Source organism: Schistosoma haematobium, chromosome 3 (genome assembly GCF_000699445.3).
Source record: "Schistosoma haematobium chromosome 3, whole genome shotgun sequence".
Classification (NCBI taxonomy): Eukaryota; Metazoa; Platyhelminthes; class Trematoda; order Strigeidida; family Schistosomatidae; genus Schistosoma; species Schistosoma haematobium.
The window spans coordinates 36,433,165-36,577,343 of record NC_067198.1 but is presented as its reverse complement, the minus strand read 5'-3'; the positions used below and the strand labels follow the sequence as shown (position 1 = coordinate 36,577,343).

Sequence of the window (144,179 nt, the reverse complement as noted above, 5' to 3'; positions counted from 1 at the left end):
ACCTTTTATCTACCATTATTCAGTGTGCACTTGTGCAATGTATCACAAAACCGACACATATTGATTTCAATCATGATCCGTCACTGCTGGACCTCGCCCTCACCTACCACTGTGAGGATGTCTTTGATATCCAGCACCTTCCCCCAATAGTGAACTGTGATCACGTTGTAATTCACTTTAAGTTTAGGACACATGGTATACAATTCGTATCTGCTCCAACCCGTCCCAACATCTGGCGAGCCAATATTCCAGCGGTCAGAAACTGTGCTATCTCTACTGATTGGGCGGTTGACTCGGATGAATTGATCGAAGATGAATGGAATAAGTTTAAGGCGACATTCGAGTCCGTAACGTCGCCGTTTGTCCCATGATCAGCACGTAAGCTATCACACTGCCCTCCATATATTAATAAGGAAACCCGGAAGCTGTTAAAGCGTAGGAAACATTTCTGAGACTTATTCTTGTTGAAAGGTCATGCACCATTTAAGCGTGAGTACCAAAAATTCCGTAATATCTGTAGGAAAATCATAGCCAAATCCCGTACCACTTACAAACGACAGTTAGTATGTGATAGCCGTACTTGTCCGAAACGATTGTTTTCGTATGTTAAACGGCGAATGAAACGTAGTGTTGGTATTCCCCCGCTACTGTTACACAAAAATTCAGAATTACTAGCTGAATCAGATCGAGCAAAAGCTCAGACTTTTTCAGACTATTTTAGCGAAGTCTTCTCTACATTTATTGTAACAAATACTTGTCCCACTCACACCGAGATACCAACGATTGAATCTGCTTTGAAGATAAGCATCTCTTAAGTCAACTTTTCAGAACACTTTAAAATCACGAAGTCGATGTAGAATATCTTCGGACTTCACAGTCGTGCATGTTTGCTTCAACAACCAGGAGTTCAGTGTTAATCTATGGTCGCCACATATTCTAGGGGTTTTGCCATTCAACTTCAGTCAGTCAGTTAGTCAGTAACAACGTAGAACTTCGTACGTACGTACATCAGTTCGAGTTGCCATACCACATTAGCACACAGATGCAGTGGTCGATTCAAATCCCGTAGTGGTAGAGTTAGTAAGAGTATAAGCAGTAATAGGGAAGATTAGGGTTTGGAGATGTTAATTAAAGAGTATAATCCAGTGAAGTAAATTTGGAAAGATGAAAAAACGGACATCGAGAATTCAGAAGATTAGAATTTGGGAGAACACAAAGAGTGGATGCACCTGCGCCATTGCAAACGATTTTGAGCCATGTCATTCAGCGTCTCTAACCATCGGTTGCTATCATCTCGTGGTCCCCAACCAGGTAGTCTACACCTACCGACATGACTCAGTCCACTTGTCAGTGACGTCATGGACTTTTGCCATGTTTTGTTCTGGCCGCCCCTAGCTTTCTTCCAACCTACTCCTATACCACTGAACATAGCACGTCGTGGTAGTCGGTCGTTGGGCATACGTAACACGTGTCCCAGCCATCTCAACTGATGAAGTTTCACTACTTCATCAATTGATTTGCCATCCTTACCTAGTACTCGTTTCCTAACAACTGTGTTACTTACTCGATGGTCCCATGATATACGAGCAATGTTTCGAAGACACCTATGATCAAATACTAGTAACCTACGAATATCCTCTACTGTTACCGGCCATGTTTCACTGCCATAATGTAGGACGGGACGAACTGCTGCGCAGTAAACCCGTCCTTTGTTTGATAGACGGATATCTCGCCTACGCCATAAATGACGCAAGTTGGCGAAAGCTAGTCTAGCCTTCTGTATCCGTGCTGAGATTTCGTCACACACCAGACCACAAGGGCGGATGAGACTTCCAAGATAAGTGAAGCGATCGTCACGCTCAATTACTTCACTCCCTATCATTAGTTCGGGTGTCAATGCAACCCAATCCTGAAGCAATATTTTGCATTTCGAGGGAGAGAATCGCATCCCGAACATGCTTGCATTGTTGCTTAGAGTGGCCAGAAGACTCTGCATTTTGTCAGCGTCTTCACCAAATAGAACTATGTCATCGGCATATTCTAAGTCAAAAAGTGAATCTCCTGGTAGAAGTTCAACCCCTGGAAATCTAGACGAGGAAAGTGTTATCTCTAAAAGTACGTCAATGACAAAGTTGAACAAGAATGGAGAGTAGACAGCCCTGACGAACACCACTTGAGGTAATCAATTCTAATGACAGTTCGCCATAAGCTCTCACTCTACCAGGTTTGTTCGAGTAGAGAGCCTTTATAAGGTTAATATACTTCTTTGGTGCTCCTTTCAGTGACAAACACTGCCATAGAACCTCACGATCAACAGAGTCGAATGCTGCTTTAAGATCGAGAAATACCACCATTGTAGGGCGTCTGAATGTGTGTCTGTGTTCTAGAACCTGACGTAGTGTGAATATCTGATCTATACAATCACGTCCAGGTCGAAAACCAGCATGGTTTTCTCTAGTCTGTTCTTCACGAGCTTTGGTTTGGCGTCGAAGTATTATTGAAGCTAATATTTTAGATACTATATTAGTCAAACTAATTCCTCTGTGATTGTCACAAGAGGACTTTTGCCCTTTCTTATAGACTGGCACAATCAGTGATTGAGACCAGTCAGATGGGATTACGTCTAGTTCCCAAATTCTACCTAAGACCTCGTTTAGTCTCATTGCTAATACTGGACCACCATCCTTAAAAATCACAGGAGTAAACCTGTCAGGGCCTGCTGCTCTTCCTCGCTTCAGATTTCCTATGGCTTTTTCAACTTCGTAAAGAGACGGAGGACCTACATTAACTTGCCATTCAGGTTGACTAGAGATCGTGGGAAACCGAAGTGTGGCTGAAGGCCAGTTGAACTGATCCCTGAAGTGTTCTGCCCATCGATCCAATCTCCTGGATTGAGAATGAATAATATGTCCATCTTTCTCTGAGACTGTTTCGCTAACAGTCGGGTTCCTAATACCGATTTCCTTAACAAGTCTGAACAGTTGTCTGCTATTACCTATTGCCGCTGCCTTTTCCATCTCTCTTGCTTTCGCTACCCACCACTGTTCACGATCATAGCGTAGACTTCTTGTCAGCTTGCGCTTAAGCTGACTCCGCTCTTCATTATGTTCAGAGCCAGGTGGAATGAGTTTCCGAGCATCTATCAGTGCGATAGATGCTGCTGAGATCCAGCGTTGCTCCCTAACCTTCTGGTTTACCTTACTAGCAGATATCACTGCTGTTTCCACAGCTTTTCGGATATCATTCCATGCTGCCTCGGGGTGGGTATCACATACATGGCTGCCTAACTGTTTTCCTAGTTGTTCCTGAAATATACTCTCAGCTTGACTATCATTAAGTAGGCGCCTAAGAGGTTTCCTTGCAGCGTCTTTCTTACGTCCAGTAAAACGCAAGCAAATACGCGCTCGCACTAGAGCATGATCTGAATCTAAGCATGTGCTCCAGAATGAGCGACAGTCTTCTATCGAGCCCCTCCATCGGTGGCTGATAGCGATGTGATCTATTTGGGTCCAACGTTGAAGCGAATTAGGGGTCGCCATGTTAAAAGATGATTTTCCTTATGCTTAAAGTTAGTATTTGCAAGGGAAAGGCGGTTATCTGAGCATAGCTGCAACAGACGGTCGCCATTATCTGTTCTTTGAGCCACGACACCATAAGATCCACCCAGGTGTCTTCCCCTTTCGCTTAGTTTACCTACTTGAGCATTAAAGTCACCGGTCATTATTACTACATCCGAGCTCCTGGCTTTTCGGAGAAGGTCGGAGAGCTTTCTGTAAAACTCATCTTTTACATCATCTGCGCTGCAGTCAGTGGGAGAATAGGCAGAGACGACGAAGAGGCAACGACGAGTGTCCCTATCTTTTCGGATCCTTACTGTTCCGTTCAGTCGGACAGCGCACAAACGACTGTCTATTGGGATCCAGTCTAAGAGAGCTAGTTCTGCCCTAGGACTTAATGCTATACCTACGCCAGCGGGTCCACGAGAAGCAGCATCAGGGCTTCCAGATACACGAAGTGTGAATCGAGTTGCTTCTTTATTTTGGCATGGTGAGGTCAAGTGAATGACGCTACTCGGATCCTGTATGCGCGTTTCGGATACTCAGCACACATCGATGGCGCGGGATTCTGAAGTCTTAGCTAAGGAAGCCTGTTGTCCTATTTGGCACAATGTTCGGACGTTAAAAGCTCCTACGTGTAGTTTAGAGCGTGGTTTCAGGAGACCAGGAATAACGTTCCGCGTACTCGAATCGTCTGCCCTAGCGGTGCGAGATGATAAAGAGACGTGAGAAGGGTTAGTCATGGAGATAAGAGAGGTATTAGGAGGTGTAGGAAGGATTTGAACGTGACCAACTTGGTCTCGTGTGCTGTTACGGGTATGAGGGCTGATATCACTTCCCGGCTGCCCACACCGTGGAAGAGTATTTCTTGAGGAACCTGGAAAGGAAATTGCATTAGTGTTGGTCTTGACGACCTGGGAGCGTGACCGCAGAGCCCAGCGGGCAACTGCTTGAGGCCGGTCGCGCACGGCCTTTCCGTGGAAGGTTTTTAATGTGTTAGCTCCGTTCTTCGAATGGCCTTACCGCCTGAGACGGAAATCCGTGAGGCAAGGTGTGACATTTCTAGGGTCGAGCTTTTCTAACCCCACCCCTCCTTGTGGGAAGGCAGCATCGCTGCAGATGCTGGTTGTCCGAGGGAAACACCTTATTGCTGTCACACCCCTCTACAGTCAGCAGTACGACTTCACCCTCAGACCTTGAGTTGCTGCTTTTAGTCTTACAGTTCACCAATCGACCTGCCTGGCATGGTAGAACCTACAGGAACATATGTTCCAGCCATTATAGCTCGGTTGGGTCATCACGATAGGCAAGCCCGGCCAGCGCGTCAAGGTAGCAGCTTCGGTCAACTTCAATGGCTGACAATAGGTGTGACACATGCTAAAGAGTGAATCGGTTCGATTACATTTTTCGCACACAAATCGTCTAATGTCTTATGTACTGCTTCTCGAAGACCATGAGGAATTGTTCGTCTTTTAAGAAAGGCTTGACCACCCTGTACTACAAGTTCTATAGCCGGAATATAAAACGTGAAGATAAGATAAAATTTCGGGAGTTTCCAAATTTAATGTTACCAATAGTTAATGGACGGATGGCGAAGTAGAGACACGCAAGTAGGAGAAACTGCATTTAATCACCTTTTGTCAAGCCGCCTTTAAAGGTAATGATATTGGATGAACAATCAACGGAAGACTACAAACTGCATTAACCAGAACCTACCCTGATGTCAAACGAGTAATTCCAACTAAACACGTTCACTGGTCTAACCATAAATCGACAAATACTCCCATCATTCTACACCATTATTGTGCAATAACCCACCTGTGAGATGGCCCTATCTCGATGTCTGTGAACATACTCTAAGTAGTTAAGCTGTGCTATAAACATAACACATTACTATTAAATACAATATCTAGCGTAAGCATCACAATCACCGGCGGATATATACTGTATTCATCAGATCATCGTCAATGTTGCCTGCATGGTGAACGATGTTAAGTGGAAGACAGTTAAGGACCATCGTAAAGTAATCCCCATACCCACACTACCATCTACGTCAGTCATCATAGCCAAACCCACACCTCATGTTATTGTGCAACATGGAAAAGAAACGGTACCCCCAGTCCCTTACTGATTTATAGGTAGTGTCGGTAATCAAGAAGGCCTGGTTCGATAACTAACATGTGATTATCGCGAACCGACTTGGCAAAAAACCATGCACACAGTTAACACAAAGTTCCACTAATTCTTATTCAAGTCTTCATTGAAGCACATTACAAACGACCCTAATATGTTTTCATTTATCAACATGAAGTGTGTCAATATGTGGCTTCATCAATCGCAACAGATTTTGGTGACTATGTACATCGCTGCTTTTTTTGTCTCCTGTCATACCAACACATCTACTTTGACTTCAATGAATTATCTTCCAATGACTAAGTTATGTTATTTTCCATTTACGTACAAATCTATTTCAACATTCCATTATTTTCATTACAGATGTTCACTGTCAAATTGGAGTAATTTGTTCAACCTACTGATCATAATTTAAGGTTCGGTCTTATTGACTTCTTATGGAAATCTAGTTAATTAGCATGAATGACTGCAACTGCAATCCCGTCAGAATTGTGTTAGCTAATATCTACACTTCATACATTAATCAGTAGTGCATCGTATGGAGTAACTCCTAATTTTTCAAGGACTGTTGTCTTGTGATGAAAACTGTGTCTAAATATATTCTAATGACAGTCATGCCAATCGAATGTGGTGTGAAAATGAAAACGTCTAACGCAGCAAAAATAATATACTCATTTCTTGGACAAAAAAGGTGTATAAATATATACATGATTCTATATGAATTCATTCAGTCTGTATTTTTGAGAGTTTTCAAAATATGCTCAGACATTGATATAACAGCAAACCATGAAACATATTGTCCAAAATGACGCCAAATTGACACAAATTTTAATAGGACAACATTGAAATTATCCTGAACAGTAGTATTCACTCGAAAGTAATGTGAAGTGCTAGGTAATATAATTTTCACTAAATATTTCCGAATGCTTGAATCACGTTCAATTTGATTGATTAGTCCATTTATTTCAATGTTCAATACTTCGTATAGGTAAGTTCCACTTAAATTTCGTTGTTGTGTTTGTTGTTTTAATGATGTTGATGGACGTGAGCGAGTAGAATTTAAAGTAGACAAACTGTTACCATCTAGTGTAGAACCACTTTTTATCTTGACGGATGAGTCTAATGTCGACTGGCATGTGGCATACTGCTGGTAAATTGATTCATTTTGACTTAGATTTCTCAAAGCATTCAATTGATCTAGCTAAAAAATTTCAACAAGAATTCATTAATCAAACAAATCAGCAGTGAATAAATATCGATAAATTACCATACACATAATAAAACGATGGTTTATTATCATTATTTTACAACTAGACAATGATGGAAATAACTTACGGCGCCAATCCGACACCAGTTCAGAGTGCGACTTTTAGGATTTTCGCGTGAGATTTAAAACGCGTTGACGGGTAACCTGTGCATTATTAAAAACAAAGTATCTTCTTACTCTAACCATACTCCTAACGCTAAAAAATTATAGATTATAAACCTAGCTATTTCATGTTTACTGTAATAAATCATTCAATATGAAAAGGTTCATAAATCATGTGATAACTACTTATTGACTTCCGTTTCAAAAGTTATTGATCAGAAATTGTTTTATAAATGGGCACTGGCTTCTCGTTTTTTGATAGGTCATTCAAAATTGACGGTATAATTTAGATCTCCTGAAACATCATCTATTTGACCTATATATCACCACAAGTAGAACTATGCTTTGTAGAGTTTAACGTTTTAACAATTATTTGGTCAGTAGCTTCAGTAATGCAGAACGAACAAACCATTTTGTTTCGGGTAATAGACATGAGTTCATAGGTTAATAAACGGATATCCTATGTATCTTTTCTGTTATTGTATTGTGTATTGACAAATATTGATGAGTGTTTTCAAAAAAGGCACAACAAAATAAGGGACAATAATGTATTAGTTTCATAGTTTAGTGTGGAATTTCGTTTATCACTCGTCCTAAAAACCGTTATTAGATAACTCCCAATGGCATACAAATTTCAGAAAACAATGTGAAGCAATGACTACAGCTTACGATTGCTAAGCACAGATCACAAAGCCACCACGCGCATGATGGGAATGCCAACGAGAGAGAACGAGTGTATGAATAGGCCAACATTTGAGCTAGTGAGAATATATGTGTAAGCTTTAACGCAGGATTAAGCATACATGATAATAGACACATGGGGATAGTAGCAGAAAGATGTAAGCAAATTGTTGACAAAATTCCTATTAGGAAACTGAAGTCCTTACTCTAGTTGTCGTAGTATGAAAGAGAAAAATAGAAGTCGTCTCGTTTGTCCTATTGGAGTTGGAGTTGAGAAACAGTACGAATATATCACTGAACAATGAATAATGTGAAACTTTTAAGTGGGACTGTAAAAAATGAGTCAGGAATGTGATGTTTTCGGGACATCCAATAGGTTGGAAAACGATTAACGGATTGTGATGTGGACCATATTGATAAATAAAGGGGATAAACGCAATACTATGACGAAAAAAGCACTCAGAGAACAAGAACACTAACCATAGACTTTAGCTGTACGCCACAATCTTCCATATTTTTTATACATTCATTTAGTTTATCATAATAGGTTTCCAAAATTTGACCATCACGAAGTTTTGTCATTTGTTCTAAATTATCATTTAAATATAGATTGCACAATCCATAAGTGACAAAATCATCATGATTCTCAAAGGATGATGAACCTGTGAGAAAATTTAAAATACGAAACAAAGCTTTGAAAACACACCTTTTAATTTTATTAACCATTATTTAATAAGTAGTATGTCTCTTCCTACGTAATTTTAATCTCATGATTCTTCGGAAAATTGGTCGGTTAGTAAGACTGGTTGGTAAGTCCAAATAACATAGAAGTAATTCATGGAGATTTACATCAATAAATTAGTTAAACTTTTCATACTAACATCAGAAACGAGAGAAAAATGTATAAAAACCTCTTTTTTATTAACTATCCGCTAATTTTTTCCTAATGACGATAATGACTAGCCTTATATTTACAGTGTTGGAAAAACGATCAATTTAGTTGGAAGTTTCTTTTAGAGGTTGATATCATATTATATATATTTCAATAACAACCATTTATACGATCTACTTGGAGTCAGATTACGGGCAACTAAAATAATGTCCCCTATCTTCGTATATAATCATTGATTTAAATTGCGTTATTCAATAACGGAACTAAATAAGTAAAATACGAGAATGAATTTCGAATACGTATATTTACACACAATCTTTGATCCAGACAAAATATCGGAGAAGTGAAGCGGAACGACGCGCAGTGGAGAAGGCTTGTGAGCCAACTCCCTTTACTTTAGTCAAGCGTCAATCAATATTTATAGTCACACAAAAATAAGTTACAGACATGTGATTATTAGGATAAGAAATGTACATACATATATGCGCTCATAAAAATCAGTCAAGATGGATAAGCGAATAATTAATAAGGTCAAAATATAACTCAAGTAGAATGAATAGATTGGCCTGTTCGAAAACTAGAATAAGGTACATGGCTTTAAAATTATTGTGAATCGCGAGTTGGCTACTCTAAATTCTACCGACTGACAAGCTTCTGATATCCCAGTTCGACCCCAATACTATTCCCAATCTCCAATATATCAGAACACGAACCGTAGATGAAAAATCGTTTATGGGGTCAGGAGCAGCAGAATAATGATTTACAAACAAATGCATATTTATACAGTTAGGATTACTATAAATATTGACCAACCGAAAGATGACACGTTAAATAATGTTGACCAATAGGAAAATGACACGCGAAATAAATATTGATCAGTAGGGAAACGATCAATAGGGAAATGACACCATTTAACGTTCAAGGGTAGCGTTAGACTTAACCGGATAATTGTTTTTGGGATATTTTTCTGAGTATCCCAACACCTCCCCTTTGGAGAAGTTAATAGCGGCGTAACCGAGGATTTACTTGAAGTTTCTTTGGGTGTGTTCTTTTGCGATCCGACCTCCGAGGCAACCATACAGAACCAGAAGGATGTTCTACTTGAGTAGATGACTTAGTCGTCTCTGTTAGAGGTATTGGCGGAAGTTGAAACGTGTCCAACAGCAAGTCGAGTGGGACGTGTTTTGTAATTGCTTCTTTCTCCTTCGCTTCCCTTGACCTGAGTTGATTGTGGTGCCTGGTCCAGATTTCTTGGTTCACCTTGACATCATACATGACGTTCCCATGTTTTTGTGTGATTTCACCCTCTACCCATCTATCGCATCCGTGTCTATAATCTCGCGCATACACTTTTGTACCAACTTCGTAGGGAATTCGAGTATTCTTCATCTGGGGGCTTTGCTGGGCCACTTGCTTGGGTTTCATCGCACAATGAACTGTCCGTAGCTTTCGCCCCATAAGCATCTCAGCAGGGGATTTGGAGTTTGGTAATAAGTCATGCGGGGTCGTCCGGTACGCAACTAGGAAACGTTCTATGATATCTTCTGTGGTCCCCTCCCCTCGTGCTTTAAGCATGGCTCGTTTAAATGTATCAACGAACCTTTCAGCTTGTCCATTAGATTGCGGGTGATATGGCGGAGAGCGAACATGGTTGATCGAATTTTGCAGGCAAAATTCTCGGAATTGGCTAGATGTGAATTGTGAACCATTGTCTGTTACTATTGTTTCTGGAAGACCATGCCGAACGAAGATCTGATTAAGGAGTTTGATGGTTTGAGTTGTAGAGGGTGGCGCAATCGGCAATATCTCCGGCCATTTGGAGTAGGAGTCAACCAGTATCAGGTATGTGGTACCACCTAGGGGTCCGGCGAAGTCAATATGCACTCGCGACCAGGCTTTTTCTGACTTTGGCCAGGGTACTGGAGGCAACTTAGGAGGATTTTTCGCAGCTTTTTGACAGTGTGAACATCTTTTGACGAAGTCGACAATCTGCTTGTCCATATTCGGCCAATATGCATGGCTGCGAGCGATGGATTTCATACGGTTTATCCCTGGGTGTCCAGAATGGAATTGGCGTAGGACTTTGGAACGTAGGGTTGTTGGAATTACTACGCGATCACCGAACATCAGACAATCGTTAACAACACAGAGAGCGCTGCGACGATTCGCTAGTTGTTGCATATCACCACTCAGCTGCTTAACTGGCCATCTGCTCTGAACATAGGTGATCGCTTCTTGGATAATCGGGTCTTCTCTGGTAGCTTCCCGAACATCTTCAGCGGTAACAGGCATTGCTCGAACGGCATTCGCTAATAGTGTAGGACCGGAATCGTCTTCAGTTGATACTATGGCTATGAGTGTGTCCTCATCAGTGGTAGAATGGTTACTGATAAGTCTGGACAGTGCATCTGCTTGACCAAAATCTTCGGAACGTCGATATTGGATGTCGAAGTCGTACCCCAATAACGCCAACGCCCAACGTTGAAGACGATTAGCATTATGGGCAGGAATGCCTTTCTTTGATCCAAAGATTGATAACAACGGCTTGTGGTCTGTGAGCAAGGTGAAACGGCGCCCGTAAATGAATTTGTGGAATCGCCGGACAGCAAAAATTAGGGCTAACGCTTCCTTCTCTATCTGGCCGTAGCGTTTCTCAGCAGGTGTTAGTGTTCTCGAAGCGTGCATCACCGCTTTCTCTGACCCGTCGGGAAAGACATGTGAGAGTACGGCACCCAGTCCATGCGTTGAAGCGTCAGCAGCAACCACAATGGGTAGTTTCGGATTGTAGTGGGTTAGCAGAAGATTGGAACTTAGCATAGCTTTAAGTTTTGAAAAGGCTGACTCACATTGCGTTGACCAATTCCAAGTAGCATTCTTTTCTAACAGACGATTTAATGGATATCGTACGTCATGCAGTGATGGAAGAAATGCTGAATAGTAGCTAATCATTCCCAAAAATGATCGGAGTGAGGAGACATCAGTGGGAGCAGGCATTTGTTGGATTGCGTAAGTATTTTGAGGATCAGGGTGTCGTCCGGAAGCATCAAAGATAAATCCCAGGTACTTAACGAAACGTAAGAAGAATTGGCATTTTTCTGGGCGAAGGCGAAAACCATTATCCTGGAGGCGTTGCAGAACTAAGTGGGTTCTGGTATTCAATTCATCAGCAGTTGAGCCGACAATGAGGACATCGTCAAGGTATGTAGCAACACCAGGAACATCTGCCAGAATAGTGTCCATGATCTGCTGGAAGATCGCTGGAGCAGTTTTGATACCAAAGGGTAACCGGGTATATTGGAAAAGTCCTCGGTGGGTGTTGATTGTCAACAACTCTCTGGATTCTAGAGCGACTGGAATTTGAAGGTAAGCATCTGCCAGATCCAGCTTAGCAAAATAGGTACCACCATTTAAAATAGTAAATAAGTCATCTGGGATCGGCAGCGGATAGTGATGGTGCTGTAGAGCTGCGTTGAGTCCTGTGGAAAAGTCTGCACAGATGCGTATGGAACCATTGGATTTTTTTACAACCACAATTAGAGCAGCCCATGATGAATAAGAAACAGGTACTAGGACACCCTCAGTTTCCAAACGTTGAAGTTCAGCGTGAACCAGAGGTAAAGATGCGTATGGGACTGGACGCTTTGGGCGAAAAACTGGTGTAGCTTCTGACTGCAGTTTTAAAACAGCTTCAGTTGTGGTACAAAGTCCGAGACCAGGCTTAAATAGTTCAATAAATCGTTTTCGAAGGTCTTCAACATGGTGTTGTGTAGAAGCAGTAGTTTGGACTTGATTGCAGATAGCGCTAATAGGAAGATCAGCGAGACCAAGTTCTTCAAACCAATCTAACCCTAAAAGGTTGAGCGGGGAATTGGTGATGTAGCATGTCCCATTGAAGGTTGTACCTCTGAATGAAATGCAGCAATAGAGTTCACCATGAAGGCGGAGATGACCCCCACAGGCACTGACGGCTGTCTGAGAGGATGGTTTGATGGGAGGTTGACCCAAGGTTCGCCAAGTCTTTTTCGACAAAATGGTGATATCTGATGCAGTGTCCAACTGCAAACGAACTGGCTGACCATTGATTGAGAGGGTCAGAAATTTGCGTAGAGTCGCGGCATGAGTATGGAATACTGCTGCTAAACTCCTTGATGAGGTAATCGGCTTTTTGTGAAAACGACGCTGCGTCTGTGCATTTCGACGGTTAATGGATCGGTTGGGTTTGCAAAAGCCGCTTTTGTGACCAACTTTCTGACAGCGATCGCACATATGCTGTTTGAATGGACAGAACTTCACGTAATGCCAGGCTCCACAGTGCCAACATGGCGAGGGGGCTTCTTCTGAACCGGTTTAGAGTGATTAGAGATAGAAACAGCGCTGGCGTTCGAAGGACTTGAGTTTGTCGATCTCGAAGATTTTTCTGGTGCTGAACAGCATGAACTTCGGGACCACCCTGGCCCCCAGATTGGACCAAAGTGGTGTCACGCTGCAGATTGATGATACGCTGGTATTCGTCTATGATCGCATTAAGTGTCAGTGTTGGATCTTGTTCAAGGCGGTTAAGCAACCGAGTTCTGATGTCGGAGAATTTGGGTGACTGAAGACTGCATATGAGTATTAGGGACTTGAATTGGTCTTCAGTGAGGGATCTGAGCTTGAACCGTTCGCACTCACGGTTAACAACGCCGACGTGGGTCAGGAAGTCATCGGACTCATTCATGACCAATTTTAAGCAGCGATATCGGGTACTGAAGAGTGATTGATGATCACCAAAAAGTTGGCTAAGGGACTGAATAGTGGCGTCGAATGAACGGTCGCGTGGGTTCTGCGGTAGAATGAAGTTGCAATACTTATCCAGCTCGGATGGACCAAGTTTACGAAGAAGAAGACGCATCTTCCACGAATCATCTTTGTCAGCAAAGTCAACTTTGAAAGGTCTTCATAACGTCTGAACCAGGTATCAAATGTAATGTTGGCATCAGGATCATAAAGAAATTCTGAAATACTATTGGTAATACCATCAACTGATTCAGGAATCGTCGGTGTAGTTGGGACTCGAGAAGATATATGCGTCTGAGTAATCATCTCCATCAGCTTCAGCTGCTGTTCGAACAATTTTTCTAATTTGGCTGGATCCATAGTTATTCACCAACTTGTTGCTAAATCTCCGTCGCCAATTTATTGTGAATCGCGAGTTGGCTACTCTAAATTCTACCGACTGACAAGCTTCTGATATCCCAGTTCGACCCCAATACTATTCCCAATCTCCAATATATCAGAACACGAACCGTAGATGAAAAATCGTTTATGGGGTCAGGAGCAGCAGAATAATGATTTACAAACAAATGCATATTTATACAGTTAGGATTACTATAAATATTGACCAACCGAAAGATGACACGTTAAATAATGTTGACCAATAGGAAAATGACACGCGAAATAAATATTGATCAGTAGGGAAACGACCAATAGGGAATGACACCATTTAACGTTCAAGGGTAGCGTTAGACTTAACCGGATAATTGTTTTTGGGATATTTTTCTGAGTATCCCAACAAAAATAATAACCGACACCACAAGATATAAGTAGTATGTATCAAGAATTGGAGGTAGGATTCTTATTGACAGAAGAGGAAAATGAGAAAAGAGAGAAAAAAGTAGAAGCAGTTCGAGTAGCAGCAGTAATGAAAGAACGATGGAACTTGTAAGAGATAGTTTAAATATGTACAAATAGTGCATTTAATGTAATGTTTTGATACTTTATAAATGCAGTATGTGATTTCGCTTAATACAGTAAACCGGAATAATCTAACCAAGTCTTCATTTATTACACCACCAACCTGGATACTTAATCGATATGCTACACAGAGACTGTGCCACGTTATACAAGATACACAATTCACGAGTAAAAATAAAAGCCCAGAGTATACTTACTTAATTACGCCTGTTACTCTTCGTGAAGGAGCATAGGCCGCTCACCAACATTCTCCATCCAACCCTGTCCTGGCCAGTCCTTTCCAGCTCCTTCCAATTGTTATTCATCCTTTTCATATCTGCTTCTGTTTCCCAACTTAATGTGTTCTTTGACCTTCTTCTTTTCTGTTTCCCTTCAGGATTCCAGGTTAGGGCTTGCCTCATGATGCAGTTTGACGATTTGCGTAATGTAGGTCCTATCCATTTCCATCGTCTTTTCCTAATTTCTTCTTCAGCTGGAAGCTGATTTGTTCTCTCCCATTGAAGGCCGTTGCTGATGGTATCCGGCCAATGGATGTTGAGTATCTTGCGAAGACAGCTATTTATAAATACTTGTACTTTCTTGATGGTGGTTGTTGTAGTTCTCCAAGTTTCAGCTCCATACAGTAGAACTGCCTTGACGTTCGTATTGAAGATTCTCACTTTGATATTGGTTGAAAGTTGTTTTGAGTTCCATATGTTCTTCAATTGTAGGAATGCGGTCCTTGCTTTGTCAATCCTTGCCTTAACGTCTGCATCTGAGCCTCCTTGTTCATCGATGATGCTTCCCAGGTATGTGAAGGATTCTACATCTTCCAGAGTTTCTCCATCAAGTGATTGGATTGCCGTTCTCCGCTTCGAATTTGAGGACCTTGGTTTTCCCTTTGTGTATGCTGAGGCCCACTGATGCAGAGACTGCTGCTCGTGTTTGGCTGTTGTTAATTGCTGCCTTCTTGTTTTTCCTTTCTTTGATCTTGTCCAGTGTTTCTTTATGGTGGTGCTTCTTTAGACTCAGAACCTCTTGACACGTTGAAGTTAATGCTTCTTTGATACCTTTCTAGTTGTCCTCCATAGTAGTTCCTTCTTCCTTCAGTAGATCCTGTAAGGCTTAGAACCTGTTGTTGAGAGCTATCTCGAATTCATTGAGTCTGTCAGTATCTCGAAGGAAGGCTGTATTGAACCTTTGTATTGCTGTTTGTCCAGTTGTCCAGTTCTTTTTTAGCTTCAGTTTTAAGTTGGCTACAACTAGGTGGTGATCTGAAGCCATGTCAGCACCTCTCCTGGTTCTCACATCTTCCATTGTCCTTCGGAATTTTTTGTTGATGCAAACATGATCAATCTGGTTCTCTGTGGTGTAGTTCGGTGAGATCCATGTAGCTTTGTGTATACGTTTGTGTGGAAATATTGTGCCACCTATGACCAATTTGTTGAATGCACACAGATTTTCAAAATTTTCCCCATTTTTGTTTCTCTCCCCCAGTTCATGTCGTCCCATGATATCTTCATATCCGGTGTTGTCTATCCCGACTTTGGCGTTTAGATCTCCCATCAGAATGATGAGGTCCTTTCTTGGGCATTTCTCTATGATTGATTGCAGAATATAGGCTAGATGATATTTTACTCAACACACAAGCAGTCTACATTCAATAAGTAAAGAGTAGAAAGCAATGATAGAAAAGAAACCACATATTTAAGGAGTTAAAAATCTGTCTGTACATTCACATCCAGTAGCTAATCAAATCTTGCTTCACTGATTACTCATCAGTGTTGGTTATAAATGATTGATATATGGAGAATTATAGGTTACTTGCTGAGTATTATACCATTTTGAAATTCTCCGACATCCTAGTCAGGGCTCTATATGATCACATTGTCAACCTAAAAAGGCAAGATGTGCGGCTTTCGATTTTATTCAATCTAACTATGAGGCAAAGTATTGCCTTAATGTAGAACTAGTTACTCAGAACTTTTGCGACCAATGTAACGTCATGGAGGGATAAACGATGCCAACGTAAGTCACATCAATTTTACCGATAATTTTAAAACCTAAATATGACCTTAATTTAAGGATGAATCGGGAAGATATGACTGCCAAAACAAATGAACTCCTACGACGGATTCCGAGGAATATTGATGTGGATTTACGTAAACGAAGTCTCATGTCAAAACGGTCAGAATCTACGGGAAACATCTAAAACTTTTAAACTAAAGATTCTGATCAGGTTAGGACAAGAATACTTACGTGTAGTACAAGGCATGATTCAAAATGGAATAATTATGTGTTCAAACATACCTGATAAGATTTTACAAATATTTGAAGCCAGATTTGTGAAAACAATACATGACTGATGGAAATTTGTGCTCCATTTCTTTTTTAAAGGAAGAATTTTATTTAATAAATTTGTTAGGCGTTCATTTATTGAAAACGAGATCCTCGATTCCTAAGTGTTAAATTAAAAAAGAATAAACAACACATTGTTTTAGAAATTGACAGTTCTACGAAGTTAACAAATTTTATGCAGCTATTCTCTTAATGATACCTCTATTAATCAAAACGATAATCCAAACTGAAAAGTACTGAACGAGTGTTTAGTTCTAGAATGGGGCATTTTAGCAATACATACTAGTTCCTATAGAGATCGAAACATGACAGAAAAATACCGAAAATAGAATTCTGTTTTGTCATTTGAATTTAATATACACACATGTCAAGTCAAAGTCCCTCATTAGCGATTTGATTTGTACACAGAAGTGTAAGCTTTGTGGTTGGGTTACGTAAGGCAAATAAAACCGGCAATTAGAGACTTATCCACTTTTTTCTCTAAACAGTGTATCATCTTATTTAAGCTTTAAATTTTTAGCTGACTTAAGTATTTTCTTCTTCAAATCATTTCATTACCAAAATGAATTTAATTTTTTTTTACTGCTCTAACTTGAGTGTGGAGTTATGCATGACGTATTTCAGCGACAACAGAAATTAGCATGTTGACTGAATAAGCATTGAAATTTTGGGAAAAGTACAGTGATTTAGTTATTCACTATTGCATACCTTAATATTATTTCCAGTGGGGTTCAGAACACATATTTTTTTCCATTACAGAATTGTCAGTTAGATGTGCCTGGATATCAACGTATCGGCTTTCCAGACCAGACCTGAAATAGACATCCAAAAATTTCATCATTATAGCATTATATACTAAACCTCCTCCTACCCTTTAGGTTTTTGAACTTTCCTCTCTTTAAATGTACTCAAGATGATACGTCACTTTGAAATGGCATAAGAAAGTGGCTCAATTATGTGTCAACACTTCAGGCTGTTGAAAGACCAAGTGGATATTTTTCTCCCACATACTTTAATTCATACTGTTGCATCTGGATAATCCTATTGAACATTCCATGTTATTGTTGAGCCGATTACATCATTAAGTAGTTACGATGCTACTTATCAATGAAGCTTTCCATAAGAATTAGAATCTTGACAACCTTTCTTCCCTTAGAGTGTGTTTGGATATCAAGTACACGGATCTGCACTATGCAGAATTAGCTTAAAAAATGAATGCTGGACAACTCTGGAAGAACTCTATCTATTATCATCTTAGAAAAAAGCTCAACATACACCCTTAAACGAGGATGTAAAGGGATTAATATATCACATTAAGTGACAAAACATTTACTTAACACAGCTTTTAGAATCGACTACAAGGTCTCACCTGCTTTACGGATGAAATATTCCGATGATTTTGACAATTAATTGGAGTTGAGGTGATAAACTTGGAATGGTTGTTACGATATTTCCAACTCTTTACATCTTTTGATAAGGAGGCCACGAAAACACTTGAATTGCTTTTCTCTTCCATATACTCAAATTCTGAAGTCTAACTTTTGCGATGTCAAACCAATATATACAAAATATATTTAAACACAAGTTTATGGAAAATTTGAAACTGAAAACTAAATAAACGATCGAACAGGAGGAGTGTTCAAATTCATTTAGGCCAACTACTATTGTTTAGAGGAATATTTAATTTTATTTAAAATACCAGACTGTAGAAATTAACACGTAGTATAATGGCGTCATGGAGACATGTAACTATACAGAGTCGAGTGTCTTTCCAATCAACTCGAAAGTTTGCAACATTTGGGAAAGAGTAAAGAAATGAAATTCAGCTACACTATATAGCATATACAATCAGTATTATGAACACCTTATTTTTGTGCTTCACTCTATAGAACGTATGGGAATGAATGTTATAACGCTCGCGATTTACTTCGTCTAATGTTATAACGGTTGGGTTTCCACGTACACGTATGAGACGTTGATTTACCTTAAATGATTATCTACACTAGACCCCTCCCAGTGTCTACTCTACAGGACGTCAACACAACTAAGATCAAGAACATGTAATTAACCTGACCACAACGTAAATATATTTGCACACCAAAACCCGTCACAATCCACAACAATGAACAAACAATAATAAGTGTGTTGCAATGATAAGAATAAAGGAATATATAACTCATCTGACACATGTCAGACTATCTACATGTCTGACTAAGCAGACAACCAATCATGATCATCCTCGACCACACATCACCTCCCTCGCGAAGTTTGGTTGTATGACACTTCACTTTTGGGTCTATTTGAAAAGATCTCTTTTGTTTTCATTCCCTTGATGATCTTCGTTTAACTTCTGATTTCAGCTCATTTTTTCTCATTTCAACTTGTAGTGGCGATTGGATATTAAATATATCACATAATACTTCCATTGGTAAAACTTTGGGTTTAGATGACTCATAAACATTTTTTCTGTCTCGCAGTTGATTGATGTGTCTAATAATTAGTGTATTTTCGACCATCACTTCATACAGTACGGTCCTACGTCTTTTTTTAATACAGCCAAATATCCATCTTGGCTTGCCAGGCCGGAAATCACATGCGTAGACTGAGTCATCTGCTTTGAATTCTCGAGTCTTCGGGCAATTTCATTCATTATTCTTTTATAGTCACTCATTCCGTCTTTTGGGATCAAAACATCAAAAAAATGACCAATTAGAACATTTTTTTGATGTTTTGATCCCGAAAGACGGAATGAGTGACTATAAAAGAATAATGAATGAAATTGCCCGAAGACTCGAGAATTCAAAGCAGATGACTCAGTCTACGCATGTGATTTCCGGCCTGGCAAGCCAAGATGGATATTTGGCTGTATTAAAAAAAGACGTAGGACCGTACTGTATGAAGTGATGGTCGAAAATACACTAATTATTAGACACATCAATCAACTGCGAGACAGAAAAAATGTTTATGAGTCATCTAAACCCAAAGTTTTACCAATGGAAGTATTATGTGATATATTTAATATCCAATCGCCACTACAAGTTGAAATGAGAAAAAATGAGCTGAAATCAGAAGTTAAACGAAGATCATCAAGGGAATGAAAACAAAAGAGATCTTTTCAAATAGACCCAAAAGTGAAGTGTCATACAACCAAACTTCGCGAGGGAGGTGATGTGTGGTCGAGGATGATCATGATTGGTTGTCTGCTTAGTCAGACATGTAGATAGTCTGACATGTGTCAGATGAGTTATATATTCCTTTATTCTTATCATTGCAACACACTTATTATTGTTTGTTCATTGTTGTGGATTGTGACGGGTTTTGGTGTGCAAATATATTTACGTTGTGGTCAGGTTAATTACATGTTCTTGATCTTAGTTGTGTTGACGTCCTGTAGAGTAGACACTGGGAGGGGTCTAGTGTAGATAATCGTTTAAGGTAAATCAACGTCCCATACGTGTACGTGGAAACCCAACCGTTATAACATTAGACGAAGTAAATCGCGAGTGTTATAACTATATACATATATATTCAGAAAATCAACTTAAGAACGCCTGAGTGTTCTACAAATAAATCGTACTCAAAGATTAGAAATTTCAACATAGAATCAACTGCACTTCATATCAGTTACATGCCAGTATATATTAAGGCCTTCATATGTAAACTATGTTTTCACTAGTGTTTGACCGTTATGATTTTGCGGTCTATTATCTAGACTGTTGTAAGTAGTGAAACTTTTATTTTTATTCAACCTTTTGGAGGATTTGATTCAGTAAATAATACGTTTATGAAATGATCTCTTAGGAAATGACTTGTCAAACGATTCTCTCACAGATTGTAGTTATCTGGTAAGCTTTAGTATAAAACCATCTGAACACAGGTGATGTAAGAACGTCTACTCTACTCCCGAGAGTAAAATAACTATCAGTCTATTAGAAAACTCTTCAACAAAAACGACTCAGATGTAAATTTTTAAGACCTCTTTTTTATTTAACTATTAATTTACGCTTCAGATGACAAAGGCAGATAGACTAATGTGTAATAACTCGAAAAAGTCACTGAAATATGTTAGGGCTCACATTATCCGACTAAAGCAAGCCCTTAGATTTATCCTACATAAAATAACACAAAAAGGAGTGACCATACCTGTAAACTTTACAGGAATGTGAGGAGTAACACTGGCTTGTCGTGGTTCCTATGCCTAACTGCATTCATCAATTTTCTAATGGGTATTGTTACCGCAAAAGATCCGGAAAGTTACGGTTTCACTATACAAGCTCCTTTTCACGATATGAGTGAAAAGATTAACAAATATCATATTAGATCAGAAGAAAATTTGAATGACAAATCACACGCAACTATTTTGGGGTGTTTTAATAGTAATATTACTAATAATTGTTTTGTTTAGTCCTATATACTTCGTAAAATATGCAATTCTCAGCAACTAGGATTAGTTCTAGTAAGCAGAACATTAAAGTTAATAATAATAACAATAATTGAAAACCATAGTTTTTCAGAAAAACCCAAGCTGTCGAACATAAACCACCTTCTTACCAATACCACCGGATTTAGAATGTTAAAGATAAACAATGTTGATACTGACAGATACGTGTGCTGGTCTACTAATTGTCAACTCTGGTGTTAATACGACGAACGAGACTATTTCCATTCGTGTCTTCCATGAAACATTAACTAGAGTAAAAACTCCAATTTCCTAATAGAAAATATATTTAGGTTAATGATCTATATATCTATTAAAATGGTCATAATTAATAAACTGATAAATTGTCAATGAACACAAATCATAGTGAGAATACATTGGAAGCCTACAAAGTAATGAGAAAATGTATTGAAAGTTGACTTTATATTCACACTAAATTCACCTTGAATCGATATTAGTTTTTTTCTCACAAGTTGTATTTGGAGATTTCCCATCGCCAACAGATACTCTATCCACCTAGTAATTCTTGGGTGATAGATGCATCACACTCCCTACCATAGTAAAACGACTGGGACAACATTGTGTGGTACCCCAATTTCTATTCCCTTTGGCATTCTCCAGCTAAAAAACCATATTCTGTCCTGAAGTTTCTTTCCAGAACATTAGGAAACCTAATCTCGGAACAATTGAGAACTCATTTAAGTGTTTACTTCAAAATTCATCTGAAAAAAAATCTGCGTTATCCTCCTACTTTAAGAAGCATAATGTTCGCTTCGAAAGCGTTCCAAGAACAGCAGCTACAAAGGTGCTCTGACTAAAAAATCCATACGCAGTTCTGCAGGAAATTCTAAGCTTCCAACCTGTGCAGTACAAAAGAATTAGGGGGAATATGATTCAGATGTATAATTTCCTCATGGTCCTCTTCACCATAACAGACCAACGATTCATCCTAGTACTAAATTACACCTAAGAGGATATCCAATTATAAAAAGAATATGAACGAACTCATACAGAAATCTGTGCAAGCTTTCCAGTGGTTAGGATCAGCAAACTGTAGAAGTCCCTACTAGGGGCAATAATAACAGCAACTTCTATAGTTGCGAGAAAACTCGATGTTTACTCTAATTCCGTAGGGACTAAGAGCGATTACTTTAATAGCTACTCCACGGCCACTTTCATTATTAATAACTGACTTGTTTTAACTGTCATTTTCAGAAAAATGACAACCATACGTCTTAACTACCAAAAACGCTTTACAACCGCCCGTACGAAAATTATAAGAAAATAATAGTTTGCCAGTTCCGCTATGCTAATTTTTAAAGTTTAACTCGCAGTTTTTATCCCATTTAACTGCAGAACACTATGACGAAATGGACACGTTTCTCAGTGACAATCAATATATTCTCATATATTACATTCAAACTGGTTGAGAACAAATGCCTTTTATCCACTCACTGTAGCAGTTCTTGTCATGCTTCTCTCAACTTGATATACTTTCGCTCGCACGACTATGCCCGTTACATGGGTCATTTACCCCTAATAAAAAGTGGTCAGTCAGTCATTCAGTAACAACGTAGAATTTCGCACGTACGTACATCAGTTCGAGTTGCCATACCACATTAGCACACAGATGCAGTGGTCGATTCAAATCCCGTAGTGGTAGAGTTAGCAAGAGTATAAGCAGTAATAGGGAAGATTAGGGTTTGGAGATGTTAATTAAAGAGTATAATCCAGTGAAGTAAATTTGGAAAGATGAAAAAACGGACATCGAGAATTCAGAAGATTAGAATTTGGGAGAACACAAAGAGTGGATGCACCTGCGCCATTGCAAACGATTTTGAGCCATGTCATTCAGCGTCTCTAACCATCGGTTGCTATCATCTCGTGGTCCCCAACCAGGTAGTCTACACCTACCGACATGACTCAGTCCACTTGTCAGTGACTTCATGGACTTTTGCCATGTTTTGTTCTGGCCGCCCCTAGCTTTCTTCCAACCTACTCCTATACCACTGAACATAGCACGTCGTGGTAGTCGGTCGTTGGGCATACGTAACACGTGTCCCAGCCATCTCAACTGATGAAGTTTCACTACTTCATCAATTGATTTGCCATCCTTACCTAGTACTCGTTTCCTAACAACTGTGTTACTTACTCGATGGTCCCATGATATACGAGCAATGTTTCGAAGACACCTATGATCAAATACTAGTAACCTACGAATATCCTCTACTGTTACCGGCCATGTTTCACTGCCATAATGTAGGACGGAACGAACTGCTGCGCAGTATTATTATTATTATTATTATTATTTGAACACATGAATATTGGTACAAGAGAGCGCCAATATATATGCGCCACACAAAACAATGAGAATCCGAAGAGAAATAGAAAAAAAAAGCTAAGGAGCGCAAAAAAAAAAGAGAACAATAACGAAGAGAATGGTGTAAGGCAGTATGGTAGAAATGAGGGAACGGAAAGGTACAATCGGAGGAAATCTTTCAGGTAAGGGATACACAACCACTTTTTATGAAGAAAGTAAAAGAATTTTACAGCAGGATCGCCACTGGCTTCTATTCTGCGCCATATCTGATAACGTCTCTAGCCACTGTGTAGCACCATCTCTCGGACTCCAACCAGGGAGTCGTGAAGGACCAACAGAATCCAGTCCTTTGAAGCTTTCTTTCATGCCACGACACCATGTCATGCACTGACCACCTCTCCGCTTCTTCCAACCAGTCCCAGAGTCGGCAAATAATCCACGACTTGGGATTCTCTGGGACGACATTCGGAGAACATGTCCAAGCCACCGAAGTCGGTGTTTCAAGATGGTGACACCAATTGAATAATCATCTCTGTGCCCGAAAACACGATGCCAAACCTCTGCATTACTGACATGGTGTTGCCACTGAATTTCAGCAATCCTTCGGAGACAGCGATGATCGAACACAGAGAGTCGTCTAACGTCCTCAACTTGGAGAGACCAGGTTCCACAAGCAGAGAGCAAAACTGCTCTCACCGACGCGTTGTAGATCCGACCTTTTACAGCCAGACTAACATCACGAAGGCACCAAAGATGGCCCAGATTAGCATGAGCCGCTCTGGCTTTCACTATACGTGCATTGCCCGACCGAAGCTGCTACCTTGACGCGGTGGTCAGACTTGCCTATCGTGATGACCCAACCGAGCTATAATGGCTGGAACATATGTTCCTGTAGGTTCTACCATGCCAGGCAGGTCGATTGGTGAACTGTAAGACTAAAAGCAGCAACTCAAGGTCTGAGGGTGAAGTCGTACTGCTGACTGTAGAGGGGTGTGACAGCAATAAGGTGTTTCCCTCGGACAACCAGCATCTGCAGCGATGCTGCCTTCCCACAAGGAGGGGTGGGGTTAGAAAAGCTCGACCCTAGAAATGTCACACCTTGCCTCACGGATTTCCGTCTCAGGCGGTAAGGCCATTCGAAGAACGGAGCTAACACATTAAAAACCTTCCACGGAAAGGCCGTGCGCGACCGGCCTCAAGCAGTTGCCCGCTGGGCTCTGCGGTCACGCTCCCAGGTCGTCAAGACCAACACTAATGCAATTTCCTTTCCAGGTTCCTCAAGAAATACTCTTCCACGGTGTGGGCAGCCGGGAAGTGATATCAGCCCTCATACCCGTAACAGCACACGAGACCAAGTTGGTCACGTTCAAATCCTTCCTACACCTCCTAATACCTCTCTTATCTCCATGACTAACCCTTCTCACGTCTCTTTATCATCTCGCACCGCTAGGGCAGACGATTCGAGTACGCGGAACGTTATTCCTGGTCTCCTGAAACCACGCTCTAAACTACACGTAGGAGCTTTTAACGTCCGAACATTGTGCCAAATAGGACAACAGGCTTCCTTAGCTAAGACTTCAGAATCCCGCGCCATCGATGTGTGCTGAGTATCCGAAACGCGCATACAGGATCCGAGTAGCGTCATTCACTTGACCTCACCATGCCAAAATAAAGAAGCAACTCGATTCACACTTCGTGTATCTGGAAGCCCTGATGCTGCTTCTCGTGGACCCGCTGGCGTAGGTATAGCATTAAGTCCTAGGGCAGAACTAGCTCTCTTAGACTGGATCCCAATAGACAGTCGTTTGTGCGCTGTCCGACTGAACGGAACAGTAAGGATCCAAAAGATAGGGACACTCGTCGTTGCCTCTTCGTCGTCTCTGCCTATTCTCCCACTGACTGCAGCGCAGATGATGTAAAAGATGAGTTTTACAGAAAGCTCTCCGACCTTCTCCGAAAAGCCAGGAGCTCGGATGTAGTAATAATGACCGGTGACTTTAATGCTCAAGTAGGTAAACTAAGCGAAAGGGAAGACACCTGGGTGGATCTTATGGTGTCGTGGCTCAAAGAACAGATAATGGCGACCGTCTGTTGCAGCTATGCTCAGATAACCGCCTTTCCTTGCAAATACTAACTTTAAGCATAAGGAAAATCATCTTTTAACATGGCGACCCCTAATTCGCTTCAACGTTGGACCCAAATAGATCACATCGCTATCAGCCACCGATGGAGGGGCTCGATAGAAGACTGTCGCTCATTCTGGAGCACATGCTTAGATTCAGATCATGCTCTAGTGCGAGCGCGTATTTGCTTGCGTTTTACTGGACGTAAGAAAGACGCTGCAAGGAAACCTCTTAGGCGCCTACTTAATGATAGTCAAGCTGAGAGTATATTTCAGGAACAACTAGGAAAACAGTTAGGCAGCCATGTATGTGATACCCACCCCGAGGCAGCATGGAATGATATCCGAAAAGCTGTGGAAACAGCAGTGATATCTGCTAGTAAGGTAAACCAGAAGGTTAGGGAGCAACGCTGGATCTCAGCAGCATCTATCGCACTGATAGATGCTCGGAAACTCATTCCACCTGGCTCTGAACATAATGAAGAGCGGAGTCAGCTTAAGCGCAAGCTGACAAGAAGTCTACGCTATGATCGTGAACAGTGGTGGGTAGCGAAAGCAAGAGAGATGGAAAAGGCAGCGGCAATAGGTAATAGCAGACAACTGTTCAGACTTGTTAAGGAAATCGGTATTAGGAACCCGACTGTTAGCGAAACAGTCTCAGAGAAAGATGGACATATTATTCATTCTCAATCCAGGAGATTGGATCGATGGGCAGAACACTTCAGGGATCAGTTCAACTGGCCTTCAGCCACACTTCGGTTTCCCACGATCTCTAGTCAACCTGAATGGCAAGTTAATGTAGGTCCTCCGTCTCTTTACGAAGTTGAAAAAGCCATAGGAAATCTGAAGCGAGGAAGAGCAGCAGGCCCTGACAGGTTTACTCCTGTGATTTTTAAGGATGGTGGTCCAGTATTAGCAATGAGACTAAACGAGGTCTTAGGTAGAATTTGGGAACTAGACGTAATCCCATCTGACTGGTCTCAATCACTGATTGTGCCAGTCTATAAGAAAGGGCAAAAGTCCTCTTGTGACAATCACAGAGGAATTAGTTTGACTAATATAGTATCTAAAATATTAGCTTCAATAATACTTCGACGCCAAACCAAAGCTCGTGAAGAACAGACTAGAGAAAACCATGCTGGTTTTCGACCTGGACGTGATTGTATAGATCAGATATTCACACTACGTCAGGTTCTAGAACACAGACACACATTCAGACGCCCTACAATGGTGGTATTTCTCGATCTTAAAGCAGCATTCGACTCTGTTGATCGTGAGGTTCTATGGCAGTGTTTGTCACTGAAAGGAGTACCAAAGAAGTATATTAACCTTATAAAGGCTCTCTACTCGAACAAACCTGGTAGAGTGAGAGCTTATGGCGAACTGTCATTAGAATTGATTACCTCAAGTGGTGTTCGTCAGGGCTGTCTACTCTCCATTCTTGTTCAACTTTGTCATTGACGTACTTTTAGAGATAACACTTTCCTCGTCTAGATTTCCAGGGGTTGAACTTCTACCAGGAGATTCACTTTTTGACTTAGAATATGCCGATGACATAGTTCTATTTGGTGAAGACGCTGACAAAATGCAGAGTCTTCTGGCCACTCTAAGCAACAATGCAAGCATGTTCGGGATGCGATTCTCTCCCTCGAAATGCAAAATATTGCTTCAGGATTGGGTTGCATTGACACCCGAACTAATGATAGGGAGTGAAGTAATTGAGCGTGACGATCGCTTCACTTATCTTGGAAGTCTCATCCGCCCTTGTGGTCTGGTGTGTGACGAAATCTCAGCACGGATACAGAAGGCTAGAATAGCTTTCGCCAACTTGCGTCATTTATGGCGTAGGCGAGATATCCGTCTATCAAACAAAGGACGGGTTTACTGCGCAGCAGTTCGTCCCGTCCTACATTATGGCAGTGAAACATGGCCGGTAACAGTAGAGGATATTCGTAGGTTACTAGTATTTGATCATAGGTGTCTTCGAAACATTGCTCGTATATCATGGGACCATCGAGTAAGTAACACAGTTGTTAGGAAACGAGTACTAGGTAAGGATGGCAAATCAATTGATGAAGTAGTGAAACTTCATCAGTTGAGATGGCTGGGACACGTGTTACGTATGCCCAACGACCGACTACCACGACGTGCTATGTTCAGTGGTATAGGAGTAGGTTGGAAGAAAGCTAGGGGCGGCCAGAACAAAACATGGCAAAAGTCCATGAAGTCACTGACAAGTGGACTGAGTCATGTCGGTAGGTGTAGACTACCTGGTTGGGGACCACGAGATGATAGCAACCGATGGTTAGAGACGCTGAATGACATGGCTCAAAATCGTTTGCAATGGCGCAGGTGCATCCACTCTTTGTGTTCTCCCAAATTCTAATCTTCTGAATTCTCGATGTCCGTTTTTTCATCTTTCCAAATTTACTTCACTGGATTATACTCTTTAATTAACATCTCCAAACCCTAATCTTCCCTATTACTGCTTATACTCTTGCTAACTCTACCACTACGGGATTTGAATCGACCACTGCATCTCTGTGCCAAGGTGGTGTGTCAACTCGAACTGATGTACATACGTACGAAGTTCTACGTTGTTACTGACTGACTGATACGTGCATTGATCTCATCACTCACACCCCCACCAGCACTTATGCAGCTACCCAGATACACGAACTTCTCGACTACGTCTATCTGCTCACCATCCAGGGTGAGTACAGGATTAGAATCCTGCCAGTCTTGTAGAAGTACTTTGCACTTCGAAGGTGCAAAGCACATACCATACCTACGGACACTGATTGCCAACTGATTAAGTGCGGATTGCATGTCTTGGCCTTATCGCACAGTAAGACAATATCATCCGCATACTCCAGGCAACAGATCCACACCACCTTTACTTACATCCATCAGAGCTGTTTCCAGAATATCGTCGATGACAAAGTTGAAGAGGAATGGTGAGATTGGGCAACCCTGCCTAACCCCACTGCTCGAATGAAACGATGGAGAAAGGTGGTTTTATGTCCTCACTCCGCCTGAAGTGTTTGTATATAAGGCTTTTAGGATGTTAATAAACTTCTCAGGTACACCCTCCTTCAATAGACAATCCCAGAGAACAGTCCTGTCCAACGAATCGAAGGCAGCCCTGATGTCAAGAAATACTACGATTGTTGGCCTTTGATAAGTATGACGGTGTTCTGACATTTGGCGGAGGATGAAGATATAATCAATACATCCTCGACCAGAACGAAACCCAGCCTGCTCCTCGCGAGTCAATCTTTCTCGGGTTTTGAACAACCTACGAAGTATGACGGAAGCCAATAGTTTGGACGCAATCGGAAGTAGACTTATCCCCCGATAGTTGTTACAGGAACGACGTGAACCCTTTTTAAAGATAGGGACAACTATCGACTCATTCCATGACGTTGGTACACTCTCTAGTTCCCAAACCTTTGTAAACAACGTCGTCAATTCCTTAGTCAAAAAGTCGCCACCATCTTTGAAAAGCGTAGGAAGTAAGTCATCTGGGCCACGTGATTTGTAGCGCTTCAATAGTTGGAGTTCCTTGCGGACTTCCGCCTCATTTGGTGGATCAGTCGTCACCGGCCATGGAGTGCAGGACAGTCTGACCGATGTTGCCGGAGCAGCAGGCCAGTTGAACTGCCCTTCGAAAAATTCTGCCCATCGTCCAAGACGTCGATGGATGTAAGTGATTGGCATCCCATCATCCTCGCAGATTGTTTCGCTCACACCAGACTTCTTCCTGCCAGTGGCTCGGATGAGTTGGAAGAGCTTCCGGTAATTACCAGATGTAGCTGCTGCTTCCAACTCATTAGCACGCTTCGACCACCAGGCTTCTCGGTCCTTACGCAAGCTTTGCCCAATTTCCTTACGTAACATCCTTCGTTTGTGGTCAAACTCACGGTCAACCGGAGTAGACCGACGGGCTCCGATGAGTTGTAAGGAGCCAGAAGAAACCCAGTGCTTATGAGTGGAACGTTTCGCGAAGCCGCAAGCGGCTTTACTCGCCATTTTCATGGCGTCATGCGATTGCAACCAATGCTCATCCATACTTTTCGGTGGAATGGTAGCTAGCAACCGGCCTGCCAACATCAATATGTTGGTGGCGGTCACTTCGTTGACCACTGAAAAGTTAGGTAAGATTGGTGCAGACCAAGGCATGGTCAGAGTCCAGATAGGTACTCCAAAAGGAGCAGCAGTCTTGTACACAACCACGCCAGCGGTAGCTGATCGCGATGTGATCAATCTGAGTCCAGGCTTGAGATGCAGAAGGGGGACGCCAGGTGGCACATCGGTGATGACTGTGCCGAAAGTTAGTGCTGGCCAGGAACAGGTTGTGGTCCGTGCACAGTTGCAGTAGACGGTCCCCGTTATCTGACCTGCGACCAACGAGTCCCCATTGGCCACCTAAACGACTCTCTTCTGTGCCTAGACGCCCGACCTGAGCATTCAAGTATCCGGCTAGTACTACAATATCTGTCGAACGCACTTTCTGGATAAGAACAGATAACTGGTGATAAAACTCATCCTTGGTTGCATCCAGGCTGCAATCTGTCGGGGCATAGGCGGAGATGACGAAAAGACATCGTTTCTCACGCCGATTTCTTCTCACTTTGATGGAACTCTCTAATCTAACAGCACATAACCGACTGTTAATGGGGATCCAATAGATTAGTGCTGCCTCAGCTCTAGCGCTCAGTGCGACACCAACGCCAACAAGACCAGACGAAGATGCCACAGGGTCCCCGGATAAGCGCACGTAAAACAAGCTTTTCGAAGCGACAGATGGAGAGCGAATTTGTAGTACTTCACCAGAGTCTTGAATACGGGTCTCGGATAGACAGCAAACATCGATATTAAGACTTCCCAAAGACATAGCCAGCCCTATCTGTTGTCCAACCTGCATAAGTGTGCGAACGTTGAAGGCAGCTAGTTTGAATGGCGCGTGCGGTTTCAGAAAAACTGCTTCAGTACTCATATTCGGTGGTAACATACAGTAAACCCGTCCTTTGGTTGATAGACGGAAATCTCGCCTACGCCACAAATGACGCAAGTTGGTAAAAGCTAGTCGAGCCTTCTGTATCCGTGCTGAGACTTCGTGTCCCGGGAAATCAAGGAGAATTGACGAACTCGACGCGAAGGTAAATTTAAATCGATTCAGTGATGATTCGGAGATCATTTATGGTGAAGCTGCTTGCGCATGTGTTACTTATTTGCAGAAAACGCCACACTGTTTTATTGTATAGCAAGTCTAGGGTAGCACCTATCAAACAAGTCAATATACCGGGACCTGGGAAGGGAGCAATGGTGCAAAGTGTGAGGATAAATGAAGTCTTAAAGAGTCTTTCTAATTTTTTCCACGAAGTGAACTTCCGTACAGATCCAACGTGTTGTATCACATTAGTACTGAAAGTCGGTAGTGTGGTGGACCAGACAAAAATGAACGTAAAAAAGTATTAACCAAGCCATTAAGAGTAAATAATAAGGTTTATTGTCACAAATACAACAGAAAATTGGGACTTTACCTAAGTTCTTTAAGTTGATGCTTGTTCGGATTGGGCCTGATACTGAAAATCCACAATTATAAATGTTCGGTGGTTCCGCTCAGGTTGTTGGACTCTCCAGTAATGTAAACCAATGTTATGTATGATATATTCCGACCCACAGTCTATAAATGCAGATAATGTTTGATTTAGAATGCAGTTAGCTCAATCACAAGCGAAGGTAGAACAAGGTATGTGTGTATAGCAATGTATTTGTTAGCATGCAACAGTATGTCACGCTATGTCAGTAACACAACGGAAAATGTGTTCAAGGTCATTCACTAAAACAACAGGCACAGTCATTTAATGATAAATATACATAAAGTGAAAGGTTGACAAAATAAATACAAATAATATTAAAAAGTATTTGCAAGATAAGCTTTTCAGGTCTATTTCCACAATAGTGCCTAATAAGCTAATCACGTTGTTGTTATGCATTAATACACTAAAGTTGGACAACGTTGTGTTATTAAGTCATCATAGGACCCAGCTGATTGGACGTAGAGAGGTATTCAAGAAATGACCGATCTTGAATCTTAGTTCAAATGTCCTACCTTGCTGAGTTGTGATTCTCCCTGAATGATGACTGACTGTCCCGAACCTACTACTGAAAAATACAGTTTAAGAAAGCAACTGCTATAGTTAACTTGAGTGGGACGAAGTATGGCAATCACTCTGTTCTTTTTTATTACTCTGAGTAGATGAAATTAGTCAAGGCCGTAGGTTGGTTTAGGTTTATAGAATCCCTGATTGTTCTACGCTCACCGAGTCGTGATTTATGGGGGTTTGATATCATTTCCGCAAAATGAACAATCTCCCGCCCCCACTCAAATAGGGAGATCGGGTATGTCTACCTTTGTGTTCATCAAATGTTTAAGTAAGTGAAATCTGTGTCCAAAAACAAATTTTAAACGTTAATTTTACTAACTGCTGTGGGTCCATGTAGCCAGACGATAGAATTTATACGAATATATTAGTATACACATAATCGAGTATCCCTGAATACTTTCACAGCTTAATTAACTCTAGGTGGGTATACCTACTAGTATGAAATTCATTTAAAAGCTCCGAAAAGGTCAAAAATCTAAGTTTTACAATGTGAACATAATATACACATCATCAAAAACCGTCACAAACTTCTAGGTAACGTAGATGTAGTATTGCCGCTAAAAAATTGAGATATCAACTTAAACTTCCAGTATTGGTAATTAATAATTTTGGAAGTTTATTTCAACCCTATGCTTAGAGGTTTAGCAGAAATTCACTACTATCAAGCATCTTTAAAGAATTTCGTAATGAGACTACATTTTATGGACGAACTACAAAATCACCTCAAGCTCGCAGTTTGATGAAAGCATGTGGTTTCCATGTGTTGATACATTAAATTTCTCTTGAGTTCGTCGTACCGGGTAATAGACTCTAATTCATACAAAAAGCTTTTAACGCTATTTAGGTTGGCGTAGTGCTTTTTCACACGTTTTTACTTCGGATATCTCTTGGCCTGGAATGGTTCAAATGTTTGTAGAAGGATTAGAAGAAGCCTTCGCTTAACGAGCCTCCGTGTCTAGTGCCCGTGGATTACTAATGCCTCTAGGTAGGAACCTAAGTATATTAACGATAAAAGAGGAGAAAGAAATTGATAAGTCATAGTAAAATACTACCCCCAGTCCTTAAGTATATGTCAGGTTTCCTCTTGAAAGATTCCTGGGAAGTCGCTTGGACCAGCACTCGACCACTCCTAAGGAGTAGGAATTGTGTCTATAGTCCGTTCTGCTGAGTTTTGTCTCTGGTTTCTGAGTCATATCCTATAGGTTTGTGTCGAAGCTGAATTTAAGTAGGTGTTTAAAGGGATGTGCAGAAGTGTTAGGGATGTTGCACGCAATTAAAAGGTCACATCTAAGACGCCTGTACTCTAACGAGTAAAGGTTTAGTGATTGGAGGCGCTCTTCAAAGGCTTGAATTTGAGTCTCGGATTTGGATTCGTGGCTCGCCGTTGGATACGTTCCAGTTTGCTTATCCTTTTGGGGTGAGGGAGAAAATACTATGTCCAAAAATGCGCTTCAATTTTACCAGTGCAAGGTTTGATCGAAAGACATGTTTGTCACAGTTAGCGTAAGACTTCAAATCGCAGTAAACACTCGAGGTTGTAATCGTAATTAAATTATCCTTGTTATATATTTAGTGCAAAAATAATCCTGGACGTCAATATCCGTGCATAATCATACGCATATACGCATGACATACGTCATGATCCTCCAGTACAAAAAGAACCAACTTTCCGAGCTAAACTGGCTTTCGGTGGTTTAGCAGTTATAATAATGGTCAGAAGCCTTTTCAGAAAGGGTGAAAAGTAGTCCGAAACGTAGGCCACTGTTACATTGACCTTCAGGAGGCTTGGCCTCATTGTAAGACACGAGAACCGGGGGAGGACCTGACATAGCTCACATCAACTGGTTGTGGCCAAGATGAAACTGAAGTTAAAGAAGCATTTGACAACAGGATAAACAGCATCACAGAGGTTCGATGCAGTTTTCCTTTGAAATACTGACGAATTCAATCTATTCAAGATAACTCTCAACAACAGGTTTTAAGTCTTACAAGGTCTAGTCAAAGAAGATGAGAATTCTATGAGGAACGACTGGAAAGGGACCAAGTAAGCACTAGTTTCAACTCGTCAGAAGATTCTGGGCATCATCATAAGAAATGGATCTCCATCGAAACCCTGGACATGATTCAAGAAAGGAAGAACAAATAGATGACACAACAATAGCCGAACAAAAACAGAGATAACCAAGACATAAGGTGAATATACAGGAGCAAACAAGCAAGTGAAGAAGAGCATTAGGGCCAGCAAGCGGAAACACATGGAAAAGCTAGAGACAACAACGGAAAAAGTTGCGAAAGAAGGAAATATGAGATAAATATATGACACAACGGAACTGTGGGGGACATACTACTTACTTAGGTAAGTAAGTAAGGGGCTGGAAGGTAATATATAATAAACCAGAACAACCGGTAAAGGGCATGGAAGGCAAGCCAATCACTGAGATTGAAGAACAATGGAACAGACAAGTAGGACACTTTGAAGAGCTCTTGGATAGACCGGCCCCACCAAAACCACGGGATATCGAAGTAGAACACACAGATCGGTCACCCGGCTCACTCGAGGAAAGGATTCTAAGCATCTAAATCATCCGACGCTTCCTCGAGTAACACTTAAGAATGCTACCGACGTAGAGGACGTCTTGCTAGCAAGTCACTTGCTGAAATCCCATGGTAACGTAAGAATATTGCCCGACATACCGTACTCTGAGCGCAATATCATACGGAACATCCCTAAAGAATCTCGCGAGAAGTTTTTCCGCGGAAGAAACATAATTGCGCAAGGTATACCGGAAAATGCAGACCCTACTCAGTCAAATTCTGACATCAGGGAATGGAAATTCATCAAACAGTCCTTGAGGCTCAAACACATACTGACTCAGCATGTGACGAGGCTAGCCAAGAAGGACGGTGATCTTAGACCCCGTCTAATGAAGTTAACGTTCCCATCTTCCCACATGGCGGCTGCAGTTCTGGAAGCATTTCGTGCCAACAGACGTCGATTGCCACCTGGAATCCACATGCACCCGGATAGGCCATATGAAGCTAGGACCAAGCACAAGGGCAAGTTGGAGCTGACCATTCCACTTGTGGACTGTCTAAATGATAAAAAACGTGTAAAGGACAGGGCCTACCACCTCGGCAAACCTCATATAGGTGGGCTACCTGTCCATTCACATAAGGCTCATACAGAAAAACAGGACGAAGCTCACGCGTTCCAAATAGAAAGCGTAAAGTGCCTATATATGAACGCCGCGAGTCTACCAAACAAACTGGATGAATTACGTGATCTTAGCAATGCTAATAAGGCCCATCTGATAGGAATATCCGAAACCTGGATATCTTCTCAGTTCTCGGACCAAGAAATAGCATTACCTGGGATGACTTTGTTCCGCAACGACAGAAAAACAGGAATTGGGGGCGGAGTAGCCGTATACATACGTCCTTGCTTGGAGGTGCACCAAGTTCATAACCTCGAGTTTAACAAACTTGAGGAATCCATATGGTGCTCTGTAAGATTGTCTAGTACTTCGAGGTGTCTAGTCGGAGTCATTTACAGAAAGCCAACTGCCGACATCGAGTACGATAGTCGTATGCTGGAAGGACTATCCCGCTCTATCCGTCTCGGTTTCACACACATCCTGATTCTAGGGGACTTTAATCTCCCTAGAGTCAACTTCGCGGAACACACGTACACTGGAGGCGACAACTCAATTGAAGCTCGGTTCTTCAACCTCATCGATAACTTGGGCTTATATGAAAATGTGAGGTCGGCAACTCGTTGGAGAAACAGTCAGGCACCATCGCGCTTAGACTGTGTATTCACAAACGAAGAATTCCTAGTTGACAACCTCTCAATCCTGGCTCCTCTGGGAAAGAGCGATCATGCCGTCATAGCCTTCAGTTTTGTCATCAAAACTAAGCTAAGGTATCCCAACAATAATTTGCGTTGGAATTTTAAACGGCTGAATGTGCCAGCTCTACATGACTATATACAACAGGTGGTTTGGGATGTTCACCCTCAACTCGACGTGGACGGTCACTGGGACTTGCTACTGCACACGCTCCTATGTGCTACAAACCATTCAGTTCCTCAAACGGTTCCCAAAAGCTGCAAGCCACCTACAGTAATCAAGAACCGTACCCTTCGCCTTCTAAGCCGCAAAAGGCACTGTTGGGCGGAAAACAAACGAACTGATAACGACGGGGCGTATAGGCAATATAAACACATCAGGAACATATGCACGGAGGCTATGAGAGAAGACAGGCTTCAGTACCAGACAAAGCTTATGGACAAATTTGCCTGTAACCCTAGAAGCCTATTCTGTTATGCAGCCTCTCTTCGTCAAGCCAAAATAGGAGTTTCTCAACTGCTAGGTCTTAACGGCCCGACCAACAACGATGGCGACGCCGCTAACCTTCTGGCGGCACATTACTCTCAAACATTTCAACCGGCTGACATCAACGTTACTGACGACAGTTTCATCTGCAATTCCACAGGACTTTCTGAAGTGGACCTAAGCGCTGACTTCGTGTTCCGGAAATTGCAGCACTTAAGACTAGATACTTCTCCTGGCCCGGATATGGTTCATCCTGTCATACTGAGGGAGGCAGCCTCAATCCTGGCAACGCCGCTTAGCACGATGTTTTCACACTCGCTAAGCTGAGGCAAATTACCGGAAAATTGGAAGTTGGCTCACATCACACCACTTTTCAAAGGAGGTCGACGCAATGAACCTTCAAGTTATCGGCCGGTGGCTCTTCTGTCATTACCTTCAAAACTCATGGAGTCCCTGATATGCGACGGTTTAAAAGACTATCTACTGTCCTTAAATTTCTTCTCACCCCAACAGCATGGTTTCAGGAAGGGTTACTCTTGTATAACCAACCTGCTGACTGCGGTGGACAGATGGACAAGCATCCTCGATCGCAAGGGAAAGGTTGATATCATTTACCTTGATTTCTCAAAAGCTTTTGATAAGGTTAACCACTTGTGTCTTATCAATAAGCTCGAAGGACTAGGTATCAAACCACCTCTAATCGATTGGCTTACTTCATACCTAAAAAATCGACACTTTAAGGTTAGGGTTAATTTCACTTTATCTCAGGCTATGGAATGTCCCAGTGGGGTCCCCCAGGGCCCAGTACTAGGGCTTCTTCTCTTCTTGATCTACATAAATAATCTTCCTCAATAGGTTGCGTCAGACTTATTACTTTTTGCCGACGACGTGAAACGTTAGAGAGAGATACGCAACCAAGACGATATACAGGCACTTCAGGAGGATCTGACTCGACTTCAAAGTTGGGCAGACGATAACGGACTTACCTTCGACACTTCAAAGTGTAAAGTAGTCCATCTGCGACATGTCGCAAACTACAGTCATAACTTAGGAAACTCCTCTCTAGTAGTATCCCAAGTCGAAAAAGACTTAGGAGTCCTGGTGCCCCATGATTTAAAGTCTTACGCTAACTGTGACAAAAATGCCTTCCGAGCAAACCTTGCACTGGTAACGTTGAAGCGCATTTTTGGACAGTTTGACGGACGAACTTTCCATACAATCTTCAATAGTTTCATCCGTCCCCATTTAGAGTACGGGAACATGGTACTCCCCCCTCACTCCAAAAGGACAAGGTCACTTTGGAGCGTATCCAACGATGAGCCACGAAATCAGTTCGAGGACTCAAATTTAAACCTTACGAAGAACGCCTCCATTCACTAGACCTTTACCCATTAGAGTATAGGCGTCTTAGAGGTGATTTATCAATGGCTTATAGTATTCTTAACACTTCTGGACATCCTCTTAAACACCTACTTAAGCCTAGTTCGAATAATAACCTAAGGGGTAATACCCAGAAACTGGAAACACAACATAGCAAGACGGAATGTAGACACAACTTCTACTCCTTAAGAGTTGTCAAAAGCTGGAATTCGCTGCCGGCCGAGCTAGTCCAAGCGACTTCTCAGGAGTCCTTCAAGAGGCAACTTGACCTATTCTTAAGGACCAAGGACAGCATCATACTATGATTTACCAATTTCTCTTCCTATTTTATTGTTAACATACCTAGGTTCCTGCCTGGAGGATTTGGTGATCCCCTGCTACTAGACACGGAAGCCTGTTAATCGAAAGCTTCTTCTATTCCGCCCACAACCATTTGAACCATTTGAATCTTAATGCATATTTACTTATTTAATGACTATTAAATATTATATTTCGTACAACATAGAATTCTCAGCACAAGGTATTTCAACAAGTTTCTTACACACGAAAAAGAAACGAAGATAAAAAAGGAAAAAACGAAAAACTGTACAACTTTCCAAATAAGAGACATGTTAAGAATGCAGGTTATTGACTACGTTCACTCTAACAACCTGTTCGTCACAGAGTATATTTGCTAGGTAAGGTATTATAGAACTTTTATACTTTTTCTGGAGTGCATGGATTTTAAAGTAATTACGTCTCGTTCTACCAGAAGATATACAAGGAGAAAGATAAGAGTGAAGGAGATGGTTAGTATCTGACAAAATAACACCTGTAAGATCCATTTTGAACGCCTTGTGCGTTTGTGAAAACCCTCCATGTATATACTTGCACTTTGTCCTATTGATCCTCTTAGTTGTACATTGTTAACTTTTTGACTACATTTGAATTGTTAATATTTGTATTTATTATAGTTTTCGTTTTTACTACACCTTCACTAATTCCCCGTGTTTCTTCCCGAACTGCACTTATGTTGTTTTACTTTATACTAAGTCTGGGCGGCAGTCATTTCAGTTTGTTCCTGCTTTTGATTGCTTGACCTGTGTTGACTGGAATTGGGCATTTTGGTTGTGAATTGAAGCACTCTTCCAGAATTGAAAACACTCTGTGTTATAGAGCGACCAATTATTACCTTTTGAACGAATCTGTACGTGATCTATCCAGACAGGATAGAATAACATTTATTTGTGGTGATTGGTAATTTTCTTGCATCCTTTATCAACTTTCTTATTTATTGTAATTTAGATTTGATCAATTGAACAATTATTGGTTGGATAGCTGAGTGGTTATATTTGTTTAGGTAATAATGTACACTTAAATTTATGATAAATTATAGAACCGTCATCTTACCCAATTACTTTGTTTTGGTTTCAATCGGGCGAGGGCGCGTATCTAACTCATCCAGACAGCTGTCCTTCACTCCAAACCGTAGTTTGGATCTTACAATACCTAACAGGAGTTTGCATGACTTTAGATTTCTATACACAACCATATTAATTATGACCTCAAAAGATTCACCACACACCTTTCTAACTGCCTTCATCACTCTCCGTAATACAGCAAAGTCTTTTCTCAAAAGCCCAGGAAAGAATAATGGAGAACAGTAAATAATAATAGGTAATATGCAAGAATTGACAAATTGTAAGAGTAAATGACGAGTAATCTCAAAAGCATGAGGCCTATTTATGTAGTATGTCAGACGGAAAACTTTCTTCGATAACAATAAAACGTGAGAAGACCAAGAGTGTTCAGAGGAAAAGGTAACACCAAGATAATTGACCTTCAACACTGTGTTTATCAAAGAGCCTCCAATGGCACAAGCATTATGGGATCTCAAAATGATGTTTAGATTTTGTCCATGTCTTATGCTAAAGTTAAGAGCTTGAAATTTAGACGGATTAAGTATGAGACCATTACCAACTGACCAACAATCAATACGAGACAAAAACTCATTTTTATGGGACGTAAAGAGGAAGAGATAGGCATAAATACAGTGAAATCATTCTCGTATTTCACAAAAGTGTTTTCTGTGGAAGATGGCAGATCATGAAGAAGAAAAGAGAAAAGAAGAGGTGAAAGAACAGCTCCTTGTGGTACACCTTCATGAGACAGTAGAGACTCTGAACACTGTCCTCCAAATACAGTGTACTGTTCCCTTTCAGAGAGGTGGGAACACAGCCAGTTGCTTATCCAGCTGTCATTGTTGACGCTGATTAACTTGTTGAATAAACGTTGTCTTGGTATAGAATCAAAAGCTGAAGTATAGTCTAGGAAAGCGCATCGAACATACTTCTTACCCTTTTCTAAGCTGAACACTATGTTGTGATGCAGAACAGCAACAGCATCTGTAAGCAAACTGATATGGATCAATATGCTCTTTTATCGCAGGCTGAAGTGGAAGTATCAATAATTTTTCAATGAAGTTGAGGAAGAGTGAAGTTATTGCAATAAGTCTAAATTTCACATTCTTATTACCAGATAGTTTTTTTGGTACCGGGATTATCTTCATCTTTCTCCACGTTTTCGGTATGAGATTAAATGAGAAGGATCTGTTAAAGACAGTCGTGAATGGATAGCATAGGACGCCAGGACATTTTTAAAGAAATATGTTTGGGATACCCTCAGGTCTCAAACATCGGGATGAATAAAGTGACTGGAGACATCTTAGGAGATCAGTTTCAGTGAAACTAAGAACAAAACTATTCTTCAAACCTGCGGAAACAGATGTCGCAGATGATGTGTAGTCTGGAGTCACGTAGATATTGGTAACATAAACATATTTGTATTTATTCAGATGTTTTGGACGGCATCTTAGAGTTAGACAGTCGATAAAGTCATTTGAAAACTTCAAACACACAAACGAAGATCGACATCAGTTTACGTTTACAAACGTAGCTATACCGCCACCACGCCTATTTTAATTATTTGATCGATCCTGACGATAAATTTCGAAATCACGTAGTAATACTAGGCAGTCGTCTCGTAAATCATTTAACCGAGATTCTTGAAATGTGATGACACCACAATTACTATACATATTTTGACTTAGTAGGAATTGCAGATGGTCCAATTTGCTGATTAGTGATCGGCAGTTAGAATGTAGAAGCTCGGGAATAGATATACGTTCAATGTTCATTCTCTTGAACGCATATTGCCAACCACCACAATGTTTTTTAGTACTTTTATGTGCAGCGAAAAGTCGTAGGTTTTTCATAAAAGCGCCTGAATAGGTTATGCAATTAATGAACATAGTGATAAGTTAAAACTAATGAAAAAACAGATAACTTGTTGAAATAATTAGATGGCAGGAACAGGTAGCCCAGATATTCAAGCAGGCCGCCTTATTACCAACAATCAAGGGAAGGAGGAGACCATCAGACAAATCAAAGTGGTAGAGTAGTAAGCAACGACATCATCCCAGCTGAAGTAGTGAAACTAGACATAGAAGTAACTGTAGGTATGGTTTACTTTATATTCAGGAAGAATTGGGGGGAGAACAAGTGCTGAAAGACTTGAAAAAGGGTACCACATCAAGATGCCAATCAAAGACATTTTTATCAAATGTGGAAACTATTGAGGAATCATAACACCATCGGTAAAAGGAAAGGTTTCTAACAGTATTGCTGAACAAGATGAAACATTTGATGGACGCCCGAAATCGCGACCAACAACCTTTATTCCGTAAAGATTGATCATGTACAGACTAAATTGTGACACTAGAGATCATCGTTGAACAATAAGATGAGTGGGACTCGCAACTTTACATCAACTTCGTTGACCATGAGCAAGCGTTTAACGGTGTGTATAGAAGAAACCCCATGAAACCTTCTTCGACACTATGGACTACCTGAGAAGTTAATAACATCATCCGGAATTCATAAGACAGACTACAATGCAATGTGTGGCATTGAGGACAGCTGAGAGATGAATTCCAAGTGAGGACCGGAGTGAGGAACGGTTGATTACTCTCATCCTTTCTCTTTCTTCTTGGTCAAGATAGTTAATTTATTGATTTTGCGAATTCTAGACACGCACATCAGATTATTGATTAATTCGGAGTTCAATTTGTTCGAATTAATTGAATGATTAAACATTTAAAATACGTAACATTATTGCCATCAGTGTTATTGTGGAGAAAACAGTTAACAGATGCATTCCAGGTGGGGACCGGAGTCAGGCAAGGTTGCTTACTCTCACCCTTTCTCTTTCTTCTGGTGGTTCACTGGATTATGAAGACCTCTAACATCTGACGGGAAGCACGGAATACAATGCACATCTCAAAATCAATTAGGAGATTTGACGTTACAGACGACCTGACCCTTCTATTCTATACACACCAACAAATGCAGATGAAGATAACTACTGTAGCAGAAGCCTCTGAACCAGCAGGTCTCAACATACACAAGGGAAAAAGTAAAATCCTCAAATACAACACAGAGAACACCAACCCAATCACACTTGATGGATAAACTCCAGAAGAGGTGGAATCTTTTACGTACCTAGTCAGCAGCACTATCGATGATCAAGGAGGGTCTGATGCAGACGTAAAGGTAAGGATTGGCAAAGTAATGGCAGAACTCTTACAATTGAAGAACATATGAAACTCAAAACAACTGTCTGCAAGCCAACACCAAAGTCAGAATCTTCAATACGAACAAGGCAGTTCTACTGTACGGAGCCGGGACTTCGAGAACTACTACAACCATCATCAAAAATGTACAAGTATTTATAAACAATTGTCTACGCAAGATATTGAATGTCCACTGACCGGATACCACCAGTAACAGCCTACTGTGGGGGGGGGACAAACCAGCTTCCAGCTGAATAGGAAATTAGGAAAAGACGTTGGAAGTGGGATAGAACATACATTTCGGAAATCAAAATGCATCACGAAGCAAGCCCTACTTTGGAGTCCTGAGGGAACGAGGATGACCAAGGAACACAGTCGTTTGTTCCATCTATGGTAAGATTTTTTTGCTCCCTTGATATCGTACAATTCCATTAACCTGGTCTTCAATGTTTACAAAAAGTACAGTTTCAGTGGTTTGCATTTTCCTTTATCTGACAGTACAGTATTTCTAAAAGTTGCCAAGAGCTTCAATAAATTGAAAAGTTTCAAAGCTCTGGAACTGGAACGGAGTGCAGTTGGCATAAAAATGCACGAATAATTAAATATGAAATACCCTGTGCCGAGAATTCTATATTTTGCTAAAATATAATATTGAATAAAGCCATTAATAATAATAATATTTGCAAAAAGAACAGTCAAACACAACCATGTGAACATATTGATCTTGGCTTTCGGACAAGTATATTCGGCCAAGTTATTCAGTGATTTCAACCACGATAAGCAAAATGAAATCGATTTCTTTTCGAGAGTAGTCTGCTAAATTGCTCTTATTTGTCTATTTGAAAGCTCTGACCATGGTCTAGGTTTGACATTGTACATTGGGCATATATTCGAATTCAGAACGCAACTTCTCTTGGGTCTCCAGGTTTGCGTTGGCATCTCCTGAAGGTCAGCTGGTCTTTGTGTTATGTCGTGCATCAAAAAGCTTAAGCACCATCAGCAGGTCCTGCAGGAAATGTTCCCTAGGTCTCACCCAAGATTCCGAGTTATATCATGTACTCTGGACGAGATATCGTGTTCTTTTATTTGTGATAACTGTTATTTAGAGATTACAGGTAGTCTATTGGTAAGTTCTGCTGTGTTAATAGGTCGCTTTATCGTTTAACACAGTTTTTTGTTGAATTTACTAAATATGGCCAACAAGAAAGAGAATCTCAGCACTATGTTTATGAATCGAGGTCAAACGACCCATGTATGCGGTCACGTATGCTAAAGAAACATTGTTTATCATTTTCAATAAGAATAATGCTAATTTTTGGCCATACTTCGCTTTCGGTTCGCACTTTCAAATTTCGGAGATCGAAGGTCAAGTGACCTGCATGAATTGCCGCTGGGAATATATAGTGTCGAATAAAGTCACTAACAATGATACTATAAAGGTCTAGTCTTCTTGAAAATTTGTCTAGAAAGTGTTAGTAATATACACCCTGGTAGAAAACTTCAGGAGGTGATGACTCAGTAGTTAGTGGTTTATATCAGCCTTCGAAAGTTTTTAGAAAATTTCCTTTCAAATGATATGGATTTAGGAAACAGGGCACTAATGCTAAATCCATCGTCCGACATATGGTAAGATTTTACAAGGCTTAATATACAACAGGAAAATGAAAATAGGTTTAGGCTTTTCGGCATCTTCTAGGAAGTATTAAAAACTATCATCACTTTAGTTCTTACATCGTGTCGCATAAATCTACCTAATGCTTTAGAACGTGAGCTCTCTACTTGAAGCTATATTCCGAACTTACTCTAATGCAACTCGGGTATAAAATTCGAAATAAATCTTCGCCTATGTTCTGAAGGTCTTAACGAGATGACAGCAATTCATCAACCTTATTTGGTTTCTGATTCACGAGTAACTGCACTCCCTAGGCACATGTACTCTTTAATCCTGAATAAAAGTTTCATATCGTATAATAACGCAAATTATGGCCAAATATCAATGTACCATTGTTATTGGTATTCCTTGCTAAATATCATGTCTGTTCACTAAGTAAAACGTTTGCAGTCAGTCAGTCAGCTACAACGTAGGACCAGGCACATATATGCATCGGTCCAAGTTGCACCACCTCATTAACACGACAAGATGAACACCGGATTCGTAAAAGTAGTTAATTCAGAGGTGGTAACATACAAAAGAAAGATTTCATATAAGGATATAGTATAGAAAGAAAGAATTAGTTTGTAGAAAGAAAGATTTGAAGCGATTTTAATCTCAGTTTAAGGGAAGATAGAGAGTGTATACACCGATACCATTGTGATCTATTCTGAGCCATGTCACCCATAGTCTCCAACCATTTGTTACGATAGTCACGCGGACCACAACCAAGTAGTCTGCATCTACCACCATGGCTGAGACTAGAAGTTAGTGACCTCAAGCAGTGATGCCGCGTTTTGATTTGTTTGCCCCTAACTTCCTTCCAATCATCCCCAACACCGGTTAGCATTGCGCTTTGTGATAATCGGTGTTCAGGCATACGTAACACGTGACCGAACCGTCTCAGTCGATGAAGATTCACAACCTCACCAACTGATTTACCATCATTCCCTAGTACTCTGCGTCTAACCTCACTATTACTTACCCGGTGATCCCAGCAGACGCCAGCAATATTTCTAAGGCGTCTGTTGTCAAATACTAGTAGCTTGCGAATATCTTCTACTCTTAATGGCCACGTTTCGCAGCCGTAAAGTAGAACAGAACGAACTGCCGTGCAGTATACTCATCCTTTTATTGATAGAAACTTCGCCTGTAGCTCTTCTAGAGTTACTGCCGGTCCCAAGCCTGGGTAAAGGAGGGTCGGGCATGGGGTTAGCGTCCCCATCCCGTAGAAAACTAACTCGCTAAAAAACGCTTACCATAAAAAATAATTCGAACCATTTTAACTCTGCCCTGGGAGTTAGAAGGTCTTCATTTAGAAGAACTATGACGCTTCATGGTGAAAGCCGAGTTCCTTCGGAAGCCACGAGGCCGATGCCTCTTCTAACAACCAAAGCAAAAATTTTGTAGGTACATGGAACGTCTGAACAATGTGGGAGATCGGGAGAACCAGTCAAATAACAACGGAAATGAGGAGATACAATTTGGCAGTACTGGGAATCAGCGAAACCCACTGAACTCAAGCTGGACAGAAAAGGCTAGCTACGGGAGAAATGCTGCTATCCTCTGGCCACGAAGAGAAAAATGCTCCACACACTCAGGGAGTTGCTCTAATGCTGTCCAAAGTAGCACGAAATGCACTTGTAGGATGGGAATCTCACTGATCCAGAATCATCAAAGCATCATTCAAAACAAAGAACGAGGGGATCACAATGAATATTATCCAATGTTATGCACCCACCAATGATAGCAACGACGACATTAAAGATCAATTCTACGAGCGGTTGCAGTCAATCATAGAGAAATGCCCAAGAAAGGACCCCACCATTCTAATGGGAGATCTAAGTTCCAAAGTCGGAATAGACAACACCGGATATGAAGATATGGGACGACATGGACTGAGACAGAGAAACGAAAATGGAGATAGATTTGCAAATCTATGTACATTCAACAAATTGGTCATAGGTGGCACAATATTTCCACACAAGCGTATACACAAGGCTACATGGATCTCACCGGACCACACTACAGAGAACCAGATAGATCATGTTTGCATCAATAAACAATTCCGAAGGACAATGAAAGATGTGAGAACCAGGAGAGGTGCTGACATGGCTTCAGATCACCACCTAGTTGTAGCCAACTTAAAACTGAAGCTAAAAAAGAACTGGACAACTGGACAAACAGCAATACAAAGGTTCAATACAGCCTTCCTTCGAGATACTGACAGACTCAATGAATTCGAGATAGCTCTCAACAACAGGTTCTAAGCCTTACAGGATCTACTGAAGGAAGAAGGAACTACTATGGAGGACAACTAGAAAGGTATCAAAGAAGCATTAACTTCAACGTGTCAAGAGGTTCTGAGTCTAAAGAAGCACCACCATAAAGAAACACTGGACAAGATCAAAGAAAGGAAAAACAAGAAGGCAGCAATTAACAACAGCCAAACACGAGCAGCAGTCTCTGCATCAGTGGGCCTCAGCATACACAAAGGGAAAACCAAGGTCCTCAAATTCGAAGCGGAGAACGGCAATCCAATCACTTGATGGAGAAACTCTGGAAGATGTAGAATCCTTCACATACCTGGGAAGCATCATCGATGAACAAGGAGGCTCAGATGCAGACGTTAAGGCAAGGATTGACAAAGCAAGGACCGCATTCCTACAATTGAAGAACATATGGAACTCAAAACAACTTTCAACCAATATCAAAGTGAGAATCTTCAATACGAACGTCAAGGCAGTTCTACTGTATGGAGCTGAAACTTGGAGAACTACAACAACCACCATCAAGAAAGTACAAGTATTTATAAATAGCTGTCTTCGCAAGATACTCAACATCCATTGGCCGGATACCATCAGCAACGGCCTTCAATGGGAGAGAACAAATCAGCTTCCAGCTGAAGAAGAAATTAGGAAAAGACGATGGAAATGGATAGGACCTACATTACGCAAATCGTCAAACTGCATCATGAGGCAAGCCCTAACCTGGAATCCTGAAGGGAAACAGAAAAGAAGAAGGTCAAAGAACACATTAAGTTGGGAAACAGAAGCAGATATGAAAAGGATGAATAACAATTGGAAGGAGCTGGAAAGGACTGGCCAGGACAGGGTTGGATGGTGAATGCTGGTGAGCGGCCTATGCTCCTTCATGAGGAGTAACAGGCGTAATTAAGTAAGTAAAGTTTATTGATAGACGGATATCTCGCCTTCCTCATAGGTGACGTAAGTTGGCAAAAGCCAAGCGAGCTTTTCGAATCCATGCTGAGATTTCGTCAGACACCAACCCATTAGGGCTGATCAGACTTCCTAGATAAGTGAAGTTGTCAACGTGTCCGACTACTTCACTCCCTATCCTTAGTTCAGGTGTTGACGCAGACCAGTCCTGAAGCAACAACTTGCATTTAGAGGGAGAGAAGCGCATTCCAATCATTCTGGCATTGCTTAGTGCTACCAAAAGACTGCATTTTGTCAGCGTCTTCACCAAACAGGACTATATCATCTGCGTATTCTAAGTCGATAAGTAGACCTCCTGGAAGGAGATCAATACCCGAGAATTCAGTTGACGAGAATGTTATTTCCATCAGTCGGTCTATGATGATGTTAAACAAAAATGGAGAAAGTGAATAGCCTTGACGGACACCACTTGAGGTTGCAAAAGTAGATAACAGTTCGCCATAAGCTCTGACTCGACTAGTAGTGTTCGAGCAAAGAGCCTTCACAAGGTTTATGTACTTCTGGGGTACGCCTTTCAATGACAGACACTGCCACAGAATCTCGCGGTCTACAGAGTCAAATGCTGCTTTTAAGTCAAGAAAGACCACCATTGTCGGACGCCGATAAGTATGCCTATGTTCTAGAACCTGACGAAAGGTGAATACGTGGTCGATGCAGCCACGACCAGGTCTAAAGCCAGCTTGATTCTCTCGTGTTTGCAGCTCACAAGTCTTAGTTAGGCGTCCGATAACTATCGAGGCTAGTATTTTAGATATTATATTAGTTAAACTAATCCCTCTGTGGTTGTCACAGGATGATTTTGACCTTTCCTTATATATTGGGACGATAAGTGATTGTGACCAGTTAGATGGGATAACGTCTAACTCCCAGATCTTAGCTAAAATATTAGTCAACCTAATCGCTAAAATTGGACCACCATCCTTAAAGACCTCTGGAGCCAATCCATCTGGACCAGCTGCCCTTCCTCGTTTCAGATTAACTATAGCCTTTTGAACGTCTGCTAGAGTTGGGGGATCTACTTCATTGTTCCATTCACATTGTTTGGGAATGGAGGGTAGTTGTAGAGTAGCTGAAGGCCAGCTAAATTGTTCCGCCCATCGTTCTAAACGTCTGGACTGAGAGCAGATGAGGGTGTCGTCTTTTTCCGAAATAGTCTGACTTACACTTGACTTACTAATTCCAGTTTCTTTTATTAGTCGGTAGAGCTGTCTTGTGTTCCCTATAGCTGCCGCCTTTTCCATCTCTTTTGCTTTCGTTGCCCACCACTGCTCACGGTCGTTTCTTAGACTTTTTCTTAACCTAGATCTGATTTGTTGTCGCTCTTCATCATGTTCGGAACCTGATGGGACGAGTTTGCGAGAATCCATCAGTGTGATAGACTTTGAAGAAATCCACTGGTTCTTTGTAACTCTGTGGTTTAATTCACCAATAGATTTCATTGCTGTTTCCACAGCTGTTTGTATATCTTTCCCAGCAACATCTGGGTCAGCCTCGTTTTCAGAACTACCTAAGTGTGACCTCAGTTGTTCCTGGAACCTACTTTTGGTTTTCTCACTACTCAATTCAGTTCTAATGGGTCTTTTTCCTGAGGCTTTTTGCGTCCAGTGAGGTGCAAGCAGATGTGTGCCCGTATTAGGGCGTGGTCGGAGTCCAAGCAGGTACTCCAGAATGAGCGACAATCTTGTACCGACCCTCTCCAACGATGACTGATGGCAATATGGTCTATTTGAGTTCATCGTTGGTTTGGTGTAGAGGGTCGCCATGTTAGACGATGTCTCTCCTTATGCTTAGAATTTGTCTGCTAAAAACAAACGATTGTTTGAGCACAGTTGCAGTAGACGATCACCATTATTTGTTCGTTGTGCCGGAATGCTAAAATATCCACCTAAATGCCTTTCTGTTTGGTTTAAACTACCTATCTGGGCATTAAAGTCACCCCCTACGAGTACTATGTCTGAGCGTTTACCTTTCTGAAGAAGTTCAGAAAGCTTTCTGTAAAATTCATCTTTCACTTCATCTGAGCTGCAATCGGTGGGAGCGTAGGCAGAAACGACAAAAAGACAACGACGTGTGTCCCTATCCTTCCGAGTTCTTACGGAGCCGTTTAGCCGAACAGCAAATAGACGACTGTTGACGGGGATCCACTCTAACAGTGCTTGTTCCGCCCTCATGCTTAGTGCTATCCCTACTCCTGCCAGTCCACGAGAGCTGGCCGTCGGGTCACCAGATACACGAAGGGTGTATCTCGTCGGCTCTCCGTTTTGCCGAGGTGAGGTCAAGTGAATGACCACACTGGGATCCTGTATGCGTGTTTCGGAGACACAGCATACATCAATGGAAAGAGACCCTAGGGTTCTAGCCAAGGAAGCCTGTTGACCGATTTGACATAGGGTGCGTACGTTGAAGGCTCCAATGTGTAGTTTGGAGCGAGGTTTCAGTAGACCTGGGACAGTGTTTTGAGCACTAGAATCGTTGGCTATGGTGACAATTGAGGGGGAAGCCGAAAGAGGAAGTTTAGCGTTGAAATTCGATGTAGGAGGAATAATAGGAATTGTAGAGAGAGGTTGACTATGAATACAGTGGTCTTGAGTGCTGTTAGAAGTATGAGGGCGGTTATCACTTCCCGGTTGCCCACACCGAGGAAGGGTTGTTCTGGAGGTACCTGAAAAGGAAATCGGATTAGAAGTGGTCTTAGTGACCTGAGAGCGTGGCCTCAGTGCCCAAGGGACAGCTGCTTGAGGTCGGTCACGCACGACCTTTTTATGAGTAATTTTTGTGTTAGCTCCGCACTTGTTGAGACCTTACCGCCGTAGACGGATATCCATGGGATAAAGCGAGGTGTGCATTTTTAGGTTCAACATTTTATAACCGCACCCCTCCTTGTGGGAAGGCAGCATCGCTGTCATGCTGGTTGTCTGAAGGGGACACCTTACTGCTGTCACACCTCTGTACAGTCAGCAGTACGACTTAGCCTTCGAACCTTGGGTTTGTTGCTTTTAGTCTTACCGCTCTTCAACCGACCTGTCTGACATGGTAGGACCTTGGGGAACGATTGTTCCAGCCAGTATAGCTCGGTTGCTTCATCACGATAGGCAAGCCCGGCCACCACGTCACGGTAGCAACAACAGTCGGGATAAAACGTTTGCCTGTAATTTCAACTTGTGTTTCTCTGACTTTGTTCGATATAAAAACGTAGTAGCTTCAACCGACGCTGGTTATCCTGGTCTAGTTTTCCAGATAGTGATCTATTCTTCGATATTAATACTTGACATTATCTAACACTTTTGTTCTAAGAATTCACTTGTGGAATCATATTGTGTATACTTAATCTACCACTGGTACTGTTTCATCTACTACTCTAGGGCTTGTCTTGATAATCTCATCTAACTGCTTATGTGGTGTGCCAACTCGAACCGATACCTATATATTCCAGGTCCTACGTTATGTATGACTGACTAAACACTTCACATCTGCTTCCAATCTCACAGTACCTGATTATGTTTCAGTCTAAACTAGTAAAAGAATGAGTTTTGGAGCTTTATATGTCGATGTTTTTGAACCTGTTCTACATGAGCGAATAGTTAATGAGTGTACTTGGAGACACCTATAGCATTCTTGAATTTGAACCATGCATTCTCTGAGAGTTAATATTACCTGATGAGTATTTTAAGACAGTACATTCCTTACTGGTCGTTATATTTGCACGTCACACATTCGAGCGATGCTCCTTCTACTCTAAAAAGTGGAATCATACTCCTAAACTACTAGCTAATAAATTGTCTCGAACTTCTCCTAAGCCATGTTTATAGCTGTTCTTCCGGCCAAAGTCCTATGGTTCCTTCGAATGGTTCCATAATAATGCAAACAGTTAGTCCTCTGTCCACTGGATCATTGAGTCAAATTTTCACTCCGTTAAAATGGGGGTTCTGTCTGATTATATCCTCCCTAATAGAGTTGATGGTACCTACCGAAAATTTTATCTACTTTCGTTTCGTAAAAAGTTCACAGACAGCATTTAAATTATTTCTCAACTTTTCTAGCCATGTGGCTGCATCCACTGACGGCTTATATATGGAAATAATTGGGGGAATTTTATGCGCCAATTTCAAATAGTGCTTCTCAGCAGTATTCTATCTAGCTCCATGGTAATTTTTCTTTAAAGTAGTAGCTGAGAAAAAGACTTGTCCGCTTTCACAGTGTCGTTGGAGTAGTTGCCGTTACCCGAAACCATATCACACATAAAAAATCTAGGTTGGTATGATTCGGTGCACAACTTGGAAATAAAACACCATTACGGCTAAAATTCGTTAAGTGGTTTAAAACCATCAGTTATTGAAATTCATTGTTTTTAAAAAAAAGCTTGTACAAGTTAATAGCCTGTTGTGATTTAGTCTGCATAATTTTCTGTGTCTAGTGTTAAGTGGTTTTTATTTATTTTAAATAATTAGGGTACATATCCACAATCATCTCCAATATGGTTTTCCGATTCTGATGACACGTTTGTCACACAAATTTTCCGAGGACTACAAACAGTTGAGCCAAGCAACTATACGGTAAATTGTTTTGTTATCAAATTAATTATGATCATTCAACCATACTACAGATTGATCGTCAAGTAAAGATACTTGTAACGGAATTATGTCGATACAAAAATTTGCCATATCCTCCTGAATTGAACAATCTTTGTCCAGACTTTAGTCCTGAACCTGTAGGTTTATATTTGTTCCATTAAACTAATATTTTTTTGCATATATAGCAGAATAGGACATTTTTGAGCTCGTCCCTTAATGTACTATAATTTTGTTTTCTGGGTTTTAACTTTTAGATACATTATTTCTAACGTTATTTTAAATGTCATATTTTTAGTATGATTTCACAAGGAACAAAGATTTAAATATATTCAATGTCCATTTAGGTAAATGGTACTTTCCTACTAACCTTTACTCAAAGTGGTTGCTTTCCTATATTTTTTTTACAATTAATTTAATAATCCTCGTCCATCCAGCGAGTCATGAACACCATGTTGTCGACTTAATAAGAAATAGTAGGACCCCAACTACCCTGGTACGGCCAAGGATGAGGAGAGTTCGTTATCGAAATGCTCTCACATGACCACGCGTATATAGCCACCGCCAGGTGAGTCCTCACTGCATTCTCGCTGCGGACGTGTTGTTTACGAGATTGAGAGGAGGAGAAGCGAATGTCCGACGCTTAACCGGGTTGGCAGTCACGGAGGGTTCACCTAGCAGAGTTGGAAAACCCTGATTCCAAACCAATGGTGCACATAGGCTCCAGTATCCTGAAGGAACAAACGGTGTATGAACCAATTTTTGGTCACCGGCTACCATGGGACTGCATCTCCTCACGATGTTATACTGCCTTGTGGATCAGGCCCTTAAGTCAAAGGCTCGGGGTGTGGCTCCCTAAGAAAACCACCTGCTTCCGTTTGGGCACTCGGGCAGTATCTCAGCCCGCACACAAAAACATGATAAACTATCTACTTATGAAAAATATTCCTCTCGCTCCAAATAACAATCAAGTGACTCGCATTATTATTATTATTATTATTATTATTATTATTATTATTATTATTATTATTATTATTATTATTATTATTATTTACTACATCATTATTCACCCTCTTTTATTCCCATTCTATTTATACTTATTTTTTCGACTTATACAGCAGCTCATCTATGGTGGAAATTCGACTGTATCTAAACGTTTTCGAGTCACTGTCCGGTTGAAAATTGTATGTTACTACCGAATATGAGTACTGAAGCAGTTTTTCTGAAACCGCGCGCGCCATTCAAACTAGCTGCCTTCAACGTTCGCACACTTATGCAGGTTGGACAACAGATAGGGCTGGCTATGTCTTTGGGAAGTCTTAATATCGATGTTTGCTGTCTATCCGAGACCCGTATTCAAGACTCTGGTGAAGTACTACAAATTCGCTCTCCATCTGTCGCTTCGAAAAGCTTGTTTTACGTGCGCTTATCCGGGGACCCTGTGGCATCTTCGTCTGGTCTTGTTGGCGTTGGTGTCGCACTGAGCGCTAGAGCTGAGGCAGCACTAATCTATTGGATCCCCATTAACAGTCGGTTATGTGCTGTTAGATTAGAGAGTTCCATCAAAGTGAGAAGAAATCGGCGTGAGAAACGATGTCTTTTCGTCATCTCCGCCTATGCCCCGACAGATTGCAGCCTGGATGCAACCAAGGATGAGTTTTATCACCAGTTATCTGTTCTTATCCAGAAAGTGCGTTCGACAGATATTGTAGTACTAGCCGGATACTTGAATGCTCAGGTCGGGCGTCTAGGCACAGAAGAGAGTCGTTTAGGTGGCCAATGGGGACTCGTTGGTCGCAGGTCAGATAACGGGGACCGTCTACTGCAACTGTGCACGGACCACAACCTGTTCCTGGCCAGCACTAACTTTCGGCACAGTCATCACCGATGTGCCACCTGGCGTCCCCCTTCTGCATCTCAAGCCTGGACTCAGATTGATCACATCGCGATCAGCTACCGCTGGCGTGGTTGTGTACAAGACTGCTGCTCCTTTTGGAGTACCTATCTGGACTCTGACCATGCCTTGGTCTGCACCAATCTTACCTAACTTTTCAGTGGTCAACGAAGTGACCGCCACCAACATATTGATGTTGGCAGGCCGGTTGCTAGCTACCATTCCACCGAAAAGTATGGATGAGCATTGGTTGCAATCGCATGACGCCATGAAAATGGCGAGTAAAGCCGCTTGCGGCTTCGCGAAACGTTCCACTCATAAGCACTGGGTTTCTTCTGGCTCCTTACAACTCATCGGAGCCCGTCGGTCTACTCCGGTTGACCGTGAGTTTGACCACAAACGAAGGATGTTACGTAAGGAAATTGGGCAAAGCTTGCGTAAGGACCGAGAAGCCTGGTGGTCGAAGCGTGCTAATGAGTTGGAAGCAGCAGCTACATCTGGTAATTACCGGAAGCTCTTCCAACTCATCCGAGCCACTGGCAGGAAGAAGTCTGGTGTGAGCGAAACAATCTGCGAGGATGATGGGATGCCAATCACTTACATCCATCGACGTCTTGGACGATGGGCAGAATTTTTCGAAGGGCAGTTCAACTGGCCTGCTGCTCCGGCAACATCGGTCAGACTGTCCTGCACTCCATGGCCGGTGACGACTGATCCACCAAATGAGGCGGAAGTCCGCAAGGAACTCCAACTATTGAAGCGCTACAAATCACGTGGCCCAGATGACTTACTTCCTACGCTTTTCAAAGATGGTGGCGACTTTTTGACTAAGGAATTGACGACGTTGTTTACAAAGGTTTGGGAACTAGAGAGTGTACCAACGTCATGGAATGAGTCGATAGTTGTCCCTATCTTTAAAAAGGGTTCACGTCGTTCCTGTAACAACTATCGGGGATAAGTCTACTTCCGATTGCGTCCAAACTATTGGCTTCCGTCATACTTCGTAGGTTGTTCAAAACCCGAGAAAGATTGACTCGCGAGGAGCAGGCTGGGTTTCGTTCTGGTCGAGGATGTATTGATTATATCTTCATCCTCCGCCAAATGTCAGAACACCGTCATACTTATCAAAGGCCAACAATCGTAGTATTTCTTGACATCAGGGCTGCCTTCGATTCGTTGGACAGGACTGTTCTCTGGGATTGTCTATTGAAGAAGGGTGTACCTGAGAAGTTTATTAACATCCTAAAAGCCTTATATACAAACACTTCAGGCGGAGTGAGGACATAAAACCACCTTTCTCCATCGTTTCATTCGAGCAGTGGGGTTAGGCAGGGTTGCCCAATCTCACCATTCCTCTTCAACTTTGTCATCGACGATATTCTGGAAACAGCTCTGATGGATGTAAGTAAAGGTGGTGTGGATCTGTTGCCTGGAGTATGCGGATGATATTGTCTTACTGTGCGATAAGGCCAAGACATGCAATCCGCACTTAATCAGTTGGCAATCAGTGTCCGTAGGTATGGTATGTGCTTTGCACCTTCGAAGTGCAAAGTACTTCTACAAGACTGGCAGGATTCTAATCCTGTACTCACCCTGGATGGTGAGCAGATAGACGTAGTCGAGAAGTTCGTGTATCTGGGTAGCTGCATAAGTGCTGGTGGGGGTGTGAGTGATGAGATCAATGCACGTATAGTGAAAGCCAGAGCGGCTCATGCTAATCTGGGCCACCTTTGGCGCCTTCGTGATGTTAGTCTGGCTTTAAAAGGTCGGATCTACAACGCGTCGGTGAGAGCAGTTTTGCTCTATGCTTGTGAAACCTGGTCTCTCCGAGTTGAGGACGTTAGAAGACTTTCTGTGTTCGATAATCGTTGTCTCCGAAGGATTGCTGACATCCAGTGGCAACACCATGTTAGTAATGCAGAGGTTTGGCATCGTGTTTTCGGGCACAGAGATGATAATTCAATTGGTGTCACCATCTTGAAACACCGACTTCGGTGGCCAGAGAATTCCACGTCGTGCATTATTTGCCGACTCTGGGACTGGTTGGAAGAAGCGGAGAGGTGGTCAGTGTATGACATGGTGTCGTGGTATGAAAGAAAGCTGTGGAGGACTAGCCTCTGTTGATTCTTCACGACTCCCTGGTTGGGGTTCTAGAGATGGTGCAACCCAGTGGTTAGAGACGTCATCAGATATGGCTCAGAATAGAAGCCAGTGGCGGTCCCGTTGTAACTTTATTTTACTTTCTTCATAAAAAGTGGACATAAGTTCGTTAACTTGAAAAATTATTTCTGGTTGTACCTTTGCTAACTGAAGTGTTTCTCCCATTATTATTATTTCACTATCATACCTTAATTTCTGTTCGTTATTGTCGCCCTTTTTTACATACCTTACATTCTCCATCCCTTCACATTCTCATTGTTATTGTGTGGCGCATACGTACTTAGTGCCCCTTTTTACCAACATTTATGTGTTCAAATAAATAAGAAATAACTTGCAAATTTCCAGAGGTTTTTTATTACTTCACTCTTCCATTAGCTGACAATAAAGATGACCTTTTAACTGACTTTGAAGCTGTATCTACAAAAACTAAAACTCAGAAAAAACATTTGCAAGTTTAAATAAAACAAGAACAAATATTGATGCATAATAGTATGGATTTATAATATTTCGAGGTTTCTCGTCAGCCGCTTACAACCAAATATGTTTTAGAATTTTACCTTGAGATAAGAAATAGTGTAAAACAATTGACATAAACGAATGTAAATAATTTATGTCAATTGTTTTACACTATTTCTTATCTCAAGGTAAAATTCTAAAACATATTTGGTTGTAAGCGGCTGACGAGAAACCTCGAAATATTATAAATCCATACTATTATGCATCAATATTTGTTCTTGCTTTATTTAAATTCATAAAGGGAACTAATTGCGTGAAACTTGCAAGTTTATTTATCATCTAGGTGGTATGGCTTCTCTATGTGCGTTTCTGTTGATCTGTTCCAATTATAGCTTCCTGTCGACACTATTTCTACTGCTGAACCTCGTCAATCATCTTCTGGCGACGGGAATAGTGATGCAGAAGATACTGGTTTCGAAGATGAAGATGTGACATTGAACGATCCATTTGAAGTTTCGTAAGTTTTACAGCTTTTAGTTAACCTTATTTTTTGTCAAATCAACAGACATTAACACTATTTCTTTTATAAATATAAGTAAATTGTCCAATAATTTCCACTAAACAGTGAGCTACTAGAAAATAGAACTTCAGATAGCTATTTCTTCTCAGCTCAGAACTTGATACTTTTAACATGATTTAACCTGTGTAACTATTATTAGGTTGAATTCAGTAACGTAAGTGTATTCACTATTTGCCTTTTACCAAACCATGAAAATCTTAAAAGCACAACTGTAAATCATGGGATAACATCTAAATTACGGTTTGTTAACATCCAGCTAGTATCCGTGGCTATCACGTAACTATACCTCAATGAGTAGTACGTAAAAATGATACACTTGTACAATAAGCTAATTATTTTCAACTCTGACTTCAATAAGATGATCAAAACTGCTTCTATATTCTTCTACCCTACTCATTAACTAAAATGAAAAGCCCATGTTTGTATAGAAGCTTTTCTTGACAGAAACTCTAAGAACAATTAAATCCACACTCAAGTTAATTTCATCACGTATACAGATTGAAGTCAGTGATTATCAATTACAAAAATTTATCAGCTTATCAATCGTCATTTGAGCACAAAATCAGAGTGAATTTATGATTGCAATGAAAAAATTCACAACAAATTCTAATAACTAACTTCATATTATGTAAATTCATAGAATAAAAAAGCACTAAAAGTCAACCGAATAATAATTACCTTCAGTATGTATTGATTTCTCCTTCATATGCTATATCTGGTGATTTCATATACTCAACAACGCGGATCTCTAATTGGCTACTGAGTCTCATCGAATTGGTTTAAATTTTCAACATTTTAATCCCCATACTACTCACCGACTGTTTTTTCAAACTTCCAATTCCTTAATCAACCTTTTTTTCAACATATATCGATACTATCTCTTTGTGGAATTTCAAAGTGTAAACTGTCCTATTAATATTTCAGTCCCAACCTTTGGTATTTCCATTTTTAATTATTGTTTATACAACTAGGAAGTTTTACTCAGTGTAAATCATATCTATATATTGTAATGACTTGAAACAAGACTGCTATGTTAGTGTTGTGGCTTAAACCAAATACAGATTTCTGCTAATAGTTAAGCTGATTTGCTATGACTGTAGAACACCTACCTGCTACTTACAACGAAATAAGATGACTGCATTGTCGATACAAGAAAGAAAATAAGACCTTATAAGCAGACTGATTTATTCAGCAACTAATTAGAACAACTTCCACAATAATTACTTACTTCCTTATCCCTGTTACCTTTCATAGAGGAACATAGGCTGTCCACCAACATTCTTCATCCATATCTGTCCTGAGCAATCCATTCTTTTGATGTCTATTTCCAACTCCCGACGCACTGTGTTCCTTGGTCATCCTCGTTCCCTCAGGACTCCAAAGTAGGGCTTGCTTCGTGATGCATTTTGATTTCCGAAATGTATGTTCTATCCCACTTCCAACGTCTTTTCCTAATTTCCTATTCAGCTGGAAGCTGGTTTGTCCCCCCCCCACAGTAGGCTGTTACTGGTGGTATCCGGTCAGTGGACATTCAATATCTTGCGTAGACAATTGTTTATAAATACTTGTACATTTTTGATGATGGTTGTAGTAGTTCTCGAAGTCCCGGCTCCGTACAGTAGAACTGCCTTGTTCGTATTGAAGATTCTGACTTTGGTGTTGGCTTGCAGACAGTTGTTTTGAGTTTCATATGTTCTTCAATTGTAAGAGTTCTGCCATTACTTTGCCAATCCTTACCTTTACGTCTGCATCAGACCCTCCTTGATCATCGATAGTGCTGCTGACTAGGTACGTAAAAGATTCCACCTCTTCTGGAGTTTATCCATCAAGTGTGATTGGGTTGGTGTTCTCTGTGTTGTATTTGAGGATTTTACTTTTTCCCTTGTGTATGTTGAGACCTGCTGGTTCAGAGGCTTCTGCTACAGTAGTTATCTTCATCTGCATTTGTTGGTGTGTATAGAATAGAAGGGTCAGGTCGTCTGTAACGTCAAATCTCCTAATTGATTTTGAGATGTGCATTGTATTCCGTGCTTCCCGTCAGATGTTAGAGGTCTTCATAATCCAGTGAACCACCAGAAGAAAGAGAAAGGGTGAGAGTAAGCAACCTTGCCTGACTCCGGTCCCCACCTGGAATGCATCTGTTAACTGTTTTCTCCACAATAACACTGATGGCAATAATGTTACGTATTTTAAATGTTTAATCATTCAATTAATTCGAACAAATTGAACTCCGAATTAATCAATAATCTGATGTGCGTGTCTAGAATTCGCAAAATCAATAAATTAACTATCTTGACTAAGAAATACAATTCATCACTGAATTATAGTTTCTTCTTCCCAACACACACATACATATATATGTATGTTTGTGTATATATGTTTCGTTTTCTTGAATTTATCTATCTGTCATCTTTTGTTTAAATAGTATTACGGGTGATGATCGTCCTGAATATGATGGTATTTCATCCCAAGATGCTGAACAGTTGGAAAAACTCAAGGCTACACAAATACAAGTACGTTTCATTGTCTATATATATATATATATATATATATATATATATATATATATATATATATATATACGAGTGAACGCCAATTGTTAGAAAAAATCGGGATCCTGGGACCAAAGTAAATACAGTACTACTTGATCATTATTTGGTCGCTGAAATTTCGAACCTCAATTAAAGTTATTTGTCATCTCTTATAAATTTGTTTATTCATGGTTTTCTGATCTTTAAGAAAACTATTGTGAATGGAATTTTTTCTAAGAGAACCATACAATTCTTAAAATCATTTTTACAATCATTGTAAAAATCATTAATTTATGAATGATCTACCATCACTGCAATTGTGTGGTAGAGAAAGTTTGTTTACTTTTAAACGTATGATTGTTAGGAAATTCTCTAACACTCAAATATTGTATATCCCCATAGATGAGAATTAAGTACACAAACTGGTGATGTTTTTATTAAGCGTTCAAGAGATTATCCCATTAATATTTTTTTGAATCACTAGTGACAATTCCGATTGTTGATTGGATAAATTAAATTACCGTTTCTCTTTAACCTAATTTTCAAAACTATTTTTAGTTTTGGATCATATGACTATGGTGATACAAATCGTAAGAAGATGTAGTTACTTCATAACTATGAAAATTTCATTTGTTTTTTCAAATCCTACTCACATTGATCGAGTATAGGATAGTAAACTCAGCTTTGAATTCCCACTTTTATGTGTGTGTGTGTGTGTGTATGGAGCCTAGTGATACTTCTCTATCTTCTGGGAGAGTAAGACTCAGTCAAAGTAGGATTCATGCACACAAAGAAGAGTACAAAAACTCGACGATACCATATCTAGCGCATATACTATGTAATAAACAGACTTTGAAAGCTAACCTGACCAAACACTTACACTCCTGAACTTGCAGACAGTTCACTGTTGTGAAGATTTTTCACTTCTTATGAAAATCTCATTTAATTTAATATAATTTTATGTATATAAACGAATATGTATTGTGAAGTTTATGAAGAGTAAATGAACTTGTTAAAATGTCTTACTAAACATATAATATTGAGTAAGGCCATTATTATTACCACTATGATAAATCGATTGTCCAAATGGGGGACTAGGTTAAGCGCAGTTCAAGCCTGTTACCTAGCAGTTGCTCTAGTCCATTAAGCTACCCCTCCACAATCATTCTCCGGCTTGTGGCGGAAATCATTCCTTGTTATTATAAAGCCTTTAGCATACCTCTCAATATTCTGTGCATTGTTCTGCCGAATGTACTCTGAAGAAAATAAATTTGTTGATGATTCTTTAATTCAGTATCGGACAGTTAGTCTGTGTGTAGGTAGGTGCAGACTAACTGACTAGGGGTCCACGCGATAACTCCAACCAGTTGTTAGAAATACTTTGTGACTCAACTCAGAACAAATAAAAATAGCCTAGATGCATTCACTTAATCTTTCTGTGGAACATGAATTTCAGTATTCCCTCATACAAAACATTTCACTCCTTTTCTTAAAACATTCTTAATGCTCAGTCTTTCATTATCATCGTTTTCACATTATTTTAGTTACTTCATCATTCATTTCGTGATAAAAATTCATTTCATCGTGTGAATGTAGTATGAAAAGTTAGACAAACGCATATTCGTATCAGGCGCTACGTTGATTATATATAACAGGCTTACTCCATTCATTGGTGTACTTCGCTCCGCTTCTGTTACTTATATTAGCCAACTTTCTACTAACGTTTATTATTATTATTATTATTATTATTATTATTATCATTGTTTCTTCAGGGAATTACTAAGGGTTCAATTCAATCATCTGACCGTTTGATGAAAGAGCTAAGAGAGATTTATCGATCAGACAGTTACAAACAAGGTGAGCTATTATCATTAACCTTTTATTACAAAAAATATATTTATTGACTGGTTGGTTCTTGTTTTTAATCTAATTTTTTTATAACTGGTTCTTGTTTTAATTTAAAAAGCATCATTTATCTTTACAGTATGCAATTGACCGATTCAATAGTCATAAATACGTTACGTATGCCTGTGGATGATGACCCAGATTGTTTTAGCACAGCTTATAGTACAATGACTGACTAAAATTATTAAACGTCAACAATAAATGCATATATTTAATCATTATGTGTCTGCCTATTCACTTTATAAAATGAATGAATTTTATTTCGAGATTAATCGTAATCGAGTAAGCTGCTTATTTCATCAAAGCCAACAAACATCACATCCAAACAATTTATTTCAGTTTTTTTCTTACTACTTCAAATTATTTTATTCATTTGTTCTTTTTCCTAGGTATTTTCACTGTTGAACTACAAAATGACAGTCTTTATAACTGGAAAGTTAAATTATACAAGTAAGCGTATTTTGATCTTGCTTACATTTTGTTTTATTTACCATAATTCTGTTAAACTGGCCATGCTTCTGTTTGGGCACCCGAGCTGTATCATAGCCCTCACACAATTCAAACAAGATTTTTGTGGCGCATATGTATCTGATGTACCAGTATCTATGTGTTCAAATAAATAAATAAAATGTTAAACTGGCTTCATAGGTACAAACATCTACGTCTTATTGATAAACGACAATGTAATGTTACACTTAGATAGCATTAGATGACAAAATTGCTCCGTTAAATCAAGTAGTAAGTAACTGTTATTCATTCTTTCGCTAATATACTTCGATCAGTGACATCATGAAGGTCAGAATATGAAATCAATTCATTAAATGAAACCTAAGCATTACAGTTATACGTCTCTTAATATCTACTATGGTCAGTCAAAAGCATCGTGGAATGTGGTACGTACGTACATCTGTTAGAGGTATGAGGGCAGTTGTCACTTCTAAGCTTCCTACACGGTCGAAGGATATTTCCTCTTGAGGGATCTCAAAAGGAAGACGGATTAGTTGTGGTCTTAGTGACCTGGAAGCGTGATCGCAGAGCTCAACGGACAACTGTTTGTGGTCGGTCGTGCACACCTTTTTTATGAGACGTTTTTCATGTTTTAACTCTGTACTGCAAAAAACTTCACCGACTGAGACAGAAATCCATGGTGTAAGGTGGGGTGAAACATTTTCAGAGTCGATCTTTTCTAACCTCTTCCTTCCGCTGTAAGATGGCAACATCTCTTTAGATACTGGCTGTTCGTTGGAAACATTTACAGCCGTCACACCTTTCTACAGTACTTCTTCGTATCTTAGGTTGCTGCTTTTAGTCTTGCCGATCTCTAACCGACCTTCCTGGCATGTTAGAACCTAAAAAACTTGTATTTCAGCTAATATAGCTCGGTTGAATCATCACGATAGGTATGCCCGACCACCACATCAAAATGGCAGCTGCGTTCGGGATATCTACTGTAGTGTAACAAATTTTTATTTTCATGATACCTCACGACCTTTCATACAAAATAATACGATGGATGTTCAAAGAAAGGAGGACAGAAATGAATCAATTAATTTAAGAATCTATTCATTTCCGCCCTGCATTCATAAGCTTGTGATATAACGCAGAAAATAATTGGTACTTGACTCAATCCTACGCTTAAACATTATATGATACACTATCAATAAGATAACTGCCATACCAGATAATACGACAACTGACCACTCGTACTTGATCACCAGATAATAGACTGGGAAGTAGATCACGTGTTACTCAGTAGTCAAAGTCCAATGACTGGGAAACATTATGCAAACTTTAGTTTATTGACACAAATTGCAGTCAGTCAACATGGAGTGGATCCCGAGTGAAATCATTAGTGAGATGAATTTACACTATTATATAGTCTCGTCTATTGAATGTATATAGGTGTGACTATAGTAACTCACCTTACTATCCCGAATATATTAACTTAATTATTTTTTTTAGTTCTTGTACGAGATAAATGATAATTACAGTAATAGCGGTAATAACAACTTCGGTTTAAAAATCTTGTTAACAGCTTGGTCACTAAATAACTTTTTGGAATTGTTGTAGTTTCCATTTTTATAAATTTAAAACATCTTCCTACGGAAACTAGATTCTAACTACGACCACTAGCTCATGCTTTCTTTAGACTTATCCCTGAAATTTTTGTTATTGAATTAGTTTACAAAATAATGTTTAAAACTTGCTTAACTGTGTAGTGAAAGAAGACTTGATGAGGATAACTAATCTATTATCTAACGCAAAATTGCAGTTTTTTGGTAAAATGTGAAACCATACATTAAATACTTTATCTGTAAACCTTTCATCAATTGTCTTTTACGTCCTTCATGATTCTCCTACTTCTCAATTCCTTTCTGTTTCCTTTAGTTCAGTTTTCTCAACCGTCCTTTGACAGACCTTCCAGTTTTGATCGGTGTTACATACTACTTGTATCTGTCAATACAAGTAACATGCATTACAACTGCACTGTCGGTTTATATATTTGTACAAAGTCTTAAAGAGATCATTGGACATCTGAGAAGTAAACATTTTTATAGCACAATGTTACTTGGATAAACTGAGGACAATACTACTGTTCATACAGCGTCATTGTTGCAAAGGTTGTAAATCGATCTCAATTCAACCATTATATAGCTTGTATTTTACATTCTCTGATCTCATTACTCTTAAACTTATAATTCATCTATTCTTTTCAAACTTTATTCTTTCTCTATATAACTGACATACTACTATGATTTCATCCCGTTGTACTGGCGTTGTATGGGAAATTAGACCAAGATACATTTATACCAGGCCTTATGTTGACTGATTGACCGAGAAGTCAACTAATCTGACTCAGGTGAATAATATAACTATCAGTAGTCTGATTGTTTCTTATATGAAGCTGCCTCATATCTTTAAATAGCAGCTCATATTACTTCATAACTAAAATATTGTGAACATACTTCTTTGTCTTCAAAGATATGATAGTTAAGAACATACATTTAAGCAGCTTTAATGACTATTTTTATACGTTAATTTTGTTAGGAATTCAGTTTATTTTTTTAATTTTTATATTCTATATGTATTTTTCAAAAGAGTTGATGAGGACAGTGGATTGCATAAAGATCTTCAGGAACTTACAAATCATCCCAAATTAGAAGATCATTTAGGATTACAATTTCTATTCAAAGTTAGTTGTTATTAATGCCATAAATTTTATGTTTTGTTTGTTTGGACATTCAGTACTGTATCATCAGATTCAATAGGTTTCTTTCTACATATATGGTTGCTTCACGAGATGAAGTTTTACTATTCAAATTGTAAAGGGCCAGGTAGATGTTTAGGTATAATGACATATTACGTCTTCATCAAAATCTGCCCCTTGATGATTATCTAAATTTCCTATCAAATTATGCTGACGACAATAGTCTCTTGCATACATCTTGGTTTCAAGCATGAATTTAGCAATTGAGATGGATGATAGTTGCTGTTTTATTGAAAGTTGTGTCAAATTCCGTTCATTTCTTTCTGTCCATAAACAATTCTTCCAATAAGGCTCCTCTAGGTATCACTTGGTTCGGCATAAGGAGAAACTTTAAAATTTCATCGTTTACTCTTCCCAGCTCTTGGTAAGCTCTAATTTAAAAGTTCTAACAAACTATTTCACCTCCATTTGATTGTTGAGAGTGATAATGCAGGTAAAAGATATGCATGGTGTTTCCTTTTTCATCGAGTTGTTCAGACAAAGATGTCGGAACGATGTTGTTAAAGACGCCATGTTAGATGAAAAATGATCCAAAGTTTTGTCTTTGGAGGGTGGGGTGCGCTATTGCATTTTAACTTTGCGTTTACTAAAATGGGATTTGTAATCTTGTTGACTTAACCTGAGAAGCCAATATTAAGTCGTGACCATGGCCTCTTGTTGTATTCAGGGTTGTGGTGCTAGTTTTATACTGTATTTCCCAACGTGTTGCGATTGGGTACACTATCTAAAGAAATTAATATTAACCACGAAAAAAACTGTTGAGTAGGCTTTCGGAGGACTTCAACGGAGCCTCTAGAAGCCCAAAAGGAGCCGAAGAGTCCTAGCCAATCACAGCACGATGGAGCATTCTAGAATTCCAACGTGGCGTGCTACTATTGGTCAGTAGCACAATATTTCGCTAACGGATTGGCTGAAATATGATGTTGATTTAACAAACGTTAACATCTATAAATACCCATGGTTTCTGTACATAAACGAACCTTGGCGTAAAGTATTCCTCTCATACTTGCGTCTTCTTTCTGGTGTTCAGGTCGCTGTGTAGCTCTAGCCTGCGGGTTACCAGAATAGCTTAGGAAAACGAATATAGTGTTCAATCGACAAGACTTATCGAAAAGCTATGCATAAATAGAGAACAAAGCATTAAATTTGGTGTTCGCAATCAAGAGGTTTCATGAAATATATATATATATATATATATATATATATATATATATATATATATATATATATATATAAGATAGATTAGTATAATTTCATTTGAAGAGAATTTTGCGTTGTATTAATAGTTTAATATGTACAGCTAGACAGATCATAGCATACACATAAGTTTGTAAATGAGTTTTGGTGAACTCGTAGTTTTAGTAGTCAAGGCATTCGGTTTTCAACCAGTATATCACAGGTGATCAGCACTTGTCCATTTGTCGCTTCTGTAACTCTCCCAGGTCAATGAAATAATTAATACTGTCCTCATCTCTCAGTTTTATCACGAAGTAATATTATTTCACCATGTGGGCAGTCAGAAATGGTCAAATGCCTAGGCACATCTAGAAGCATTCAATATTACCACTGGCATGAGTAGCTACATAGTAGATCTCTTATTCATGCAAAATACATTTTACAGTGTTTTGTCATGTAACCGTATATATATTGATTAACGTAGTTCTAATGAAATGCCATTGTTTATCATTGGTCACATTTGATACTGTATCCATACATCTCACTTCCTATCAAATGTTTGTTTTCTTTTTGAAACCACACATAATTCAATGGTTTTTCTCTTTCATATAAGATATAAGCCACGAGTAGGAAACCTTTTAAAATTCTTCCTCGGATTGCAAAATGGTCCAAAGTTTAGGAATATACAAGCCTCAGTAATTTTTTAGCCCCATAAATCGCACTGAAGCGTGTTTTTTTATTCTAGAAGCAGACTAAATAACGCTGTACCAATATACTTACTTACTTACATACATACCCCATGTGGAGGAGCATAGGCCGCTCAATCAACATGTAACCTCTTAAATGAATCAATCTTATTGTTCGTACGAAATAACAAGCTCTATGTATTACGCTTATTTAGTGAGATTTACATTTTAGACCGAGATGACTTGTTTTCATTAGATAAATAGGTATACCTTCATATCACGGTGGCGTTTGATTCTCTTACAGATAGTTATTAATACTACTTCTATGTTTTCAAGTGACGCACTGAATTCCTGTTCTTTTTTCTCTCTTACATACATTATTTTGTAATGCGAATACCAAATAATACATTTGTCCCTTTTAATATTTTTAAAACAGATTCTCTCGAGTTGAATATTGTCTTAATTTCTAAACTATAGTCAACTAATCATGACTCTCGAACGTTTTTATATGAGGGGTTATGGGTATTGTTGAATGTAATTGAAATAATGAACCAATCTAAGTTACAACGCCATTGAAGACCTAAAAACACCGGGTGACCGTTTCGTCCTAGTATGGGACTCCTCAGCAGTCCATGATTTCAATGATTTCAAATGTATGCTTAATCTCAGTTTATTATCATATTTAGTGCTTTGTGAGAAGAAATCCACCAACTTTCTTTATGTGCTTTATGAGAATATACCAGATTATATTTTGTATCACATTCTTCATTCTAATTGTAGTAATTTTTATTTTAAATAGGAAACATATCCTTTTGAGCCACCATTTGTCCGTATTCTTTATCCAGTGATTGAAAATGGTTATGTTTTAGCCGGTGGAGCAATTTGCATGGAATTATTCACAAAACAAGGTTGGTCAAGCGCTTATGATATCGAATCATCTATCATGCAAATAGCTGCAACTTTAGTGAAAGGTCGTGCACGTATAAATTTTAGCGCAACAGATGTAAGTTGTTTTTTTATTGTCTTGCTTTTTCTCATTGCTCTTTATTGATTTTTATATTTGAACACAAATATTGGTACGAAGGGGCACCAAATTATTTTTGTGCCACAAAAATCATTGGGTTTGTGTTTAGGCTGGGACACTGCTCGGGTGCCCAAACCGAAGCAGGTGATTTTCTTAGGGGACACACCCGGAGCCTTTGACCTAAAAGCGTAATCCTCAAGGCAGTGGAGAAACGTAAGGAGATGCAGTTTCGTAGTAGCTGGTGACCAACAATAGGTTCATACGCCATTTGTTTCCTTAAGATCATGGAGCCTATGTGCACCACTGATTTGGAATCAGGGTTTTCCAACTCTCCTAGGTGAACCCTTCGTGTCTACCAACCCAGTTAAAGCGTCGAACATTCTTTTAGCGTCCTCTCAATCTCGTAAACAACACGTCCGCCGCGAAAATGCAGTGGGGACTTCCCTGGCGGTGGCTGTATACTCGTGGCCATGTGAGCGCATTTGGAGAGGGCGAGAAAACTCCCCCCACCCTCTGCCGTACCAGGACGGTTGAAGTTGTGGTGACTCTCCCTTCAAAAATTCTATAATTTACTTTTAGCAGGGAGAAATAGTTAATCCTGATAAATTAACTCAGATTGTCTTTTAAGATCGTGGTTCAGTTTTAACGGTTAGATTGTATATTTTCTAGTGTTTGGATGGTGGATGTTATTCTGTCCAATTATTTGCGATCACTAATCTCTCTGATTTATGAGGCAGGTCAGAGATTCCTTTGTGACAATCACAGAAAAAAGGTTTTGATAAATATTGTTCATAAAATACTGATTTTGATAATCAACCAGAGCGCTTGATTAGAGCTCAAAAACACAAAAATCGGGGAAAATCAAGGAGTCTTTATGTTTGTCCCTAAATGTATTGATTAAATCAACGGAGATATCTTGTCTCTGTGTTTATCATTGAATTGCATTCCGAAAAAAACATAACCTTATGAAGGCTCTTAAAAATAACAATTTTTTTCGCCTAACTTTTCAGGAACTAGTCTCCTACCTGGTGTTCATTGACTTATGACTTGCAATTGATACAGTTATGTTTGTCAAAGATGTTGATAAGGTATAAAGCCCTCTATCCGTCGTTAATTGACATCATAAGATTGTCCACAAAAAGTTTCTTTCTATCTAAATGATGAGTGTTACTCCAGGATTGTTCTAAATCAGCACCTAATTTAACCATAAGAGAGGTAAAGCAAATAAGGCACTTGAATACATTCCTATATAGGTCTCATCAACCCTAGTGATTCAGTGGCTAAAGAAGCATCATCATAGATCCAGAAAGCTTATTTAGCTTTTACTAATCACTTTAAATGGTCCTCATATGAAAATTTGTAATAAGCCAGAAATGATAATAGAAATGTAATCATGTTAGTTATTATATAGTGATCGGCGACGATATGTTTGCTATCAGTATGCTAATTACCAACTATGTAAATATATATATATATATATATATATATATATATATATATATATATATATATCCCTCCTTAAATCTGCGCGTAATGATCGGTCCTGAGAAAATGCTTTTATCTTGTGACATTATTGATTAGTATCGGCTGTCAGTCAAACGCACTATACTGATTTTATTAAACTTTTATGTATAATAATTCAATCGCAGTTTAAAAATCCCCATAGAATATTCAAAAATGCAGAATAATTGAGCGAACAATTGTTTTCAATAACTTCATCATCAGGCTCTACAGTTATAAGTCCATAATTATAATATTTTACAAAGGCCAAAAATAAGGCATGTATTAATGAATTTGACAATGTTATGTGTTAAAAAAAAAGGGTAAACGTTTGCATCTGTTACGATATATATATACTTCAAAATTGTATTATTTGACAAATTAGAAAGGTCATTCAATAAAGGTCAGGATGATTTGGAGTAAAGTGTTCAGTCACCATAAGTATAATAGTATGAAAATGCAAAAAAAATTGTGTGAATAAAATGCATAGTAGGAGAATTTAATTTGTTAATTGAGATAGTAATAATAATAGGATTGTTGTGTGAATGTAATATGTTATAAGGGGGGTGTTATCAAGGTAATTACGAGCAACGAATTAGGAATGATGAATGTGAAGATTAAGATAGAGATAATCAAAATTAATGATAATAAGGTAAATGAATGAAATAAAGGAAGGGGGTAAGAGGTTTATAATATTCAGTCTAGGTATTCGGTGATCCAGTGGTAGGCCACGGTAAACATAGAGGCTGGATATATTTTTTCTGGATACATAAATTAGGTCTTCTGGAGTTGATCCAAATGGCTTCGGCTACGTAAAGCAGTCGTAATCTGGTTCCTTGAGGTAGATATTTTGGAACTTGATATAAAACAGAGAAAGCTTCCTCTATTTTGATATGATGCTCACTATCTACCAAGTGAGAAAGAATGGTGCTGTTAATCGATTTGGTAACTCCTTTTCCCAACCAAGCTGGTACATGTTCACGAACACCCAAGGATAAAGCCCTCTGAGTACGGCCTATGTAACTAGCTCCACAGGAGCAGTTGAATTGGTATACACACATGGAGAAGCCCATCTTCGGTAACTTATCCTTGATTAGTTGTGTGAGTACTGGTTCAGTCGAGAAAATTATGTGTAACTTGGCGGCATGAAACGTCCTTTCGACAGATCTTTTGAGTCGACGTGTTAGAATATCACCCGTTATGTCCCCTTTAAAGTTAAGTCTCAGATATAAAGTCTTTTTACTGACTGTGTCGCAATGTTTTCTTTTTTTATTAGTATTTTGTACGAGGTATTTTTTGACGAAATTATCAGGATAGCCATTATTTCGTAATGTGTTCCTTAGTATATCTATTTCGTCATTCACACTGTCTTCAGAACATAATAACTTGATTCTGTGGTTGAGACACTTAACCAAATTTATTTTATATTGAAGAGGTGTGAAGCTTTGGAAATGGGTATACTGACCCGTCCATGTACTCTTTCTAAATATATTTCGCTTTATAAAACCATCTATCCCTCTAGAAAGTAGGACATCCAGAAAAGCTATACGATTGTTTTTCTCCTCCTCGCTGGTGAATTGACCATATTTGAAAATGGACCGCTTAAAGACATCCTAAATAAGTTTGATTATTATTGTCGATACATAGGTGACACACTAATCATATGTGACGAAAGTATCGATAAACAGGAGATGTTAGACGCTTTCAATAATGTCCACACAGCCATTCAATTCTCGAAATATCGTACTATTTTCCCCGTGTTCCGACATTCCATGGAGGATCCTCAAATCCTAATACCATTAACTGATGAGTTCGTTAAGAAAAAGAAATGTATTCGCTATTCCACCACTGATCAGCATATAAGTATATCTCTATGCAAGGGATGGAAAATTCAAACACTTATGCAATTCAATACTGTATGTTTATGATTAAAATTTCGAAATCACTATAACAATAGTCTAGCTTCATTTTACAGTCAAATCAAGTCTTTGCTTTTTTAATAGGATCAATATTCACTGCGCCGAGCTCAACTCTCCTATCGTGGTCTAGTTCAGATTCACGAAGAAAGTGGTTGGTACACTCCCCCAAAAGCAGACGGTTGAAAAATCCTCATTATACTGTTAATGAATATTAATGTCTGTATGCATTTTACACAGACATACACTATGACATCCAAACTACTATAAATACATATGTATATATTCTGAGGAAGGATACACAGGTTTTTCCCATATGCAAAAGAAACGATAAACGTCAGGTTATTTCTTTTGTTTGTCTGTTTGTATTTTGCATTTCCTCACAGTTACTCTGACATATGGTTCTTTCACCGTGTTTGTCCATGAACATGTGAGGCAGTATCTCTCTGCACTCTGTTTACATAACCTTTCCATGCCTTTTTCCTTCCTCTGATGGTAATTTCATCGTGTACATTGTCTTTATCTTCTTCTTCTGTATGCACATTCAGTCTTTTATTTATACAAATATACATTTTATCACACCGTACGACACTTCCATACTCTAACTAATCATATGTCTATCGGCCACATCTCATCTTATTACCGATATATATCATTAGTAATTTTTTGTTAATTATAGTAATGTTTTTATGTGCTTCCCTTTAGACTGGGAAACTGTGAGCATTATCTTACTGTTTTTATACCTCTATCTAACATACATACATACAACAATCACTATTGATATCCATTCTGTTTAACATGAATTTTATGACTTCTTAATGTAATCTATTGTACTATGTATATGTATATTTCTCCCATTTATAATTAAATGATCTCATCTATCGGATAAATGATATCATTTATACTATTAAGAAAAGCAATGACTGTATACGTTTCCTAAGTTACACAATCCTTCCGATGTAAACCTAAAATCTAGTAATTTATTCTGATCCCTTCGCTTCCACCCCCAACCCACATATCCGTTCTCTCCATCATTTACAATAGATTATAAACTGATGTTGTTCTTTATATAGTGCTATACATTTTTTTTCTATTTACAACAACAACATCAAATCTTTACTTCCGTGTTATAGTCCTCTCTAATTGTTGTAATGCATACATATGCATAAATAACAATAATACCATTGTCTTCCCTTTCGTTACAGTGTATTTGTTTTACTTTCACATCATTGTCCTTAGTAGTGTGGTAATATTTTCTTTGTATTTGTTTAGTTTTTATTTAACATGTTATGATTATGATTATGGGTGTTGTTTACTTCAAAAGTGAAAGTGTGTCAAGACAAGAAGAACACGTGAGTAGTTACAACTGAAGTACACTCTCATCTGTAATGCATTGTTTTTTTTTGTAATTTTACTCGTTTCGATTTCAATCGCTTATACTATTTGATGTGATATTAGTAGTATTAGTAGTGATTATTCTTCTAATATGTGTATAATTGTTGTGTTCCTGTAAAAATTGACTTACTGAATAATTAAAATCTCACATTTTAATTGTGAGTATTGTGTTGTGCACTGTTTAAACGAGATAGCTTCTAAAGTTAGAATTATCCGCCCTATTCTTCAACAAGTGAATTAGTGTTGAACCAGTAGGATTTACTTTTTATGAGTCGATACTTCGTTGGCTGTTACCGATCATTTTCTGTCCCATTCTTCGAAATTACTGAATACTAATTATTCTCACTACTGACCAATTTCAAACAGTAATTCCTTAAATAAATAAATAAGAGGCTGTGACTGGCATAGTTCAGCTATGTTGACCATTGTTTTCTAAATTTTTATTCAAGTGTTGAATATTAAATAGACGGTGACTACAATTTCGAGGATCAACTGAATCCGTGAATTTAGATCATTGACCATCAATATAGATAGTGATCTAAAGGCAACGCACTTGTTGAGGTCTCGGGTTCTATCCCATTAAACTATTGCAACAAGATCTGAAGATACTTGGTCCGATCCCTGGCAGGGTCGTGCTTGTGCATAGTTTAGGAGTAGTTCCACCACATACATTGCTCTCAAGTTTCCAATGATTGCCCGGTTAAAGTCAGTCCATAATAAAACTGCAGTCAAGTCAAAAAATCTCATACTGATTATTTTGTTTGTGAGTTTTCACCATCGATCTGTGAAACGGGAGTTTTTGTAACTAAGTCTGTTATATAATATAGGTCAATATATATGTAGATAGTGGTGCTCTTTGTCTGTCGTTAGTTTTTCATTGGTAAATATCTTAATTATAAACACCTAGCACTCCTGTTGTTGGTCACCTACTTTTTTATTGAAGACCGCTTGTCTAATTTTGTACACAAATAAAGCCTTCTCGTTAAGAATTTTCAGGAATGACTACTTTTGATGACATATTTGGAACTATAAGTAGTTCTCACGTAGATGATTTTGGAGTTACTTTAGTCGTCCGATGAAACTTTCCTATGTAGCATTTTGCAAAATGAAGATCATAGCTATCACATTTACTGATGGGATATTTCCCATGTGTGCTAATGATATTTATTGCCCTGTTCACCGAAGATTTTGGGAACATCCTTCAATTAATATAACGATTAATAATCATCGATTCATTGAAATCCACTGTACGCACATTAAACTTCCTTGTTTATTTATATATATGTGACGTCCTAGGGTTTTACTAGACAACTTTAAATACACGGTTGTATTCAGTGATGCTTTTTACTCCATGGATACTAATTACCTTTATATACTTTGATAAGACTTTTCAATCCCTCAAAATATTTCTAAATGGCTTAGCATTTATATCTTCTCTAGAGAAGTTCTAACCATTCCTTTTACATAATTCAATATCTCCAAGAAAGTGAGTTATAAAGCAAATGTCCAGTTTTATATTTTTGGGGTTCCTGCTATGGGAGTTGAAAATGTTGATTCTAAGAAATCGGTACAGGATTCTAAGGAAATGTATTGAACACTGGTGACCTCCAGATTGGATTTCTTTAGACCATCATACTGTCTTCTAGATTAGACATTCTGCACTGGTTCTTCAGGAACATCGTTTAGATACTTACTTACGCCTGTTACTCCTCATGAAGGAGCATAGGCCGCTCACCAGCATTCACCATCCAACCCTGTCCTGGCCAGTCCTTTCCAGCTCCTTCCAGTTGTTATTCATCCTTTTCATATCTGCTTCTATTATCCGACGTGATGTGTTCTTTGACCTTCCTATTTTCCGCTTCCCTTCAGGATTCCAGGTTAGGGCTTGCCTCATGATGCAGTTTGATGATTTGCGTAATGTATGTCTTGTCCATTTCCATCATCTTTTCCTAATTTCTTCTTCAGCTGGAAGCTGATTTGTTCTCTCCCATTGAAGGCCGTTGCTGATGGTATCCGGCCAATGGATGTTGAGTATCTTGCGAAGACAGCTATTTATAAATACTTGTGCCTTCTTGATGGTGGTTGTTGTAGTTCTCCAAGTTTCAGCTCCGTACAGTAGAACTGACTATCTTGACGTTCGTATTGAAGATTCTCACTTTGATATTGGTTGAAAGTTGTTTTGAGTTCCATATGTTCTTCAATTGTAGGAATGCGGTCCTTGCTTTGTCAATCCTTGCCTTTACGTCTGCATCTGAGCCTCCTTGTTCATCGATGATGCTTCCCAGGTATGTGAAGGATTCTACATCTTCCAGAGTTTCGCCATCAAGTGTGGTTGAATTGCTGTTCTCCGTGTTGTGTTTGAGGACCTTGGTTTTCCTTTTGTGTATGCTGAGGCCTACTGATGCAGAGACTGCTGCTACACTGGCTGTCTTTGTCTGCATCTGTTCGTGTGTATGTGATAGGACGGCTAGGTCATCTGCGAAGTCCAAATCGTCTAATTGGTTCTGAGCTGTCCATTGTATTCCGTGTTTTCCTTCAGATGTCGAGGTCCTCATAATGCAGTCGGCCATCAGAAGAAAAAGGAAGGGAGAGAGTAGACAGCCTTGTCTGACTCCGGTCCTTACTCGGAATACATCTGTCAGCTGCCCTCCATGCACGACTTTGCATTGTAATCCGTCGTATGAGTTCCGGATAATATTGACAATCTTTTCAGGAACTCCGTAGTGTCGAAGAAGTTTCCACAACGACCTCCTATCTACACTGTCAAATGCCTTTTCATAATCAATGAAGTTGATGTACAGTGACGAGTTCCACTCAACTGATTGTTCGACGATGATCCGTAGTGTTGCAACTTGGTCTGTGCACGGTCGATCCTTACGGAATCCAGCTTGTTGATCCCTAAGTTGGGCGTTTACTGCATCTTTCATCCGATTCAGCAACACTCTGTTGAAGACCTTCCCTGGTATTGACAGTAGTGTAATGCCTCTGTAGTTTTCACATTTGCTCAGATCTCCTTTCTTTGGAATCTTGATGAGGTGCTCTTCTCTCCAGTCCATTGGCACTTGTTCCTCCTCCCAAATCTTTTTGAATAGAAGGTAAAGCATGTTTGTAGTTACTTCGATGTCTGACTTCAGTGCTTCAGCTGGTATGTTGTCGGGTCCTGCTGTTTTCCCGTTCTTGATCGTTTAGATACCTAGACAGTATCATGGCATTTGTACATTCCATGACTGTTACATAAAGATTTGACACTTTCACCTAGATTCAAGCCAAACAGTAGGCAGGTTCTGAGGAACACTATGAGCTCCGATTACTGGTGTTCCGAGTTACCCGTATTAAAGATGATTATTACGGATTTGTTCGTCATTTCATATAGTATAACTCATATGTAGTTACCTGGCGACCCTGTTGCGCAGTAATCCAACTTAGTCGGTGTCAGTTTCGCGCTGATCATCAGAGTTGCAATAAAATTGTTCGACTAATGGTCGTCCACTGTGTTGCTTGGACTAAAGGTTCAATCAGGTCATGATGAAGCTTCTATACGAAACGACATTTTTTACGCTTTGTCAACGGCCTGAAAAATTACGGACAACGCTATTTTAGTAACTCCAACAAACTACCACCAACTCTTCCCCGTAACTGGAGATCTAGACCCACATCAGATATGTAAACAGAATAAGTGGTTGAATAGTGAGTAAAGACTTGTTTTGGTTCCAATTGTTTGTAAATGCACAAATCACATGCCTATATATGAACTTCTGATACATCCGTTGCTGATATGTTAATTGTTTTCCAATAGAGTCCACATACCTCTATTTTCTCCACTTAAGAATATGAATGTAAACTAAAATATTTAAAAAACATTCGGTAGTTTATGAAGATTTAGTCCTTTTGAAGATAAAATTTCATCATTGACTGACTTATGATAGAACGGAATGATTGTAAACAAGAAAATATTAGACTATTCTTTTGTCATAGTTTAGGTGGAACTTCTCAGTAGTGTCTATCCACGAATCCACTACCTTTTAGTAGTACAGAAAATAAGAAATTCACTTACACTACTGAAATACATCACGATTGGCAACGGATAATCAGGAACAGTAGCCTAGAAAGGTGTTGCATCAGATCAGTTAACTCAATGAAATGTCGATGGAAATCTATCCCGAATTGGTTGACATTTATTTATTTGAACATATAGATATTGGTACAAGAAAGCACCATATACATATGCGCCACACGAACCTCATTTGATTTGTGTGAGGGCTGTGATACTGCCTGGGTGCCCAAACCGAAGAAGGTCGTTTTCTCAGGAGGCTACACCCAAAGCCTTCGACCTAAAGGTTTGATCCACAATGCAGTGGAGCATCGTAAGGAGATGCAGTCCCATGGTAGCCGGTGACCAACGATTGGTTCATACGCCATTTGTTCCCTCAGGATACTTGAGCCCATGTGCACCATTGGTTTGGAATGAGAGTTTTCCAACTCCTCTAGGTGGACTCTCCATGTCCACCAACCCGGTTAAAGCGTCGGACATTCTCTTTTCGTCCTCTCAATTTCGTAAAGAACGCCCCCGCTACGAGGAGGCAGTGAGTAGGACTTCCCTGACAGAGGCTATATACGCGTGGCCATGTGAGAGCATTTCGAGAGGAAGAGCGGACTCTTCCTACTCTCGGCCGTACCATGGCATTTGGGGGCGGTTGACATTGAAAATATCAATCACTAGTGTATGATTCCATCGCTCGATGTTATCGTTGTTTTGATCATGATACTTGTAGATTATGAGCTGCAATATAGTGCAGGTATCTGACTGTGCGTTGCTGAGGAAATCCCCAATTGAAACGAGACAACAGTTCACTTTTCTTTAGTTTACAGGGGTTTTGCTTTCAGTTAATGATGAAATCTGTCCTGAAATGCTTGTTTATATTTAGATAATATATCTAACATTTGTAGAATATACTGTTTTTATATGTAAACATTTCGAAGAAAATTCAATCACAAATTCTAAGATGGCACACCGGACTAACTAATAAACATACCTAAATGGATCCAATCTCAGACTATTGGATTTCATTAAATGTATCGACTCGGATTGAATACCACCCACTGTATTTTGTGAACGGACTTGTATTAATCGTGTGAACACATATAGGTTCATACATTGGTACATTCTATCTATGTATTTCTGTCGTCCAAATAAATATTTTACTGTTTGTTTTATTAATATAACTTCAATAGTAAAAAAGAAACAAAGAAATTTCATAGTTGAATTGTTCACATCTCTAACTGTTTAATCGATCGAGGTTATTCACAACATTTTGTATATTCAATACGTGTATTGCATCCAGTGAATAATGCTAGTTTTCCATTCGTTCAGTGTCTGAGTGCTGCACATAGAGGAAAGAATGGATTGTTCACCTTAACAAAACGATATATATAAGATACAAACCACCTGAAAACATTTTAAAGTGTGTTATTACCTAAGTACACACACAACTATACGTCATGAATTATTATTCCAAAGATAAAAGATCATTATTCCTTGTTAATTTCTTATTCCTTCAGATTTAATATTTTCATTTTTCTCATTGCTTGTAGAAGCCAGTAAGAATTTTAATGCAGCCATCAATTTTTGACCTTCTGTAATATAAAATGAAGAAATAATACAGTGTAAAATAATGTTTCATCTTTATATTCAATTTAATTAATTATTCTATCTAATAAGAATATTGTATTAATCAGTAGATATTTACATCAACTGAAAATGCCTCATTAAATTTGAATTATTTTCAATTTATATATATACATATATAGCATTTTGTTTTAAATTCATTAACTATGTTGATTGGATTGGTTTAAGTTAGACATTAACACCGTTGGATGCCGAACAGCTTAATACTCTAGTGGTTAAGCGCTCGCGCGCGAGACTGATAGGTCCTGGGTTCGAATCTCGCGGGGGGAGGGATCGTGAGTGAGCACTGCTGAGGAGTCCCATACTAAGACGAAACGGCCGTCCAGTGCTTCCAGGTTTTCCATAGTGGTCTAGCTTCAATTGACTCATGATTTCAACTAGTGAAATTAACTATGTTAATTTAATATGAGTTGTTTGATATTTTATCTGTTAGCGGGAAAAAGAAATAATTGAATTTATCTAGGTATTTAATTTAGCCGGCTTATTGATCAATAAAAGAAATAAGGATTCACACATTGTTATTTTGTTTCAAGTATTTTCAATTGAAATCAACTTCCAATTCCAAGAAAAAAATTAATTGAATTTTGATTCCGTTTCATCTTAGGGTTTTTAAGCATGCTTTGTATCCTCTATATATATACCAATTGTGGAATGTGTGCTACTGATGTCGACAGATATAAGCAGTATGTATCATCAATCAAAAGTGAAATGTCTGGTGACAAAAAGCGAAGAAGAATGAAGAAAGTGAACGAGAACAAAGAGTGATTAGTATGTGAACGAAAGAACAATGAAATCTGAGATGATTGATTGACATTTTCCAAATGAAATATTTATTGTATGGTCCTCAGATTTTACTAAGACGTTCTGTAATTTTATATTCAAATACATTCGATTGTCCCTAATTGTATTCTCGTTCATTACATAATCTGTTATTGGTTTTTAACTCTAGTGAACATTAAACATCGAAATAGAAGGCTCATTAGATGGGAAATTTGGGTTCTTGTTTTATTCTGGAAATTCTGGACTTTTAGATCCTGTGCTGGCTAATAAGATGTCAAAACCGCTGATTTCAAATTATTTCCTTATTTAAATAGTATTAATATCATATTGCCTAATTATTTGTACGGATAAGATTTTATTAACCAATTTTTAAATCTAGTTAAAAAGTTATATAATTTGAAATTACACTTCAGATATTTATAGTTAAATAGTTAGTCGGAAGGAGGCTATGGATCCAGAATCTGCACTCATCATGTAAACGACTGACAGTCCTGATTACGTTTTCAATACAGTTCATAGATAAATAAAAATTTTAAGATGTGTAAAAATAGCTTTTACATTAACTTCAGTTTTCCGCATGATGTTAACTTGTAACACATAGATTTCTAAAAACATAATGATGAATAGATGAATACTGATGTGTTTCGTGAGTGTTTTTCCTGCAAATTCACCATTCTTGTACAATTGATAAATATCGTGAGTACTCTACATGAAACTGTACATTCATAACACACTATAGTATAATAGCTACTCATTATTCTTGTATTATTAATAACGAGTATCAATTTTCAACTAGATCATTGTATTTGATCGGTGTACATTATTTGATTTGATATAGATTATACGCAAAACTTAACACTGATATTCCAATCTGTCAAGTTTTTAACTAAAATCTATATCGTTTTAGATATTTGTAAAATAACATTAATCCTGTAACCGAAACTTTACTCTGTTGACGGTCAGCATTTCGGATGTAACTACACTGCTATGCGAATGTTCACACCGGAACAAGTCACAAATAAGACGTAACGTGGATTCCACTGCTAATTACTATCCAACTCAGTTCAAAAGTTTGGCTATTGTGGAATAACCCAAGTATGTGCTGATAAACATGATATAATATATAATGTCTATTTATTAATAGCAACTACCAATTGAGTTATGTTAAAAAGTTAATATCGTTGGATGCCGACTCAGTGGCCTAGAGTTTAAACGTTTGAGTACAAGATCGAGTGTAGGACACTCGATTACCAGATGCAAGGTCGTGGATGCTCACTGCTGGAGAGTTTATACTAGGGCGAAACGGCCATCCTGTGCTTCCATATGCTCAATGGTTATCTAACTTATGTTCGTAATTTCAATGAAATATTCAATGGTGTTTAAGTGATAATTACGTACAGACTTGTCAGTTGTACCAGTTAATTAAAACTGAATTCAGTTGAAGATTGGACAAAATTACCATTAATTAAAATGACAGTAACGATATACAAAAAGGTATAACTTACCTGAAACTCTTTTCATTTCTTCAGTTAAATGAGTTAATCTATTCAAATTTTGTTGCATTTGCTGTTTCTCTTTAGCTAATATTTTTTTATGTATATATTGATGCATACTAGTCGGTGGTGGGAAACGAATCAATGCAGGTTTAGGTAAAGCAATAATTTCTAGGAAATAATTTGATAAACCGCCAATAGAACCAGGAATACAACGTTTTGCTTGTAAATTGATATCTTTATATTTTGAACAAATGAATTTTGTTTTCAATTTTGTTGTGCTTTTATTTAAATTATCATTCCATAGATATGCTATTGGTGCTTCACTTAATGCTGCTTTTAAATTACGCAACTGGTTTTCTCTATGTCTAATAATTGAATAAGCGATACTTTGACGAGTCTGATTTTTTTCACAAATTGAATATTTCCTTCGTAAAGGGTGTTGTATAGAGCGTGAAGTGTCGAGCTTTGAAGGTTTCACTGATTCTTGATCATTAGGATCGTCTTTCCCTTCATTTATTGTTTCAAGCCATGATGAAATATTTGGCTAAAATGGAAATGATAATGAAAATGTTTTTTAAAAAAAACTCAGAATGAGAGAAATTACGGAGTGGAGGTTTTTGTTTTATTAAATTAAACACATTTGATTTTCGAATCAACTTTAACGATTTGAAGTGAGAGTACAAAACAGAACACGTTACACAACTCGCGAAAACTACAAATAAATCAGAAGTGATGAAAGTATTTAATCTGGCACTAAGAAGTTCAACAAAATTTCAAATGAGCTTACCAGAGAACATTGTTGAACCAATCACTATATAGGCCCATATATGTCAGAAAGCCTATAATACGCGAGAACTAGTAACTTTAGTGAAATAAGATTTCAAAAATGTTGATAGGTGTTCGACCATCATGTAGCTTCTCTTTGGTTGATGACTGACTTTTGATTAACTCTTGATGATTGAACACTAACTATCGTGAATGTGGATTCATTGGTGAATATTATTTGATTGATAGACCTGAAGTTTCATTGGCGTTCTCAATCAAAATTACCATATTTAATTTAAAATTTAAGGGTATTTCTATGCAATTCATCAACAACTGAAGTTTTTGACTCTCACAGATAGCATTTTACAGTTACAAAACACAAAAATGAAATCTATCAATGAGTTTTCAATCAACGTGTTGGAATTGCGTCTTGTTTTGATTTTTCTTTGATCCAAAGTCAATTTAAGCCCAATATACCCATTAGAAAGAGTTCAGCAGATTTTCTGTAAATCTCTTGATCTCGTTTCACGGTATTCTTCAATTAGTTGATTGATTGATTCATCGGTGTTGTTGTTCGACAGTGATCAGCTGCAGTGTAATTCAATTGAACTATTCATTGGTATAGGGAGGGATTTGTGGGATTTTCAAATCCTGAGATTACGAACTGATCTTAGCTATACCTCAGTGATCTGAAGTTGAAATGTTCGTGAGCGAGATCAAGGGTCCTGGGTTTGACTACAAGATGCGGAGGCGTAAATGGGAACTGCTTGGGAGTTCTATACTAAGATAAAACAGTCGTCCAGGGATTTCATATTTTCGGTGGTTATTCAACTAAGACGAATTTGTACTTTGGTACTATTCATTGTCCACCGTTCCGCTTAACACAGAATCTATCACTATCTAAAGGTAAAACAGCTACGAAACTCGTCTAGGTGAAAAAAATACCGAACGTGTTTATTAAAAATATCCCAAACGATAATAATTATAATAAACGTTAACCGGGTAATTATACTATCATCTGGCGTCATACTGATAATCAGTTACGAAAAATGTTTAATTTGATTTTTGTTAAATTATTTAAAAATCCTAATGATACTTTGGATTATTCAATTTTCGAGAGATTTTATATGAAATCTGTAAATACGAATTTTCCAGAAACCAATAAATCAGTTATGATATTACTTAGAAAATTTTAATTACTAAGTAGTACATTGATTTCAAATACTTATTAAAGGTGACAATAATAACAAATTGATATAATGGGTGGTTTAAATTAATTTTCTCACTCTAGGTATACTCCGATAATAATAGTAATACGATATGTCAGAACCAGGATTCACAACTCAGAATATAGATCTAGAGCATAGACTAGACAATATTTTTATTCTACACAATTACAAACAATTACTTTCAGTGAGTCCAGAGCAGAAATCAATGAAAGGATAAGAAATCACATCTTTAATAGTCCATAGCTCGTAGCCAATTGTCTACACGCAGTAACTAATCATGTTTTACTTTTACCATTATATATCACAAATTTATTCATGAAAACTATATTTTTAGTAGATCATGCTAGATCTTTCTAATAGGTCTTGGGTTTCGAATCTCGCGAGGTGGGATCATGGATGTGCACTGTTGAGAAGTCCCACAGTAGGACGAAATGTCTATCCAGTACTTCCAGGCTTTCTATGATAGTCTAGTTTCAATTGATTCATGATCTCAACTATTGAAACATTCTTTTTAATCTATCTTCATACTATTAAGATTTGTAATACATTCTATATGATAATTACACTAATTTAAATTAAATGTTTATTTCATATTAACAAAAAAAACCAAACATTCATTTTCAACTTCTAAGGAACATATATTTTTTTGTTGTTAATAGAAACAAAAACGCTCAAACTGTAAAATGATTTTAAAACTGGTTACAAAGGTAATTCAATTACTTACCATTATTAGTAGTATACAATTACCAAGTGAATTATGAAAAAAAGTGAATTAATTGATTATAATCTTGTTAGAGAAAAAGATCAAATTACATATTACATAATCTAGTTAACTGATTTCCTTTTTTACAATTTAGTTGTATAGAGGAATTAGCAAGTTAATTTATTCGACGTATATTTGAATGAATGCATACCTTATTTATATATACCATCATATTTTTATGTAATAAATGGATATATTCATTGAATGTGTAAAGTATTTTTATTGATTTTCAATGGTTGAGATCATGAGTCAGTCGAAGCTAGACCACCATGGAAAACCTGGAAGCACTGGACGGCCATTTCGTCCTATTGTGGGGCTCCTCAGAAGTGCGCATCCACGATCCCTCCCCCCGCGAGATTCGAACTCAGGGCCAATCAGTCTCGCGCTCGAGCGCTTAACCACTAGATCACTGAGCTGTTCGGCATCCAACAGTGTTAATGTTTAACTTCAACCAACCCATGACACTGAGCGACAACGTCTTGAGTGAGTTACTATCTCACAACAGACCCGGTTGAATTTCACTGGCCACTGCTTCTCACTAGAACTCCAGGAAATACCTCTTGAAGCCAGTCATTAGTCAGCATATGTTGATTACTTTCAGCAGGGTTTTGTGGATATCATAGTAATTTCAATGGTTGAGGTCATGATTCGATTGCATCCAGACCAACTTTCATATTACAATAAAGACTTAAGAAGGATATTAATTTTAAATTCTCTTCTGAATAATAATTCTAATAATTTAAATACTATGAACTAAAGTTTTGAAAAAACTTGAAACGGCATTTCTTATTGACTGGTAAACAGTTTTGATTGATATTTTCAACTCGATAAAATAGTTTTTTTCCATAATATATAAGTCACTTGCTTTTTTTACAGTTCACATAATGAACTGGTCTCATTTGGATAACTATTGAAAACTAAGAAGCACTGGACAGTTATTTTGTCGTATTATACTATTCCACACCACTGTACCTCCAAAACTACACCGATAATCAAACATACAACCTTTGAATACCACAGTAAGCACGTAACCTCTAGACTACTGAGTTAGCAGCCAGTAGTTTATATTACTAGCATCAATCAATTCGCTAAATTGTGCAACTATCTTCCAAGGCCTCATACTCGATATGATTAAACTCCACTGGTCGTAGTGGACCGCTGACGTGTACTGTTGAGTAGTTTTGGATGAAAGAGCCGCTTGATGTTTTCTAGTTTTCTGTGACTTGTTATTCTAAAATCAGTCCGTGGAATAAATTATGAAAATTCAACAGTCTCCACAAAACCCCCATATTTTTATTCGTCTTTTCAAACTTATAAAAATAGCTTCCAATCCTTGTAGCAATAAAACAAAAGACAATGGTGTACGGTGGCACAACTTCATGGGTTGGTTGAAGTTAGACATTAACACCGTTGGATGCCGAATAGCTCAGTGATCTAATGGTTAAGCGCCTGGCGCGAGAATGACAGGTTCTGGGTTAGAATTTCGTGGAGGGTGGGATCGTGGATGCGCACTTCTGAGGAGTCCCATACTAGGATGAAACGGCCGTCCAGTGCTTCCAGGTTTCCCATGGTGATCTAGCTTCAATTGACTCATGATTTCAACTAGTGAAAGCAAAAGAGAATAAATTTCAATATCTCTTGTCAACAATCCATTTATCCTATATACAAAAGTTGTAATGGACGCTAGTCACAAGATTGTTTGTAAGTAGTGTGTAGTAGAACGTGACATCGAATTTGTTATAATTGTCAGACAGAATGATTAGTTCCAGTGCATTGAATGCACGGGGTTGGCTGAACACTTGGAGACTAAACGACAAGACCCTTCAGATGGCAGAACGCTTCGAAAGATGTAAATGGATGATTAGAGGTTATGTATTAAATTTTATATAAATACTTGGTAACTTTTCATAGTAAATACTTATCTCCTGCTTGTTGTTATGTTTCACACAATCAATAAAATAAATGCGGTTAATTTTATTTTAATAAATTTAATGCATAATATGATGAACTTACTTTAATCAATTCAGTATTGATCTGGCCTTGTTTAAATTCTGACTCATTTAAAGTACTTTCTGAAGTATTCCGTTTAGATGTTAATGATACAACTTCATTTGGATAAATAACTGGCAGAAAAGGGGATAATACTGATGATTGATTTGTTAGTTTTGTTTCTAATGTAATTGTTTCATTATTTTGATTATGTAATACTTCATCCTTCAGTGTTTGTTCTAGGTCTTGTTGTTGTTGTTGTGGTGGTGGTGGTGGTTCTTCATTTTCTTCTTCTTCTGTTCCTCTTGTTGAGTTTCGTTTACCTCTAAATTTGCTAGAATGTTTTCGATAAGATTTCAAACTTTGCTTCTTTTCATTTCGACTTCGTCTGGCTAATTTTCTTGATTCTTTGTATAAACGATTCATTTTAATTGCAGCCTTGATAATAATAATAATAATAATAATAATAATAATAGTAAATAGTAGAATTATATTTTACTACCAAAGTTTCCAATATAATTTCTAAATAATAATTTAATAGACTATCAGTTTTTTCTAGCTGTTGGAAATTCTGTTATAAACCCGTTGTCAATATGGATACATCAATATACGTAATAATGTGGTAAATAATTGTATCTCCGGCGTTTCGTGACTTGATGTAGGCCGCTTCTTTGGCTGTTTCTCCATAAGTTGGGACTCATCAGCAGTGTTCAACAACTACCAAGTTCAAAATGAGTGTTTTATACTTTAAGTCTCACAATAAATGATGTATTGTTCAGCTAGTGAATATTCATTTACCAGTTCAGAAAGTTGAATTCATTTTATACCATGGAGAGCAATATTCATTCGCTTTCATAATTGGATAAATGTCTAGCTTTGTTAAAAACACTGATTATGGTTTCTCACTGTAATCTTGAAAACTCTATATCCAAACCATTTACCTTTTTCCACTTAGAAATTTTATTCGATCTTGTTGAAGCTGTTGTTATGCTCTGCTTATGAATCTGAAACTCGGGTGTAGTGAATGTTCAATACTTTATTCGGAACCGGATGTTGGTAGAAATACCTGAACCTGTAAATTCCAACAAAGTATAAAGTCATTGATGTTAAAAAGTCCCTGCATCCTATCACCTCTTATTCCTGGTAATGCTTTAAGCTTCATTATCACGTTTTGCTGAATGAAGATAAACTATGAATTCTCTGAAGAAGTGACCTTCCCTAAGTTACAAAACATCTAAAATACAATTTTTCTACTTACTGAAATACAATAAGAAATATATTTATCATTAACTTTCTACCAAATGCTCAGTTTATTCGAAACTACCAAGTTTAACCTTAACACTGATACTTACAAAATACTGTAATATGATTAAATGTAATGAAATAGATCTAGGCTAACAGTATAGGCTTTGAAATTTTTTCTAATAAACTTACATGGTATACTTAGAATAAGTATTACAATGAAACCGATTTTTATTACAGGCTGACTTCAATTATAGAGGTATTGAAAATTAAATAAAAATTTGATAACCGGTTAAATCAGAGAAGGGTTTGGTGGAGATTGCAGTAATTTAACAATTGAATTCATGAGTCATTTGAAGCTAGATCACCACGAAAAACCTGGAAGCACTGGACGGCTGTTTCATCCTAGTATGGGACACATCCACGGTCCCGCCCCATGAGATTCGAACCCAGGACTTATCAGTCTCGTGTGCGAACACTTAACCACTAGACCTTTGAGCTAGTATCCAACGGTATTAATATCTAACTTCAACCAATCCACGAAATTGCGTCGTCGTCCACCATTGTCTTCAGTGAGTCACTATTTCACAACAGACCTGGTTGAACTCCACTGATCACGGCTTCTCACTACACCAACATCAAGGTCTACAGGACAAGCTGTGAGCCACATGTGAAGAAATTCGAATAATTCACTTCTACCTGAAGTTTCTGCTGATGGTGTCGTTCATGAGAACGATGAGAGCTCCATGACCAAACCATCCAACTCAGAGAACAAAACTCTATCAAAATCATCCACCTGAGCTACAAATCTTCTCCATTATCTCATTACCAAGTAATTCAACTGGATTTTCTAATGTTATGACTGACTGGTATAAATAAACTAAAAAGGGCTGTCATTATACTTATTGGGCACAACATGTTGAGTCAAAGTGATTAGTTTTTATTGACGTAGCCAGATGTGTTGTGATTGGACTTAATAAATTAACGACTATATTAAGTAGACTTATAGAAGTATGATTATATCACAATAGTTTCTCCATAGTTTGAAACGTATCAAGGATAAAACATCTCCCTTAGTCTCCAATGTTGATAATTCATTTCAGTATAATTTGTCTTAATTTAATCTTGTGACCTAAAATTTAAATATCAAACGAAAGTTTTTAGTTAGTTCAAAAAGTTCACATCATTGAAGGACATTCATCAAATCTTATGAATGGGAGATACGTGTTTGATCCTTTTTAAAAGAAGAAAGAAAATTGCTAACTAATTACCGATTTATATCCATGGTTTATTTTAACTTTTACAGATTTGGAATACTTTCTTTTCCGAAGTAAATAGTTATATCAAAATCAGATGAAAATACTTTACAATAAATAAATAAAATCTAATTGTTACTCTTAGGTCATTGAATTACTTCGAGCAATAACAAGATTTGAAGCAATTAGTCTCTTTGATAAATTTTGATAGTGTAATAAGAAGATGTTTATCAGAATTATGTGATATATTAGCTTGAAGATGGCACAGGTATTCAGTGTTTGACAACGCTTTAACCAGTAACACCTAATATAACTCGTACCCACCAAGAGAAATCAAAAGACAGAATCGAGGAGATTGGAAGATATATTTGATGTGATATCAATATATCGAGAATCGTCTGATCTAATTCGGCTAGCGATTGCAGTAGATGTTGAGCACGGCGTTCCCACTCGTGATCTGGTGCGGATGCATGACCGAGCGCCTTCAGCTAGGTGAGTCCATTAAAACATGTGGTCAGCATCCAATGTCGAAAACTTATAGAGCTATTTATTTTTGGGATTTATTTACCGCTACAAGCTCAATACCTTTCGAACAAATTGGCTACACACAATATATTTGTTAAGAACATTTACATTTGAAGAATTAAAGGTTAACTAGACTAGAAATGAAGGGCAAAAGGGGACAAGGATAATAAAGAAATAATGTGAAAACAATATGAAACTTCATTACTTTGGATAATAAGTTAATATTATCAGGGTGGGTTGAAGATGACAATAAACTGTTTTTGAATACACAAAGGGGGTTTGAATAGCAAGATTTTTTCTATAATTTTAAGTATTAATTATAAATCTCATGTTTGTTCTTTATTTTAGATAGATAAATACAGATATTTTTAGAGTGACGTTGATTTAGATTAATACCATTCTAGTGAGAAGCCGTGATCAGTCGGGTAGAGACAGGTATCTACCTCAGTACAATGGAAGTTGGTCGCGCAATTTCGTGGATTGGTTGATGTTAGACACTATCACCACTGGATGCCGGCTCAGTGGTCTGGTTGGTTAAGCGTTCGCGCGCGAGACCGAAGGCCCTGGGTTCGAATCCCGCGAGCGGGATCGTGGATGCGCACTGCTGAGGAGTCCCACAATAGGACGAAACGGCCGTCCAGTGCTTCCAGGTTTCCGAAGGTGGTGGTCTAACATCAATCGGTTCATGATCTCAATCAAAAACGTAATAATCTCCACAACCCCCATACTAGTAATACCATTCTGATTATTCATATTGTCATGAATAGAAATTTTACAGATTTCGTAGTAAAATTATGAAGCTTCATCTATTTAGATACCTAAAATATTTGTGAAATGAATATGTTCAATAAAAATATTGACTTAATCTACTATCTAAGATAAGATAATGAAATAGAAATCAAAAAATCTCGCGAGGCGGAATCATAGATTCGCACTTCTGAGACGTTCTACAATAGGACGAAACGGCTGTCCAACACTTCCAGGTTTTCCATGATGATCTAACTTCAACTGACTCATGATCTCAACTATTCAATTATTATAATATTATAAATATGCGGATATAATGATATTATTTAGGAATAATTAAAGTGGGTTATCTAGTTATAGTTATTGATTCCCACATAAGAAATTGATTATCGTAAATTAATGGTAAAATCTTTGATAAAAAATAGTTTTGGGATGACTTTTCTGTCATCTTAATGAATAGTGAAGATCTACTTTTTCTCATTTTATCATTTAATACTAAGATAATAAAGATAATTTGTAACTGAAAAGAATGATTATAATGAGACTGTATACTTTTAAATGCTTAGAGAATACAACAGCGAGACTATAATTTGTGGACAAACCAATTACATTTATGATATCACGTCTTGGATTTTGATGCGAAATTCATCCATCCATTTGGTTAAAGAGCATTTAGCCATTTTAGTTTATGTCAGTTCATGATGAACACCCTAAATTTAATTCCTAACCCTAACCATCAACTGTGAATCATAATTCTTATTATTCACACAGGTTTATAACACTTATTTAGCCCTGTTAACTAAGTAGATATTCCCAAGGCCATCTTCCCATCACTCAAGGGTCGTCCATAGTTTGTAGTTTCACTCCGATAAAATTGTTTGATCCCGCCTCTTTTTTTCATCACTATGTGCTCAAACTATTTTAAACAAAATCGGTGAAACCATAATTTATGGACGATCTTTTACCGACGCTGAAGTGACCTTGAGAATGGACGCCTATTGATTAAGACTAAATAAGAGTTATAAACCTGTATGAAGAATAAAGATTATTATTCACAGTTGATAGTTAGGGTTAGGAATTAGATTTAGGGTTTTCATCACGAACTGGCATCAGCTATAATGCCGAAACGCTATTTAGCCAAATGTATGCATGAATTTCACGCCAAAATTTAAGACTTGTTATCTTATATCTGATTGGTTTGTCTATAAATTACAGTCTCATCACAAAATCATTTCATGTATATTTTTAGTTGCTTTCTTTTCGTAAGTTATTTGTAGAAACTGAAATAATGTGAATTAATTAACTATAAATTAAGTATTAACTGTCGATTCCATTAGTTAGTTTGTCCTATCACCAATTGATTGAAAACTGAATGTATATAGGTAAAGAGCAAAATTATGAACTTGAACGTTGATCTATAAAGTTTTATCGATTTAGTCTGAAATATATTTCATACTAAATACATAATAGACAAAAGAATTCTAAGTATTCTTGCTAGAAACGTTTTGTTTATTGTAAACTACATAGAATGTGAAGCAAGTGATTTAATTATAAACGAATTTGCTTATAAACTAACTTGATCATAATCACTTTTTTAGAACATATAGTCAGTATGATTAATTTAGTTGTTTTAACTTATGAAAAGATCAACCGTTACTGTTATAATTTGTGGCTTTGTGCCCTATTAATATATAACGTAGTGATATCGCCAATTAGAGAACAGTGATTTATCGATCGGACCAATGATGCATAAACCCGTACGAGCAGTCTAGAGTGCTTATCGGTCCCTATTCCTGTCTAGACCTGCCTGTTGAGTTCAGAACATCAATTTCACTCTCTGCGACATGAATCGTGTATTTCAAACATACTGGGTTTGTATGAAAATCTAGCAGACCACATTGTACCATAAAATAGAAAACAACATCTGTACAAGATCTAGACAAAAGTGGATTTGGATGTAGGAGACTGTCATTAATAGACTGGGAATAACTCAAGAACATCAAATCGTATAATAATAATCTATGGGTTTAAATAAAGCTTATAATAAAAAGAACATGAATATGCATAGTTTAGTTACTTAAAAATAAATATATATCTATCGTATCGGTCTATAAATAGTTGTCGATTGTCACCATTCATAATTCTCGTTGGGATATAACAGTTACAATAAAATCCTTTTGATATAAAGGCAAAAAGGAATGGTAAGACAGGTCATCATTTGTTATTCACAGTAGGCACCATTAAAATATGATGTAATGGAATAATTTAATTTAGAATTCTATTACATCTCGTGAACGTATATGTTCAATATTCTGGGAGAGGGAGAGAGAGAGGGAGACAAAGTACGATTTCATATACCATAAAACAGAGCAGAAGTTCTTACAAATTCGATGTGTAACTATATTTTATGTTTACGCTTCCAAAGCAAAGGAACTGTTTGTCATTTAAGTAACATGGTTTCTTTTTACATTTTTGCCTTTCATGGACCTAAATATTTCCAGCTGGACCTCTTTTAAAAATAGATAGTAGGAAAGAAGTGAATAATAAAGTCGTTCATTAAAATTATTAGATTGTGTAGTTGACTAATGCCAAACATAGCTTTTATACATTTGGACGGCATCTAAACACCATTTTGAGATCCCATAATGCTTGTGCTAATCGAGACTATTTGATAAACACAATGTCGAAGGTCAATTTTCTTGGTGTCACCTTTTCCTCTGAACACTCTTCGTCTTTTCACGTTTTATTGTTATCGAAGAAGGTTTGCCGTCTGACTTACTGCATAAAGAGATTGCATGCTCTGGGGATTACTCGTCATTTCCTCTTACAATTTGTCAATTCTTGCATATTACCTATTAGTACTTACTGTTCTCCATTATTCTTTCCCGGGCTTTTGAGAAAAGACTTTGCTGTATTACGGAGAGTGATGAGGGCAGTTATCAAGGTGTGTGGTGAGTCTTTTGAGGTCATAATTAATATGATTGTGGATAGACATCTAAAGTCATGCAAACTCCTGGCAGGTGTTATTTTATCAGATACTAACCATCTCCTTCACTCATATCTTTCTCCTTGTATATCTTCTGGTAGAACGAGACGAAATTACATTAAAATCCATGCACGCAAGCAAAAGTATAAAAGTTCTATAATACCTTACCTAGCAAATATACTCTGTGACGAACAGGTTGTTAGAGTTAACCTAGTCACTAACTTGCATTCTTAACATGTCTCTAATTTGGAAAGTTGTACAGTTTTTCAGATTTTTTTCTTAAACGTCTTTTTCTTTTTTTGTCTTTGTTTCTGTTTTTGGTATAAGAAACTTGTTGAAATACCCTGTGCTGAAAATTCTATATTGTACCAAAATATAATATTGGATAAAGCCATTAATAATAATATTAACAATAATATTGTGTAATATTCCCTAAAAAAATTAAATTCAGACATTCTTTTTCAAAATAATCAACCTCATTGTAATACATACTTAGAAGCACCCTATCTAACATGTTTCTTTCCTTATTTATTATTATTATTATTAGCTTTATTCGATATTATATTTTTGGTAAAATATAGAATTGTCAGTACAAAGTATTTCAACAAGTTTCCATTTCTTACTTCTTGGTCGATCCTGATATTCAATATTAAATATTCGCCAATTAGATGTTAGCAGTTCATAAATCGATATCTGAATAATGTACATTCATTTCGCTGTATATTAGCAGCAACCATAATATCTCTGGTTGAACTTTTTTATAACATGTACACCGAAAGATTGTAAACGTTTTATAAACCTACTTGAATAAGTTATACAATTATTAGACATAATAATATGTTAACACAAACAAACAAACAAAAAAGCAGGTAACTTATTGAAATATCTAGATGAAAGGGCCAAAATAGCTCAGATATTTAAACAGGCCACCAAAGATTCATATATCTTAAGATAAAAACGCCAATTCATAAAATTATTGACTTGACAATTACTATGTAATAAGGAAAAAATTATTGACTAATCTTGATTACTTCACGGATTGAAATCATGAGTCAATTGAATCTAAACCACCATGGAAAACCTGGAAGCACTGGACGGCCGTTTCATCCTAGTATGGGACTGCCCAGTAGTGCGCATCCACGATCCCGCCCCCGGCGAGATTCGAATCCAGGACCAATCAGTCCCGCGCGCGAGCGCTTAACCATTAGACCACTGAGCTGTTCGGCATCCGACGCTGTTGATGTCTAACTTCAACCAATCCACGAAGTTGTGTCACCGTATACCATTGTCTTCAGTGAGTTGATATCTCACAACCAACCTGACCCTGGGTTCGAATCTCGCCGGGGGCGGGACCGTGGATGAGCACTGCTGAGGAGTCCCATATTAGGACGGAACGGCCGTCCAGTGTTTCCAGGTATTCCATGGTGGTCTAGCTTCAACCGACTCATGATTTCAACCAGTGAAATTTCTAAAATCTCCACAAAACCCGTTCTGAAAATTTTATTACATTCAGTAAGTAGACAGTTCAGAATGTAAAATTTTAACTTAACCTACATTTCGATAAAACGGTATTTCAATGTTCTCTGATTTCAGTAGTTCTATAAAATGTACCAGATCATGAAAAAATATTGATTTGGATATAATTTTACCTTTGACTGCATCATCGTACAATAGCGTCTGGATAATTCTAAAGATACATTGTAGAAGTTTTACAACATTGATACTCAATGAAGAGAACAAAGACGTTATGGTTACACAATAGTGACTCTTTTACGGGGTAATAATACATTAAGAGAAAATGATTTTCTTTTTAGAGAATAGCATGTTTAATTTAAACTACAACACCATCCCTTTGGGAATGTATTTTTTCCGCCTTTTTTTCACTAGTTATTAAAAATTTCTGGTAGTAGACACGCTTTAATCAGCGATCAACCAATTCATAAACAGTAATACTGCGATAGTATTTAATTTAAGACTGTTAATAGAGCAGCTGTACAAAACATTTTGGATTTTCTATGAATACTTCAAATGGTATTAGTCAGTAGTAGAAATTACTTTTTTTCTAAGTGTGATTTAAATTATTTTAATTCGAACAGATGCAATCTGATTTTAAATAAATGTCCTTATCATTCTATCAAGTAAGAATATCAAATGCTATTTCAAACCCCATTCATTACTCCCGGAATATTCATAATCTTACTTGGTTTGAAAGTCCTGGGTTGAGAGGATTCTATTCGTTGTAATGCAGTGTATCGACACATTTGGTGAGAACTAAGCTAGGATTAAATAGTTCTTAATCTCAGTCAGTCAGTAACAACGTAGAACTTCGTACGTACGTACATCAGTTCGAGTTGCCACACCACATTAGCACAGAAATGCAGTTGTCGATCCAAATCCCATGGTGGTAGAAGTAGTAAAAGTATAAGCAGTAATCGGAAAGATTAGGGTCTGAAGATGTTATTCAATGAGTATAATCCAGTGAAATAAATTTGGGAAGAGAAAAAAAGAGACAAGGAGGATTCAGGAGATTAGAATTTGGGAGAACACAGAGAGTGGATGCACCTGCGCCATTGCAAACGATTTTGAGCCATGTCATTCAGCGTCTCTAACCATCGGTTGCTATCATCTCGTGGTCCCCAACCGGGTAGTCTACACCTACCGACATGACTCAGTCCACTTGTCAGTGACTTCATGGACTTGTGCCATGTTTTGGTCTGGCCGCCCCTAGCTTTCCTACAACCTACTTCTATACCACTGAACATAGCACGTCGAGGCAGTCGGTCGTTGGGCATACGTAACACGTGTCCCAGCCATCTCAACTGATGAAGTTTCACTACGTCATCAAGTGATTTGCCATCCTTACCTAGTACCCGTTTCCTAACAACTGTGTTACTTACTCGATGGTCCCAGGATATACGAGCAATATTTCGAAGACACCTCTGATCGAAGACTAATAACCTACGAATATCCTCTACTGTTACCGGCCATGTTTCACTGCCATAAAGTAGGATGGAACGAACTGCTGTGCAGTAAACACGTCCTTTGGTTGAAAGACCAATGTTTCTCTCACTGATACAAATCGTTGATGGAAATGACCCATAATTGGTATTTATAGTTTAAATAGTGTAGTGAAATGATTAATTATATATTCTTTCACAACTTCATCAGTCATAGTATTTATTTAACACCATTTTATTTGTTCATATATTAAATAAAAAGATTTCAAATTACTGCTTTTTTTCTAATTCAGCATTTCACTATCGTGTCTACTATATGCTTTCTACTATCATTTCAAGTCCTAATCTCTGTATGAAATGAAGATTGAAATGATAGAGAAGATTTCACAGCTCAGATGAATGATTTTTGTGTTGTTTTCTCTGAAATAGACAATTTAATTGAGGAAATCACATTATCGTTCTGAGCAATATCATCCTCGTTCATTTCGTGTAGACGATGTTGCTCAGAATGAAAATGAAAACTATCTAGCTTAGAGCTCGAAAAACAACATTAAAAAGAATGGACGCTGTTGTACGAGAAAATAGGTCAAAAAGAACTAACATCAGATGGTTTTCAACAAATTATCTTCCTTCATATTCCAAAACTTATAAAAATTTTCATAATTTCGTAGTTACACAGTCGAGACTCATGAATTCAATGTGTCTTGCAAGCAACGTTTGATGTATACCTGATTGATTTTTCATGAGTAAACTTGTGAAAGTTTCAATATGGAAATCACTTAATATCGACCGTGTAATCAAATAATTCTGGAACGTCCACATTTACTATGACGTTATCGATGATTGTATTAGATAATATTCAAATAACACTCTTGCTTACTTATGAAGTGAGAGTAGTAAATGGCCTATGTTATGAAAAAACGATAATAGTGACGAATAAATTTTTCGTTTTATTCTTTTAGACATAGTCAAATTCATTAATAGACTAAATGATTAGTCGTCAAAAACATGCTGGATTGGATATTTGTATTGTTCACTATCGTGACTTCATAGAAGTAAGTGGTTAAGGTGATTACGGGGTTACTTAATGTTTATTAATATCAAGTGTTCACAGGGAACCATAACTGATGACGCTTTCTTTCTAATTCAGTTTTTCACAAGACCTTTATCCTTTTACGGATTAGTTTCCACTACATTTAGTTCTCTAATATCCCGTACGCTTCAAGGTCATGCTTATGTTACTATACATGCTTGGTTGTACCATTTCAGGTTGTTATACTTGAATATCGAATTTTTCCCACACTTAATATTCTTCCTAATTTTACGGATAATTGCTGAGTTGTATGCAAAGTACCATTATCAAGTTCACGATATAGCCGTTCGTATCAGAATAATCCAATCAGTCCTTAATTCAAAAGTATAGTAGTAAAACCTTAAACTTAAATATCTATTCATTTCAAGAAGATTTCACATACAGACATCGCACGAATCCGATACTGGTTTAATGTCCACGAAATGCAAGTTTCATGTCAGTTAATGTATCCTTTAATTATGACGTAATAATTTCTGGATACATTTCTCTCAAAATTGGTATTAGAACCTATTACTTGTAAAGATATTAGTTATGGGTCGCATTAAAGCTTAAAACACAAACCATGTAGATTTGATCGGAAATACTATGATCACTGCAATACTTTAAGGTTATGGTAATTTTTTATTGTGATGTTTTATGATAGATATGTATCTCTGATAATTTATCAACTAGATGTCATGTGCTCTTCAATTTCTACGAATTCTCTACGTAAAATGAGTTCCTAGTGAGAGTTATTTTAAAATGATATAGAAAAGACCTATAATTCAGGTGAATGTTTTCAGTTATGCTAAGTTCATAGACCTATATGGTTTCGTTACAGTTCTAGATGTTGCCATAAAACGCAGGGGAAACGGGACAGTCCAACGTTCAATTTATAGAAAAAGTAATTGGAATGGCCTCTACCTGAATTTCAATAGTTTTTGTCCAATTAGTTACAAGAAGGCGTTGGTTAAAACACTATTTTACAGGGCAAAAAAGATATGTACCACCGACAAACTGGAAGAAGAATTAATGAACGTAGAAAAATGTCTAAAAGAAAACTTTTATCCACAAAAGTTTATTGACAAATATAAAAGGCCCAAAGAAAAGAAGACGGAAATAACTATGGTCAATAAAAAACCAGTATATATAAATCTTAACTTTAAAGGTGATGATGTCGCACAAATTATCAACAAGAGACTGAATACAGCGATAACCAGAACTTATCCGGCTGCTAAACTTTTAATTCTCTATAAAACAACATGTTCAATAACTCAATCAAAGATCGACAAGCAACCCTTTCAGGTTACCGCCAACTGTATTTATAAATTTACGTGTACCTGCCAAAGCAGCTACATCGGCCGAACTGAAAGGAGAGCATATCTTAGATTCTTTAAACATGTTCCAAAAAGTCTTAGAACAAGGGAAAGAAAGACTCTGAACAGTGCAATCACCAAATATCTCCTTGATACAGGACATCAGGTAGATACCTTACAATCCTTTAGGGTGATTAGTAAGCAGCCAAACTCCAGTCTTCTGAAGTTTGCTGAAACCATTGCCATCAGGCGTCAAAAACCTGACCTATGTATTCAAAAGGAGACGGTGGCTAATCTTTCCTTGCCCTGGTGACAAATATTCCTTCACTGCACCATAAAATTTTCTTTTTTTTCTTTTTTTCTTTTGCACTTATTACATCATTGACTCTATTTTATTTTTTCAATTATCTTTCAAATTATTAATCTTTCAACTGAACTCTACTCACTACATTCCTTCAATGTTATTCATTATGTAATCGATTGTTTCTAACCCACTTTTGAACTGTTGTCACAATTAATGTTGTAGAATATTCTTTCACATTAGGTATATATTTACAATATTCAGTAAGCAATTTAAACCCATTGTGTAATTATGATTTTTAAATATCACAGGTTGTAAGCAGCTGACGAGAACCTACGAAATAAAATGAATTCATGCTATTCTGCTAGAATCTTTGTTCTTGCTCTTTTCAATCTAGACAACAATGTCAGAACTAACTTCACATAGAATTGGTCTTTTTGACTAATTCTTAAGCTCTAAATCCGCTTGTCCTGGTGATCTTATCATGGAATGGTTATATTCGGAGGTGTCTTCAACTTTATTTGTCTTTACATTTACTTTAGTCTTTTTTTAGTTGACCTTTGGTTATATGATTGATTGATTTCTTCCATACAGATTGGTAAATATAATTTATACTAATATGACTACTGGTTACAAACTGATCTAAATCCCATATTTTCAAACATTTTCTGGCATTCTTTGAATTTTCCTTGATTTGAAATTTATGTCTGTGGTTACCTTTGTGCATTGATCTGAGCAATAACATGTTATGTTACCCTGTAGCTAGTTTATGTTCTTGTATACATAGGTGATTGGATATCCACCTTGTACAATACAACGTTTTCTGCAATTAGTGTAATCCCTTTTGTAGATGATATTTCTATTTGATATTGAACACTGAAAGGATGTTGTATTTTTATTTTATACTCAATGGACATAACATTACTTTAATAGTAAGAGTAATAACATCAGTAATTATCGTCATGACATTGTTTCTTTCTCTTTGAACATTAAATGATAACAAACATATTAGTTTTATTGAATACACTCCCTGTATTTGTGAACAGCTTAGTAATGTTGCTGATTATATAACCCTTAGTAGTGAGTGGGTGGTAGCGATTTATGAAATTTTTGTTCAGTCTTACTTTGTAATAAATAGTCACATTTCTGCTAACAGTCGTGTCAACGTACTGATTAATGCAATTTTAAGTCCAAAATTTAAATGTAAGCCATGTAGGTCTTTAGTTTGATCTCCGAAGGAGTCGTTAGGGCATACTAATTATGTACTACATACGAAAAAAACTGTTGAATGCTTCTTCATACAACTGGTGATGATAAACATTATCAAAAGCTAATGAATTCAAAGTCACTCAACAATTAATCTTATTACATTAAAGTTGCGTTCTTTTCTGTATTGAATATCATCCACAAATTATTGATTTTTTCATGAGAGTACATCCAGATGACCCTGAAAAATTGTTTTTTTGATGTTTCACATTATTTAATTATGAGCTTGTTTCATTTTATAACGATAGATCATAGCATTAATAAAGACTTTATTGATGTAGACAAAATGTCCTTATTAAGGTCAAAACAATTTGTTTGATCAGCTGATCCAGAGATGGAAATTGAACAATATAATTTCATATCACTCAAACTTTTAATGATAAAAATGATCTCGAAGAAATAAATTAAAATTCAAACGAAGCTTCATGTCATCACAAATGTACTAAAAACAAACTATAATGGATAGAACTTAAGTTCATCCACCATAATGTGATTGGATAATTCGACTAGAGATCTATCTTATCTATATGAAATTCTGCTGTTCTATGATCCATATTAATGTTTGATTAAATGACAAACTGTTAAAAACTTATTTCCGTATCTTGTTAAACAAGAACATCTTGAGTTATCACTCACTATCTGAAGTGAAGTTACGTACTGAGTCAGTAGAGCAGGTAAGAGCATTATTCATGGAAGACTTATCATAATACCATTGAATTTGATTGGTTGTTGCTTTCTAAGAATTTGATTAGTGGATTATAATCAAAGCTGGATGAAATTTTGTATGAATTATTAATTGATTTTCTATCAATTTTCACTATCTGATTGTTATCAGAATGGGTTTTGTGGAGATTTTTTTAGAAATTTCACTGGTTGGAATCATGAGTCAATTGAAGCTAGATCACCATGGAAAACCTGGAAGCACTGGATGGTCGCTTCGTCCTAGTATGAGACTGACAGGTCCTGGGTTCGAATCTCGCGGGGTGCAGGATCATGGATGCGCACCGCTGAGGAGTCCCACAATAGGACGAAACGGCCGTCCAGTGCTCCCAGGTTTTCCATGATGGTCTAGCTTCAATTGACTCATGATTTCAACCTATCTGATTGTTATTTAGTTTGTACTTTTTCAAACACGACCATTTTAATTGGGGAAATATTCAAGCTAAATAAAAAAATTTCTAATATTTAAGTTAAAATCATAGTCAAAAGTATGTATTTGTAATTTAGAAAACAACAGTCTTTCATGTCATTCCATTATTTATGAAAACTTCTTTTAAAGATACATCCTGAGAATATTTTCACTTTATATAATCAGTTTTGTAGACAATAGTGAATTAAATCACTTTTATTACAGGATCCTTGTTTATTCAATGAAGTGATGTAAAATGACAACCAATTCATTGTTTATTTTTATGATCAGTTAAATAGTTTGTTAAGACAGCTCTCCTAAAAATGATACGATTATGATCAACCTTTAAGAGTCTTTATCAATAAAAATCGTTGGATCTTTTAAGTGACACTCACTATGTTTAAAAGTACTGGTCTAGATTTTCAACTTCAATGGACTCCCGATATAGAGTAAACACCATTTACGATCAGCAGTAGGTATGTAACCTAATTGTTAACTTGGTAATGTTTTCCCATACGAATAAACTGATATACATTAGTAATGGTCATAGAATTATATTTTTGTAAAATTTGTAAATAATATTAAGAAAGTAATATTGATCATGGAATAAATTTGATCGCTGAAGGATTCCCATTATATTGTGTTTTAAATAAATTTGACTGAGAAACAGTTAAAAACAATAAAGAACTTTGGTGTGAACAGAGAAACAAGAAGACTTGACAAACTACGGAAGCTATTTTTCGGGACGTTATTTCATTTCATTCAAAGCTTTTAAAACAGTAATATTTATTTTTGTCCCTAGTCTATTCTACAAATCATAAGCTTTCGTTTGATGTATGTTTCACTACTATAGCCCTTTTTGTTCCAAAGCTATTGTAATTTAGACGTATTATTTTGTACTCTATTTTCTACGGTAATCTCCAGTTTTGGACATATTTGTATTTTCCTAATTATTGTACGTTGTGGTCGAGTTAGTTATCTATTAATTCATGAATCTTTTTACACTGATCTGAAATCTGGAACCAGATCGGAATTGAGAATAAATCGGGTAGTGTTACAATTGACTTTTCTTACTTGCGTGCTTGTCAGCCAATCAGGTAATAGAACATTTTTCTCCTCTCTAACCCACTTCGAACTAACGCATACTAGCCTCAAGGTTAAGCCGGTCAGCCTATCGCGTCAAGGTCTTCATCTAAATTAGACAAGTTATCCTCAGCACCAAAAGTGGGTAGACAGATCAAGGATGTAACAAACTGAATAACTTTCTTTGTAGTATGCCAATACTTAGCAGTTTACTATAGAGTAAAGAGTGTGTTCAGTTAAAGAGACGAGAATAAAAAATGAACTAACTATCAGATATTCAAATGATCAGTAATGGATAATTACTTCAATGGCTGTCACATGTCTTGAATATATTGATTTCAAACAATGATTGGTTTGTGAACCAGGATTGTAAAGGAAGTTCATACTTGGAAGAAACAGCTTTCTGGCACCTTCTGGTTTCGAATAGTTTCTAATCAAAGTCGGTTCGTAATGTAAAATTCCAAATCCACTAATATCTACAACACCCTATAATATCAGTATTATTTAGCGGTCTCATAGGACTGTTTACAATTACACTGCTTATGTTATACAGTCAAAATATCTATAATCATAAAAATTTATAACTGGTAAAAGTAAATATTGCAATCAGTTAAATTCATTGCTTCACTTACCTCTTCTTGTATTCGATTAATTTTATTAAGATTTTGTTTTAAACTGACATAATAACGTCTCATTTCTCGTTTAAAATCAGTTTCAATACAAGAATTTTTTCCAGTTACATGTGTGCTATTCTCACTTCTTTTCATTTTGTTTACATTGTGATTTTGTATTCTTGTCCAATATCTAATTTCATAATTTGCATCAATGGCATTTTTATTTTCATAATTTCCAACATTTATACTCTCTTGTTTCAATGATTTTTCTGATGTACCACTAGCCATTTTGTGTGAAATAGAAAAAAAACCAGCTAGTTATCACAATTTAAACTATTCAGCTCTTTTATCCAAATAATACCTTATCACGTGTGTTTTGTTTAAAATACCCAGTGACTTGATAAATAAAGTACTATTATCATATATATTCTACATACTGTATGAGCTTAAATGAAACACCGAAAAAATAATCTTCATCAAAAAAGATAATCTACTTATGAGTAGTTAATCGCATCACACTTAATATTAGTGGCTTTAGTAGGAATTCTAAGAGATGATATTGAGATGGCATTATTAGAGTTATATTTTCATTATTACCTCCCAATGATGTCCCTCAATGTTCTAGTTGAAATTAAAATGTATTTCAATCCCCGAAAAATATTTAAAATCCTCAAACTCTTCTTATACTTGTCTTCAATTCTTGTAATCTATTGTTTGTCTTCACCCTCTTACTTTATATGCTGATTACCATGCATTGGTTATTTCTAATTGAGTTTGAGATAGCGGGGAATATTCGTAGTACATTAGAAAGAATTAAGTTACTTTTTATTTAGCGCTAAATGATCTAACCATGAAGTCTTGGTTGTATTATCATGTAACATCTTCTGAAGAGACTTCTCGTAATTTTAAGAAGAGATGATGATCACTTACTACCTTTTCATAATGTATCATTATAACACCTTTAAAGACAGTGATAGATTCATGACTAAACATTCTAGTAAGACCTCAAAACTTGTTTTTTATGATACAAATCCTTATATATGCTCTCCATAAATTTACTACGAACTTGGAATCAAAATTCTTCGTAATGACTTTGCTTCTCCTTTACTTTTTGATATAGTCATTCTTTTAAAAAATCCCAATAAGATTATATCTTTTTAATGAGCTTTGTCACATTCCTATCTTTTAGGAGAGAGCAAAGTTCTTTTATAAAATCAACAAGTCTTTTCTTCTTGTGTTACTTAGGTTGAATCATGAACGTCTGTAATTTTGTAATTGTATACAATTTTCATACGTATACTAGGACGAAACGGCCGTCTAGTGCTTCCAGGTTTTCCATGGTGGTCTAGATTCAATTGACTCATGATTTCAACTAGTGAAATTTCTAAAAATCTCCACAAAACCCATTCTGATAATATACTAGGAGTGCAAAATATCTAAATCAACACTTCCTAAGTGCAGAATATTTCACTCATCTTACTTAAAGAACAGAGAAATAATGAAATATTTTAACTATCAATTCTTAATATTTATTACTATCTTTTCATTTACCATCTTATTCCTTTCATCTTACTCTTTACTGTAAGGAAACATCATTTTGAATGTCACTACTGTTAATCTACTGTATTACTTTATTAACTTCATTCTTCTTGAGTCATATTTTAATCTTGTCAATTATTCGCTTATCAATCTTGACTGCTTTTATGTAAGCGTATATGCGTGCTCTTCTTATCCTATTCATCACATGTTTGTAACTTATTTGTATCTGGCTATAAATCTTGATTAGCGCTTGATTAAATGGAGTTGGCTTACATGCCTTCTTCAGTGCGTGTTATTTCGCTTCGCTTTGTTCTCTTCACTTTTCCGACCTTGTCTGAATCAACAATAATGTGAAATATACATATTCAAAATTCACTCTCGTGGATCAAGTCATTAATTACAAACGAGGATAGAGGACATGTTTACTTCAATAATATTCATACGATCTAATTGGAGTCAGATATAGGACCACTTAAACAGTTTTGCATTTAAATGACCATTCATTAGCCTGAACATTAGAAGTATTTTTGATTATTATGATCTTTGAGAAAACTCTCTTTTTCCGTTATTCAATCAAATCTTGAATATAATTGCGACAAATTATTTATAGAGAATTATTGACAATATATAATCAGTTCAAATAATTGTGTTCATGTTTAATATAGATAACCTTGTAAAGATAAGTTTTATTTAGTTAATTCACCATATTTTCCTTAACAATATAATTGACATTACTGTAAGTAACATTGAACTGCTACAACCATCATCAAGAAGGTACAAGTATTTATAAATGGTTATCTACGCAAGATACTCAACATCCATTGGCCGGATACCATCAGCAAGAGCCTACTGTAGAAGAGAACAGATCAGATCCCAGCTGAAGAGGAAATTAGGAAAAGACGATGGAAATGGATAGGTCATACACTGCGAAAATCACCACACTGTATCACGACACTAACCCTTATTTGGAATCCTAAGGGGAAGTGGAAAAGTGTAAGGTCAAAGAACACATTACGTCGGGAAATAGAATCAGATATGAAAAGGATGAATAGCAACTGGAAAGAGCTGGAGAGGGTTGTCCAGGACAGAGTTGGATGGAGAGTACTGGTGGGTGGCTTATGCTCCTTCATGAGGAGTAACAGGCGTAAGTAAGTAAGTAACATTAGAAAGAATAAAGTAATGTGGATAAAAATGATGAAATCTACTTTTGGTTAAGCTGAATACTGTAAATAGGATGTTATACTTTACTGTTTTGGATAACATAATCATTGCTTACTTCAAGTAGACATAAATTATCCTGTTCAAAATATTTTAATATTATCAAACAAGAATATGGATAGAAATCTGTCACAATACAATGATGTATAGGTTGAAATGGGATTATTAACAGCTACTTATTCTCTTAACTCATGAGATAAGTGCGTTAATTTTAACTGATATGTTTGTATTATGGTTCAATAGTTTACTGCTTGAACCTTAGTTGATCCCTAAAATATATTAAAGTATATAAAAAAAAATAGTAAGATCCTAAAGTTAATAGCTGTAGGACTAAGCTATGACTAAAGTATTAATATTACGTAATATATCTTCTTTTGTCAACTGTTTATTTAATCAGTATGAGGTTGTGGAAATTGTTGAATTTCATGGAAATTATGAACTGACCTATGTTAGATCACTTTTGAGAATGTAATAACATTGAACAGCTGTTAACTACTGAAGATGATAATGGAAGATGGTCGCACAGATTCGTAAACTGATTGAAATTAAACATTTATTAGTTCTACAATATAATTATAATATAGAGATAAGCTAATCAAAGCCAAAACAATAGGGCTCATTTTTTGAAGTAAATTTAAAAGGGGATGAGATTTATTTTATATATTAGTATAAGTATCTTTATTATAGTCCTTACAAAATTCATTTTCTACTACCATAGAATGATAGTAATAGTATACAGCACACATTTAAAAAGAAAAGAAAACTCACCTCTTTTTATGTAAATTATATACAACACATAAATTAATCAATCAGTTCATCTCTAATTTACTCAGTTTATAGTAAACCCTTAGAGATATTACTTCTTTTCTAATGAATAATTTACAGAAAAGAAAAATGAGCTATTAACTTCAGTCAGTAACAACGTAGAACTTCGTACGTACGTACATCAGTTCGAGTTGCCATACCACATTAGCACAGAGATGCAGTTGTCGATCCAAATCCCATGGTGGTAGAAGTAGTAAAAGTATAAGCAGTAATCGGAAGCATTAGGATTTGAAGGTGTTATTCATGGAGTATAATCCAGTGAAATAAATTTGAAAAGAGAAAAAACAAGAGACATGAAGAATTCTAAATTGGATAACAACAACTCATAATTGTTAATTATGTAGCTAGTTTATTCACTAAAAAGTTACTGGTCATAATAAAATAAGAAATTTCATCTGAAATCATTAGAAAATTAGATATATTCTCAATATTCATCTTTTGATTCTTACCTAACTATTATACTAATGACTATTCATCAAAATATTTTGTTAGTTCCTTAATCTTTTATTATACAATATAGCAACTGTTTGAGTTTTGAATAATTACTTTGATTGAATAATTGAATTTATGAGTCAATTAAAATTAGATCCCGTAGGGTGGGATCGTAGATGCACACGATTGAAGAGTCCCATACTAGGACGAAACAATCATCTAATACTTCCAGATTTTCCAATAGTAATCTAGCTTTAATTGCCTCATGAATCCAATTAATAAATTATAAAAGAGAAAATCTCCACAAAACCTCCTTCTAATAATTACTTTGATTATTATTAGTCCTCTTATATAATTATTAGATAAATTAAAGTATTCTTTTATCATTATATTGCTTCATAGTGAATTATTTTCAATTCTCTTGTTTCATTATATTCTATAAACGATTCATAGGATATATATGTATAATAAACAATAAACTGTATTTTCTATTATCAATTCACTAATCATAGTATGGTGCGTGCTACTTATATTGATATAAGTAGTATATGACGCGAGTCAGGAATATAATGTCTGGTAGCAGAAGATGGCGGAAGATCAAGAAAGGAAGAGAGGGAATAGAAAGCAATTAGTATGGAAATGCAAGAACAACGAAGTTCGAGACAATTATTGAACATTTTGCAAATTAAGTATTATAGTATGATTTTTCTATTTTACCAAGTAACTCCGTAATTTTGTGCTAAGTATAATTCGGTTGCTCACTACAATATGTATTAGTTATAATTATATATATCTGATAATCAATGTAGTTGTTTGTTCTCTTTACTTGCTACGTTTAAGTGGTTTGAATATTTTTTTTGGCCAGCGTTTTTATTTTAATGAGTTAGTTTTCTACGGGATAGGGTCACTAACCGCATGCCCTACCCTCCTCCTTTATCCGGGCTTGGAACCAGCAGTAGTCTCAGAGGGGTTTCAGTCGGAGTTATTTTTTCTCTTTAAGAATAAATAAATAAACAAAGCAACACCAAATATTTTTCAGCGGTATAATAAAATGTAATTGAAATAAAATTACATTAATATTACAATGAATATACTACTCATCTGAATCCATGTTAACCTTTTTTGTTTGTCACTTTTTTAGAAAGAAAAATATACCCATTGAATCATCATATAGTATTTCATGCATATATATATATATATATGTATTATTTGATAATTGTTTATAAGTTAAGTGTCGTTTCTACCATTGGTTTCGTTGAAAATGACGATGATAATGATCTTGTCTCTGGTATGATAGTAACTAGAGATGTTGTTGGTTTTGTTAATTCTTTTTTTTCTACTGATATATTATTCATAATTGATTGTGACTGTTGTGAATTTTTAACATTTTCTTCTGATTCTAATGTAGACATTGAAGTTATTGTTTCTGTTGTCATCGTCATAGGTGATGATGACGATGATGATAATGACATTGTTGTTGTTAATTCTTCATCATGTTCCAATGAATCATCTGTAGAATTTAATGCTTCATGAAGAGCTTCATGAGAAATTACTGTCCAATTAGAATCATCATCATTATTAATACCAGGTACTCGATAATCATAACCATTTGTAGTAGTATTTGAATCATCTATAACATTTTTCAATGGTAAACTAAATGTCATATTGAAAATTATAATAGAAATATATAAACAGCTAAATGTATAGTAAAACATATTGAATAGAAAACTAGGATAATTTCATAATCCCACACAGTGATCATTGCTGAATTAAATATCTTATATGACTTTACAAGTGATCACGTTTTAATGTAAATATGTGTAATATTGAATGGAACTACCAGCATAAATAAATAGTAATAATAATAATTAAATGTAAGTACGGGAATAATGTGGGTACAACAATTTAGTTTACAATGACATTGTATAAACATAAATCTTCATATATGTAAACTTTTATTCCCTTTGATTTATTCATTTTTATTAATAAGGGATAAATATATTGTTTTTTGACCACAGATGCCTTAGAAATATTGCTCGCATCTGCTGGAATCACCGGGTAAGTAATAGTGAGGTTAGACGCAGGGTATTAAGGAACGATGGTAAATCAGTTGATGAGGTTGTGAATCTTCATCGACTGAGATGGTTGGGCCACGTGTTACGTATGCCTGAACACCGATTACCATGACGTGCAATGCTAACCGGTGTTGGGGATGGTTGTAAGAAAGTTAGGGGCGGCCAAACCAAAACGTGGTATCAGTGCTTGAAGACACTAACTTCTAGTCTGAGCCATGTTGGTAGATGCAGACTACTTGGTTGTGGTCCGCGTGACTATCGTAACCCATGATTGGAGACTCTTGGTGACATGGCTCAGAATAGATCACAATGGTATCGGTGTACACACTCTCTGTCTTCCCTTAAACTGTGAGATTAAGATCGCTTCATATCTTTCTTTCTACAAACTAGTTCTTTCTTTCTTTACTATATCCTTATATGAAATCTTTCTTTTATATATTACCACCATTGAATTAACTACTTTTATGAATCCGGTGTTCATCTTGTTGTGTTAATGAGGTGGTGCAAATTGGACCGATGCATATATGTGTCTGGTCCTACGTTGTAGCTGACTGACTGACTGACTGAACATATTGTTTAAATATTCTAAATCATTGAGATTAATGTGCTGAAATTTTATTATTTAAATATATCTTGTTATTACTTTCTAGTTATATAATAACAAATATATTAGATATTCAAGGTTTAATATACCATATTGAATCATTCAGCTTGTCATCAAAATAAACAAACAATAATACAATTAATATCAGATGGGTTTTGTGGATATTGCAGTAATTTCAATGGTTAAGATCATGAGTCAGTTGAAGCTAGACTGTTGGATGCTGGCTCAGTGGTCTAGTGGTTAAGTGCTCGCGCACGAAACCAGTAGGTCCTGGGTTCGAGTCTCGCAGGGGGGTGAGGTCGTGAATGCGCACTGCTGAAGAGTCCCAAAATCGGACGAAACGGCCGTCCAGTGCTTCCAGGTTTTCCATGGTGGTCTAGCTTCAATTGACTCATGATCTTAACCATTGAAATAATGCAGTTTTTGTAATTGAAGGTATCAGTATTATCTATGTATGTATGTATACATGTATGATATTGTTTCTGATGTATACATGAACTGAATTGTTGAGAATGTTTAAATCTCTGAAAATAGAATACTTATTGTTTGGTTAGTTTAGTTTTTTTTTAAATTAAAATTTGCTTATTTTTGCATCAATACTACTCTTACGGAGCTCATTCTTCATTTTCAACGAGAATTAAGAAGTGTTTTCATTACTAATTTATGTATCTATTACCTCTAAGATTGCTGTAAATGTACGTGTACACAGTAGCTGCTTGCTTAATCTATCATCGTTTGATCATTTGGCAACAAGATTTGCCTTTTAGATTAACCAGAGCTAGGAAGAGGAAGAAGAAGAGTCCACGTGAAGTATCCATTGTATCGAGACAGAGATAAAATGCTTCTCTGTGTTATAAACTAGTCGTATTATGTATATACAAAGTAAGTAATAACTAGACTTCGGTATTTTGTGAGTATTATTTGAAATGTATCATAATTCTGACCAATGATTATAACTTTTGCTAATTCTTAATTTTAATTCTAAGTTAAAGTTGGTTCTTTGAATTCCATCAGATCCACAATACTATATGATTAGTTAAAAAATAACACCTATAATTAAAAGAAACACCATTTTGACATCCCACAATGCTTGTGCCATTGGAAACTCTGATAATCACAGTGTCGAAGGTCAATTATCTTGGTGTTACATTTTCCTCTGATAACTCTTCGTCTTCTCACGTTTTATTGTTATCGAAGTAGGTTTTCTGTCTGACTATATAAAGAGATTGCATGCTCTGGGGATTACTCGTCATTTCCTCTTACAATTTGTCAATTCTTGCATATTACCTATTATTACTTACTGTTCTCCATTATTCTTTCCTGGGATTTCGAGAAAAGACTTTGCTGTATTGCGGAGAGTGCTAAAGGCAGTTATCAAGGTGTGTGGTGAATCTTTCGAGGTCATAATTAATGTGGTTGTGGATAGACATCTAAAGTCATGCAAACTCCTGGCAGGTGTTATTTTATCAGATACTAACCATCTCCTTCACTCATATCTTTCTCCTTGTATATCTTCTGGTAGAACGAGACGAAATTACATTAAAATCCATGCACGCAAGCAAAAGTATAAAAGTTCTATAATACCTTACCTAGCAAATATACTCTGTGACGAACAGGTTGTTAGAGTTAACCTAGTCACTAACTTGCATTCTTAACATGTCTCTAATTTGGAAAGTTGTACAGTTTTTCAGATTTTTTTCTTAAACGTCTTTTTCTTTTTTTCGTCTTTTTTTGTTTTTTGTGTGTAAGAAACTTGTTGAAATACTCTGTGCTGAAAATTCTATATTGTACCAAAATATCACATTGAATGAAGCCACTAATAATAATAATAGTAATAATAATAACAATAATAAAGTAAACATCATTGAATTATAGAAATCATGCAATTCATTTATGGAGTGGTGTATTGTAAAGTTATTAAGAATTCCACAATGATTTCCATTTGTCACCGATTGGCATACACATGCTGACAAGATTTAACTCGAATGTATGATATACTCGTATGGATATTTATATATATATATATATATATATATCCTCAAAGTATATTAGTTCAACACCACCTAAGTGGCCGTTTATTGTAAGGAGCACCTCATGAGTAGGAAAAGAGGATATTATACGTAATGGAATGCTGTAATGCACTAAATTTCCATTAAAAATGTAATGATTTGCTTAAATGTTAAAACATTCAGATGAAGCGTCTTAAATATGACAAAAATTCACCCTCTGGATCCCACTGTTTACTAACATCTATGTCTACTAAAATCGTTTTAACTTAATGGTAATATCGACGTAATTTGCTCATAATGTACAATTTCCAGTGGAAATTAATCGAAGCTCCCTCTTTACTACCAACGGGAACGTCCAAACATTGACAAAATGAATATTAATGAGGATTATACGAAATTTCTCAACAACGAGACATTTAAACACACTTTTATATGTAAAGATCCTTAAGACAAATTTATAATACATTCCTATGGTAATCTGATTAAATTGGATTACTAGTGTTGTTTATAATGTACCGCTACACTAATATTCCTTCATATATCTGATACTTCACCTATACTATAATATGACTCATTTTATTGACCGAACTTAAACAGCAAGTAATATTCCACTATTAAACCGTCTATATTAACTGTTATAAACAAATGCTGATTGATTACTACAATAAAATAATGTAATTGTGACATCCTAATAAATAAAATACTTGTTTTCTAACGCTTCAGGCCTTAGTGTACTTCATTTCTTCAGAAAATGAATAAGCAATCAAATTAAATTAACATAGGTTTAAATAATACAAAGGAATAAAGCAGGATATTCCATATGAATCAAGCAGATCTGACCACATTAGTACCATATTATTCCAATCAATTTGATTTCGTACGAGACATATTCGTGCGTATGATAGTTGGTAAGAAGTGTTCCACCCATCTGTTCCTCTGTTCTTGAATCTTAGTGGTTGGCTTGCCTTCTTTGTCTTTGACTGGTCTCTCTGGTTTACTATATTTCCCTACTAGTTTCTTCGTTGTGTCATATATTTGTTTGATATTTCCTTCTGTTGCAGATTTTTTCGCTGTCGTTGCTAGCTCATTCACGTATTTCTACTTGTCGGCTCTAATGTTCCTCTTCACTTGCTTTTTTGCTTCAGTACATTCAGTTTTTGCCTTGATGTTCTCTGCTCTTGTTCGACCGCAGATGATTCCCATCGTCTCATTCTTCCTTTCTTGAAATATTTCCGACTTGAAAAACAGGAATTTGATTATGTCTAAATACTGGATCTGACGAGTAACGTGAATTGAATTCTGATTTACAACTAGTACCAGACTGCTAATTTTATAGAAGTGGCTAACAACACGACTGAGATGTATGTGATATCGAGGTTAAAAACAATAATTTATCCAGAGGACGGTTCTATTATATATATATATATATATATATATATATATATATATATATATATATATATATTATTACGATATTTAGCTGGTATATATAATTCGTAAGGTTTACTAAACCTGTACGTTTTAAGAGGTACACAGGAATTTAAACAAGAGTCAACCATCAGATAGAATTCGTCGATAGCATCCATGAGACTATTAAATGAAAAAAGTTGTCCCAGTCTGAAAGTTTAATCAGTGAATCCAGGAGGTCCCAGTCAGCATGCTTATAGTCTTTATATTGACAGGTTTTTTGAATGGGTCGGTTATAAGAGGGACAGATAGGGAGAGCGCAAACTACTATCTTATGGTCACTGCTCTCAAATTCATCGTATACTTTTTACAGATAGTGAGATTACATCTCTACTAAATAGTAGATCGAGTTTAATATCGCCTCTAGTTGGGGTACAAACCCACTGTGACCATCAGTGCATGTTAATGGTTGCCGAGATCTCATCATCACATGACTGACAACTAATGATTAACAACAATAACAGTGGGAACTAAGAGCTCACAGAAAAGGAAACTTTTGCGCTAAAACTAAAACTCAAGGACTATACAAAAACTGGAAGTGACCATTATAAGGGTTGAGAGGATTTAATTACAATAATAAATACAGCAAATTTTATTGGTTTATGTAAGTAGTTTAAAATAATACGCGATATTATAGCTTCAGCAATTATTAGAAATGTAACTGTTTACTGAATATTAGTAGGTAGTATAAAGCAATAAATAAAAAATGAGATAAATGAAGTAAGACTGTTGATAAAGTGAAAACAGACAGTTATGATGAAAACGACTGAAATTTGTTTGTCGCTATTACGTCTGTTAAATTTCTAACTTGCCTGTGCTTTTTACTAAGATCCCAATCGTAATACTACTGCTTGCTACATCAGTTTAACTGGGATTTATTTAATTTTAAAAATAGTTTTTATTAGTTGAATGGGCGACACAGAAGTTTCAAATTTGATAATCCAAACAATAAGCTGGTAGACTCATAGAACGTGAAATCTTTAAGTTCCATGTGGTTCAACTTATAGCTATAAAGATCACACAAATATATTCTTAATCTTTCTTGCTAATTATGCATATATACAGATCAATCTTAATTTCCTTTCTCTGCTATTTGTTTAACCACAATGGTTCGTGTTTAGAAATTGGACCAAGTAACTAACTCCGAAACTATTAGTTAGTTATTCCCGCCCAACATAATAGAAGAAGCCTGTTAGCCCTTCTAAAAAACAGAAGAGCCTTGCTAAGAGAGTGAGAATGGCCACTAGAGGAAGCAAGGTAAAAAGGCTTATTAAGGTTCACTTCGCGGTTTGTAGGTGTATTTAGGGACTTTGATATCGGTAGTCTGGGTGGACTCGTTGTTCACTACACTTGCGGTACAGACGGACATGTTACTGTCTAAAATTTTTCATCATTTTCGGAAACTTTTATGCAGAGTTTTTATGATGAGTTGTTAATGAGTTCACCAGTGAATAAAGTGGAACTCTCTCCCAAGTATGCTACACGAGCATATATTCAAATGCCTATACCAGACATGCATACATTCCAGTGAGAGACACATAGACAGGTTGGCACGGTAGCTAGTATGCGTTATATGTCATCACAGAATGCGTAGAAAAGTTCACTCATCCCATGAGTACAAATAGGCATATAAATTTCCTCTTGTAAGTATACGTTACATGCACATATAGAACTTGTAGGCTGAGACACATACACTCCATATGATATATATAAATATAGATGCGATCACCTCACGCCATAACCCAGCGACTTCAGTCACTGAATGAACATCAGGTTTTAAAATCAGTATGAAAAATAAGCGGTTATAGATTATATGCTCACTTTATGCTTATGCCACAAGCAGTTTTAGTGTCAACCCCTGTACGCTGATTAGGAAACAATTTATGTCCTACTCTCTAACCTGTCCCTTCCAGAAATTATGGGCTCTTCCACACAGTTTGTTCAGGTAGCAAAAATAATTTTTTTCCTGCGCCCCAACCATGCTCTCAATCCAAAGTTAACCTCTCTTCTCTTGTCAATCAGAATTAAAATAGAGTGGGTAATTACCCCAATCTACATTGGTTCATGCAGAGTGGATGGTCAGTTCGGTCTCACCTTTGATTCCCCCCCCGACTAACTCTGATAGGACAGTAATAACGATGAATGTTAGGAAACAATAGAAAATATCTATAGCTCCTTATGCACACTTGATTTATCAACCAAGTCCTTTGTTCTGATCATCATCATCAACGACAACAAAGCAAGGAATTTACCATTATTTTATAGTTTATTTCTGTTATGTCCCGATAAGCATAATGAATGGTAACTTTTGGGATCCATTTATGGGCCAATACTATGCGTATATTTTTATCGTATAATTGTTAAATAACTAAACTATACATATTCATGTCCCTCTTATCATGAGCTTTATTTTGACCTATGAACCATTATTATACGTTTTACCATTCTTGAATTATTCCCTGTCTATTAATTACAACCTCCCACATTCACAGCCACATTTGGCCAAATCTTGTATAAATGTTGTTTGCTATTTTATTGATAAGATATGATCTGTCTGGTTGATATATAAACCGAGTATGTTTGAAATAAACGATTCATATCACAGAGGCTGAAATTTGTATTCTGGACTTAACTGACTTGGTTAGGCGGGAATCAGGACCAATAAGGACTGTAAGCTGCTCGTACGTGTCTTATGCATCATTGGTCAAATCGATAATTCACTGTTCTCTAATTGGCGATATCATTATGTTATACATTAACAGGGCACATAGGCTACAAGTTATAGTAATTTCATATTACTGATTGAAATCATGAGTCAATTGAAGCTAGACCACCATGGAAAACCTGGGAGCACTGGATGGTCATTTCGTCCTAGTAGGGGACTCCTCAACAGTGCGCATCCACGATAGGTTCTGGGTTCAAATCTCGTGGGGTGCGGGATAGTGGATGCGCACTGCCGGTGTGTCCCATACTGGGACGAAATGGCCATCCAGTGCTTCCAGGTTGTCCATGGTGGTCTAGCTTCAATTGACTCATGATTTCAATCTGTGAAATTTCTAAACTCTCTACAAAACCCCCTATGGTAATTCCATATTAATTGGTAATTACAGACGTAATAATTTTTAAAAAAAACCAACAATTTTTGTATGATATTTATGTTTATATCGTTTAGTATTTCAGTTAAACGATATTACCGATACACTGTATTTATATTATCAGAATCATCTAGTACATGAGTTAGTTTTTAAGGTTCTATTTTGTACAGAAACTAGAAGAGATTAACCATCAAAATATATAATCCATTTAATATAACTCTATCCTATTTATTATTGTCGTATTTCTTTCAAAAAATACCTTTATCTATCCCACTAAACATTAAAACTTACATAATGAACTGATCTTTTCTCTTTCTTTTTCTTTTCTTTTTCTTCCTTCTTCATTTCGAATTCATATTTATTCCCCCGTTTCAATCTCAATATTTGACAACCTTCCAATAATGTTCACTTTGTGTAAAAAATGAAATGAACATTTATAACTAAGTTATCATTTATATTAAAAACAGACATAAAAAGAAAGTAAAGTGAAATATTCTTGAATCCCTTGACAATCATTAAAATGAATAATTTTCTATGTGAATATACATTTGAATAACACTATCTATTATAAGTAAAATATGGTAAAATTATGCAGTGAAATTAAGAGAATGATTTGTACAGAAACAGTAGAATAGTTACTATCTTACTTGGCTGTTTATTATATTCTCATCTTCTTTGTGTGTGTGTGTTGTGTGTGTAGTGTGTGTGTGTGCTTTATTCACTGCAGAAAAAAGACTCCGTTAATTATTTCAATCCTACAGTTGTTATATAACTTTTTCTTTATTCTCTTAGCTCTTGTTATGATTGTTATTTACAAGTATGTTAGTTAATTCATTTAAAAATAAACAAACCTTTAATGCCCTAACATGATAATAAATCTATGGACCTAAATTTAAGAATGAGTAAAATGATAAATTTTTCAGAATGTGTTGGATGTGAGACCATTTGATGTCTTTTCTCTCTTTCGTTCTTTCTTTCTTTCGTTTACTTCTTTTCTTCATAATTCTCCATTTATCTATCTATCTATCTCGCTCGCTGTTTCTTTCACTTGCACACTCTTATCAAACTCTCTTAGTCATTTTACTCCACCTAAAACGAAATATTTATCTATTTGACACCGGTAAAGAAGAACAATTAAATATTCGATTTTATCTTGTCAGAATATTAATCCTTTTTTTGTATTGCAAGCCAATATACTTGTCTTAAATGGAAATTAATAACAGAAAGGGTTTTGTAGATATTATAGTAATTTTAATAGTTGAGATCATGAGCCAATTGAAGCTAGGTCACCATAGGAAACCTGGATGTATTGAACGGCCGTTTCGTCCTATTATGGGACTCCTCAGCAGTGCACATCCACGATAGGACTTGGGTTCGAATCTCTCGATGCGGGATCGTGGATGCGTACTCTTGGATAGTCCCACAATAGGACGAAGCAGTCGTCCAGTGCTTCCAGGTTTTCCATGATGGTCTAGCTTCAATTGAATCATGATCTCAACTATTTCAATATTTATAGTTCAAAGTAATTCACTTCATTTAAATAACTCTAAATTAAACTGATAAATCTTATACATACAATTCCTAAATGGCTATACGAATTGTATATGATTTTAGCTTCGTACTGTGACATAGTATGACTGTCACTTTCTCAGAAGTGAAAATTCAATTCAACTTTACTACAAAATTTTACAATGATTCTAAATAAAAACTAACAATTTATACCTAGAATTAATTCAGTCATTGTCAATATTTTACCTTATTGTATAACCCAAGTCAAGAATTTCTTCCTAGTTTTAGAGGATTTATTATTGCTATTGTGATTTGAATGAGATTCAAGTATCATTTTCATTTGATGCTATTTACATTCTTTCTTTTATTAACCTTTCAAGAATCATGCTTTCATTTAATTATTCAGAATTTCTCTCATGATACCATGTTCTTAACGAACCATCTAGTTCACTACTAGTTAATATTTAAGTCAAATAATTCTGTAGAGATTTCCTAAGGTGTCATTCAAAATTGAATGTGAGGTACATGAAATGAACCATAAATTGATCATTCAAACGATCAGATTTCATCTTATTAGTTTAAACATGTAGTGTTCTATAGAAGATAAAAAGGATTAAATCAGTGTTTTTAGGTTGTGAGTATACACTATTGATGAGTAATGGCAAATAAATAAAAAATGAAATACCTAACAAAATATGCACTTGTTCTAATCTAACATTAACTTACTAATGTAATGATAAGTGTATACTTGATCTTTTCTATCTATGAGAAAAATTAAACATGATACTTTAATACTTTAATAGGCGGCCTGCTTAAGTATCTGGGCTACCTGTTCCTGCCATCTAGATATTTCAACAAGTTATCTATTTTTATTTGTTTTAATATATCATTATGTTTATTAATCGCATAACCTATTCTGCTGCGTTTCTGAAAAGTTTACAACCTTTCGTTGTCAAAGTTACAAAAAGCTCAGTAAGAGACAATGTGGTTGCTGGCAATATACAACGAAAAGAATATACATTATTCAGATGTTCATTTACTAGACTGTTAACATCTAACTGGTGATCACTCAATATTTATCGTTAGGATCGACCAAGAAGTAAGAAAAGGAAACTTGTTGAAATACTTAGTGCTGAGAATTCTATATTATACCAAAAATATAATATTGAATAAAGCTTATAATAATAACAATAATAATACTGACGAAGTATTTAAAGAACCTTAATAGATTCAACTCTACTATACTGTAAAACATAATAGACTCTCAAAATCATCTTGAAATTCATATGCTTCTTATTATTCAATAAGAACATTGATCAAATTCATATTGAAATTTTAAAATGTACAGATTTTGTAAGAACTTTCGTTTAATATTGAACAAATAGTTTCATAAATAGTCAAAAGCTGAATGTACGGTTACTTACTTACTTACGCCTGTTACTCCTCGTAGAGGAGCATAAACTTTAGATGGTAGTTGGAGGTAGTCGACAGGAAACCCTGAACTCACTTTTCGTGCTACTTGGCACTCGTCAGCAAGGTGTACCTGTAATCTTGAGGGAACTGATGCTCCCTGGCGGATTTGGTCTCGTGTCAACCAGCTTCACAGTCAGAGACGTTACCACTGAGCTATCCGAGCCGTGACCGACCTCCTGTAGGACTGAGATGTAATCACAATTGATTGATCACTGGGTGGTGATCAATGTCATGCTTGTCTAGTCCTTATTAGTGCAGATCGAATGCTATCGATCATGTTGCAATGTGGCCACCAGTCTAGGTGACTCGACACTGCGGGCACTATGTATTGAGATTTAGATGGTGGTTGGAGGTAGTCAATTGTAATTGTAATGAGTTGAGAGACTAGAGAATTAAATAACTCTGAGTGAAATGATGAAACTGGTTAATTTCATTTATTGAGATTTTTACAAATGGAATTTTATTTTAACTGTGTATTTGTTTCTGTTAGTGTTTATGAATTGAATACATTTCTTAGTTGGTTACTCAATCCGAAAATCAATGTTCATTTGGTAACGACCCTAACTCATACAATTACAAATCAACTTAATTCACTTATAGTCTCTGTAACTCCGTATAAGTATGACACTGAATTGGTTGAATACTTATTATCAAGTCATCCAGATGAATACAATCTTTTTAGATATCGATTTACTACAGGAATGTGTATTAACTAGTATGTCCCTGTTATCATGATCTGTATAAGAGTTAACAGATAAAACAATAATAAATTCTTATTAATTTACATTAAATATCAGTGGTAGTGAATGATAATTATGCAATTTTGTCAGCTGACTGAAGTTAGAAATGTAAACCATTGAAGATGCCAACTCAGTAGCCTAATGATCAAGCAATTTCCTGAGGCTCCTAGTTTCTAACTCTTGTGTAGTTATAGATGGATGTAATTGAGAAACTAAACAAATATCTGTTTTGAATGGTTATTTGAACTAAGTTGATACCTTGCTGTAAAACTACAATGTAATGTGGTTTGATCAAGCAAAATTTAATCGTTAATTCATCATAATGATTGCACTATTTATTATTGTAAAAAAAGAATAAGCAACTCAATAACATCAGATGAATATTTGTTTTCAGTACAGGGTTGTGAAGATTGTTGAGCTTTGATTGAAATCACGTCATGTCAGACTGCCATTGAAAACCTGGAGGCACTGCATGGCTGCTTCGTTCTAGTATCAGACTCCTCAGCATCATCATCATATCTGAAAGTACTACTTTCATAAATTTTATTCACAATGATTAATGGTCAGATTTCGAATAAACTAAACTGAATACCTCTTCCCATGGATTAATCAATGAATTATTTTATGAATAAAATTACCAACCTCATAATGTTCAACTGTTACGATCAATAAATTTAGTTAATTTACTAAGTTATTTAATTGTTCCTTCAAAAAAGTGAATATCATAACGGGCATGAGGAGTATCTCATCAATCACAATGAATGATGTTAATACGAAATCTACGGATTGACAAAAAATAGAGATATAAATCATCAAATCCGAACCCAAGGATCTGGAGATTAAAAGTTCAGTGAACCCAGACGGTCCAAATCTCGACCTCTGGCCTAGTCGTGGATACTCAATGCTTACGAGTCCTATAATCCAATGAAATAGATGTCCAGTCAGTTCATGACGAAACGTTTCAAAAGTCAATATGATGCTCGTTATTTATTTATTGCATTTAAAGGCCTTTGAAATGACCATATTATGTTGAATATCAATTCAATGATAGTTGTATTTGTGAAAGATTTTTCCCATACATTTCACATTATCCGGTTTAGAGTATTGTTCTTTAATTTTTACCACTGCATTGATAGTAAATTGAAGTCTAACATATTTATACAGATAATTTTGTTGAGAATCATTATGAAAGCATTCAATTCAATAAAAATCAATATTTCACTTTACGAAATACTATCGTTATTATTACTATTATTATTATTGTAGTGAGCAAGAACATGAGTGATGACAACTGAATGTATCTGAACACTAAATAACAGAATATTTCACTAAAATCTGAGACCATACATTAAATACTCAATTTGATGTTCACTCCGGGACTCGAACCTAGTATCAAATCTGAGATACAGGTGCATCCAGCTGGCGAGTCCCAAATAGGACGAAATGCGCGTTCTGGATTCCATTGCTAGTCACTATCAATCTTTGCTTATAATGCTTGTGAATTAAAGCAATACACACAGTATGCACATATGCCAAGAAGAGACTGATCAATTGCACTACTAAACATCAATAGAAAGATTCAAGTAAACAATACTAAGTGAAATGAAAACATGCTTGCTTTGAATAGTTGTAATTGGAATACATGTCAATCATATTTGTCATAATATTGTATAACTGATGATGAGAACTTTCTACTGTAATATTAAATAAACCTACTTCTGTTATTTGAGAAAAATTGTTTCTGTAATATTAACAATGAACTGAACAATAAATCCTGATAGCCTAATTAATTAAACGTGTTATGTACAAATCAACAATAATATTGAACAAGTCAGTTGTACTTATGTATCATGTCTGATTGTTAATGGAAATCATAAAAATAACAGATTATATCACTCACCAACTGTGTGTATTTCAGTGATAGAAGAATATTTCATGTATGAAATATACATGAAGTAAATACAGAATGACGATAAAATCAATTCAATTAAATCATCTAGCTTGGTGAATAATAGATATTATTAGATTAGACATGAATCTATTCTATTAGTGATAAGATTGTATCAGATTGATGAAAAGTGATCAGTGTACTGATTCAACTCATGTGTAATAAACTGATTGAGCTAATTCATTAAATCACATGTCACATTTTCAATGGATGTGTCACAATTGAAAACTGTCGATAATAGTATATTGAACAGTAGACCATTGACTAACATAACAACAGTGAAATCATTTAAGATAGAATTTCTAAAAAAAATATATACATGACTGTAATATAATAAAGTCCAGTAAACTGAAAATAAATTTATTCGATAACCGATAAAATTTACTGATGATCATGTTATTTACAGGATAGAGTGAAATTGAAAATCTCAACATTTCGATACAAATATAATGAATATATTGGAGTTCAACCAGATCTGTTGTGAGATAGTAACTTACTGAAGACAATGGTGGATGTGTTGCTCAATTTCGTGGATTAGTTGAAATTAGACATTAACACCGTTGGATGCTGGCTCAGTGGTCTAGTGGTTGGGTTCTCGCGCGCGAACCCAGTAGGTCCTGGGTTCGGATCTCGCGGGGGGCAAGGTCGTGAATGCGCACTGCTGAGGAGTCCCACAATAGGACAAAACGGCCGTCCAGTGCTTCCAGGTTTTCCATGGTGGTCTAGCTTCAACTGACACATGATCTTAACCATTGAAATTACTATGATATCCACAAAACCCATCTGATATTGAGATGTGTATACCATGATATGAAGAGCTTTCAGTGCCTATATCTTGTAAATATTAAATTTTCCATCTATGAACAGTTGGAAATTACGATTTAAATAAATCACTTAATCCTTAGTTAGTCTTTTTGTTACATCAATCTAAGTTAGTAATTATTTTCAGTCTTATTATACAAACTACTTATAAGTAGTTCATATACATCAACGACATTTTGTCACTTTTTTCATCATCTTTAAAATATTCACTTTTATCTAGTTCATTTTATCTATCCTTTTGAATATTTTAATTAGTTTAAAACGAACCTTGCTTTTACTTCTACACATAGATTTTGTTTGAATATTATGAGAGAATAAATTAACAGGTAAAGTAGTAAGAGAATTAAGAAATTTCAAAACACTAAACAATCCTTGGAAGAAAAAAAGGTGAGAAATAGAAATTGGAAATTAATCAAACCATTCTAATTAGTCATTTACTACTTGTCAATTTCATTATTGCTGTGATTTAAACAACACAGATATATATATATATATATATATATGCGTAAATATATCAGTTGTTGTTTTATTCAATTTCTTTTTTATCCTTGATATGTTATGTGTGTATCTGTACTTAGTTAAATAGACACAGTCACCCAAGACTATCAACAAAAGTGAATCCACAATTGTATAAATTAACTACTGAAAGGATTCATAATTGTATTCTTTCTCTTTTGTTGTTGTTGTTTCTTTTCTTTCCCCCTTTTTTAAAAAAGAAATCTAAACAACTAACAGTTTGATTTAAATTGTACCAAAGGTATACATCTGTTATTTAAATTGAAATTTTCTTGTTTATTAAAGAAGAAGAAGAAGAAGAAAATTGCGCTCAATAGACATACAACTTGTTCACTTCAATAAAACAAACAACACGTTAATGCTAGTTACGATTCTAAATGTATTCTGAATGTATCTTCTAATTTTTTTCTTTCTTTCTTTTATTCAGGAATAATATTCTGTATATCAATATGGTTATACGATTAAAATTACTGATCAACAACATTTATACTTTATTTTTAAGTGCTTAATTAAGTGTATATATTAAATGGATAGATACGACTATATTGACAACTATATTGTAAGGTTATATGTCTCTGGTGTTGTAGTTATCAAATTAAAACTTGTTTTAATGATATTATTGTACAAACCTATTAATGGAATGGTTTTTCAAGCGAATAAAAGACTTTGAAATTCTCAACGGAGTTGGAATATATATATATATATATATATATATTCAATGCACACTGATTCACGTTTTCTGTAATTGACTGACAAGTGTGTGAATATTAAATTAATGTAGTATCCATTTATACAATTTTACTTTTCAGATTATATATCATATACATATGTGTATCAGTGATAATGGTAATTTATAAGAAAACTTAAATAAAATAATTATAACTAAGATAATATGTTCATATCGCGCATCCAGGTTCGAGCACGAGAGATTCTAACTCAGGACTTATCAGTCTCGCACGCAAGCGGGTTCGAATCTCACGGGAGGTGGGATCGTGGATGCGCACTGTTGAGAATTCTCATACTAGGATGAAATGGCCGTCCAGTGCTACCAGCTTTTCCATGATGGTCCAGCTTCAATTGACTCATAATTTCAGCTATTGAAATTACTAAAATCTCTACAAAACCCCTTCTGATAATTAATGAATGATCAATGTCACAATCTCCTATACTTAATGTTAGTCGAAATTCTACTAGATATTTTTTGTATTTTGATAATTAAACTAGTAAATCTGAGATGTTCACATACCTTATTTATTTTATGATATTATAGTTCATTGATACAACTAAGATGATGATAGAATGGACGGAACTATTTACAGAATTCAATTTCAAATCTTAGTTGAATAGATATTATAAAAAATATTGTAACGACCGAACTGCCAGTATTCGGTTTGAACGCAGGACTGACGAACCAAAATTTATTCGAATAGGTCGGACTACGTTCTTCTGTATAGCTCACAAAGCGTTTTTGAGACAGTCGTATTAAATTATATCAAAACACAAACTCTATGCTCAATTTAAACGGTTCTAATTTAGAAAATAGAACAAATTATATCAAAAATACAAAATACCTCAAACGGTACAGTCTGTGCTATACAGTCAGAAGTTTCTCTAACGCAAAGTAGCGCGCTAAACAATAAAACAAACAGTTAATACCAAAGGGTTCGATACCTGAGAATCAATAAAATATTCCCAACAAAATGGGATCAAATATCTATCTGCAGGGATTCTAGCAATCCTCCCAGGCAGACAGTCAAAAGGTTAACAGCCACACACTGAATCACACCGTGACCTTAAGCTTAGTCAAACACGACCTTACCGTCAATAGTCCGGCAACATGCAATAGAAAATCAGGTAACAAAAGATAAGTCTTTAATCAAATTCACATAATAAAGGCTCAGACGTGGAAGACTGAAGAACAAAAGGTGTGGTTAAACGAGATCTGAACAAAGGTTAAAATACGCGACAGGGAGAAGAAACAGATAAATCACAGTACTGTCCAACAAAAAGCTGCGGAGGGATTTTCATCGTTCTCTTTCCGTTACACATATATTGCCGATTAATTAAATGAATGTATCAACATAAATCAATGTTGGAACATGTAAGTTATCATTGATTCACCAAAATATTGACATCATGTAATTTGATGATAAGTTGAATGTCAGTTAACAAATTAATAATCTATGATAGAAAGAAAAAGAATCAAATTTATAAAATGATAAGTGATTAGTCATGGAAATAGAGCTATAGTTTTGTAGGTGATTTTACAAATGACCTTGTAAAAGTTTACCCATTCACTAACCAGTCAAGAATCAGACAAAATCATTAAAAAATTTATTATAAAAAGCCAACAACAACAACAAAAAATGAGTTCAGATTAGAAGTTTAAGACGAGGGAACTCTATGTTGACCAACGAGTGATTACTAATGTAATCAGTTCTGCTATTTCAAATCTCAACAATGTTTAAGTCATTTGTAAGCAATGACGGGTAGTGGCTAACAGTGGGGTTCAGGACGCACGTTTCACTCTATTTGAGACTCGACAGCTGGATGTACCTGCATGAGTTGATGTCCACTCTGGGACTCGAACCCAGTACCATCCACTTCAAACGCCATCGCGTTACCCACTGAGCTACTGAGTCCTGATAGCAACTTGCTTGTGCAATGGGGTGAATTTAGATTCATTAGGTATTGTTTGGCTTGTATCTTCCCAGTGAGGTTTAAGACTGAAATTGATCAGTCTCTTATTGGCATATGTACATCCTGTACGGACTGCCTCGATATTGCCTGAAGTCACAAGCTTTATAAGTAAAGATGGATAGTGGCTGGCAATAGAATCTAGGACGCGCATTTCATCCTATTTGGGACTCTTAAGGTGGATGTACCTGTATCTCAGATTTGATATTGGGTTCGCGTCCGAGAGTGAATATTAACTCTGAGATGCAAGTATATCTAGCTGGCGATTCCCAAATAGGATGAAACGTACGTCCTGGATTCCACTTTTAGCCACTATCCATCTTTACTTATAATGTTTAAGTTACTTTTAAAAGTTCATGAATCATGTTAACAGTTTATATACGTTTTAATTCCATTTATTTCCTATTTTCCAAGAAATCAATCATATTTCAGAGTCACTTTTAAAACAGCACAAATTTATCCCTTAATATTAAATCTTACTACGTTTGTCTATTTTAATCATTTATTTAGCTAAATGCTGTCATATTTCATTTCACTGTTAACTATGTACAAACCATCTGTCACAGCGGTTTGGATTACCCACAATCTAAAATCTAACATCTTAAATTCGATTGATTCAGCGATAAAGGGTAGTTTACCCGTTTATTCCATATTTTGTAATGATTTAATAGTAGACAGTTAATACTTTGAGTTCAAGTTTCAGTTACTTAGATGATTTCTAACATAATAATTTATTATTTAACATCACAATTGATTGATCACTTGGTGGCGATCAATGTCATGCGTGTCTAGTCCTTATTAGTGCAGATCGAATGCTATCGACCAAGTTGCAATGTGGCCACCAGTCTAGGTGACTCGACATTACGTGCACTATGTTGAGATTAGATGGTGGTTGGAGGTAGTCGACAGGAAACCCTGGACTCATGTTTCGTGCTACTTGGCACTCGTCAGCAAAGTGTACCTGTAATCTTGAGGGAACTGGTGCACCCTGGCGGATTCAATCTCGTTTCACCCAGTTTCACAGTCAGAGACCTTACCACTGAGTTATCTGCACTAATAAGGACTAGACAAGCATGACATTGATCACCACCCAGTGATCAATCAATTGTGATTACATCTCAGTCCTACAGGAGGTCGGTCACGGCTCGGATAGCTCAGTAGTAACGTCCCTAACTGTGAGGCTGGTTGACACGAGACCAAATCCGCCAGGGAGCATCAGTTCCCTCAAGATTACAGGTACACCTTGCTGACGAGTGCCAAGTAGCACGAAAAGTGAGTTCAGGGTTTCCTGTCGACTACCTCCAACCACCATCTAGTCTCACTATATAATATTATATACTTTTGGCATCCAATTACTGTCAAACTATTTGGTCAATTTTTGACGAAAGTTAATAACGAATAGAAATGTTATACAATTTAATATTTCACTATAATGATAGATTTATAAATACTGAACACTATATTTCTTTCTTTCTAATTTGAAGTGAAATGATGATTTGTTTATTGATCGTATCTTGTTACAGTATAATTGTAGTAAAGGAGAACACAGGTGAGGACAACTGATGATATTTAACATAAAATCATAGTCCAATACATCATTCGCAAAATGTTCATGAATTGGCTCAGACTTCATTGTGTTTTTTTTCTCATTTCTATACCAATTACTTTCTATTCGCGTTCTTTCCTCTTCAATCTTCTCAACCTTCAGCTATCAAATATTCTATTACTGATTGGTGTTATATACTACTTAGGCTGATATAAGTAGCACATATTACATAATTACATTTTATTTTATTAAAATATAATTATTCGCTTAATGAACTTTTGGATATGTGTACTCTTGATACATAAGTACTGGGTCAAGTAACAGTTAATTAGTTTTTTTCTTTCATGATGGTATAAACGAACTATTATATGCATTTTTTCTTAGATAAATTGACCTAAAGTTCTAATTAACCATAGATGGTGGCTAATTGTGGAATTCAGAACACATCTTTCATCTTATATAAGACTCGACATATGAATGTACCTGGATTCCAAAGTTTATTTCTACTCCCAAACTCGAATCCAGTACTATTTCCTTCAAATGCTACCTCGTTACCCACTCAGCTATTGTTTTCGATTAGCCACTGACTTGTACAGTGGGGTGGATTGTAATTCATATGTAGTGGTTGTCTGACTCTACCGATTGACTTATCAATGACAGTAGTAAGCTTTAATATGAAAATTCAAACAATCAATACATATAAGGTTGATAAACTATATTTATTAAATTTCAAATCAGATTGTATAATAATCGTTAATTAGTAAATCTAAACTACCAACAGATTTAAAAATATGGATGAAGTGTTTTAAAGATTCAGTTAATTTATACTCTGAAGAGTCTTTAACTAGGATTATTCAGTTTTCCAATGATTGATAGTTATTATTGGTACTCAAACTATGATCGATCTAATGATGAATATCAACTACAAATTGAAATAACCTCAGCGACGCTATTTCATCCAAACCATGATGGTGCTAACGTATGTAAATTGCTTCAAGATGCGTTTATAAAGTTCTAGTAGAAATTTATGGGCAGTAGAGTTCAAATATTGTCTAGTACGAAATGGTTTTCACCAGTGATTTGTGACGATCGTCACTTCATATCAAGCATTGGCTGGTGTTGCGAAAATGTAAATCACTACAGACCAGCTCAAGGGTTTAAAGGCTAAACGTTTGCTGTGAAACATGAAATTTGTTAGTTTGATCAGTAAAGAGTTTGTAAATGTGCATTGCTGAGAAGTCTCATACTAAGATGGAATATTAGCCATGTGTTGCATAGTTTTCAACTGTGCCACTAACCGAAATTAATGTAAGACAAATATCACTAACTAATCTGAAGAAAAAGTTTATCGTCGATTGAGATTTCTTAAGATACTGTTGACAGTGTACACAGAGCAACACCAGGATCTTAAGAACTTTAATCATTTAGCTATGAGATTCTTACAACGATGATAAGGAGTTATAACTTCTGACACAGTAGAAAATTATCAACAAAATACGTTCAATTTCCTCACACGAGACTGAAACATCTCATTTTTCAATATATATATATATATATCAACGGTCAAGATTTTAAAACTCCTCTTAACAACACCTTTAGAATATGGAAAAATAACTTTAACACATTCACTGTGCTACTCTCTTTATGTTTAACAACAGGAAAAGATTTTTATCATAGTTTACAGCTACTTCATTGAATTGTCTAAAGATTCTACTACTAACAATAATAATGTGTAAAATTGTATGATTTTTCTATTTCATTTTATGTACACATGTATGTACGTGTGTACGTGTGTATGTATGTGTGTATGTAGGTCTTTGTATATATGTGTGTGTGATTGTGGTTTATAAATTAAAAATACACAACACAACATTAGATTTTAAAATAAAACAAACATGTGCTGAAATAATTTTGATAAACAAGATGGACATTTACAGGAGTACCCCTCTACCTCTATATATATGTATGCACGTATATATACATGTGCGAACAAACACCCATTACTCTAAGAAGAACTGTAAAAAGTTGCTTCGCATTGTTTCTTTTCTTTTTATTATTTATCAAAAATGTGAATATTTCACAAGTTGACTTCTTATTGTGTTGCATAAACATTTTATATTTCAATCTTGGTAACTATGATAGTGACATCCATTTATTTGTTTTCCTTCAAGTTGAAGTTGATAACATCTTCAGTGATATTCAGTTGACTTGATTTATTTTATAACCGTGTCTATCAGATCAAAAAATAGGCACCTTTAAAGATTAAAAAAACTTGTTGTTTGACTGGTAACAACCTAGATATATTTTATTGGAGAGGGGGGGAAGAATAATAAAAATAGTTGACATCAATGGAAAAGAAGTTACCAATAAAGGTTTTTATTAGAATGGAGATTTGTAGAAATCGTGGTAATGTTGATAGCTGGATTCATGAGTCAATAAAAGCTAGATCCCCATTGAAAACGTAGAAGCATTGGACGGCAGTTTCGTCCCAGTTTGGGACTCCCCAACAGTGCTCATCCACGATCCCACACGTGGGATTCGAACCCAGGACTTTATGTTTCACGCGCGGACACTTAACCTCTAGACCCCTAAGCGTTCTTACTGATAATATTTTGAACACGTAGTTTAAGCGCTTATCATATGGTTATCGCATAAACTTAGTGTTTTCTCGAATTTTACAACTAAATCTAATAATATTTTTATTTCAATATACTACAAAACGTTAGTTTGTTGAATTAAATATCAAAGTAGGTTGTATTCTCAATAGACAGAAACAGTCGATGAAATGGTCTATAATCATATGCTATTGAGATTCAGTCATCAGTTTTAAAAAATCTATGATTAATCTTCGATACACTATTTTTTAATTTCTATAGGTTCCAATCTGTGAAATACATTATCACTGAGTATAAATCAAAGCGTGATTATCCCCTTGTCAACTTGGTGACAACTACTCTTTTACGACTGAATATATTTTCTTTTGGAGAATAATATTCACATTTAAGTTTTTCTGTTGATTTCACCCTAAAAATTCCAACACTTTAAAGCAATTTCTATTAGAATTTCAAATCATTTAATTTAGACACTAGATAGAATTCTGTTGAAATGAGAACCATACTACATCTTTTGTAGTTGCTCAGACAAAGTCTTGAAACTATAACCAACTGATTAATTGATCAATGCTTTAACCGCCAAATCAGAACAGGATAAAAAATTTGATATCATATTTTAATTTAGTATGATACTAAGTCAATATATGATATCTATTCCTTATATCTATTTATTAAAACACATAAATATTGATATCAGAAGGGATTTTTATGGATATTATAGTAATTTTAATAGTCGTGATCATTAGTCAATTAAAACTAGACCACTATGGAAAACCTGGGAGCACTGGACAGCCGTTGCGCTATGTTGTGGGGCTCCTCAGCAGCGCGCACCCACAGTCCCGAGCCCCACGAGAGTCGAACCCAGGACATATCAGTCTCGCGCACGAGCGCTTAACCACTAGACCACTGAGCCGGCATCCAAAGGTGTTAATGGCCAACTTCAGCTAATCCGTAAAATTGAGCGACGCATACATCATTGTCTTCAGTGAGCTGATATCTCACAACAGACCTGGTTGAACTCCACTGGTAACGGCTTCTCACTAGAACTCATTAGAACCTCTTGAATTCAGTCATTAGTGAGCACATGTTGATTAATGTCAGAAGAGGTTTTTGTGGATATTATAGTAATTTTAATACTATTGGTACAGAAATATCAAAACAAATATGTTCCACACAATAAAAACAAATATAGAAAGGAAGGTGAGAATAATTAAAGTAAGGATGCAACAACAAATGAATAAAAATCACTGAATGAGATTAAAAGAAACAAATAGGTAATCGAAAAAGCAGTTCAAACTAAGAAAAATACAATTAGAAAGGATTCTTTTACTTAAAGAAGTTACAACAGGACCTCAGCCGTCTTCAACTCGGAGCTATGCCTGACAACGTTTCAAGCCACTGAGTTTCACTGTATCTAGGACTTCAACAAAGAAGTCGTGAAGGATCAACAGATCCCAGTAATATACATATTTATTTGATACTACGGCATGTGATACACTAACCACCTCTCTGCTTTTTCCAACTGGTTCCAGTGTCAGCAAATAATGCACGATGTAGAATTCGTTGGGATAACATTTGTAGTACACATCCCATTCACTGTAGTCGGTTTTTCGAGGTGGTGACATTAAATGAATTATCTTTACTGTTCTCCAATACGCGTTGCCAAATCTTCGGATTACTAACATAGGGTAGACACTGAATGTCAGCAATCACTTTGAGACAGCGATGATCACCATTACATTTATTTTACTTCAGTGTAATATTTGTATAGTATTTACTTAGCATAACATTTGCTCGGATTAATTTTGTGTAATAATCGTTTACAAATGACATCCAGAAGTCATTTGTATTATTTTTCTGATTAAAGTCCATTTTGTATTCTCACTACCTTCAGTAATGTATGACACTCATTAATTAACCATCAACAAGATGTCATGTTCTTGGAAGATGGAGATTTGACTGGTGAGTCAAATCTCCATCTATCATTAGCTTATGCAATTTCTCTTGGGTCGTACACATATCAGTCTTTTACTGTTTCAATAGTCAGTATTACTCCGTTACACCATCTTACTTCCGTGATCCAACAAAAACGAGTATTTTCGAAATGATTAGCTTGCCGACTAAAAATCATGAACAGCTGGAGTATATATTTCTTTGATTGTGTGAGTAACCGTCTATTCTCAATGCCACATCATAAACACTCTTGAGCAGATATAGTGATGAAGTAATCTAAATTTAGGATGAAACACACTCAGTAATTTACAATAGATATCAAGAATTACATTTACTTTGAAAAAGACTGACTTGAAAGAAATTACAGAATGTCTCATTAAAATCTGAGAACCATACAGTAAATCTTTAATTTGCAAAATATCAATTCATTGTCTCAAACTTCACTGTTCCTTTTGTAAATACCAGTCCATCATCTCAGACTTCATTGTCCATGCCTTTTCATATCAATTACGTTCCGTTCCCGTTCTTTCTTTCTCCATCTTCTACTGAAATACATTCTATGTCTGACCAACGTTATATACTACTTATTTGAATATAAGTAACCCACATCACATCACTACTACTATTATCATTACTCAGTAGTGTTTTCATTCAAATAATCAGCACGTACATAAGTCCATTAGATTATAATATAGAATTAATATAGTTTATTCCATTTTATATAAATATATCATCTAACTAAACAAACATATACACATGTATACAATATGATTTATATTCTAAACATAAAACCGAATTCAATGTTTAATTATATGGGCATTAATTTTAAAGAAAAATGACAATTTAAGCACTTTATACATACAATAATAAACTACGAACACTTTCAATCGTAAAGAAACATAAAATAATTTAAGGAGAAGAAGAGGAAGAAGAAACTTATGAAAGAGTTGTTGGTATTCTTTTCATTTTGTTCCATTCTTATTTTCTATAACCTTACATTGAATACCTTTCTCCTTTGCACTCTCTCTCTCCCTCTCATTCTCTCTCACCCTCACCCTCACCCTCTCTTTTCCCCTTCAATTTCTATTTTATTTTACCATAACTACTAATAGAGTGACATTTTCAAATCTTTTCTTTTTTTTACAATATATATCTTGTTACATCTTTTGTTGTTGTTGCTGCTGCTTTTTTCTGTTATTTACAAGTGCATTAAGTAATAAATAAATTTATAGCGAAAAAAAACGTATAAAATGTAACCTTTTTATGAAATATTCCTATTTTTAACGTTGTATCTAGTGACCTAAATTATAGTTTATTGAAACAATGATTCCAAAATAAATAATAATGATAAATAATCAATAACAATGATCATTCAATATTGAAAGGATCTATTATTTTGGTCAATTATTTAGGAAAAAAAAACAAAAACAAATTGGATGATGGAACCTGTTGATCACCATTCGACATCTACCAGAAGTTTTAAGAAAATTATGAATATCTTTTACAGATTAATCCTAATTAGTGTATCACATAAATTCAAGTCTATCTACAGATTATCCTTTAGCTATATATGATAAGAAAAATATATACTGTGTTGTCGAATTCCTTAGATTACTGGCTACAAGATAAATAATAAGATTATAATTTATGGACCATCTTTGAATGACGTTTGACTGACCTTGAGAGTGTACACTTCATAACCAGGACCAAATGAGTGTTAAAAACCTATGTGAGGAATTAGAATTATGATTTACAGTTGAAGGTTAGGGTTAGGAATTAGATTTAGGGTTTTTATCACGAACTGACATCAGCTATAATTCTAAAACTCCATTTATTCAAATGGATGAATGAATTTCATGCCAAAATTCAAGACCTGTTATCATATACGTGATTAGTTCATCCATAAATTATAGTTACATCAGATAAATTGGCTGATAGAATTCGATCAGTACTCTGATGTAGATCGTACGACGTATATTTTTTCAATCAAATAATTAGAAAACTAATATAATTTTGAAGTAATCTCCATTAAGAATTGACATCAGTTAAAGAATCATTTAAAAATAGGAAACATTATACAACGGTTTTCATTCTTAACTTGTAAAGCTTTAATGATTGTATTACTATTACCCTACTATACAAAACTGATTACTAAAGTGTAAGCTCTAGTTAGTTTTTTCCTGGCAAAATTACGCTACGGTTATTTGCACGATTCTGTTTTGAGTTAGCTCAAATTAACTTCATTTATTAAATGAGAAGAAACATCTTTTTATCAATAAAGAAGCTTTTGTTTATTATCCATAGAATATGATCTCGTAAAAAGGAATATAAATAGTTTTGACCATCAATATATTCTTCATATTGATGATATTTAATAAAATATTAAAGTAAGCTTTGCTGATATTTGATTCTAGAAGATTTTAGAATAGACAAATATAGATCATGATCAAAATGGGGTTTGTGGAGATTGTAGTAATTTTAATAATTGAACTAATTAGTCAATAAAAGCTAGACCACCATTGAAAACCTGGAAGCAGTGGACGGCTACTTCGTTTTAATATGATACTCCTTAGCAGTGCGCATCCACGATCACGGATGTAGGACTCGAACTCAGGACATTTGCTCTCGCGCGCGGACACTTAATCTCCAGACCACTGAGCAGGTTTTCGCGTACGAGATCGAATATCCTGAGTTTTAGTCCTACATGCGGGATCGTGGATGAGCACTGCTAAGGAGTATCATATTAAAACGAAATAGCCGTCCACTGCTTCCAGGTTCTCAATGGTGGTCTGGCTTAGATCGACTCATGAACTCAATTATTAAAATACAGATCACTCAGTAAAAGTTTATAAATATAACTCCTAATAGTATTGGTTTATATTCTTTAGTTATTCAACGGATAATTGCTTCTGAGTATTGCTTTATTCACACCAAGACATGAAGGTCCCGAGTTTGATCCTATGTAAGGTTCCCGATATGTAGTGGTAGGCTTTTTATTTCCCACAGATTGTCTAAAATCAGTCCATAGAATAAAATAGTGTAAACTACCCAGTGGTCAATAGACTGTAAATGCATCTCAGTCCTATAGAAGGGCAACCGCGGGCCGGATGGCTTAGTGGGAACGTCTCTAACTGTAAAGCTGGGTAACACGAGATCGAGTCCGTCAGGGGTTATTATTTCCCTCGAGATTAAGGGCACACTTTGCTGAAGAGAGCCAAACAGCACGAGACTTAGATTTAGGGTTTCCTACCGACTACCTCTATCCACTACCTTACACCCCACACATAGTGCATGTATTGTCAAACCAACTAGACTAATGACCTCATTACAACCTAGTCGATAGAATTCGATTCTCAATAAGAAAGTCCTGATACTTATGACATTGTTCACTACCCAGTGATCAGTCAATTCTAAATGAAATCATGCGATAACTAGACGGTTCATTAAAGTTAATCCCTTTTTGAGATTGTTTCATCGTGAACCGATAATATGAACTGACCGAGAACAACTGAATATTTGAGAATACTGAATAATAAGTTGGTTGATTAGTTTGAGATAGAGACAAAACAATCTCTTCAGTACTAGTCTTTACGTTATACAGATGGAATGTATTTTCTTCTGACTACAAATTTGATTATGTTTAAACATTTGGAAAAAGTGTCATAAATAATTATTTTCAGCATAATGTTGTGAGGATCATTGAGTTTTATTAAGATCGAGAACCGATAAATGTCAGACCGCCACTGAAAACCTGAAAGCAATGGACGGCCGTTTCGTCCTGGTATGGGATTCTTCAGCAGTACGCTTGGTCCTGCACGCGGAACTCAAGTCCCGGATCCTCAGTTTCATGCGAACGATTATCCTTTAGACCACTAAGCAGGGACCAAGTGGTCTTGAGTTCGAGTCCCTCGTGCAGTATTGAGCGCACTGCTGAAGAATCTCATATTAGGACAAAATGGCTTTGTAGTACTTTCAGGTTTGCAGTGATAGTACGACACTTATGATTTCAGTAAAGAAATAGTTTGTTTACATCCCATCAATAATATATATATATCTGTTTTTCTTACTTGTTACTTGCTCATCTCACAACCGACACATTTAAAGTCAAATTAACCAAAAATAGAGAATATTCTATTCCCACCTTTTTTACTTACCAGTTTTACATTCATAGTGGTTTCGCTGATTTTCTAGTAAATTCCACTTTTAACAACAGAATTATTACTATTAATATTATCACCTCTTCCCACATCATTTGTACTACTGAGTCATTGTAATCATGGTGATTTAGTGAAGAGAAGCACTTTACTTTCCGTAAAATTATCATTATTTATTTAAACACTTGACCACTTATTCACTTTACATTATTCAGCTCCTCCCACCCTCCTCCTAGAAGTAATTCTGACTCTCTAACTCTCTTATACATACACAAATACATCTATCATTTTATTTGTACATGAAATTGCTCTATGTGTATGTATGCACAGTTTGTGACTGTAGAAGAGGGTAACTTAGTGCATAAATGTTGTCATGTTGAACAAATCTATTCACAATTGATCATCTCTGATTCACCTTAATATATGTAATATGAATATACATTCTTTGATGTATCTAATATAATATATACACTTAACTTTTAATGCTACACTTGCCCTTGTTTACTCATCTTCTATTATTATAACCATTCCCAATAAATTTATAGACATTTTTATTTTTATATATTTCAGCTGACCGCTACTTGTAACCGTTGACAAGACAATAATATATATATGTAACATGTTAATGCTACAGTGTGTATACACCAACCTAATACTATTTCATAGATTTAAATCACATTCTTGTCAGTCTGTGTTTGTATCACATCATCAAATGGAATAAAATAAAACAATTATTTTTACAATAATAATATATCCATGTTATATGAAAGTGATCATCTCATCTTACAATCATCAAAACCACACATTGTCCATGACTGCAACCAAGTCAGAATTATCAACATCATCACCGTCGACAGTAACAATAACAGTTACACGAGTCAAGATCTATGCGGTGTTCTGATTTCTTTGTAGTTGTGCCCACGTGCATGTGTATATGCTTATGTGTTGCCAAGTAAATTACCATTTTTTATCCCCATACAAATATCTTTTTACATGTCGTTTCTTATTGTACTGGGTTTTGTCTTACCCCTTACTTACCAATAATATATTATCAAGAAGTCGTCTGTTTTTCTTTGAACCCATTAAAAGTAATAATAATAACAACAATCGTACTAAAGTATGACATTAACAGGACCTTTATGTACGATAAAGATCAGCTACCATGGTAACTAAAATAAAATACAACTTTTTCTATAACAAGTGAAAAGGTATTTATTTTTTTTGCTCGATTTTATTCTTCGCCAACACGAATGTTTTTCATTCATTGACATGCAGAATCATAATAAGGTGGTGTATATAAGGAAAATGAAGGTAAAAATATTTTATTCGTTATCCCCCTTAAAAAAACTTTAATCTAATCATTATTATAGACTACTGATTAAAATGTAGCCCATCCTTTAGTTTGTTACACCTACAACTGACATACCATGCATCAACACATCAATTTATTATCATGATAATGCTGCTGTAAAGATGTGAATAATTAAGATTTCTTTACGAGTATGAATGTGTGTGTGTGTGCATGTGATTAATTTAAGGAAGACTAGCAACAAATACGCATGTAATTGAAAAACTGTCCGGTGAAATATAAAAGATGAGAGAGAGAAAACACGCAGGAGCGAGAGATACACTCTCAGAAATTCATGCTCTGTATGTATATATTCATACATACATACACAACTATATGAATGGACATTGTATGCGTAGGTATGTGTTTGATAGATAAATAAGCAGATAACCAAATAAAGTATGTCAGAGTATGTAAATAACGTACACTCATAGACAAAAATGATAATTTATCGAACAAGCGCAATCATGAATGTGAACGATGAGAATATCAATGACCCAAACATCTAGTGACTTCAGTAATAAAAAAAAGGAAACTTACTTACAACACTTATAACAACAACAAGTACACCTTATGTAAATACAAAATGCCAAAGAAAAAGAATAAAGAGACGAGTGAAACTAATGATAAAGATACTTTCATACTTCTTTCCACAGACAAATATATTAGTAGTAGTGATAGTAGTGGTAACAGTAAATGAATTATAATAAATAACAATTATATACATATGTATATTTGTCATTTCTTCTTAACCGATATATTATTTTAAAATCGGCATTATTTATCATTCTCATCACTTCATTATTATCATCATCATTGTATCTTCTTATAAAAGTAGGCAAAAAGTCAATTCTCTAAATGTATACAGTAGTTATGGGTGTAAATGTACCCATGTATGATTGTGTGCTAATGTGTTTGTGTGTGTATGGGTGTAAAACCATAGGTAAATACAGACATGCGTACCTATTCATATAGATATAATGTTGAACACAAATCATATTTTAGATTAGAATCGAAGATAGTTTGAAAACACCGCTACCGAAATATCAACATAAGTCGTTAATTTAAACACCCCGTTTTTTTTCTTCATTTGAATAGCATATTAGTTGTTTTAATCGAAAGGTTAAAAAAAAAGAGTAAAAAGACTTTTTTATATTTACTATTATTATTATAAGCTTTATTCAATATTATATTTTTGGTACAACATAGAATTTTCAGCGCAAAGTATTTTAACAAGTTTCCTTTTCCTATTTCTTGATTGATCCTGACGATAAATATTGAGTGATTGCCAGTTATATGTTAGCAGTTCGGAAATTGACATCTGAATAATGTTCGTTCTTTTCAATGCATATTGCCAGCCATCATGATGCCGCTGATTGTACCTTTTCGTAATCTGTATCTGATGTATCAAAACAAATAAGAAAACAGATAATTTGTTGAAATATCTAGATGGCAGGAACAGGTTGCCCAGATATTTAAGCAGGCCGCCGACCTTTGAAAATGATATTGATACTAATGATGGTATTCGTGATGATTATTGCTGTTATTCTTAAACTATTTTTAAAAAATAATTTTAAAAAGTACAAATTGGGGATTTTTTCTAAAATGTTTCTATTTTTATAAACTCTGGGAATTCATGGGAACATTTAGGGCAAAAATTATAAAAAAATTGTTTCTCCAGAAAATGAGTCATTTTTATCTTATTATAATAGATTCTAGTGGGGCCCTTTATTTTGTCGTCATTTAGATCGGACGATGTTGTCGATGGAGTCTCCACTTTGGTGGCCCGGGATCTGACTTGAAGTAGATCACATGAATGATTGTTATTGAAAGATATATGTCTCCTGTCCTCTTATATAATCATCGACATAAATAACCTTAGTTAATAACGGAATTAAATAAGTCAAATAACGAAAATGGACTTTTGAATAAATATATTTTGTATATGAAGCGAATGGAATAGAACGAAGCGAAACGACACACAGTGATGATGGTGGGTAAGCCAACTCCATTTAGTCAAGCGTTAATCAATACTTATCGTCACACAAAAATAAACCACAGGCATGTGATGAATAGGATAAGAAGGTCACACACATAATAACCGACATTACAAGATGAGTTCATCTACTATAACAATTTATTTTCCCCCCTCAAAATACTTCTTTGGAATTAGTGGCCCATTATACTTTATGCGTAGCACTGAAGTATGTTAACGCCAAAATGTAAATGTACCTGTTTGAAGATAATGTTGATTGCAAGTTATTTTGTTTAATTAATTTTGATAAATTAAACAGTTTCTATTGAGTATCAAAAATGAATGGCAGTGATGTCAACTTTCTAATTGACTAATGACAAACTCTTATCAATTGATAGGTCTTCAATCTAGAACAAATATTTGAAGAAAAAAAAACAGTAATACAATTATTTCATGATTAGTGATATAAACAAGAATTCTTGAAATTCTCTCTAAACAATTTGAGAACTTGTCTGAATTTCAATAATCAAACTAGGAAAAATACATGAATACATCAATTTCTAGATAGTTTACTAGAGTTTGTCAAAAGTACTAGTTAGATAAAAATCGGTTTGAGCAGTTTTCCGTTTTTCATGTTTCTTTTTAAAGATAATAATTAACACTTACTGATATTCTGATCATTTACAGGGTTTTTTTGACATAATTTCTGTTTCGCAGATTGAAATCATGAGTCAGTTGAAGCTAGACCATCATGGAAAACCTGGAAGCACTGGACGGCCGTTTCGTCCTAGTATGGGATTCCTCAACAGTGCGCATCCACGATCCTGCACCCCGCGAGACTCGGACCCAGGACCTATCAGTCTCGCGCCAAGCGCTTAACCAACTAGATCACTGAGCCAGCATCCAGTGGTGTTAATGTCTAGCTTCAACCAATCCACGAAGTTGCGCCACCGTCAATTGACTCATGATTTCGATCAGTGAAATTTCTAAAAATCTCCACGAAATCCCTTCTGATAATACTTTCTGTTTGTAAAACAACTAATACATTACCATTTATTTCTGATAGTTAAACCGTTTATTTTTCAAAAATTGGTAAGAAAATGGCAATTTATAGACCAGGTTTAGTACAAAATGACGATTGTGATACATGTTTGTCCTTGAAAACCTATAGTTATAGACTTTGTAACCGATTTCTAACATTCAGAAATGTACTTTTAGATTCTCACCATTAAACCGAAGGTAGAATGTATGAATGTTTTCCTTTCAAGATTAGTTGGTGTGCAAAAACAAGAATATATGACACTAAGAGATATGGGTTATCTGAAAAACAGGCAGAAATTGTTAAGTAAAACGATAGTCGTTCAAAAAAGATAATGAAACACTATTTAGTTTTATAAAACTGCCTCGAAATTTTTCTAAGTCCATTTAACTGAAGTATTTTCAGTAATTTTTAAGCTATTTTAGACTGTTTAATTGATCCAAACTATGTCCATTGATTGATCACTGGGTGGCCATCAATGTCATGCGCATCTAGTCCTCATTATTAGTGCAGATAACCCAGTGGTAATGTCTCGGACTGTGAAGCTGGGTGATACGAAATCGAATCCGCCAGGGAGCACCAGTTCCCTCAAGATTACAGGTACACCTTGCTGATGAGTGCCAAGTAGCACGAAACGTGAGTCCAGGGTTTCCTGTCGACTACCTCCAACCACCATCTAGATCCAAACTGTGATTTAACAGTTGTCTAGTACTTTTCAGTTTTAAATAATACCACCTAGAAATAATTAGCTTGCTAATATGTAATTCATCAATGTATAAAGAAATATTGATTTCATTCTTTTCAATATTGTGGATTTTATTCAAAGTGAAGTCATCTCATGTCATATGATTGTCTCTCTCTCGACATATATATATCGCGAGGGGGTATACTGTGTAGAACACTTGTATTTTATTAGTTATCATTATTAAGTTGAAATATACACTTTCCTGTCAAATTTTGTTGATGAATATACATATACTAGTTACTATTTATTGCATACCTACTGAGACAAGGTGATGAAATATAGAAACAACCTGACAACAAAAGAAAGATAAGGAGAATAAATGTAAGAGAGAGAGAGAGCGTATGTGTTTGTATGTGTGTATGAGAGGAGAATGCAATAATTTTGTCAGTATTATGTTGTCTAAATTAATTATAGAGATTTTATTTAGAATAAATAATGACGAGGATGATGATGTGGATTAATGACGTGATTGATTCGGTGTGTGTGTGCTATGTGTAAAAATATGTGTATAAATATACATGTATTTTATATGATTAGTCTTGATAGCAACCTCCTATTTATATAGGTAAACGGATAAAATGATAAATAGACAGACAGATCATAAAATAATAATTTGTTAGATAGAAAGATAGACAGACAGATGGGTAGGTGGACAGAATTAACGAACAAAAAGAAAAAAAGTATTGTTCTTTCACTGCTTCCTCTCCTAGTGTTGATGATGATGATGATGATGATGATGATGATGATGATGATGATGATGATGATGATGATGATGATGATGATGATGATGATGATGATGATGATGATGATGATGATGATGATGATGATGATGATGATGATGATGATGATGATGATGATGATGATGATGATGATGATGATGATGATGATGATGATGATGATGATGATGATGATGATGATGATGATGATGATGATGATGATGATGATGATGATGATGATGATGATGATGATGATGATGATGATGATGATGATGATGATGATGATGATGATGATGATGATGATGATGATGATGATGATGATGATGATGATGATGATGATGATGATGATGATGATGATGATGATGATGATGATGATGATGATGATGATGATGATGATGATGATGATGATGATGATGATGATGATGATGATGATGATGATGATGATGATGATGATGATGATGATGATGATGATGATGATGATGATGATGATGATGATGATGATGATGATGATGATGATGATGATGATGATGATGATGATGATGATGATGATGATGATGATGATGATGATGATGATGATGATGATGATGATGATGATGATGATGATGATGATGATGATGATGATGATGATGATGATGATGATGATGATGATGATGATGATGATGATGATGATGATGATGATGATGATGATGATGATGATGATGATGATGATGATGATGATGATGATGATGATGATGATGATGATGATGATGATGATGATGATGATGATGATGATGATGATGATGATGATGATGATGATGATGATGATGATGATGATGATGATGATGATGATGATGATGATGATGATGATGATGATGATGATGATGATGATGATGATGATGATGATGATGGTGTTTTCATCATCTTCACAAATTCCTTGATCTGATTTGCTTACCCTTTGAACGAAAACTAATCATAATTTAGAGAAATAATTCTGTCTACTTACAAATGATCGATTCATTAGTTTATTGTTTGCTTTTTATTGGAATACTACACGAAAGAAAACAGGAAGGAGGACTGATACTAAAACATCATCATCAACAACCATGACGACAAAACAAGAGAAGATAATTATAATAACAACACACACTCAGAGAAGGTGCCATAGATAGACAGATAGATAAAGGGAGAAAGAGAGAGAGACAAGGTTTGTCTGATTTTATACTTAAATTTTGTATCCAATTCGTTCAATTTGTAGGTCACTTGTCATTTATCAATAAATATATTAGGCATAATCATCTCTTGTTTACGAGAATCAAATGTACACATTAAAAGTGTGTAGGTGCATAATTTTTTTAATAATTGAATTGATGCATGTGTTCGAATGGTTGCTTCTTTTTTTCCTTGGTTGTTGTTGTTGTTGTCATTCTATGTATACCACCATCAACACTCTTCACTGTACCACCATCCTCCTTATCACTGATAATAACACTCTATAATGTTTTTTATTTTGCTGCCATCACCATGGAATGTCATCAATTTTATGGACAAGATGTATTATACACATCATCACATATAAGCATGGATATATACATATCTGGTATATGGATAAATATGCATACAATATTCTGTGATCATATAGGCAATAGAAAGAAAACTTTTTTTCTACTTCAGTTATTTACATTCTAAATAATAAAAGTAATAATCATAATAAATTTGCGGTCACTTTTATGCAGAAGGAAATAAAAAAAAGCACACAAAAGAATTATGTGTTGATGCAATACTAATAATAATAATATGCGTTGGTTACAGTTACATGTTCACCTATCCACATACATGTAGTTGTACATGGGCATAAATATGTATCCAATAATGTATAGAAGCACTGCTGGTGTTTTTTTCCCTTTTAAAAATTTAATATAAAGATGATATGTTGAATAGATAATGTATACATGTATTATTGGTATGTAGGCAAGTGAGTGAACCAGTGAGTAAGCCAGCAACATAAGCGACCGAGTGAACGTGTGTGTGTAAGAGAGAGGGAAGGAGGGAGGGAGAGAGAGAGAAAAAAACCGCCGTGCGTTTAATGATATTCATACTAGTGAATACAAAGTTATTCAAACATAGAAATGAATTCTTTAGAAATTCTGTCAATTGTAAAATATTGAAAAATGAACTTTATCATTGACCTTAGAATTAGTTGAACGTATACATAAATCATCGTAGATGCAATATGATGTTGTAATAATAATAACAATAACAATATGGAGAAGGAAAGGTATAAAGTTGGATAAATTTATGTGTTTGTGTGTACGTAAGTTGTGGTTCAAATTCAGTTTGTTACTGTCACTGTTTCTAATAAAAAGAAGTCATTAAAATATTATATGTGTATCGAGTTGGTTAACTACTGCTGTTATATTTTGTATATAATTCAATACATAATCATCATAATATCGATGAAATAACATAACACTGATAGATGACATTCAATACTGACCGTAGTATTTATATATTTTTTATATTATATACGTGTGTATTTATTATTTTTACTTATTTACTCTTTCATGATTGTTATGATGTGTATTTTATTTTCTTCCTTGAGTCGGTAGATTAGTCCTGTTCCGTTGTACTAAGTATCAAGTAGCAGTCATTTCATAGCCGTAACAAACGGCCATGATGGTAGCTGTAATCAGTGTTTTTATGTCAAGTCACTTCTGAGGAGTCACACACTTTGATGAAACGGTTGTCCAGTGCTTTCAGGTTTTCAATGGTGCTCTAGCTTAGATGGACTTATAAATTGAATTGTTAAGTATTATTACAAATAATTACAGAGTTTAGCTCTAAATTCATCCTTAGTAGTGAGGATCTAGAACCTCATCAGGTGTGAAACTAGTTGACAGCAAGATCCTCCATAGGTAAAGAGCATTTATATATATATATATATATATATATCAACATGGATATTTAAGTCAACTTGAAGTGGTAGCTTTTTGGTTTCTGGGTGTACAGTTGGAACTATGTATGTGTTGATTGCTCTACAAGGGTGCTTGCTCAAACTCCAATATTGAGATGCATAGTTTCCATAATGCGAAAATAAGCTTTGAGTGTTCATCATGAATGATTATATGCTTCAGATCACCATTTAAGGAATATGACTACTGGTAATATTTCTATTACATCAAGCATCCAATGAATCCAATACTGTATAATTTCAAAAGCTGACTGTATTCTACTCAGTATTCAGATATAATCTTGGAAATGAAACAAACTCATGAGTTATTTCATGATAACAAGTTATCATTATCGTCATAAAATTGACACACCAAATAATAACTGTTTACATACTAAATAATTAGTTGCAAAAAAGAAATATTCTAACAGTTCTAATGAAGAAATTTTACTAATAGAATAAACCGAGTTAAAAGATGATAGAATAATTCATTCATATAAGGAAACAACAACAAAAAATTGATGGATATTGAAAATACTAACTGAATAACTTTCACGTAGTAGTTGAATAGTATAATATTCACAAAGATAAATTTGCGTTATTGATCTGATTTCATAAAAAGTTATGATCTTCAGCTGTTTTAAAAAAATAGATAGATAATGGGTACTTCAAACTTGGCAGTATCACGTCCATTGATCAGCTTTCATAAAATGGAACACTAGCAACTTGTCTGTAACAAACTAAATGTGATTTATATATTTATTTTATCAGAAGGGGATGTTTTGGATATTTTATTGATTTATTAGTTGAATTCATGAGTCAATTAAAGCCAGACCACCATGAACATTATCACCATTGAATACAGGCTCAATAGTCTAAAAGTTAAGTGTTCGTGCGCTAAACCAATAGGTCTTTGGTTCGATTCCCGTAATCGGAGTCGTGGATATACACTGCTGAATAGTCCCAT

General features: G+C 36.3%; 5 protein-coding genes across 7 annotated transcripts; 1 reads left to right on the top strand and 4 right to left on the bottom strand.

The window, feature by feature from the left end:
- Positions 1-885: 885 nt before the first annotated feature.
- On the bottom strand, positions 886-5,391 carry MS3_00000127 (uncharacterized protein). The gene has a single exon (XM_051208018.1). The coding sequence runs from the start codon at positions 3,537-3,539 to the stop codon at positions 2,121-2,123; it is 1,419 nt and encodes a 472-aa protein (XP_051069772.1). The 5' UTR covers positions 3,540-5,391; the 3' UTR covers positions 886-2,120.
- Positions 5,392-6,226: 835 nt separating this feature from the next.
- On the bottom strand, positions 6,227-23,305 carry MS3_00005679 (uncharacterized protein). 2 transcript variants are annotated; one of them, XM_051213768.1, is made up of 5 exons: positions 21,254-23,305; positions 18,072-18,236; positions 16,655-16,802; positions 8,221-8,402; positions 6,227-6,891 (listed from the first exon to the last, which is right to left on the bottom strand). In XM_051213768.1, the coding sequence occupies exons 2-5, from the start codon at positions 18,216-18,218 to the stop codon at positions 6,418-6,420; spliced, it is 951 nt and encodes a 316-aa protein (XP_051069770.1). In that variant the 5' UTR covers positions 18,219-18,236; positions 21,254-23,305; the 3' UTR covers positions 6,227-6,417. The 2 variants fall into 2 exon arrangements, with proteins under 2 accessions (XP_051069770.1, XP_051069771.1); XM_051213769.1 differs by lacking the exon at positions 21,254-23,305 and having other exon boundaries at positions 14,563-19,369.
- A 19,657-nt stretch (positions 23,306-42,962) lies between these two features.
- UBE2Q2_1 (Ubiquitin-conjugating enzyme E2 Q2) lies at positions 42,963-78,777 on the top strand. 2 transcript variants are annotated; one of them, XM_051213766.1, is made up of 11 exons: positions 42,963-43,204; positions 51,417-51,521; positions 51,572-51,676; positions 56,439-56,563; positions 59,052-59,139; positions 60,930-61,014; positions 61,452-61,512; positions 64,162-64,255; positions 66,992-67,195; positions 70,720-71,984; positions 78,318-78,777. In XM_051213766.1, exons 1-10 carry the CDS (start codon positions 43,046-43,048, stop codon positions 70,816-70,818), a joined length of 1,125 nt encoding a protein of 374 aa, XP_051069768.1. In that variant the 5' UTR covers positions 42,963-43,045; the 3' UTR covers positions 70,819-71,984; positions 78,318-78,777. The 2 variants fall into 2 exon arrangements, with proteins under 2 accessions (XP_051069768.1, XP_051069769.1); XM_051213767.1 differs by lacking the exons at positions 66,992-67,195; positions 70,720-71,984; positions 78,318-78,777 and having other exon boundaries at positions 61,452-65,495.
- On the bottom strand, positions 75,089-101,455 carry MS3_00005677 (uncharacterized protein). Its single transcript, XM_035730260.2, has 4 exons — positions 101,248-101,455; positions 84,760-85,173; positions 79,999-80,533; positions 75,089-77,661 (listed from the first exon to the last, which is right to left on the bottom strand). Exons 1-4 carry the CDS (start codon positions 101,308-101,310, stop codon positions 77,567-77,569), a joined length of 1,107 nt encoding a protein of 368 aa, XP_035586751.2. The 5' UTR covers positions 101,311-101,455; the 3' UTR covers positions 75,089-77,566.
- Positions 101,456-106,265: 4,810 nt separating this feature from the next.
- MS3_00005676 (uncharacterized protein) lies at positions 106,266-109,327 on the bottom strand (the record flags this gene model as incomplete). Its single annotated transcript, XM_012939941.3, has 2 exons — positions 106,266-106,896; positions 109,224-109,327. The coding sequence occupies 2 exons, from the start codon at positions 109,325-109,327 to the stop codon at positions 106,464-106,466; spliced, it is 537 nt and encodes a 178-aa protein (XP_012795395.2). The 3' UTR covers positions 106,266-106,463.
- Positions 109,328-144,179: the final 34,852 nt, after the last annotated feature.

Excerpts from the sequence above, each read along its gene's own strand:
- MS3_00005677 (XM_035730260.2), bottom strand. The coding sequence starts at position 101,310 with ATGAGACGTTATTATGTCAGTTTAAAACAAAATCTTAATAAAATTAAT. Across the intron at positions 85,174-101,247 it reads TTAATCGAATACAAGAAGAG|GCTGCAATTAAAATGAATCG; the intron begins GTAAGTGAAGCA and ends ATTATTATCAAG. Across the intron at positions 80,534-84,759 it reads TCAATACTGAATTGATTAAA|CCAAATATTTCATCATGGCT; the intron begins GTAAGTTCATCA and ends TTTCCATTTTAG.
- MS3_00005679 (XM_051213768.1), bottom strand. The coding sequence starts at position 18,218 with ATGGAAGAGAAAAGCAATTCAAGTGTTTTCGTGGCCTCCTTATCAAAA. Across the intron at positions 16,803-18,071 it reads ATATTTCATCCGTAAAGCAG|GAATCGAGGATCTCGTTTTC; the intron begins GTGAGACCTTGT and ends TTTAACACTTAG. Across the intron at positions 6,892-8,220 it reads GCGTACAGCTAAAGTCTATG|CTAGATCAATTGAATGCTTT; the intron begins GTTAGTGTTCTT and ends GAAATTTTTTAG.
- UBE2Q2_1 (XM_051213766.1), top strand. The coding sequence starts at position 43,046 with ATGTCGTGCATCAAAAAGCTTAAGCACCATCAGCAGGTCCTGCAGGAA. Across the intron at positions 51,677-56,438 it reads CAGACTTTAGTCCTGAACCT|CTTCCTGTCGACACTATTTC; the intron begins GTAGGTTTATAT and ends TTCCAATTATAG. Across the intron at positions 67,196-70,719 it reads TAAATTTTAGCGCAACAGAT|GATCAATATTCACTGCGCCG; the intron begins GTAAGTTGTTTT and ends CTTTTTTAATAG.
- MS3_00000127 (XM_051208018.1), bottom strand. The coding sequence starts at position 3,539 with ATGGCGACCCCTAATTCGCTTCAACGTTGGACCCAAATAGATCACATC.